The 125,592-nt window shown below is 36.9% G+C and overlaps 6 protein-coding genes across 14 annotated transcripts; 4 read left to right on the top strand and 2 right to left on the bottom strand.

Moving 5' to 3' along the window:
- Positions 1–7,550: 7,550 nt before the first annotated feature.
- LOC128526268 (transmembrane protease serine 6) lies at positions 7,551–24,456 on the bottom strand. 2 transcript variants are annotated; one of them, XR_008360793.1, is made up of 19 exons: positions 24,245–24,456; positions 21,698–21,827; positions 21,377–21,519; positions 19,917–19,984; positions 19,631–19,818; positions 19,488–19,529; positions 18,904–19,108; positions 17,592–17,728; positions 17,369–17,481; positions 16,900–17,009; positions 15,062–15,204; positions 14,802–14,900; positions 13,481–13,594; positions 13,201–13,317; positions 12,743–12,911; positions 12,255–12,526; positions 9,876–10,012; positions 9,391–9,619; positions 7,551–9,044 (listed from the first exon to the last, which is right to left on the bottom strand). XR_008360793.1 is itself a non-coding variant. In XM_053497945.1 (18 exons), the coding sequence occupies exons 1-18, from the start codon at positions 24,320–24,322 to the stop codon at positions 9,458–9,460; spliced, it is 2,427 nt and encodes an 808-aa protein (XP_053353920.1). In that variant the 5' UTR covers positions 24,323–24,456; the 3' UTR covers positions 7,551–9,457. The 2 variants fall into 2 exon arrangements, 1 of the variants encoding a protein (XP_053353920.1); XM_053497945.1 differs by having other exon boundaries at positions 7,551–9,619.
- A 4,484-nt stretch (positions 24,457–28,940) lies between these two features.
- On the top strand, positions 28,941–56,833 carry LOC128526270 (interleukin-2 receptor subunit beta). 7 transcript variants are annotated; one of them, XM_053497948.1, is made up of 11 exons: positions 28,941–29,207; positions 38,431–38,533; positions 45,286–45,375; positions 45,824–45,944; positions 47,154–47,250; positions 47,819–47,912; positions 48,701–48,834; positions 48,949–49,126; positions 49,903–50,005; positions 50,230–50,308; positions 50,676–56,794. In XM_053497948.1, the coding sequence occupies exons 3-11, from the start codon at positions 45,309–45,311 to the stop codon at positions 51,393–51,395; spliced, it is 1,593 nt and encodes a 530-aa protein (XP_053353923.1). In that variant the 5' UTR covers positions 28,941–29,207; positions 38,431–38,533; positions 45,286–45,308; the 3' UTR covers positions 51,396–56,794. The 7 variants fall into 7 exon arrangements, with proteins under 7 accessions (XP_053353923.1, XP_053353921.1, XP_053353924.1 ...); XM_053497951.1 differs by lacking the exon at positions 28,941–29,207 and adding an exon at positions 33,517–33,631; XM_053497946.1 differs by lacking the exon at positions 38,431–38,533.
- Positions 56,834–59,264: 2,431 nt separating this feature from the next.
- LOC128526277 (3-mercaptopyruvate sulfurtransferase-like) lies at positions 59,265–64,191 on the bottom strand. The gene is made up of 2 exons (XM_053497967.1): positions 63,405–64,191; positions 59,265–60,528 (listed from the first exon to the last, which is right to left on the bottom strand). The coding sequence occupies exons 1-2, from the start codon at positions 63,988–63,990 to the stop codon at positions 60,230–60,232; spliced, it is 885 nt and encodes a 294-aa protein (XP_053353942.1). The 5' UTR covers positions 63,991–64,191; the 3' UTR covers positions 59,265–60,229.
- A 1,977-nt stretch (positions 64,192–66,168) lies between these two features.
- rps19bp1 (ribosomal protein S19 binding protein 1) lies at positions 66,169–70,075 on the top strand. Its single transcript, XM_053497968.1, has 4 exons — positions 66,169–66,351; positions 68,355–68,522; positions 68,631–68,728; positions 69,761–70,075. The coding sequence occupies exons 1-4, from the start codon at positions 66,297–66,299 to the stop codon at positions 69,890–69,892; spliced, it is 453 nt and encodes a 150-aa protein (XP_053353943.1). The 5' UTR covers positions 66,169–66,296; the 3' UTR covers positions 69,893–70,075.
- A 39,958-nt stretch (positions 70,076–110,033) lies between these two features.
- On the top strand, positions 110,034–112,231 carry LOC128526276 (apolipoprotein L3-like). The gene has a single exon (XM_053497966.1). The coding sequence runs from the start codon at positions 110,383–110,385 to the stop codon at positions 111,280–111,282; it is 900 nt and encodes a 299-aa protein (XP_053353941.1). The 5' UTR covers positions 110,034–110,382; the 3' UTR covers positions 111,283–112,231.
- A 2,049-nt stretch (positions 112,232–114,280) lies between these two features.
- On the top strand, positions 114,281–124,073 carry LOC128526271 (apolipoprotein L3-like). 2 transcript variants are annotated; one of them, XM_053497954.1, is made up of 8 exons: positions 114,281–114,639; positions 116,537–116,686; positions 118,059–118,211; positions 119,009–119,104; positions 119,684–119,788; positions 119,888–119,927; positions 120,584–120,629; positions 122,448–124,073. In XM_053497954.1, exons 1-8 carry the CDS (start codon positions 114,499–114,501, stop codon positions 123,187–123,189), a joined length of 1,473 nt encoding a protein of 490 aa, XP_053353929.1. In that variant the 5' UTR covers positions 114,281–114,498; the 3' UTR covers positions 123,190–124,073. The 2 variants fall into 2 exon arrangements, with proteins under 2 accessions (XP_053353929.1, XP_053353930.1); XM_053497955.1 differs by lacking the exon at positions 114,281–114,639 and adding an exon at positions 114,911–115,485.
- The last annotated feature ends 1,519 nt before the right edge of the window (positions 124,074–125,592 follow it).

Genomic DNA, 125,592 nt, shown 5'->3' with positions numbered 1-125,592 from the left:
TTCCTAGTCCATCTAAACATATGTCTTGCTTTTTTATGAGGTCATTTATACATAAATGCAAATGTAGAGTAGTGTGAAAAAGCCTCGAGTCACCCCTCATTTCTCCATATTAAATTTTGTACAAAATAATTTATTGACATTTAATTTCATTATGTATATTGAATTAAACTAGTAAACAAATGTTTTACTGCAGCAGTCTGCAACGGGGGTGTAGTGGTCAGCACTGTCGCCTTGCACCTCCGGGGTCCAGGTTCAATTCCTGGCCAGGTTCGATTTCTGTCTCTGTGTGCATTGAGTTTGCATGTTCTCCCTGTGCTTGGTGGGTTTCCTCCCACAGACATGCAGATTAGGCTAATTGGTGTTCCCAAATTGCCTGTAGTGTTTGTACAGTATGTGTCAGTGTGCCCTCCAATACTGTAAATTGGCACCCTGTCCAGGGTGTACCCTGCCTTGTGCCCTAAGACTCTTGAGAAAGTCTCCAGGCCCCCTGTGACCCTAAATACAGAATTAAGCGGTATAGACAATGAGTGAGTAAGTAAGTGAGGCTGCAACAGGCCATTGTTTATGTAAAATCCTCAGGAGTAACCTCATTTCGCCTCTCGTCTGTTCCAACCTTTCAGCATTCAACCTCACCAGTATACTGATCACTGGTCTGATCATCTGTTATCATCTGCACCTGTTTCTTACTGGTTTATGCCTTGATTTGGATGTTGTTTTATGATTCATAGGTCACTGTGTGGCTTAACAAACAAAAAACATCCATCTGAAACTACTCAGGTTCAGGACTAAAAAATTGGAAGCCAAAAACTTGCCAAGAATGAGTGCCAAAAATAAGTCCTTCAGGAAACCTGGGGGAAAAAATACAAGACGGCCTGGCCACATATACAAGAAATATGAAGTAATAAGTGGTGGCTCAAGCGTTTTGCACGGTACTGCATGTGCTCAGTAACCTCTGACTGGCAGCTTATGTTGTGAATCAGTTATGCTGATGTTGGGATGATTTTTTTCCCCTGACAGGTTGGCCCTGTTCCCTTCACAGCTGCTAAATCAGAAGCATAAGACAGATGTTTGTGCATGATGTGTGTGTGTGTGAACATGTTTTTATATCATACTGAGGACCAAATGTCCCCACAAGGACAGGAATATCTAAAAGCTTGAGTTGAAATTTGGCTAGTCTCTATCAGGAAGCCTGCGGCCTTATTTAACAAGTTACATAAATAAAAGGTACAAAATGATTTGGAAATTGGTGGCCAAGGTCAAGATTTGGATAATATTTTAATTTTGGATAAATACCTTGAGAGAACAGACGTCAAAGCTAGTCACACAGCTGTAATGTGGGTACAGTATATTCTGCTATCATTCCCTCAGACCTCTAAGAACTGTATCTGCTGCATTAAATTAAAAAAGACCTTTGTGTATCTGGAATCTGGAAAGACATTTGGCAGTTTGAAGAGGTGGACAGGGGCTCTCCTAGATCAGCAGTTTCGGCAAGGCGTTCATGCAATAAAATAAATATTCACATAAAGAGAAGGACATCAGGTGGTTAACTCATGCACAATAGACAGAGAGATTGCACACAATTCTGCAGAGTCTCACATTCAGGACTGTTTGGGGACCGGGCAGGTCCACATTGTCCATAAATCCTTATGTGAAAAACAGAGACCTTCCTAAGTGTTAGAATCCAGTCCCATCTGCTATTCACATCACTAACAACACAACCATGCATTTCCATTGCTTTCTTTTTTTTTTTTTTGTAAATTACAGATCAGTTTTACAAACATCTGGATTTAATGAGCAAGCCACAGTTGCAAGGAGAGCACAGAACCAGACTGCAAAAAATAGTGTGACTTCTTTTGAGTCACACTAGACAGGAGGATCATATCATAAATAGTTACAGGAAACAGATTTAGAAGAGTAAAGACAAGGGTGTTAAAGCTGCTCATTATGAGCATATTGTGAATCCTGGGATGTGAAACAGGATATGACTTAAGAGGTGAAGAAACAAATCTGCAGTATCCAAGTGAGATGAATTGGGTTGGGATGATGTTTCAACTCATCTTCTTGAGCTTTTGTTCTCCCCGCCCATCAATCAATCAGTGCAGTGATTTTTTTTCCTTTTCTGTTGCATTATTTTTCTCTGTTGCATTTTTATTCATTTATTTTTTACTCAGTAGTGAATATGATTTCAAATGTAACGAATTACTACTTGAAGTACACAAAAAACGTTTTAATTACAGTAACGTGAGTAAATGTAATTCGTTACTTTCCACCTCTGTTTATATCAATCTATATGTACAGTACAGTAAATTCAGCAGTGCTTTTTTAAAACGCATTTTTCTATTTTCCAAACTTTTAGTTCTCTCTTAACAAGAAAAATATGCAGCTTGTTGTTTTACTAAGCAACCACAAAGCACAAACACTTCTCTCCGGAAAACTTTCTCATAGAGCAAACTTAAATTTACAGCATTACCTCTGACTGATACTGCAAACTCCTAACATTTAAAACAAACATCTTCATAGAAATTGTAAATACTGGATTGCACGTATTAAGAAGAGACAGGTCTTTATTTTGCAGCACTTTTAATTTTTTTTTGCATATCCCAGCTTGTTGGCATCCCAGCCTTCTGACCAGTCAAAATTAATAGATTAATAATGGTGCTTTATAGAATTCAGTGGAACCTTGGATTACAAGTAACTTGGTCTGTGAGCGTTTTGCTGGACAAGCAAAACTTGAAAATAAACTTGAACTTGTTAAATGACGAGATCTTGATATACGAGTACTATAGTATGTATGCGCTGTCACATCATATGTCATATGTCACATGATTACAACCAAGCAAATGGTACTTCTAAGTGCAGGTTAATTTGTTTTAATTTTACTTCATATTTTCTTTTAATGATTTTTATATGAATAGTTTTGGGCTGTGGAACGAATCATTGGAGTTTCCATATCTGCTTTGATATACGAGTGATTTGACTTTGGCTTAACTGTATTATAAAACATGGTAAACGTTCAGAACCCTATCACCCCAAAACTATCACCCCATGCATTCTCTCTTTCTGTTTTGTGTTCTGTAGTTTAGGTTTGTCTTTCATGACCTGTGAAAGCAGCTTGATTGTGTTTAAAGACTATTTATACAAATGTGCTGCAAACAATTTGGAGGTTTCAATGTGTAATTTGAAACGCGATTACATGTAAGCAGTTACGCTGCAATTGCATGGTGAGTCTTCTCGATATATTGACATGAATAAAATGTGCGCATCTACTTCGAGCTTGAGATTTTCCGAAAACATTAAGAAGACAATTGTTACGCAAATAACAGTGTCTAGTCTGGTGTTTTCAATTTCTTCAGGCTTATATTTAATTATATTTTACTTTCTAATGACTTTCTCTGGTTCTTTGTGTTTTTCCCCCCATTTTATCCTTCTAGTCTCCAATTTCTATTTCAAAAACATCCCTGGGTCCCACTTTGTCTTTTGCTGCAGGCTTGATCTATAGATTCTTGTGAAGTCTCCCTCAGTTTCCTCCTTGGATCTGGATAAACCCGATGCCCACAGCTGCAGTGTGCATCATCACGAAGACAGATGGAAAATGGAACCCCACAGGGTTGAGAAGGTTCTGAGGGATAAACAGAAAAGGAACGCACTAAGAATAATAAAAGATCTCTAGCAAGATATTTTTAGTGCAAGATGTTAGTGCTGTTCCCTGAGTCATCAACCAGCCTCAGTGCTCTCATTACGATGTCCCTGAGAAAAGTGAATTTCAATTAAAGATGCAAAAAGCACACAAGAAATATTTATTTATTTATTTTTAGCCTAACCTAAATCAGTTTAAAATTAGAATTTAGAAAAATTAGATTTGAATAATTTACACGTGCATTTTTCTGACTTCTCCTTCCTCAAGCTTTAAATGAACACAGCTAATTAATGAAGTAATTACAATTGCTGAAGCCTTTATTTTTTATTTTAAAAAGCTGCTTTTTATTATGTATTTTCTAACAATGCAAAAAATTAAATATTTTGAACAGTAATGCATGAATGAACACTTGTATGAGAAGTGTGTAAAACAATCAGATTTGCACGCTTCCTAAAATGCAGTTGATCATGTCATTGTTTACTTTTATAACGTCTTCCAGTGCTAAAATCATAATTTCTTTTTTTTTTCATATATATAAATTCATATCCAAACCTTTATGTGCTGCCTTTGCATAAGCTAAAAAAAGTTCTGTATTTAGGTCAAACTGCACAAAATTTTTTTTTTTTTTCATTTTTAGACTTTTTTTTTTTTGTCAAACCATTTTTGGTACAATCCAAGGTTAAAAGTCATAGCTTTCTCCAGGTCTCTCTAATTTGACATGTGGTTGAAAAAGAAGAGAGCATGAGATTTTGACCATTTTTTAGAAAAAAAAGCCCAGAAGGCTCAAGGTCAGTTTGAGTCCAATATCTGCTGAGTGCTGTTTCAGGGCATGGTAAGTAAGCACATGACTCTACCCATCTAGCCCTTTTTCTCAGCTCATAATTCTTGAATTCTCTTGAAGTGTTGCAGTTTCCACTGAATAACATTGCCTCTTTCTGTGCAGCTCTTTATTTGTCTTGATCCAAACCAAAACAGAACACTGAGAACAGTTAAAGGTTTCTGGTAGTCTATAACTGTGTCATGGTTTATATTAAACTCTCAAATTCCAAAATCTTGAGTGTTTTTTAGGCCGAACCCTGGCAGAAAGTCAGACCATGAACCATTATAATGCAGAAAGAGAAAGGAAAGAAGGGACATCAGAGGACATGGAATATGAAGAAGCTGTTATCCAAAGTTCATAGTTAATAGTATCAACATGACCATTTGGAAGAGAACGGAGTCAGGACAACTTACCGCATAGATGTTCTAACCTCCTGCCTTGAAAATCACCAAATTAAAGGAGGCATAATCAATATTAACAACCAGCAGATGTCTTATTTTTCTATGCAAAACATTACTCATGTCTTATTTGCAATAAATTTTACTAGTAGTCTTTTGATCAAAGCAAGTTACATAATGCAACATGTTTATATGGGTGTTCTGGATTACAGTTTTGAAAAGCCCTAAATTAAAGCAGCGATAAACAACATTAATAATTTTCAGATGTTTAATTTTTTTCAAATGAATTTTTGCTAAAACAACGTACGGAATTAAACCTTTGCACAAAGTATTGCTTAATAAATAACAAATAAAGGATGCTAGAACTCTGAAAGATCTTAAAGGATCACTTAGTTCTAGCATCCTTTATTTTTTATTTGAGAACTTATACTTAATAAATAAAAATATATTTTTTTAAGTAAAAAAATATACTTTAATGTATTATATTTAGAGATTGTTTTACTTTTTTTGCATGTGCAAAGAAATTTATTACACAACTTTGCAAATTGTGTTTGGTAGTTTATTTTCTAAAATTAAAGCAGGAATAAGCAATATTAGCAACATACAGTATATGCATTTTGTTTTCATTTCAAATATATGCTTCAATCTTTATGTCTTCATTAAAGCTTTGTGCTTTAAGTATTACCCTTAAAAACTACACAACTCTTGTAGTAGAAATTTTAAATTTCACCCTGTGCTTCTGTACGTCTGTATATAAGCTATTGTGCCACAGAATGGCAGTAGGGAGCTGGGTTTGTGCAATAACAGACGCCTGTTATACTGCACTGCATACTGTATGTGGCCCTATTTCAGTTCCTGTCCTAGAAAAACAAAACTCTCTTATCCTTCCCCTCACCACATTCAGTGAGCATATTTAGTGACAGATACAGTCTTTTTGCATACTCCCATGGGTTTATGTACCATAATTAAAACAAGTATATTTACAGTTTTTTTTTTTAATTCCTGTCTATGGTAATCTTACTGATGCATCTGTTCATATCCGGCAAGTATGTGAACAGGAAGTGTGTGGTATTAGGCTATGGTTTAATGTCTCAGTTCTGCCCAAACTATTGATCAAAGCATATGCAGGAGACATTAAAGTAAGAGTGAAAATGAAAGGCCGGTTACTGTAGGAATAATTTTAACACAATTACAGGGAGGTCTGTTCTCTGTTATATCATGATCTTCCGCAACATTAAAGATGTCTCTGGCTTCTTTTTTTCGTGAAAATTTACACAATAAATACGACACAATAAATGCAATAAATACGAATCATACATAACATTTACATTTTTTTATTGTTGTAAAATGTGCATGAAACCAGAAGATTAATTCATGCAAAGTGCATAAAAATCGTGGCAGCGCCATCTGTGTCCGATGTGAACTCTCACTTACTGAGAGATTGTTTATACCTCTTTATCCTGTATACAGGGTCATGGGGGGCCTGCAGCCTGTCTCAGGAGACTTGGGGCACAAGTCCACATCCTTGAGGGGGCACCAATCCAATGCAGGGCACACACACACACACACACACACATTCATGCTCATTCCCACACTATGGGCAAATTGGAAATGCCAGGTTGCGTAATCTGCATGTCTGTGGACTGTGGGAGAAAACCGGTGTACATGGAAGAAATCCCACAGGACAGGGAGGACACGCAAACCACGCACACAGACCCTGAGGCGAGAATCGAACATGGACCCTGGAGGTGTGAGGCAACAGTGCTAACCAATAATTCAACATGCCGCCGTGGGTATTTTAATTTAAAACTAAGAAATGCAAGATCTTCTTTGCAGATTGAAACAGTCCAGATGTATTGTTTTGTTTAGGACGTTTATTTGGGTGGGATTTATAAATTATAGGAACTAAATAAACAATTTAATTAGAATTTAATTATTCAGCCATTAAAACAAGTATAAATTTAATTATAAGATATAAATTATAAGTTGATTTAATGTCTTTACAAATGGATATAAACATACGTTTTTTTAAAATACTTGAAATAATTGGTGTTGGGAAATTGGAATAATACATTGGTACATTAATCATTTAAAGCTAAGCTAATTGCTTGGCTGCTTATTAGTGTAATTAATAAAGTTACATTATTAATATTATATAGTGTCTTTCTTATATTTTTGAAAAGAACATCCTAAGGGGAATAACCTAGATGAACCAGGTAAACTTTTTTCTTTTTTTCTTTCTTTTTTTTTTTAAATCTGGAACCAATGTCTGAGTTTGTTTGTCCACCAGCGACAGTCAGTCGGGCTGCTGTGTTATTGATCGTCTCGTCTCTGAGCGGTGTCACATTCATCTTTACTCACTTACTGCTCTTAGAAATCTGCTACTGAACAAACAAACTTTTCAACCTTATTTAATTTTTTGGAGATGCACACACACACACACATATATATATATATACACACACACACAAGCTTTGTCAAATGCATGTGCACTAAGGTTATTTAAGGACGAACCACTGTTGACTTAATCTGGAATACATTTCTCTATTCCTGTATGGTAGGAGTCGACATCACTATTTCTATATTTGCTTGAAATGAAAAGAAGAACTGAAGGAACTCTCTGGAGGTTGTTATTCACTGCGGTTCTACATAACAAAGTAGACAAGAAGAAATGTCAAGAGAAGACAAGCAAAAACAATACGTCTTTATTACAGAATGCAAATATATATAAAAACAATAGCAGGTTCTACAGATTCTGAATGCATAATAAATAAAAAACGAGATATGCTTTGTTTCAGACGAACAGTGTCATAACAACTAGTAAACAGACAGACCTGAACATGCAACAAAAAGACAGCATCATGCCAGGAAGCTTACAATAAGTTGAACTTTTCTGGCTGGTGATCATGGGAACAAAATTATTCTCAATTTTACTCGGACCAGACTCCAAAGATTCAATCTGTTTATAAATGTGATTAAAACATCTCTCATTGACATACGCTAGGAGCCGACGCAGGAGGGAACCGCAGGATGAGATATGAAAAGTTAATAAAGGGGAAATCAGAGCTTTAAAAACAACATCCAAATGTCATTGCTGTATTTTGACTCTGGAGGTTCTGACCTTTTATTGGCACACAATGACATTTGTATGCACAAAAGTCAAGCAGATTTAATCTTTTTTGACATTTTATATGCTAACAAATGAAGGATTACACGCCAGTCACATAACAGATATTAACTTTTCATTGTCATCCTTGGTAGTTTGTACAATTAAAAAATTCAATCCAACAATGGAAAGATATTTAATCGTTTTACAGTACTACTAATAATATTAATAAAAACTGCTTGACTGCTTTTATGCTCGTTAGTGTTGTTTTATGTGCTTGACATTATTTGCTCATTTAAAAAATCAGCATTTCAATAGACTATTCTGAAATAAATATTTTTTTTCCTTTATTTTTGTTAGATTGATTGTTTGTTAGATTTTATACTGTATATAGGAATATATTTTTATATATGTATGTTTTTGTATACGGATGTCTACCAACGATGTGTTCGTCTCATACAAAATGCTCATACCAAAATAAAAACAATTTTTAGAAAAAAAAAAAAAAACAATCTTCGGAATATGGTTTTGTTTTTGTTAAATTAAGGACAAAACTGAAACCGTTGTAAAAAGTTCCTTTTTCGAGTTCTTTTATACTAACTTCACATTTCCAGCACCATGACAGCGGGTTTTCCAACGGTCAAAATAATCCTTTATTTCTCCCATTTTAGAGTATTACTTCCTTTTCTTTATTTCAGTCACACTTTATATCTCATATGCACGCAAAAACACATCACAGCAAGTGAAAATATCTTGCATGTGATGTGTGCCTATTATTCTAATTTATCTATTATCATTATTCATCTTCTATACCATTTATCCTGTACAGGATCGCAGGGGCCTGGAGCCTATCCCAGGAATGCTGGGCATTAGGCAGGGTACAGTGGATTGGACAGGGTGCCAATCCATTGCAAGGCACACACACATACACTACAGGTAATTTGGGAACACCAGTTAACCTAATCTTCATGTCTTTGGACTGTGGGAAAAAACTGGAGTACATGCAGGAAACCCACCAAGCACAGGTAGTACATGCAAACCCTCCACTCTGCAGGTGCGAGGCAACAGTGCTAATCACTACACCTATAATAATAATAAGAATAGGAATATATTAACATATTAATATGATAAAATATAAACTTTTTAAAATTATCATTCTTTTTGTTTTCTTTCAAGAAATATTTATTTAAATGAGCAAAAAAAATATAAATATATTTAATAATGTTATATTTGGTTTACTATAATAATGTAACTGGAAACATAACTCTATAACTCATATGCACTTTTTGCAGTGTGAAAAGAAAAAAAAAAAAACACTGAACCTTAATATGAACTCTGATATTAAAATTTGATTTCATCATCCATAGCAGTCCAGCAACTTATCTAGAGTTTACACCAGTTGCTCTTTTGAACTTTTAAACCTACACACCTCTCTAGTCCATGCATCAGCGAAATGAGGAATAGCTGACAGCAGCTCCGGGCTGCTGCTTTGCTTGTCAGGAAGCGATGATTTGTTTAATCCAGGGAGATAGTCTAGTGATGCGCGTGTAAACGCCATAATAATCAGGTCGGCCGCAGCCACGGCCCCAGCTCACTACACCGGCCAAAAACCAGCGCCCGGACCGCTCCTGACAAACCAGAGGCCCCCCGGAGTCCCCCTGAAGGGAAAGGAAGCACATATGCAAAATAAAGCTTTTTTTTTTTTTACTGTGCATTATTTTCTTCAACATAATTACAAATAATATTTGGAATACTTGGATTTGGAATTGTTTTACGATCATGAAACTATTACAAATGGAGGATAAAACCTAACTAAATGAGTGACAGAAAACAGAGAAGTTAACAGATAAGAGGAAAAAGAGAAACTGCTCGTTGGTACGTTAAAATTATAATTAGAATTGACTGGTGTCCTACCTGACATGCGTCTTTCCCCCCACGCCGATAACCAGCACACAGCATTCGGGGAGTTATAATGTATCCATAGGAACGGACGCATGCCTCCTCACTGACCAACCGCACATCAACCTTCTGCAGAGTGTTGCTTACGCCACCTGGGGGAATATGTTAAAAAAAATTATTAACAAATGAGGAATTATTAATTTATGTATCCTTTTCTCCTAAAGTGACCTCATATAAGAAGATACACCTCCAGTGGTTTGTTGCTAGTTCAGTTCATGAGCGTGGCTCAGCAGTAGTTCATTTACATAGACATTGAAATGGTGAAAAAAAACCTGCCAAAAATGAAGAAGGAAATCTGGAGAGCTATTTCCTAACACTAGATTTAAAGATACAAGAAACTCTGGCTCTTTGGAAGCACATTATGGTGCAATGAGGGCTGGGTCAAGACTTTTGCACAGTACTATAAATACACTATATTGCCAAATGTATTCGCTCGCCTGACTTCACATGCATATGAACTTGAGTAACATCCATTTCTTAATCGGTTTAAGATAACAGCTTTAACTCTTCTGAGAAGGCTTTTCACTTGGTGTAGGAGTCATGTTGGAACTGGTGCGGGGTTGTTTTTCAGGAGTTGGGCTCAGCCCCTTACTTTCAGTGAAAGAAACTCTTGGTGTAAGGCCTCAGCATATCGAAGCATTTTGGACAATTTTATGCAGTTTGGTGTTGACCCCCTTCTGTTTCAACATGACTGCGCAACAGTGCACAAAGCAAGGTCCATAAAAACATGGATGATCGAGTTTGGTGTGAATGAACTTGAGTCCTGACCTTAACCTAATAGAACACCTTTGGGATGAATTAGAATGGAGAATGCAAGCCAGGCCTTCTCGTATTATATATATATATATATATATATATATATATATATATATATATATATATATATATATATATATGTTTAAAAAATAAACACACCCCAATAAAAGTCTTGCAAACTGTTATGACGCAGGTCTCGCCATGGGCATATCATCGCCATGCATGTTCACTACAGTTAGCTAAAGTAGTAGAAATCCAAACTAGGGTGACTGTTTTCTTGTGACACAATACAGCATACACTGCAGAGGAATGGCAAGCCAGTGTGTCATCCACAAAGGAAGCCTCTCTGTCATGAAGGCCATGCACAAAAAATCGGGCCTAAAATTTTCCCTGGCCAATGCTGAATAAAAAGAAGACTACTGGGACTGGAGTGTGGAGACCAAGATAAATGTTGAACTAATGGCTTCAAAACTGTATGGTGTCCCAAAGGTAAGGAATACAAAGAAAATGCATGGTGCCTACAGTGAAACATGGTGGTGGTAGTGTCCTTCTGTGGGTCTGCATGAGTGCTGGTGGTGTTCATTGGTGCATTTCATTGATGGTATCATGAATTCACAGATATCCTGAAAATGCTTCTATCACTCCATGCTCTTGGTTGTTGGTCACTTTTGAAACATGACAATTATCCAAAACATACATCTAAGGCCACTGTTGCATTTTTGAAGAAGAATAGGGTGAAAGCAATTAATTCTCCAAGTATGTTGAATAATCTGAAATCGAACACCTGTAGTGGATTCTGAAGAGACAAATTGAGCATCACACTCTTTCCAGCATCAAAGCTCTAAAAGAGGATGTTTGTTAATTTGTTGCCAACTTGCTCATTCCATTCCTAGAAGACTTTATGCTATCCTTACAAATTATAAAGGTCATACAATAGTCATACTAGATGTTGTAGTTGTTGTGGGGTATATACATTTTTTTGCATCAACTAATTTACCTGATATGTAATCTAAGTTATACAGGTATATTAACTCTGTTTTTATGCAATGAACCAAACAAATGTACTATAAAACTCAGTTTTGTCAAAAGTTTGGAAATTGTTGTTTCTTGTGTTTATTGGGATGTTAATTACATTTTTACTTTTCAAAGGTTATTAAAGTAAATGAATTTCTGTTAACTGTAAATCAGTTGTCAGAGGTTTCAGCTTAACTAGAAATGCAATTCCGCATGAAAATGTGAAGTGTGATTGTGCAACATCAGAGAACGCTGACCAGCCATGCCGAGCTAGTAACCACCACTGTCTATGATAAAGATCACTTCAGTGGAAAAAAAAAGGAGTATGATGAAAAAAAATAACAAAAACATGACAATGGCCATTGTGCTGGATTTACATTTTTACACCAGCACCAAATACGAATATACGAGAGCTGGAAGTGTTGACATGGTGTTGAAAAGTGCTAAGAGCAGAAGTGGCACAAAAAAAGTAGTTGGAATAAATCATCTGATTACTTGAGCGGTCACACTACCTTCTACCATGTCCTTTTTATGTCAATGCGTATATACAGTACACATTCTCACCTCCTTCTTTGAATGCCCCCCAACCTGTGACCCAGCATAACAAACCAGGCTCCAGCTGGTGTGTAGGCTCGGGCAGACAGGCGGGCAATGCCAACGTCCTTCCTGAGACGGGTCGCTCAAGCCTTAGTAGTGCCAGGTCATAGTCATGGATCTCATCATCATAGTACTGGTGCAGGTGGATATGGGTGACACGTAAAGCTTCCTCCGTCTGCGTGGAGGCACGCAGGTGCAGTTTTCCCAGATACACCGTCCATATGGAAGGCGAGTACAGACTGCGAGAAAAAGGAAAACAAAAAGAGACAGGAAGGAGGCTTCTATTTGGAATCTTCACATCCATTGAAGGTGTCCGGTTCATTTCCCAGCTTTTAAGAACTGATTGTGTGAGTATGGTACAAACTTTTATAACAAATATATTCTGTTTTCATTTTCACCAAAGTTTATAATAATTTTCTGTCATTATGGTTTACCATACAGCGTGTTTTACTCACCGATCATCGTTGAAGCAATGTGCTGCAGACACCACCCACTGGGAGGAGATTAACACACCACCACAGATATGCTGCCCACTGATCTGCAGGCTGGCCTGCCATGGCCACTCCCCCTCCATTGCATCGACTCCACCCACCACGCGTGTACTAAACTGGCGCAGACCGCAATCTGTGAATAATTTTGCTTATAGTTACTGAATTTACTAAAATTATTGGTGAGAACTACAATATGAGGAGTGTTCAAGTCACTGGAATTTTTAAATATATTTCTCTATATAATCCCTACAAAAAATTGTAGATTTGTGCATTTAAAAAAATATATATTCTGGTATTCGTCGACAGAATGATGGTGTAGAAAAGTTCTTCGGCAATTTTAATATTCTTTTTGGCCATAACAAAATATATTATACTCTATATTGATATGTATGATAGTATTTATTAATCTAAAAAAATCTCACCACAATTTTTCTCATCAGAAGCATCAGGACAATCAGTAATAAAATCACAAGCAGGGTTCAGCTTCTTCAAACAAGTGCCATCAGCGCACATGTAAGTCCTATCGGTACAAGGAACACCTGCAAATACACACAAGCAGCACATACTGTATCATTTATCACCCAGGTATACGTACTCTCTATACATTGCGCATTGGATTTTTTATTTATTTTAATTATTAATTTCTCTTTACGTACAGTAGCCATAATGTAGCCTTATGTAGAATGTGTTTGTGCATCGTACCCATTGTGCAGTTCTTTTCATCGCTCCCGTCAGTGCAGTCCTCATGCTGATCACACACCTTGTAGTAGTCCACACACTGACTGTCCCCGTGACAGCGGAACTGAGCAGGACACACTGTGATCCAAGAGTATATACACCTTATTACTTTAGGAAAAAAGCAACAATATTCTGAACTTTTGTGGTTTTAAAATGATTGGAAGTCTATTATTTTTATTGCCTTGACAGCACTGAACCACTCATAAAAGCCTCATTTTTTAAACTGAAAATTTTCATATCCATTACCTGATATATGTTGACTCATGATTGATATTTTTTATGAAACATTTTTAAATGTCATTGTGATAAATACTATATCTACAGTATTTCCATATTTGACTACAATAGATTCCTTCATCTGCAATAAAAATAATAAAGTTTGTTACATTTTGTGAACATTTAAAATATATATATATTTCAAAGTTTCAAAAGTTTTCCTGAAAATGAACATTAAAATTTAAATAATAAAAATACAAACAATGTCGATATGATAGCATATTGGTTAGCACTTCACACCTCCACGGTTGGTGGTTCTTATTTCACCTCCAAGGGTGAGTGAGTTTCTTCTGGTTTCCATTTCAAATTGTGTATGAATAGGTGTGTGAGTGTGTATGTGCTCATGCCCTGTGATAGACTGGCACCCAATTCAGGGTGTATCGTGCCTTGTGACCTATGTTCTCTAACACTGTATGAATAAATAAATAAATAATTAAACCCACCTTACCAAAATTGGTACTTACAATTTACCTTAGAATTTCCGTTACTTACTTACTTACGTATTAACATGTAGAAATATTAAAAACATCTTTTGGGTTATTTAACATATTTTTGTTGACTACATAATTCCATATTTGTTCCATTATCATTTTAATGTATTCAGTATTAAAACACTATTTTAAAACAACAAAATAAAAAACAGCCTTTAAACAGGAAGTTGTGTCTAATATATAAAATATAAAATTTTGCTTTAAATGCTACAACCTTTAATGCAATGCAACAGTGCAATGCTGAAATGTAGTGAATACTTGTTGTAAGACGTAGTGAAGTAATAGTATAATCCAACAATATAATTATTTAAATTAATTACAGATAACTGCAAACTGCCTCCCGCTGCTAATTAATATTTCAACGATTGACAATAAGTATCATGTTGTGATATTGTTAAGTGTCTTTTCTGTCCATTTTCAACCACAACCTGTGTAACTTCACGACACTAAGAGACGCATCATCACAGCTAAAGTATAAGGCATAACCTTATAAGGTACCACAGTAATTAAACTCTTACCGCAGTTTCTCTCATCTAGACCATTAGGACAGTCTGAGATCCCATCACACGCTGACACACACAGACCATTGACACTGCACAAGAACTGGTCAGGACAGGCTGCGCATGCACACACACACACACACACACACACACACACACACACACACTCAACAATTCAGTTACAAACATATATGTACACAATACCACATGTCTATATTCAGAGTTCAGATTTGTGAACATGTGTGTATGTGTGTGTGATTGCCACACAGAGAACCTACGATCTGATTGGTTGAACATGCTGTAGTGGACTTGAAGGCCAGGCCCTGTGAGTGACACTGCGGATGTCATGGACACGATGGTGGTGGAGGAGTGAAGGTAGAGCCGCTCAGCATACGGCTGCAGAGCCCTGGTACCGCACATCCTGTACACACACACACCACAAACTCTTTTAACCATGACCGAATTTCAGTGGGTTTTTTGTCCATGTGACATAAAGATACTACAGTAAAAAAAAACAAAAAACATAGTGTCAGGCAGACAGACGTGCAGGAAGTGATGCAGCTAGGGCAAAAGATGAACTGAGATAAGCCGACAAACAAGGGAAGGGAAGAGAAACATGCAACTAAGAGAACTATTCAACGATCATGATTTTTAACCATGAACAGCTTGTACAGTACACAGTGTAACAAAACCACTCTCTCCCAGGACCAGGGTTTTTTATAAAACAACACAGAAGACTGGGCTGCCTAGAACACACTTCTAGTGTAACTTACCAAAGGATGTTTCAACAGAGCAACTACAATGATGTAACAGCTGGAACAGGAAACAACGACCATATAAGGAAATGACTCACAGACTATGGTATGCCAACAGGGATAGAATCGGGTTAAATCTTTTTGTCCGAGTTGCACCATATGCATGTCATGCATGCTTTCCTTATATGGTCATTGTTTCCTGTTCTAGTTGCTTTATGATAAATTTCGGTGATATAATATACTCTCTATATATTATTTATCTATTTTATTACATTTCAACCATTTTATTATTTTTTATCATAGATTATCTTTTTTTTTAAAGTGAAGCATTCTTATATTTATTCTGCATTAGTATTTAACATTAGGATTCGTGTAAACGTTTTGGTCCTCAGGATATTTGTTATGATTTTGTTCACTTTTTATAATGTTTAAACCATTCACTTTCGTAAGAAATTGAAAGGCACTCATTTATAAATATTTAAACAACACTGCTGCATTTTTTTATTATTATTATCATTATTATTTTTTTTCTTTCTATTATTATTATTATTTTTTTTACAGTGGTACTTGTATGTATATCAGCACTGGTTTTGGTACCATGGTTTATAGTACTATGGTGTCTTTGACAGTAACATTGTACCATAAATACCATAAATACCATAAATATATAATGCATATTTATGTACTATAATGCTAATATATATATAGTATGATACCACCGTATGTATGTAATATTAATTAAGTACCACAGTGAAAATGCTTGATGTTACTGTACTAGTACTATACTGTACTATACCAGTATTAGTGCTAACATATCTAATATGGTACAGTGTGTAGAGACATACAGTACGTTATTAGATACCTGCTGAGCTTTGGTAGCCACTATGGTACCGAAAAAGTACCAAGAATTATACTGTAGTACACACCATAGTACTACTAGGTTCCTATTAAAGTGCCACAGTACTCACAATGGTATTTCACAGTAGTAGGAACAGTAGTGCAATAGTACAGTACCTATCCTGGTGTTTTATAAAGTCCTATACTGCCTTCTATAATAATGTCATAAAGTAAATGAAATCAAGTTGTAATGAATGAAATTATGCAAGAATAATTTATGCAAACTAATTTAAGTTATTAATCAGAGATTTAAATTATTTATTGCAAACACAATTGTGGGCGCGTGTTGACCAGATGTGAGTCAAGAACAGATAAAATGGTCATACTAAGTTATACTGTATAACAATGACTTGAATGTCATATACTGCAGGAAGTGTATTCTTGTAAAGCTTTTGTTCAACTCATCTTGTCTTACAGTAGATTGTGTCGAATACAGTTCTAAAGTATCAGAGCGTAGAGCTCACCTGCGGTTCTGAATGAGCCACTGGCCTTGTGTGCAGTTCTGGGTGTAACTGGCTCGACTCAGCTCATAGCCCTCAAATTCAAGGGTCAATCCATGCGTAGATGATGGCATCTACAAAACAAATTAAAGCCTATAAAATGGCTGCACATTCATGCATATTAATGGAACTAATAAATCTTTCTGTTTTTATTAATCAGTCAATAGTAAAGGTTGGAAATTTATTATATATTAAATTATATATTAACTGATAAGAATAATGTGGCTTAAAAATCTTTTCACATTCATATTTTTTATGTTTCTATAACGCCTAGTGAGATCATGATAAAAGTGTAAAAGTATTTTTTGAAGCTGGATAGTGTGAATAATCCAGATTGACTGAATTCACTACAACTGTGACGGTATTAAGATCTCACTGATTTGTCTATTTATGGAAGAATACTGAAAGCTAGGGTTATCCCTATCTGACTTACAGTGAAGTGCCAGGTACAGTTGGTATTGGGTGGATAATAGCTTGGATAGAACGGGGTCTGTAAGCTCCCCTGAACGCCTTTCTTCATCTCCAAGTTGATATTGAAGGAGCAATCTACAAAACACGACATCATCCTTAACATACAACATGCCAAAGATAAACTATATCTGCACAATGAGATTAGGTTTTCACTGTTTCCATAAAAGCAAGTAAAATAAGCATACTCTTTTTGGGCCAGGCTTGAGCGGAGAGAGAGAACGGGTCTTTATAGTTGTACTGGCCCTGTTTCCACACCACCGTCATCCAGTCAGCAGAGGATAGAACCTGCACCACTTGCTCATGCCTGCTACAGCCATACAGACTAACAGGTGGAGAAGTGGAGGAGAGAGGAGCAGAGAGGAGACGAAAGTATTGGGAAAAGGAGAGAAAGGAAAAAAAATGTGTGTGAAGCCTTTCTGGTGTGTGTTAATGGAGAGGCTTTAAACTTCGCAAATATGTATTTAGGTTTTTTGGATATGTCAGGTAGAATAAAAGTTGTCACTGCTTTTATAAAGGGTAAACTTTACCACTACCAGAATATGGGAATGAAGTTGTGGAACTATCAAAATGAGCATATTATTAATATTTATTGGTCATAGAAACAACTGTAAACAACAGTTGTGCTATTTCTTTGCCTTTGTGACCCGGGACAGTTGGTTAAAATGAACAAAATTTCAGTTTATTATTTTGTGCACAATTCTGAGCCCTATATGTGTTTAATGGCTAAATTGCTCTAAGCTTTAAGGGCTACATGCTGTTATCAATTCTAAAGCAATGATATCGAGTTGTTATTGATTATTCCTATGAATTGGTATCGCCTCCTCACCTTCTGCAGCATTCGGAAGCAAAAAAACTACCCCGTCTTCCAATGTCTACAGGTCAATGCCCAACCGTTAGTGGGACTTTATGAGGTCACATTGTTAACACCTCGTTGTGTGTAAATTTGAAATAGTCAGAAGTGACATAGTAATTTTGCTTCATGTCGATGGCGACATTATGGTTTCATTATCAATTCTTTAGGACTCATCATCATATGACATTGACAAACTCTTTAACAGCTCGCTATTGAAACGTTATCATGGCATTAACACTTATTGCCTCGAGTCAAAATGTGCTGTAGAGTCATTTTCATGTCCTCACAAATCATTTAAATTTTCAACGGCTTGAAGTGAGGTCGCTATGCTTGAAAAATTAACCAAATTGGTACCAAACTAAAGGACTTCAGGGACGACATTAGAAGTGGAATGGGGTATAACACAGTGTTGCTTTAATCACAAGTAATGGATTAATTAGTCAATGTAATTTTCCCTTATTACCAATAATATTGTAATACTGACTTATTCATTTCATAGTTTAAATTTATATCACTCCATTCAGGCATCAAAGAGTTTGGGACAAAGTTCAAAAGTAGTTCAAAAACACAAGTGTTTCAGATAATAATAAAATGTCTATTTTTGTGGAACACAGGAATGCCTTAGAAATGGTTGTGCGACTCACGAGGTGATGAGTGTGGAGTCCGCAGGCGCGAGCGAGTCATAGATGGCCAGCCGGTCTCGGCACTCAGGAAGCCGCCACTCCACCCTTAGCTCCAGCTGGGAGCCCTCAGGAGCCCTCAGGTGCCAGAGACATGATGAGCGCTGTGTGTCTGGACCCTTTAGAACAACAGGAGCGTTGCCGGATACCGTCTGATACCGGTAACAATCTGAGACGGAGACGAGACAGACACTAGTGTGTTAAAGCATAAATAGATGTTATACATCCCACAGCAATATATCTTGCAGAATTAAACCGAATGAGTTTAAACCAATTAAACCACTTGAATCGAATAAAATCACGTAAGTCAAATTGACTTGACACAGAGATCTGGATAAGGTAATAATTGCTGATGCTTAATTGCAGAAGCATATAGAAGCTCTAGAGGATAGAGAGAGATAAAAGAGATGCTCATGGAAACCAACAGCAAAGCAGCATTACAAGCAAGTATAGTACAAACATTAACCACAAGCAACCTTAAGTGAGAGGAAAAAAATGTTAGATTGGTAAAATAGAAGAGCAGAAAACAGAACTGAAAAATCTCATACCAAATGAAGCTTGCAAAAAATCTATAACTTTGGGCTGGGTTTCTGAAAAAGCAAAATTAATAATAAAAAATGAACAAAACACAAGCTTTAGAATATTGTATGAGTTGCGCTACAATGGAGTTTGCAATATTATATGCCATTACCTGATATGGAGAATTCAGACAGAAGAAGCAGGTTTCCCTCCAAGTTAACCGTATCCTTAACATCTGTCTCTCTGAATCCCTGCAGGGTTCCCAGGAGGCTCTCACTGACCTTCTGCATGGTGACCTTCTCAGCGTGACTCTCAGGGAGAGACAAGATGAGCCAGAAGTGCGCCACTACACTGCCCTCGCTGGGGAAACAACATTTACAAGGAGTAAATATACTGTATGTTCATTAGCAATCATGATATATAGGAAAATATAGGAAATGTGAAAGCTTCCTTATTACCTAAAACCAAACACTCTGGTGGATTTGAAATATCGAGACACACCTGATAACTTCACAATCTTCTCCAGCTACAAGAATTAATAAGATACAAAAAAGTTATTTAAATCAATGAAATATTGAGCTGGTAGGCAGAAATAACACAGCAAATTACAGGTTTATAATAATGTCCACACTCTAATATGTTTTGTTTTTATTGTTACTATAGCAACAGATCATTATCTTGCTTGGTGGATGCTTTGCATAAACATTTACAGATATAATTAATTTATTAGTAAAGAAAAATTTAATGAAACACTTCTAGAAGGAAAACTCATTTATTCTGTGGAGGTTCCATATCATTGGGCATAGTTATAAAAAAAAAATATATATATATATATATATATAAAAAAACGAAGGCTCCAAGGATCGAACCTTAAGATTGCTTTTACATTGCCTGATTCATCCTGCGCCTCCACTCTTGCCCACTGGCCAGCTTTCACATCAGTAATATTTTTCTTTGATATTTCTCAAGTACACACTTTTGAACCAGCAGGTGGTTGTTTGCATCCAGTTGGTTTTCGAGCAACCAATAATCACAAAATAAATTGTGAAAACCCTCGTGCTGTGCTCAATATAGAAATAACTTTACGAACCTTTTAGAGAAAAAATTTTAGTCTTCTGCCTTCGTTGTTTATCAGTCATGCGTATGAAGTTCAGTGGATGAAACTAGCACATGCTGCATACATCCAGAAATATCAGAAGAGAGATCTCAGTCATGGCGTCACATTCGATTTCATCGTTCTGTATGGTTGACTTTCATATTTGATTTAAACCATGCTCAAGCATCTCTTCCAGTGAATGTTAAATATTGAACTCTGTTGCAAATTAGGGTGCTTTTGCACTAGGCGCACCCCAATCGGCATTAAGCCCAGTACACTTGTGTAAAGTGAACACTCCATACCATGTCATACCAAGACTTAACTTGCTTTTACCTTTCCTGTCTTTGTTTTTATTGGCACATTTGAAGCAAACTAACAACTATCAAAAAATGTAAATATGCAAGTGTACTCAGGTACGGAACAATATTACTAATGTGAAAGCAGGCCAGTGCAGGAGATAAGAAAGAGGTGCAGTCATGTTATAAATCCTTCATTCATACTGTCTAACAGTCTTAGTGGCAACTTTATTTTCTAAAAATGGAAACCTGATCAAACTGATTCCAATAAAAAACACATCCATACACTTGCAGAACTAAAGGTAATTGATCAGTGACAAAGATGACCCAATTTTTTTTTTATCTGATCAAGGCCTAAACTGGAACTGTCAGTTTTATCTACAAAACAAGTGATCACCACCATGTTCCTGGAGATCCATTTCTCTCTAGTATACAGGGTTAACTTCATTAGCTTTTAAGGAAAAGGATTAGACTGAATGTAGATTTCCAGCTTGATTCTTCTGTAAAAATGGAAATTGGTTCTGACCATGGCTTCCACGTTGCGCGCCTCCTCCCGAAACACTCGACTAGTGTGTGAAGAGAGAGCAGTGGAGAAGTTCCTGTTCAGTATAGAGATCTGGCCTATATACTGCTGCTCCACCCGCACCTCTAACACCCATACTCTGTACTCTAAACAGAGAGGAAAGAATAAACATCTACAAAGCAAAATTACTATTTATATAGAGTAATATTAATTTAAATATAATATACTGTTTAGTATGTAAGTGTGTAAAACCTGCTGGATTCCATTTTATAATTCAGTAATATAGTGATTTAATGTAATGCTACTTTCCATCATGTTTATTACCTAGAAAGTACCATGCCAGGACTGAACCTCCAGCCAGGATCAGAAGGATGAAGATGATGATCAGGACAATACTCCGCACTGAGATCACCTTAGATTTGCTTTTTTGGATCAGAATTTTTTCTGAGCCTACCTGGAGATAGGGGAGAGTTGTTCATAAAGTAATAATAGACAAGATAATCAGCCTATTAAGTCATGAGATATGTCTGAAGCCACATTTGCATCCTCTGTTTTGGACAGTTGTCATTTTTTGTGTATTTGCATGCACAGGTTTGTTCATAATTAGTTATATGTGTACAAATAACAGCAGCATTATGGAAATTGTTAAATATATTGGATATTCTTAGTTCGCTTTGGCCTACTAAAACATTTACCCACAACTTTAATAAGGCCATTTTTGGGGGAGAAATGAGGAGAGCCAAACAGAATACAACCCTCATGATTCTGAAGCTGGTGGCCAGAAAAGTGCATAAGTGCTTTATAATTGCATCCATCTAGCTAGGAACCTTTGAAGTTCAATGAGGGACTTCAGGGACTGTGGAGGCCAATAGTGAGCATTGTATCTAACCCTATTTTCACAACTGTGGTAGGACCACCGGTCATCATTCACACACTATGGGCAATTTAGGAACGCCAGTTAGCCGAAGGAAACCAGAGCACCTGATGGAAACCCATCAAGCATACGGAGAACTCTATGCACAAAGACACTGAGGTGGGAATCGAATCTAATTATAATCTAAGCACATTAATAATTCTTTTGCCACTGTTAGGCACGCGTATGGTGTAGAGTTACTTACATTCTGTCACTTTTTAATCAAACCAGCCTATGAAATGCTAATGTCATCACTGGGTCCCATCAATACATCTAATGCACACAGAGCCAAAGCAATGCACACTTTGGATTTTACCTTTCATTTGCTATTCCTATGTCGTGTACCACATTAATAAATGATTAATGAAGCACTAACGTAAATACACTGCCTGGCCAAAAAAAGGGAAAAAAGCTGCACACTCCAAAATTTATTGAATGTCTTTATCCTTGATTATGGTGGTAAATTCATGTGTGAAACCAATTCCTCATGCTCCTAGAACACACTTTCACAATTTGAATCCTGGAATCAGTCTGTTCCATCAGCGAAGAAAAAAACTCCATGGATATGATAATCTGTTCATTTAGTACATTCAGGTCGTCAGCTGATTTCATTTTATTGCCACTTAACGTTGCTGAGTCTAGACCTGAGCAACTGAAGCAACCCCAGATCATAACACTGCCTCCAGAGGCTTGTACAGTGGTCACTATGCATAATGGTGCATCGCTTCACACGCTTCCCTTCTTACCTTGACACACACTTCACTCTGGATAAGGAAAATCTAAAACAATCAGAGCACATGACCCTTTTCCATTGCTCTTTAAGATCCCAAGTTAATCTCACTGATTAGTCTCACCAAGATGTTCACACAGTTGCTTAATCCTAATCCTGTGAGTTCTCGTCACATTGTGCATGTGGAAGGCATTCGCTTTTACTATTAAACATAGCTGTGATTTATATTCTTCTTTAAAAAATATATTTTTTTTAATTACCTAGTGATCATTTTTTAACAGCACAGCACAGTCCTTACAGTTTTCAATAGTCTGTTGGACAGCTCTTAACCCGATTCCGGGCATTTTCTTAATTGTTTTCGGTGCTTGATGCAGGCCAGTGTTTTGACCCTTCTGAAGTGGAGACTTTTTGACCAGGCAGTGTAGGCGTGAAGTTTGCCTTACAAATAGTAAGTAAGTAAAGTGGCAGTGTAAGCTTTAAGTACAGGGGAACCGAGGATACAAAAGGCAAAACTAAATAAAACTAAACTAAAAGGGTATTGCACTGAAAAACTCACAGAACCGGACCTCTTTTTCCTCTGTTGATTTGTTTTGAAAGAAGTGTGTCCTACTAAAACATGGCGACCTACGCTAAATGCAATGCCCCATGACATTGTTGTTCATTTTCATGAAGAAGAAACTCAACAAAATCATCACAGTATTTGCCTGAGCGTTACCTACCTGCTGAGTTTAAGCTATAATTATGCACACTCAGTCTAAGCACTTAAAAGACACTTGACAATGGATAGATAAGGTGGGAAAGTAAATACCATGGTTATGAAAAGATGAAAATACTTTGCATGTTTTAAAAGTGTTTCTACAAAATAGTGTACACCTTTAAACTTATAGGAAATATTTTGCATTCTAAATAATTTTTTTCACATGTGTTAAACCAGAGGTAGAACTACAGAAGAAGATATGGACAAAGCACTGGATTACTATTATATTACTAGTTTCAACTGGTTGATATTCGTTACTTGTACTAGATGTATAAAAAGCATAATGATTCATCGCATGAACCACATGAACCATTATCTGAGCTCAATCTGCATGACAGCAAGACATGTGATTTTTCAGTTATTATTAATCATGTGAATTAATCAGTATGCATTCATTATCCATCAGGCATCAGTGATAAATGTTGACTATTAATATTAACCCCCAGTTTGAGGCTTATATAAAGCACTTACTTGCGAGACGGGACTTTCAACCTTTCCATTTCCATACTCCACAAAGTACACTGTGTTCTCTGCGTTCTTCTGCTCCATAATGTTACAGGACTGAGATATCCAAGTCGCACATTTCCAAAAAGTATATTGTCACTTAATCCTATCGCGATGAAGTGAAAAATAAAAGTTCTCACTCATGATAATTCCCCATGCTTGAGTGCCACCTGCGTCCAGGCCTAATGACCTCCAAGCACCAGAAGAGCTGCTCCCGTTTCCCTTTATTTACAAATCCAAAGTTTGCCATAAATCAATATCCTCTTGAAGCTTTCAAACCACGTTCTGGCTGGTCATATGTCCCTGTCCTTGTTTTGTATTTGAGCTTAATACTTAATAAAAATGCAAACAGCATGACTACAGCTAATGCAGATTGGGTTAACTGATGTGGTAGTACTGTGCTGTATGTATCCAAGAAACAGGTAAACTAAGAAGCCTGCAGGGAACTCAGTTTATTCCCTTGGCTGCTTGTGTCTATGTAGTCATAATGATATGGCATGATTCTTGATCGTAAACAAGAACCAGTAGGTTGTAACTTGATGAAAAAAAAAAAACACCTTGATTTTCTTTTTATTAAATACTACTACTACTTCTAATATTAATAATAATATTAGGCAGCATGGCTGCTTAGTGGTTAGCACTGTTCTCCCCATGCTTGGTGGGTTTCCTCTGGGTTCTCTGGTTTCCAAGGACATGCAGAATTGGTGTTTCCAAATTGCCTGTAGTGTGGATGCATGTGTGAATGTTGCCTCAGTCAAAAAAAATGGGAATAAATACAATGTTACCATAGGCCTCCACAGTCCCTAGTTGTACTACAGAGATTCCTAGATGAATGGATGGATGGAATATTAATAATAACAATAATAATAATAATAATTACTTGACATGTCACTTATACAAATACATAAACTGTGGAGTTGTTAGTCTTCATTAATGTGTTGGTTATGTGTATTTTGGTTGCTTCCTCCAATTTAATTTAAATTTTGCTACCATAGGAGATAGGCAAATTTTCTTCTTTTTAAAGATTTCTATTTGCAATCTTCCTGTTTTCAGGTTCCTGTTTGCTAATGTGGGGTGCTAGACTGTCTCTATCGCCCCCTCTCTTTTTTATTTGACATCTTGATTCTTTTTGTGATAGAAAATGTCATCAGTTTTCCCTTTCTTCTAGGTAAATTTTTGGCCATGTGCCAAGCTTGTATGTGCAGACCGGATGGTCCGCTATGGCGACCCCTTGCCTGGAGCAGCTGAAAAGCCAACAACGTTTGTCTGTGAAAACAAATTTTATTCATATCTATGCATTAATTTTAAAGGAGGTATCAGCCATTTTAAAAGTTATGACTTGCAACATTGGGTGTGAGCGAGAGAGTCCGGGGAACAGGTTCAGAACTCAACCTTCCCAACTTCAAACATAGTCACCAAGGACTACAACATCCTTGCACACTGTCACAATCACCAGAGCTCTAATTGAGCACACCTGTTCCTAATTACCACACATTATAATCCAACTGTATTTGACTGATGGCACTTAGTTAGTAATCTAGTAACTCAGTGTAAGAATATATCAAATGACCAACTTCAAAGAACTTTTGTAAATGTGGTGCTTGCTGGGAAATGGAGTTCTGAACCTGTTCTCCTAATTTTCTTACAGTGTGTTTGTTTTTGTATTTATTTTTTCCTTTTCCTTCTAATTTATTTAAAATTGTATTTGTGTCCCTCCAATGACAGTTTAAAATGCCTTGCACTTTTGCATTTATAAGTGTGTCTCTGGTGCCAGTGACTATATTTAAAATATCCTAAACCAGTTTCTCACTGTGAAATGCTGAGTTTCGTCTCTTTACTGCAGCTGCTTGTTTATAAGTCTTTCTGCCTTCAGTCTTGTTCACAGTAAATAAAAAGCATACCCAAGTTCAAGCATGAGAACAAGTCATAGACGTAGTCAATGAAGGATATCCCATTTCTTTGCCTTGAGAAAAGCTCGAGGAGCTTTCACTGTACAGTATGTTTTTTTTTTTTTTTTTTTGCATCATTTTTCTAATTCTGAGCAGAGATTATAGCACTATTCACTTCGGAATTCGTCCTCCTACTTTTATCAGCAGTCAGGTCATAAATAAACACCAATGACCCAGTTCCACTGGCAGCCAAACATGCTTATGCCAAAACACTGCCTCCACCATGTTTGACAGATGATGTGGAATGCTTTGGATTATGAGCTGCTGCTTTTCTTCTCCATACTTTTCTTTCCCCATCATTCTAGTCTAAATTAATCTTGGTTTCATCAGATGAAGAAAAATCCATGGCAAAGTCTAATCTGACCTTTTTGGCTATTTCCTTAAGAGTCTTCTTGACTTGACTAGGTGTTGTGAAATGGTGCTTCTTTACTATGGGCAGAATTCTACGGTCATCCACTTAAGTTCTCTTAAGTGGTCTTCAGTGCTGTTGCTGAGCTTGCCAGTTAACTGCTTCTTTTTAGGAATGTTCCAAATGATTGTAATGGCCAATCCCAATGTTTTTTGCCTTCTTCCCGATTAGTTTATTTTGGCGACCTCCACTTGCAAAGGCACCTCTTTGGCCTGTATGTTGAGTGTTCAAATGATCAGCTACCACAAAACAAATATAACACCCAGAGCCAACTCCAACAGTTTAGTGAACAGACTTCATTCGCATTCTGAGTCCTTCATTTCAATTTGAATGTAGTGTACAGAGTACTTATGCATATATACTGTACATACATACATGTATATACATACACACATACTTACCTACAGCTAAACCCTATTCTTGTATTATTTGTAATTTTAAAAAGTCCCTTTGTCACAGTCGAGTGTCGCCCACTGTGTGGTTTGTCTTAACGCTTGTTTCCCCCTATTTAAACTGCGTCATTCATCACTTGTCAATGATGTAATGTCTGTAAATATTCAGTAGCAACATCAGAGACCAGCAACTGCAACAGATGGGATGTTTAAAGAGAATTCAAGAGTTGGGTTCTACAATGGTGCAAAATTATTGCTTAAAAGTACTGTACTGTACCACTCAGCCATAACAGTACAAAACAAAACATTATGAACACTATGAACACCAGGACATTGGCAGGGAATCCTTTGGGATAGCCTTTTCTGTGAGATCAGGCCAGATCAGCTGGCCTTTGGCCTCATGGCCATGTGTGAGACTTGGGTGCCCACGATCCTCTCACCGGTTTGCTAGTGTATAGTTGTTTTCAGTTCACCTGGAATTATATTCCAACTAGGAAAAGTTATTCTATCAGCATGTGCAATTTGAAAACTACAGTATGCCTACATTTGCATTACTATTGGTACAGCCCTTGTGTAGATGTGGTTATTGAAGTATGCAATCTAGAATTAATAAAATATGTTGGTTGAATGTAAAAAATATAGCAAACTCTTCTTTGATTGTTTTGTTTCACATTCACATTTCATACAAACTTCCATAATTCTTTTGATAATTATTATTGAAGATAATTAGTAATATTATAGGCACTACATTTTAAGCTACACTAATGTACTTATCCCAGCATTTCACTAGTGCTTGGATACCATTAAGGTAGAAAGTTTTCTCAGTAGGCCAGAGTCATGATTGCACTGCCTGCTACATGTCTGAAACACTGGCCTCTCAGAAACTCCTTTAATTACCCAAACATGTACAGTAGAAATGGTTATATGTGGCAATAACTCCGAGCCAAGTTCCTTTAACTCTAAGTGGTGTTGGAGAATGATGTGTGTGTAGAGTTCTCAAAGACAAATATATCTCTTTCACAAATGTATCTCTTTCACAAGTTTGCTCTTTCACTGATTTTCGAGGATCAGGCGTTGCATTCGCTGAAGGTTCACAGGAACAGCTGTAGTGGGCTCGAAGCCAGCTCAGCCAGGATTGTCATTCATGGATGTAAAGTCCTTTTTAAAAATGTTTGCTTTGTTCAAACGTTTTACTGAAGCTATGAGACTCATCATTATACTGTGCTTGAAGTCTTCTGTAAATATATGCCTTCATTGCATGATTAGTTTTGATTTGACTTGAATGCCATTTGTACTTTTCTTTATATGATTTATGCCTCAAACTAAATATTCCCATGTGCCATCTGGTGGTTGGTAAAAATAATGCCATGTCTTATAGGATTGTAATATATATATTATGCAACAATGCATATTTAGCCAGATGTGATAGATCTGTAAAGTTTGTGGTACATGTGAAAGCCTAGAAATGAATTGATGGTTATAATATAAATAGCTTATGCACTGTATGTGAAGGAGGGGTGGGGTTGGGGTTGGGGGGGTTGGGTGTATGGGGGGGGGGGGGGGACTAAGACACACAAACAAATAAAATCATACCTTAGATTCAAAGACAATAGACAATAAGACATTTTTCCCTAAGACATTTTTCTAAATGTGCAATTTGCTAAAATTTTAAGGTTTCATGGTTCTTTGCATGGTAAAGTGTTTCAGCTTTTCCAGTGGGGTTCTCCTCAGAACATTTTTTAAAATTAAACCCTTTATATTAGATTGTGTGGCTTTAGGGAGTGCAAGTAAACAGCCCCTTTTCTGCATTCATTTCTCCCTTCCTTCCCATATTCAGTTTCTTCCCTCTTTCTCTTTCCAGAAATGAAATATCATAACTCATTTCTCCTATTTCAGTGCATTCTCTTCCTTTTTCAAAAGTACAGTGCTTACATGCAGCAAATCATACGGACAACAGACACAAGCAGGTCTCTGTGTGTAGATTTGTGCCATATGGAAATTTTTTATATTGCCTAAATGGCTTTTCCATGTTCCCCATAGCAGAATATCCAGGATTTAGTCAATTCATTGGTCTCAGTAGAATGGACTTTACTAAGAAGGGTTATTTTAACAGTGGATCTGTTAATCATCACTTTGGATTTGTCTGTGCATGGTGGAATGAGGACAGTTCAAAACGAAAGGTTGGTGAGATTTGGTCCAATTGTACGTGCAACTATTTTTTTTATTTTATTTTCCATGAGATATTTCCGATGTTTCCCTTTAGTATGACCTAGTAGTATGGCAGTCAGATTATTTGGAAAAGTATGTTTTAACAATATAAAAAAATCTAAATGCTTTTAAACCTTTATTAAATCTTAATTTAATGTTCAATTCATTCATTTTATTTTTTTATTAGAAGAAATCATAAAACCCTTCTAGAAACAAATGGTCTTGATTGTAGACAATAGTCAAAATTTTATTTTAATGCTTTACAGTTTACAGAAAGGGCCTGGATTGTGAAACAAAATTTAACATATTATATATAAATAAGTAACATTAGTGTTGTAAAAGAAAAATTTATTTGATTGCAACATCAACAACAACAACAACAACAAAAAGCACAAATGCTGGTGTCAAATGTTACTGGTATGTGTTGGAAAAAAATGTTGAGGTGTGAAGAGTGAGGGGGAGAGATGTCAACCAGGAGGGGAAAAGTCCATTGAAAGTGTTACCTAGAAAAACAGGTTCAAACAAACATGAAGGTGGAAGCAATGCAACAAATGCAAACCTGTCTTATAAGATTAGAGGTCGGTCTCATGCCAATATAGCAAATACCCACCATTTTTTCCATTAGATAAAGTTTAGCTCCTGAAGGTGTCTAAATGCTGATCTCTAACTAATAATATCATTCCATTCTGCAAAACACCTGTAAGAACCACTTAGAAACAAATTCAGTCTTGTCTAGTCTTTGGTGCATGCAGAAATTATCTGAACAGTTTGAAAGCAAAATGAGAACAACACTATTGCATTTATTTTTATTTTTTGTAGAAAAGAAATTTAATAAATCAAGAAGTATTGCAAGCTGAACATATGTTGCGCATGTATTATTTGAGTCATTAGGATGGTAGTTAAAAGTCAGAGCCATTTTTTAAAAAATAAACCTGTATAGTGCTTAGGATTGTGCGGTATAGAGAGACATATCCTTTGTTTCAGCGCAACTAAAGAAATAAAGCAATTTTTTTTTAATTGGTCACATAGGATCACATGATCACATGTTTTTCCTGTTTTTTTCCGGTAGTTTCTATGACCCAAAAATATTAATAATATGCTCATTTCAAGAGTTCTACATTTATGCAAAGTCATTCCCATATTCCAGTAGTGGTAAAATTGACCCTTTATAAAAGTAATGATTACTTTAGTTTTACCTGATATATATATTTAAAAAAAAAAGTACACAGTTTGAGTATATATTTTTAAATCCGTATTATGCTGTACTGCTGGCACAGATCAGTCTGTCCTGGACTTAGAGGGTTAAAGAGCAAAAATTCTCTCTACTTTTTTTTCTTGCCAAAGACCATTTGGTTTATATAGGAATTTTGTGTAATTTTTTTCAAAAAGCTATAACTCCAGTTACCCGACTGCAGTTGGGTTTGATGTTATGCAGTTTGCAATTTAGCATCTAAAAAATTTTGTTTTTATTATTAAAAGAAAAAAAATCAGTGACGGCTTTGATTGTGATTCTGTAGTGAGTCAAATAGAAAGTACTGGCAACAAGTTAGATCAAGAAAAGTTGTTGACCTTTAGTGCACACAAAATCTTTTTAGTTACCAAGATTGTTGAAGATCGTGACAAACATTATGACCAATACAAAAACTTAAGTTTTACACTATGGTCAACCTCCTTTTCTAGCAGTTTAAGTTTCACTTTGTTACGTGGTGACAACACAATATCATAGTACAGGTACTGTATGCACCATTTACCCAGCAGCTTCTCACACACAGAGTGTGTATCTCATTTCTCTTGTACACAAATTGCTCATGCATCAATCATTTGATGCTTTGTAAGAATATTTCTCACTTCACCAGAGGAGTTACACTACAGTATCCCATATAGTTGTAATAAAGGCTTTAACATGGTGTTCAAACAACTGACATCTGAATTGCATAATGTCCTGTTTCACAGAATAAGTAACGCATATGTGTCATCTATTACTGCTGGGGTGACTGAGTGTAAACATCTTTGGCTTAGCTTTAACATTTAAACCACTTGTGGCAGTTGCTGTGTTGCACAGGAAGTCTCTTCACTTCATTGATCATGTGACAAAAAGAAGTGATGCTTGACAAAAACGGGTTGGATTTTGCTTTAAAAATGCTGTGCTTTGCTCAAAAAAATGGAGGTGTAAAGTTTCTTTAAAAAAGCTGAAATAGTGCTTTTCAAATGAATAATTGCGTTATAGACAACCCTGTGTATCAGAGAATAGTTGCCTAAAAATGGACGTAGCTATTAAATGTTTTTTTTTTTTTTGGACCCCTTTCATTTCTTCCTGGCTCTGTTAAGTTATATCCTCTTTATATATTAAGGCCTTAAACTTGTAATAAATGTCAAAGAAATAACAATCCTTCCGTCTAATGACTTTTGGAGAAGGATTGTGATGCTTCTGCAGTTTTAAGGTGGCTTCCGTCATTTCTAAATGGAAGAAGTTCAGAGCCACTCCGACTCCTTTTGGGCAGAGAACTTCAACATCACTTTGATGGAACTCGAGGTCCTTTATGAAGATGGAACTGTAGGACCTACCAGAAGGACAACAACCTTTGCAAAATGCAGCCAATCCACCCTTTATTGTAGAATGGTCAGACAGAAAGCATCACCTTGAAAAATCTCTCAAGATCTGTTTACAGACACATTCACCATATCAGAGAAAAGGTTCGTATTCCAGCGTAGCCCTGACCTGAAATTGTCCTGTCTTCAGCAAAGTCCAGGTACATCTCCGACGATAGTGATACAGTGATTTGATCCATTCAGCCACATGGAAAACCATGTTATGACATTACCAGATATTCATCCTAGAGCCAAGTTTTCACAGTCCTGGAATAGACCTGTGCAATCAGGATAGAGAAACTCCTTATTACATTCAGGTCATCAGCTGACTTTATTTTATTGCCACATAATGTTGCTGAGCCTAGACCTGACTACCTGAAGCAACTCCAGATCATAACACTGCCTCGGATCTCATCAGACCACCTGACCCTTTTTCCATCTCTCCAAAGTTCAATCTTTATACTCCTTATGAAATCAAACCTAAATTTTGTTTTCTCAAGTCTTTAAGTGATGTTCAGCTTTTTTTTTCTGACCTCACCTTTGACAAAGTTGATGGCTCCCCAGCATCCTTTCAGGTTTTGGTGATGTGTTGAAGGGTACTTAAACCAGTTGTTTTCTTTGCTTGAAGCAGGCCAATAATTTAACCATTATGAAACAGCGACCTTTTTTTGGGGCCAGACAGTGTATTCTGTGGGATGTAAAATATCATCTCACAACCGCCGAGTCTCTGGTTTCCCTTCATCTCCCTGTAACATGGGTAGGTGAATTGGCTACATTTTTTTCATCTTTGCTTCTTGCTAAAATATTGTATAATTAGATACTCCAATTCGACACCACAAATGTTGCTGAAAAAAAAATTGATAAAAATGTGTACAGATTTTTTCTTCCATTTGTCTCTCTGAGTGCAGAATGACTATGATTTAAAAGCCATGCATTATATTTTTCTGGCCATTCCACAGTGTATGTTGAGGATTAATGGCCTGAATGACAAGAGAAAAAAAGCTGTTTTTTAATAAGTGCTAAAGTGCCTATATTCAATGGCATAAAAAAAGGATCATTGAAAACATAAGATTCAGATTAAGTGCAAAAGAAATATTCAGCAGTAAATTTATTGCAAAGCCATATTTTCTCAGATGAAAAGACAGTTCTTTGGATCTTTCCTGAACCGTTAGAGATATGAGGCTTCTCTGAAAAGATAAGAAGCCTAAACGTAGACCGAGGACACAGGGGAGCTTTTCTATAAACGCTTAGATCTCTGAGGAGAATTTGCCAATCAGGGTGATGGTAAAGACCCGATCTGGTGTGTGGGTTGAAGTTCTTAAACAAGATGTGTAGATCATGGTTGCTTCTGAAGTAACATTAGTCACATTACACCAGTAGGATTCATTATCAGTTCATCTTGTTAGTTGACATAACAAATATCTTGCAATCATATGATGTATTGACCTTTAGTAATCAGAAGCTAATATGAATTGCCTAGCAACGGTTTTAATTCGTATAATATTTTAAAACTATCTTTATGTTCATAAAAAAAATATTTTTTAAAATGTGCCAAAAAAAAAACAACTTTTTTTGTAATGGAAAATCTCCTTTAATACATGGGGATTTTGTAAGCTTTCATCATTGAATCAGGGGAAGTAGCTCCTGCAGGTAGGCCGACCAAATGTCATCCGGTTTCCAAAGAACGAGAAGTGAGGCATGGTTTCAAGAAGAAAAAATCTTGTTCAAAGAAACCAGATCTTTTTAATCTCTAAAAGTCCATGACAGCCGTTTGTTGTGGTTGTTCCTTTTGGTTTAACGCCATCAGGTAAGAGAAAAAAGTAATCTAATGGGTTGATTTGAAATTTAGTTCATTTCTAATAGTTTTTTAAAATTGTTAAATCGTTGCAGTTTTGTCATATTCATTAGTCGAGATCTTGTGCGCTATATGGGTGCACCTTAGAATGATCTATGAGCGGTATAACGGAAAAGGCACTGCAGTAGGGTGAGAGGTGTGTGTGTAAGTGTGTGTGTGTGTGTTTGTGTGTGTGTGGTTTCTGTAGGTTGGTGCTATTAGATATGTAGTCCTCCAAAAGTAGAGCATTACTATTTTGGGAGTGTGTATAAGTGTTAGGCAAAGTTTGCATGCAAGCACAAGGTTTTAATGAACCAAACAAATAGGGAAAAAAGGAAAGTTGACAGAAAGGTAAACTGTGGCGAAAACAAGAAAAGCATGTATGCAAACAAAAGGCTTATAAAATGTCGCAAGACAGAGAAACACCCTTTTGATTAAGAGTGGATTATGTTACAGGTCTTATGCTTGGATGTGTTAGGTGGATTCTTGTTTGTTTACAATTATCAAATGCAATCAAGTTACCCATGTGTCACCCATTTATTTTCGGTCATTTCAAATATAATGTCCAATCAAGAGCTCAGAGTGAGGTTGGCTAGGTGGCAGCGCACCCACACTTACAAATAAGGGCCAACCTTTAATATTAGGGTCAACTGAAGTTCTGTGCTGTGCTTCCATTGGATTTTTAGTTTCTTTAGACAAAAATCACCTAACTGGTAAATAAATTGACATTAAATCACTCATCTTGACACTTTCTGGTGCTTTCCACAGGATGGTTTCACTTCCCAATGAAAAAAACCTGGTCATGCTCTTGTTGTTATGACATAAAGTACGTTTGAAAAACAAAAATGCATGACTCTATTGATGTACTTTGTGGGAATTTATGACCAGAATAGATTTATATTTCCCATCCAGTATGAACAATGTTTAACAATAATAATTTTGTTTGTCAGTTTGTGCGTGTTATGTTTAAACTTGATGAACTGTGGAGGCATTCATTTTGTATCCTATTTACATAAACAGACAAGAAAATCCATCTCTGAGTCAGAATTTGGTTACCCAATCATTAAAAACCCATCATTTTTCATTTGACTGATTTCTTAAAAACCCCAACAACACTCTGAGTTTATGTTATTTTTTTTAATGTAACATTTTAAAACAAACAATTAACAATTATTTTTTAAAGGGAAATAAAAATGTATAACCAAAATTTTCTGTAACATCTAAGCATTAACTTGTTGAAATAATTAAAGCTTTATAAGCACTGAAAGGCGACTATACCAGAGGTGGCAGCATCCACAGTTCAGATGAAGAATCTCAGATTTTTGCAGCCTTTACATACCGGAAAATGAAAAACCTGAAAACTGTACTTTTTTGTGTGTAAAAAAAACTTCCCCCACAGAAATGCCAGTGTACTGAAGGGAAAGGCATGTAGGATGAACATTTGTAATAACAGATAGCATGTTTTCTTTTCTTTTTTTTATTTTCCTTTTCGCAGTGACTTTATTACGATAACATTTGGCCTGTGGATGGCATGTGGACCAGTAAAAAGCAAAAGCAAAAAAAAATAAAAATACCCTGGGGGGAAAAAAAGAAAAAAAAAAAAAAAAATATATATATATATATATATATATATATATATATATATAGTCCTATGCAAAACTTTGGGCACCCCTTGATAAATACCAGATTTTGGGAATTTTTTAATTAAAAAAATGTTAACAGTCTTTCTTAGAAAAAAAGCACAATATTTTCAGCAAACATTGATGCGTGGTTGCTTCTTATGCCATAAATTGAACAAAAATGTAAAAAATAAATTATTATGGCACTGTGCAAATTTGGGCACCCTAAGAGTTCCAGAGTTTTAGATTCTTTTTAAAAGGTTTCAGACCCTAATCAGCTCATTATATGTGATGCATGGCAACAGCTGTCATTAGTAAATGCCAATTTCCAAGCTTTACAAATACTTTGACTCTTCGAACCTTGTGCACACACTTGCGGACACTCAACAACCATGGGTTCCTCTAAACAGCTGTGTAAGACTCTGAAAATCAAAGTTATTGATGTCCACAATGCAGGAGAAGGCTACAAAAAGATAGCAAAGCATTGTCAGCTTGCAGTTTTCACAGTGAGAAATAAAAATTAATGGAGGGTAGTTCAGGCGAACTGTGGAGGTCAAGATGAGATCTGGGGACCAAGAAAACTCTCAGAGACAACTGCTCGTATGCTGATCAGAAAGACAAATCAAAACCACCATTAGACTGCAAAAAACCTGCAGGAAGATTTAGCAGACTCAGGAGTGGTGGTGCACCGTTCCACAAGACCTTCATGGAAGAATCAACAAAAGAAAACCTAAACTGCATCCCCATCATAGAATCCAACTTCATAAGTATGCAACAGAACATCTACAGAAGCCTGGTGCGTTTTGGAAACAAGTGCTTTGGACTGATGGGATGGAAATAGGACTCTTTGGCCACAATCAGCAAAGGCTTGTTTGGAGAAAAAAAAAGAGGAGTTCTTTTTTTTTTTATATAAAAAGAACACCTTGCTAACTATTAAGCATGGGGGTGGATCTATCATGCTTTGGAGTTGTGTTGCAGCCAATGGCACAGAAAACATTGAACGGGTGGAGGGGAAAATGAAGAGAGAGAAAGAGAGAGAGAGAATTGTTTATTACTATGTGTAACATAAAACAGATTATGTAATTTCATAACATAATCACTAATCTGATTATGTTAATTTCATAACATTTGTATAAACTACAGTATGCATAGCTCAATTCTATGGACTTTGCGATAAAAGTCTCTCTCTCTCGCTCTCTCTCTCTCTCTCATGGTCATTTTAGACTTACTGTACAGCAACATCATATAGCTGTATCACCAAGTTAAATATGAAATCATCTGCTTTATTCACTTTCTCAGCAGACATACGTATGACAGACCTCATCTATTTGGAAAGACAAACAATTTATTACAATTATTTGTGCAATTTCGTAGAATGGAGGTTACAATTCAAGTCACTCAAGTCACACCGGAACTTGTGATGAAATTTCTTGTGAATGAAAGCATAAAACCGATTGACATTTCCAGATGATTTTTTTTGAAGCACAGTACAGTAGCTGAGTAAAACATTTGAATGGTGCAAATAGTTTAAAGAAGACTGTATGTCTATAAATGATGATCCCAGATCCCAGAGGTGCCTTTTAGCCCAATGCAGTCTGTGAGCATTCAGAGAATGGAACGCCTGATCCTTGAAAATCAGTGAATAAAATCAAGCCCCATTCAGTCCTCTCTCCTAGCCATTTTACATATTTAAGCCAATTAATGAGTTCCTGGGAAGCTAGCATTTCAGGCATGAAGCAGGCAGACCAATCATAACTCCAGCATGCTGAGAAATGTTTCTACCTTAATAGTGTCCCAGCATTGGTGAAATGCTGTGTAAGTGCATGGATAAGTGCATTAGTGTAGCAGGGGATTGGATGCACCTTCTAATTCTATGGTCTTTCCTGATTTTTATTTCTTTCTACAGTGTAAAAAAAATGCTGAAGGCATCCAAAACATTCAATAACCTTCTTTGAACAGTTGATATCGAGATGTGTCTGCTACTTATGTAGTAAAGCCTTCGTAATGAATTTAATCTAAAGCGTTGTTAATTGGTGATGAGGCTGGTGCCTAAATGAACTTCTCCTCTGCAAGACTCTCTGCAAGAGCCAGGTTCATGATGGTGCTTGATAGGTTTTGCAAATGCACTTGACAATATTGTCCTTGCAAGACTCTCAGCTGACCCTTATGTCTTAAAATAACAATTAACTGTTCTTGTAGTTATTTAATAACCTAATTTCAGTATAGGTAATTTCATAGTATGAAATCACTAAGCAAACAATACTGAATTATAAAGTGTATTAAACTTTTGACTGGTGCTGTATATGTTGCAATAAGAATATGACATCATGCAGTGTGCTTAAAATTTTTTTAGGGTAGATTCTCCTATAGTTAAGATAGGCTAAGATATCTGAAGTTTTATCTGACTTCCCTTATCTGTAACAACTTCCAAGACCACTTGAAACCGAGGTGTTTAACTTGAAATAGTCTTGAAAGGATTATGAAACAATGTTCTGCATATGTATCATCAGTTTTTAACCAGAATCATCACTACTGAAGTTGTTGATGCTCACCACTAAAATAATGTCAGTTAAAAGGAACAGTCATTCCACCAATCTGCTAACTCATATATCCCCGCAACTTAAAATTATTTTTTTATCTTCTAAAAATGTGCAATAAGTTCTGAGAAATAAAATAAGGGCCATTGGTTGAAAAGTTGATTAATATCTTGGTAGAGATGTAAAGATATCTCTTTATTAAGGAATTAACAGCCTTATACTGTTTTTAAATGAGGTCTGTTTGTTGGTTGTTGCTTGAAACAGTCAAAGAGCAATAAATGTCCTTTATTTTGCAGAAATATCAATCTTCTAATGGCCAAACTTTGATTAGAATTTCAGAAGGAATTTATCTTTCCGGACTAACTGGTTTGTGCAACAACTGTTACATCCAGCTCCAATGAAATGGGTCATTGTGAGTGGCTTGACTTCACAACAAAGTTGTATGAGGCTCCCACTCCAATTAAGAGTGGGAGCCTCATAAGGGTTGCCTCCAACCAAGGTGGTTCTGGAAGAAAATGTCATATTCAATTATCTTGGCCAGACACCCTGAGGACAGAGCCAACATCGAGATGAATGATGAGCCTTATGTAAACTCTTGTCTTCCCTGTCTCATCAGGTGACCAACAAAAGCAACATTGGGGAGAGGTACTAGATGGATCCAGAGGACTTGAGGCCACAAGTGAACCATTTTACAAAACCGGCCATTGCCTTTAAGACCGGTAGGAGTATGTCTTGCACATGCAGGCAAAAGAATTACTATGTCCTTCTCCTGGTTAGGGAGCATATGAAGAAAGCCCAGACAGAATGGAAGTAAGCATACAATCACCCTGCACAGCCTAGGTAATTCTATCTTGATATTCCAGACAGATCATCTGTTGTTGCCTTTCCCAGCATCACCTGCCAGTTCCTACATTGTTACGGAGGGCGTGAGGCCAATAAGCTTCCATGTGCAAAAGCCAGGGAAGCAGAAAAGCACTGAGTTGTACCATGTTAATCTGGTTCAAACTGTTACCTGCTTCCTCCATTCTCAGAACTGTCTATCAATATCTGGTGCCCAAATCAGAAACATGAAAGTATCTCCTGACATCAGGTGCCGCACATTGCACTGCATCCTTCACCATCATCACCACCTGGACAAATAGAAGAAGAAGATACCTAGCTTTATTAGCAACGATTTGTCTTCCCTAAACATACTGTAGGCAAATTGCTCCATCCTGGAAGCCTTTTCACAAGAGCTCAAAACTTAATCAAAATCCTAAAATCTTATTGTTTCCAGGTGTAAAATATATCACTACAAAAATCTAATTTAAATGTGAAAATGAATTCACAAGCAGCACTTGTCTAGTTAGCTAGCCAATTTACTATTATAGTCTGTAAGCCTTTGGAGAGTAATAACTCATGCTGTGTGTTTTTTGTCAGTGGAGGTACTTTATTAAAAACCTCTTAGGTGATGCTTAGGGGATGTAATGTTGTATGACAAGGAAATTTGTTAATTTTTCATGGCTTTCTGCTGGATCGTTCACAATTTTAATCTTGCTTTCAATGGCTATCTAGGTGATTTTTACCTTCTGAGCTGTGCAATTTATACTGCATTTAACTACAGTACATTTCTGTGCACTTCTGTATAATTCAATGTGCAGCAATAACATAATCAAAAAAAAAAAATTTTTATCGCATATGAACAACCAAAAAGATTTTTAGTGTTTGTATTATCTGCAAGAGACGTATAAGGAACAGTGATAAACAACCGCTCAAGGTAATATTTAAATGAGCAAAAATGCATGTTAAAAGCTTCCAAAATAGATAATAGTTTCGACACTGAGGTTCATATGTCCCTTTTTTTAAGTTTTGTTTTTGTGAGCGAGCACAGTTCCACCATCGCACCTGAAACCACAAGAGGCCGGTTTCCCCCGCTGTGGGTTGCTGACCTTTTTAGCAGCAGAAAAACAGGTGGGACCAGTGTGAAAACAGCGCCTAAACACATCCCTTATCAGTTGCGTATTTAGTTTTGTGCTGGAGCGACATGGCTATTGTAGCTAGCAAACAAAGGAGTCTTTTGACCACAAATTAACATCATGCAAACTGCGTGCTAAGATGAATCAAAGCAATTGTTTTAACCTAATTACCTACACTTCCTGAATTATATCTAATAGCTAATAAAATTTATATATTTAATATCTAATAAACATATATAGCTGGATTGTTCTTTTGCATATGACATTTTTTCCCTACTTTATCTATTTATATAAAACTTTGCATTACAAAGCCAGTACATGCTTTTTGTAATAAATGTCAAATTTTTCAATCTGTGCGAATTTAAACGTCTGCAAGTGATATTTATTTGAATTAAATATATTCATGTATACTAAATACTTGTTTTAAACATCACATTTCCTATGCTTTTTGCATCCTATATAATTAATAGTTATTTCATTATCAAAACTTTTTAAAATTTCCCCTCGAATTTAGGTCACAGCTGTACTCTTACCAAAGAGTTTATGTTGATGATGTTCTTGCCACTCTCTGTACATTTCCACAGCACTGCATTCTTCTACCCATGCTTTGCTGTAACTTTAATTTTTTAAAACCTTTAGATGAGAGCCTGGAAAAAGTCTGATGATCTTTCTCTTCTTACAAATCTATACTCTCAATGCTATCTTTATAGCTAATTATCAAGACCAAAAATAATCAGTAAGTTGGATCAGGTGTGCTTAAAGTAAAAAATAATGCCAAAATGTACATTAATGCCACCACAGGAAATGAGTCGAGTGCCCTGTGCTATATTGAACTTTTGCAGATATGTGTGAGTTGCATATCAGTATAGCAGAAGCACCATCAACAGGACATTGTTTTTTGGTTGACAGTTATGTTAGAGGTGTTTTTTCAGAAGACATATAACTAACAGAAAGATTACCTGACGATTACTTAGTTACCTACCAGGTCTCCTGATGCTTTGTCTCCAGTGTTGGGTGTAACGCATTACAAAGTAACTTGGATTACTTTTTTGATGTAACGAGTAATCTAAAGCGTTATGTCCGCCATTTAAGTACTCAGTTATTAACTTATATTTTTAAAAATGAAATCCGTTATTCAGACAATTTATGTAATCCCTGAGCCAGACAGCAGTGATTTCGTTACTGTGTGTGTGTGTGAAAATCTTCCTACAAGCCCCGCCCCCTCTGTTGTTTCTGTTGTTATACCCCTATCTCACCTATGCGCGTTGACTCCCGGTGAGAAACGGCTCTTCGCGGAACGTTGAGTGACCGCCTGACTTTCCGCGAAGTTCTGCAAGGTCTGCGAGGACCTACGCGTGGAAAGATGGAAATTGAATCACAGCGCCAAAACTCGCGATGAATCATAATGAACCATACTTATGGTCACCGCACGAAACAGTGTAAGTGAGATAGGAATCACAAAGGAGTTTTCATTTTCTGCAATGGAAAAGTACTCAAACTAGTTACTTTTATCAGAAAGTAACGCTGTAATGTAACTGATTACTTTTTAATGACAATAATTTTCGTTACTTTAAAAAGCAACGTCCCCCAACATTGTTTGTCACACAGATAGTAGTAAATTAACAATAGCTTAGGATATATAAATAGAAGGATAGGTTCTGTTCTGCTGATTTTTTTCATATTCAGCATATGTTGTGGTTGTCTTTGTAACATATTCAAATTAGGAGCAAGTATGTAAAAATGAATGAATGCTGTTAATTTGCAGAAGTTTGATTTATCAAAACGTGATTACCTTATACGGTGTACAAATGTGATTCCTCTTGGAATTTGGTGGCATTGCTAGAAATAGCATTGGCTCATTCAGTTTTTCTGCTGCAAATGAGATGATGCTGTTGAATATACTGTGCTGTACACTCCATCAAATGATGTGCAGGAAACTAATATTGGCATTTTAAGCTTTTTAATCAACTGATAACTAACAGATCCAGGGTTAAATCCCAAACAGTGCAAAATAGAAAGCTAATGCGTTATGTAGGGTGTACAAACCCTTGTTCCTCAAAGCAAGCAGTGCCTCTTGTTTACTGGTTAGATTTTGGGACTTGTGTTAGAAGCTAGATAGCTTACGTCAGCTGTAAAACACATCATGGACGGTTTAGAGCTAATTTGGACTGACTTGGAAGCAATTACTTCATAAGTTCTGTTTAAGATGACATAAGGTTAGCAGATGTGTTTTCTTGCTGAAAGTGCTACCTTGAGTGTTTGTATGTGGGTTTTGGCATTTGGTAAGTAATGTCCATTTCGCCATACAAAATTTGACATGAATGGACATTGCAACGTCAGGTGCAAAAGGTCTATAACATGCAACATGCACAGGATTGTGTTTTTGTAGTTTTGAGAGCTGATTCATCTGATTCACTTAGATCTGGAGCCGAAGTGGAATAATAAGATTTCTCTTTGAGTCATGCATAATGAATAGAATGTTTCAATCATGCAAGACAGAGAAAACACTAACGAGTTGGTGGTTCTCTAGAAATGAAACTCAAACGGTAACTGAAATTGTCATGAGAAACAGGTTTTAGGTTTGGAAGGTGAACTTTTGTTTTAATTTGTGAATGGTTAGTTCATACCTATTGCTATAACGATGACTCGGGGCACCTGAAGTACAAGATGGGAAGGTCTTTATACAATTATTTCTTGCTTGTGAGTTAATTCATCTGACTGACTTAATACTGAACAAATCAGTATCAATGTTAATAAATGGATCTTTAATTCGAGGTCATAAAACTGAGGTTGTAACATGTAGAGGAAGGAAACATTGAGCTGTGCGACCTTATTAGAAGCTGAATTAGCTAAAACTGAATTACAGTAGCAGCATTTAAGCATCAAGTTTCTCAGAATCACACTTTTAAGTATAATGTTTTAAGTGTGTGTGTGTGTGTGTGTGTGTGTGGGTGGGTGGGTGGGCGGATGCATGAAAAAAAAGAGTATGAGAGAGAGAAAGAGAGATATGGAGGTCAGTATTGGGAAAAAGGGTTGTGGTAGCGATAATAGTTTTCTGTCACCAGAATATGACACTAATACTCAGAAATGGGAACAACCAACATCGCAGCTGCTCACCACAGAGAGAGATGTATTGAGATAGCCATGCTGGAGAGCGATTGAGTGAGAAAATGAGAAAAGAGAGAATATAAAGGAAGAGAAGAGAGAAAGACAGGGAGAGACATGTTTAAATTGCATTAAAGGGAGTAAAAGATAAAAAATAGGAGATGGTATTGGAAGTGGATCTAAAACGTTTAAAAGAAAGAAAGAAAGATGAAGATAAAGTAAACCATGTGAAAGAAGACTAAGGAAGCCCCTTTACTATTTCCTTTATAGATAGTTAAACTTTCAGTAAGCTACACTTACTGAAAATGGTGCGGTTATCTGGGACACCACCGTATACGTGCGCATGTGGGTGGGTGTGAGAGTCTACGTAAAGCACAGAGAGGAACTGGTAATGCATTCAGAATTGCCACAGTGACTCACAATTAAAGCATGTGCCATGAAGCCATCAGTATAAGGACTTTCTTTTAATTCATCAAAACTGGAAAATATATCAATCAAATAATCACCAAGATATGCTTATCAATAAACTATTCATCTGTTTCTGAAAGGTGAGTTGTAAATGATATGTCTTTTTTTATTTGTATATCAGTGGATCAATATGTATAGTGAGGGTACACTGGTGCTATTCTTAGCATTAGACTTGGACTTGGCTTGAAATGTTGAGTTTGTGTAAGAGGTGGAATAGATTTCTTTTGTCTGATGTATTTTTGTGAACATTTTCTCTCTTTAAGTATAAAAGCATACCGGTATGAGGTCAGAATTTGGAATCAGGTCATGTTCAGAGCTTTAGCGTTTAAGACAGGATCCAGAATATTGATTGAGTTAAGTACATTACTGGTGTTGGTGTTCTTTATTATTATTATTATTATTATTATTATTATTATTATTATTATTATTGTTAACACTAATAATAATAATAATAATAATAATAATAGAATGCAATATAATAAAGGCAGCATCCTTAGCAACCTTTTACTTGGTATCAAATCAGAAAAGTTATAAATGGGGTCAATGTATTTTTATTTAATGTAAGCTTTCATAAATATTTTAATGTAATCTCAGCTTTCAATCCTTTAATATTAAACAAATATATTTTAACATTATGGTAAAGCAGTTAGGTATAAAAACTTAAATCCTACTAAAAGTGATTGTTTAGGCCATCACTGTGTGGAAAAAATCTTATTTAAAGTAGAAGGAATTAGTAGCAAAGTTCACCTGGCTATAAGACAGAGAAGGGAAGGTATGACATTTAAAGTTCACTCCTACCTGGTTTAGTGGGTGGATTTTCTTTTTTTCTCTCTTTGTGGTCTGATGTTCGCTCGTTGTGGTTTAAACACTTTTCCACTCAAAGTCGTAAAACATGCGTTGCTAATAGAATTAAAAGTATTTATCTGATGTGGAAGACATCCTATTACAAGGGTGGCAAAAAGCATAACTAATGCAATTTATTAGTTACATGTAATAAGTGCATAAGTAAGTAGGAAAGTGATAGGTAATTATTCATTTATTAAGAACATAGGCTGAGGGTCAATCACTTATTACCAGTTAAGCACTGGTCTAAATATTAGAGGTGTTCAAGTCAAACCTGAACTTTTGATCGTGCAGAATAACAGAGCACAGTTATGAGAGTAAAAACTCCCTTTATTCCTCTCTATAATCCCCCGCTACACTAGTGCACTTATCACAGTGTTTCACTAGTGCTTGAATACCATCAACGTAAAAAGTTTCTCAGTAAGCCGGAGGCATGATCGGACTGCCTGCTTTACATCTGAAAAGCTAGCCTCCCAGGAACTCCTTTACTGGTCCAAACATGTGGAAATGTCTTGGATTAATGTCAGGACAGTATGAAAGATGTAGCAATAATTTTAGCCGAGTTTCCATAATGTGAAAGTGGTGTTTGTGAACGATTGTGTGTACAATTCCTACAGACAGATGTGTCTCTTCCATGAATTTGTGTCCAGTTGTCAGTCAATTCCCAAGGCCTTCTTCAAAAAGTTTGCACCATTCAGTTCTTTTACTGCAGCCAAGCTTATCATAACTCTACTATCTAAAAAGTCTTCTGTAAATGTCATAAATGAGAAAGTCCCGGTTTAGGGTGATCGCACCTTGTAGGACGTACCTAGGAGGTGAGATAATCTCTATAATAAAACTCTATAATAGACTTTATGGTAAACAAGAGTTTATCCAGCATTACCTACTGAACCACCAGGTTTGCCCTAATTCAAAAAAATTTTCTTATAATAACTTTGAATCTCTTTTGTCTTAGTCAAAATGAGCTTAAAAGTTCTACACTATGTCTGCCGATCAAACTTAGATAGCTAACAGTGTATAACTGCATCTTCCTGAATGTCTCTATAATACATATATGTGAAATGAAAATCACATTAATTTTGCTTTTTTTAATGTCTTAGGTGACTGACCTCCAGAATACAGAATGAAGCAGAAGATACAGATTGGCCACATTTTGATGGTGTCAGTGTTGCTGTCGCTTGTATCTTCAGGTAAGGAGTGCTAAATGAATAATCACAAGAGTTATTATTATTATTATTATTATTATTATTATTATTACTTGTAGTAGTAGTAGTAGTAGTATTAGTATTAGTACAGAAAGTGTTGGTCTGGGAAAACAGCTGCGACTGCAGTGAGTGTTTCTCCACCTCCGTACTTATGTTTTTGTTTTGGTTCCTGCTCTGCCTGCTCTGTATTTAAATATTAATAAACATGTCTCATGTTTTTGTTTTTTTTCCATTATGAATATGTATTTCCGATATTACCCTTTTCTATATGGATCCAACGTTGAAGAGTTTTGCTAATCTCTTAATGAACAGCTAGCTGAGCTTATGTATCATGCTTCATCATATTCATATTGACCAAAACATGTAATATCACCCCTGGTTTCTAGTTTACTGTCTAATTTTGCCTTTGCTTTCTGTATATATATGTATTTAGAACTGACGTGCCACACTGACTACTTGGATGTCATTACATGTGTTTGGAACACTTCGTCCATGGAAGACAGATTTCACATAACACCAACCACCAACTGCTCCCTGCACAGCTTTTACAATGTGTAATTTATCATTATTTTAATCACTTCATGATAGAAATCATTACTGTGGGTTTATGTCACTTCTTTTCCGAACTAGTTTTAAAAATAACAGCGTGTCTTTTAAATTAGATATTAAAAAATTTTTTGGACAAAATTGTTGAATAATCAACTGTTCTGAATTCGGATCCAGATTCAACCTGACACATATTTCTCCTCAAGGCCTTGATTAGATGGATCACATAAATTAGTTTATGAAATCTTAATAAAAAAATTGTGAAGAAAAATGAATGTGTCTTCCTGAAAAGACTGCTTTTTCTAAGCTAACTTGAAGGAAAGAACAAAGAATAGGAAACGTTTTTGTAAAAGACTAAGCCATGTTGCCTACTAGTAAAACGTACTTGCTGCTTCGAATAAGTTTTTTTTTTTTTTTGTCGTTGACAATAATAGCAAATATTTCTGAACTTTCTACAAAAATCAACCATAACATTAAACAACCTGAGTAACCCCTTTAGAAACAGTTCGGACCCTTCAGGGCATGGGTTTCTCAAGACCTTTGAAGGTGTTCTGTGGTAAAGGCCAAGGCTGAGCAGGAGATGTTTTAATTCCAGTCTCACAACCTAATTCTCTTAAATTGTGAGACTGGGCCTCCACGGATTACCCTTTTTTTTGTCCAGCACATCCCACAGATCTGAAGTATTTAGAGGCCGAGGCCAAGTCAACACTTTAAACTCTTTGCCATGTTCCTCAAACCATTTCTGAACAATTTTTAGACTGTAGCAGGGCGCTACAGATAAAACAAGCCACTCATATTAACAAATACAACTGTCATGAGCAGGCGTTGGACTTAGTCCACAACTTGTTTAGATAGGAGGCTAAAGTAACATCCACATGAAGGTCAGAACAGAAGGTTTCCCAGCAGAACATTGCCCAAAGCATCATGGTGTTTTCAGGGGTGGACAGGGTCAGCCTGCACACTCTGTAGTCTAGGCCTCAGTAGTCCAACCCATTCCTATTGTAGCTAGAATAATCTTTTTCACTAGTTCCTTTGACAACTTCTGCAGGGTAACACTACACACTCCACAGTTAACCCAGTTTATAGTAAATACTAGCACTAGCAGTCTTGAGCCATTTAACTATAAGCCTAACAACATTACCTTTAAATAATCAATAACTGTGGAATAGTTTCCAAGTACTCTGTATACTAAATATGTTTTACTGCTTTTATTACAGTGCCCCGAAACCTGAAATACCTCAAGGTGTCCTGGAGCCTTTTGGAAGCTCACAGACAGAACAACGTATAGGAACTCTTCAATTTTCAAAAAAAAAAGTAAGAAACTAGATTAGTGTGTGTGTGTGTGTGTGTGTGTGAGTGTTTGTAAAAGTCATTTGATTGTGACACAAGAAACATATATCTTTATATATATATATATATATATATATATATATATATATATATATATATATGACATATCAAGGTTTTTAAAAACATTTCTTTTTATTAAATGTTTTTAACTACTGTTTACACGCTATTTGACTTGTGCTATATTGACATACCTGTTTAAAAAATATGAATTTTTTTAAATTGATATTATTTTATATTAAAATAAATTTTTATTGATTTCCTGTAACAGTTTTTTTTTTTGGCAAATTTATAAATTATTTACTACTAATGATAATTCCACATGTTTTTGCCAAACAGGTGCATGTTTACACTCTCACTATAACAATTATAATGTATTAGAATGATCTATACATTTTATCGTCATTACCACTTCAAATAAAATTGATCGACACCTTCTGACCAATCGGAATGTTGCATCAACTAATATTACATTATTGTAGCATAATTATATTTATATTTATATTTTCTAATCTGAGAAAACTGTTGTTTTTAGATTTTGACGTCCGGTCCCCTAACTGTCCAATTGTCTGTGTCTTGTGAAAGCATGATAGTAGAGACTTTACATGATTTTGATCCACGAGAAAATGGTAAGCCTTTTCACTGTATTTACATAGACCTAAGTGTGTGTCTCTTTTCCAACAGCCACTTTTTTACTCCAGATTGCAATTTGTGGAGTCTTCATGAAACAAATTAATTCCTGTTATCGCATTTAAATGGCAATATACATTCAGAGCTATTAATTGGAAGGAGAAAATGGTTAGCAACGGTTTAATTCAAGTTAAAAACTTTCCTCTTTTAGAATTGATACCTTGATTAATAGAATCAAACTTATTTAAACGGCAATTAGAATTATTACTGCTAAAGGAAACACAACTAGAATGCAACAAAAGAATAAATATTTTTACACTGATATGTCAATACACTATTCCAGGAGACAGAGGCACAAGGCAGGGTACACCCTGGAAAGGGTGCCAATCTATTGCAGGACACACACACACACACGCACACACACACACACACACACACACAGGCAATTTGGGAATGCCAGTTAACCTAATCCGCATGACTTTGGACTGTGGGAGGGAGGAAACCGGAGTACCTGGAGGAAACCCACATGGGTAGAACATGCAATCTCCATGCACACATGCACGGCAGAAAACGAACCTGACTAGGAATGAAACTTAGGTGCACTTGAGGTGCACGGCGACAGTGCTGTCCACTAAGCCACCCTGCTGCCGAACACAGGCTACATAAAACTAATAAATGTAGTAACCCTTTCTAGTCTGTGTGCTTGACATATGTGTCTCTTAAAAGGCATAATTTAACTGAGTTCTCCCTCTCTTTCTCTCTCTCTGTCTGTGTGTGCGGGTTTTAGTTAAGTTGTATGCTCCTGAAAAGCCAGTCGTGGCAGGACCGAATGTCACCTGGCATCGTGGCTCTCCTCATTCTAAAAGAGTCAAGGATGTGAAGTATGAGGTTCAGTGGGGTTTACTCAACAAAAACTGGGAGGTAAGACTACGTCCTCATCACCATCTCATCTCTGACCTGTAGTTTAAATGTTTGAAAGGGTGCTATTTGCATAAAGCTGCATTTATCAAAGCACATTTCTCTCTGCTTGGGTAGACTCACCCAGTGGCAACTACATCTGATGAGAAGTGTGAGTTACCAGAGGACAAGCTTATCCGGGGGAAGGAGTATGTGATCAGGGTTCGATCCATTCCTGTAAGGTCACCACGATTCTGGAGCGAGTGGAGTCCAGTTACTCAGTGGACATCGACTGTGGGTGAAGAACCTCCACCTGGTAAGGAGTGAATACATAGAGGCTTCACTAGTTATGTTCATCTTATTTTAATTTATTAGAGTATGCTTCGGATTAACTTATCTTTCACGGAGAATACAATAAATAAGGAATAAATCATGAACAATTATGCTGAAAATAATCCACAAATGAGGTGAGGTCAGGCCTTTACCACCAAATTCGTAGTTACAACTTTACTGTGCAATTGCTACAAAGCACTGACACTGGAAAAAAATGGTAAATGAACATATCTCTGCTTTATCACATTAATGAACAATGCTATATTTGTATATGTATATTAGTTGTTACTATAGAAACAATAAGGTAGTAATGTAAAGCTGTGGTTTGGATTGCAAGTATTCAAGGACTCATGATATGATATGATATGAGATATGATATGATATGATATGATATGATATGATATGATATGATATGATATGATATGATATGATATGATATGATATGATATGAGATATGATATGATATGATATGATATGATATAATATGATATGATATGATATATGATATGATATATGATATGATATGATATGATATGATATGATATGAGATATGATATGAGATATGATATGATATATGATATGATATGAGATATGATATGATATATGATATGATATGATATGATATGATATGATGTCATGTCATGTCATGTCATGTAATATAATGAAAAAAAAATACATCAGTCAAAATGTATGCATTTGTCTTTAACTTTTTGCAATGTGAAATATAGTAATGATGGTTTTTCTTCTCTATTCCAAAAGATCCTCCTATACCAGAGATATTTAAAAATTTAACCAGCCTTGCTATACTCACAACAGTGGCAATCATTTTACTTGCTTTTTTCTGCTTCCCACGGTACAGAAGGTACGTAATAGCCTCCATAACCACAATCATTCCAGTATACCACTATATACCACTAGCTGTAATTACTTACAGAGAAATGTCTTGACGATACAGAAAGAAATGTACATGTTATGATCATTTCTGTGTAATGTATTAACATGTTTTGAGATGCATAACTGTATCGTATATACAAGCTTCCTGCTAAAGGCCACTGTAAGTAATACAAACAGTTTGCCATTTTTCAGGATTAGAAAGTGTCTGTTTGTGCCCTCGCCTGGGAAATATTTTGGTGATCTTTTCTCTGACCATGGCGGGGACTTTAAGGTAAGTACAATAAAACCACCATAGTAGTAATTTTGTTCAATGTTTGTCCACAAGATGCTATAGAACATGAAAAAAAATCTCCAATGCACTTATATATCTTCAACATCTTTGAAAAATAATGAAGCTAGCCTTAAGTAATGAAACTGACTACTCAATTGCTATCCACGCTAATTCTAAATGATGCTAATTTGTAAGTGGATGTTGCATTTTCACAATTTTTAGTTGCTTCTGTACCATGATGTCATCACAAAAAGACATTCCTCATGCAGCTTTAACACAATTGCCAGAACAGTTTTTCCTTTAAGTAGTGTACAGGATGACCTGCTACACTCTAGGGTTAATCTTCTGTCTTTTTCTTCTTTCTCAGTCATGGCTGGGTCCTATTGTGAATCCTGAGATGTATATCATTGCTGATTCAGAATGCATCTCACCTGTGACAATCTACAAAGCCTGCAACTCTGATTTGCTTTCCAAAAAAATGGAAAAAGACAGCAACCTAAAAGAAAGCAACACCTCCAGTTTCTCCAACTCTACTTATTTTCTGTCCCAGAGCTCAAAATGTGCCATCGTAGAAGATGAGCTGGAGCCATGTTCAGCAGATTGTCCCTACGGACCATCGGGAGGAGGCAGTGTACAAGAGAAAATGCTGCCAGCCATTGATGATAACAGCCATGACTTTGAACTGAGCGAGGTCAGCATGAGCACCCCTTTAGAAACGTGTTCTTCCTACAAGCAGCTACAGAAGCTGCGGCTGGACATCCAGAGCCCGGACTCCGGGTTCGCTGGCAGCTCCGAGGAACAAGAAAGCCAGGAGGAGTCTGGAAGTGAAGGACTTCCCAGCCCGCCAGTGGTGGACAACACTCTGCCCCTCAACTGCATCCTACCCTGCCCCATGCCCCAGCTGATAGGATTACCTCATCTAGGAATCCCACCTGGCCTGGCATGGAGCCCATGGAATAACCAAGCCTTCACAACCCTGCCTCATGGCATCTCTAGGAGTGTTTTTTTGGAAAATTCTGGCGTCATGGCTTGCTCTGGAATACTGGAGCCCGCTAGTGATGATTATATGCCTGTTAAGAAGGTTTAAGCTTGATCTCATGTGGCACAAGTATTCACAAACCCAGAAAATAGGACAGGAACAATGTTCAATGGGAAATGAACATTGAATGAACTCTGCCTACTTTTCTACTTTAGTCTTTGAATGTTTTTTTTTTTTTTTTATGTTTGTGCTCATATTTATCTGTTGTTTCTATTTTAGAAAAACATGAACATAATTTACTGAAGCAACATGAATATTTCTACTTTCTGACCTTGCTTTGGCATTCTACCTACAGTAGAATTACTATTCTAGGGTTAGAACTTAGAGTTAGGAACCCATTTAACAACTGCTGTGGTAAATGTAGTCAGTCAGTATCAAAATGTCTAAACTCTTGCTAGCCAAGTGTGTTTTTCTAATGCAATGAATGTACTGTAGCAAACTGGACAAAAGTCTGAGCTGACTTTGTGATCAAGTAAGGACAGTCAAAATGTCTGCAATTATCCTGTCCCAGAACAGAGACGAGCACTAAACCTATAATTCCTTAGAATTTATGTTAGGCATCCGTCACATATTATAAATAGTGCCAATTGGACCATGTGATTGGTTTTGCCAGCCCCACATACAATATTTTTTTAGTAAATTACTGTAAATAAAACTACCTTTAAAAATAAAACCCTACCACAGGTACTTGTCCACCTACTGGTAGGCTAACACTGTTCATACAGGTGTGCGATTATACCCATCTATCTATCTGCCTATATCAATGCAATCAACCTAAATAAATGAAGCTATTTTGTTCTTGGCAACAATATAAAATTTTTATGAATTGTTGTAAACAGTAGTGGAAACCACAAACCACCATGTTCAACAATATATGTTTTTATACAGTATTTTCATAGATATTTTTCTGTTTAACTGGAATTTAGGATTTAGCAGTATTTTTTTATTTTTTTGTCTTTGTATAATGCCATTTGTGTTATTGTTAATTGTTTTTGCCTATGTAGATTTTTCATGGGCAATATCTGTTGAATATCATGTAATTGTGAAAGGATGAACACCGACAGCCTTAATGTTTAATAGAAAGTCAGTCACACTTTTAATTAGCTAAGCATCACTTCTCGGTATAAATGGACTTAGGAATAATTGAACAGGGACATTTGCAGAAAGTGTGTGTGTGTGTGTGTGTGTGTGTGTGTGTGTTTTTGTCCTGTGCTGCTATAAAAAATATATAAAACAATACTATACAACTGTGACAGCATTGTATTTGAATTGTTTATGAAGATTGTTAACTGCTATCTTGAGGGAATGATAGGTAAAAAGAAAGAATAGTTCTGTTCTCTTGGTGCATGTCTCCTTAAGACCTCTGGGAGGATGCTCTGGCGTCAAGGTTGTTGGCAGCAGATTCTTTGGGTGCTGTGGGTCGGACTTGATTGCACGGTGGGCTGTGGTGCATTGAATGTTCTGGTGCCTTTCCGTCATGGCCAGCATGGATTTCTTTATGCAAGAGCTACATTGCCTTTTCCGTCACCAGTTCACTGGTATATAATTGATAATGAATGGTAACATACTAATGTTATGGCCAATCAGTGTTGTCTGGCATCCATTCATCCCAATTCAATTATCAATTGGAGACCAATAACTTGCTACCAAGAGATCCATTGCTTCCAACCTACCTTCATGCCTGCTCGCATCAAAGAACAATTCCCATTGTTGAGGAACATAAATGCAGTTCCTCAGTTTCACGTAGTTTACATCCATTCATCTATCTTCCAATCATCTATCTAAACAACAAGCCATTCAGGGATCCATCTATTCATCAAAGAATGCAAAAAACCCTACCGACTTTTCATTCATCTAATGACATCACTGTTGGCAGTTCTGCTTGTTGCTTTGCCCTTTTTTGGATCTTAAATAACTTATCTACACTTTTTGGAGTTTGTGGTTGGCACTTTGCTTACACAGCTGATTAGGTAGTTTTTCTTTCTCAGAAACGTTGTCTATCACTTCGAATAGTGTGAGTTCAAATGACTATTCAGCAGGCAGAAATGACAGTAAGAGGTTTGGTTTCCTTTCAACGAGTCTTCAGACTACTCTGGGTTTTCCTGAATGAAGCAATATTGTGAGCAAAGCTTTTGCTGAAGTGTAGAGCTGTCTGTTTCACTAGAAAAAAAAACAGGTATACTGACTGGAGACTTGAATGTAAATGAAAAAGAAAGTGCTTGGTAGTGGAAAATGTCCTACATACAGTATAGCTAGTGTGTTTCTTAAAACACGGTAAAGGGAGAAAATATGCTATTTGAGCGAAGATCAAAAATTCAACACTCAACACTTACCATAGTGTGTAACATTGTGTCATAGTTACTACAGAAACCTTTCATGTGACGGAACTGAAATAAAAGTCCCCTCGGCTTACTTATCCTTTCCATTTTTCAGCTATCTATCTGCAGGCTTTTTTTGGTCAGGAAGAAGCTTTGCTGATCTCATCTTTTCTTCAGGAAACAGAAACTTAGAAACAGTCTACAGTCATGGCTATGTCTAAAGTTATGGGTATAAAGACTTTAAAAGTGGAATAATCTGAAAAAGTTACAGTTTAATAACTGTACAATCCAAAACTCCAGATTTCATTAGATGAAACAGTTATAGAAGCATCTTTATATTCATATTTTCAATATACTGTACTGCCATGTAGTACGTAAAGGGCCGTGCAAAGATTCAATTGTAAGAATTTACAAAAATAGACAGGACATTATTTCATGCTATATGGGAAATATTGTTTTGTCTTTTCAAGTTTTGTCTTGAATGGATAAGCATCTGAGATGACATGCGTTTTTTTCTTAATATGGCATGGCAATGAACTAATAAATTAAAGTTAATTGTAATGTAGCTTTCTCCTCCTCCTCCGTCTTATTATTATTATCATTATTTTCTTATTATTATTATTATTATTATAGATTACTTGTATGTTACTTATATGTTATACTGTAATTCGACATATTTTATGAAACCCGCAGATTTCATGTGTATTTGGTTTGAAATTTGTTTTAAAGATGACATTTCATAGGTTGTCTCCTTGCTACTTGTTGTCATCAGTTAGAGATTGATCCAGACTATGCAAGTACACAATAAATAGGAAGAATACTCATAAAAATGACGAGTGATAGGGTTTACTGTCTTGGCCTTGCACGTCTATTTATAAAAAATAACTTTTGAAAATGATCCAAGTCTGTACTTTTAGTATGCTAATTAGGCCCAACCTCCCTTCCATGGTACTAATCACATTTAAGATTCAAGATTAAAAAAACTTTATTAATTCCAGAGGGAAATTGCAAACCTGCAATTGCACATAACCTGAGACCTCATAATTTTCTTCAAAAAACCACCATGGCGGACACAGAGCTAACTCGCAAAAAAAGTTGCACGTTTTTTATGAAATCTGACAAGAAAACTCTTACTTCACTTACTTGGGTTTCTGACATCTTGTTTGCTTTGACACCTTGTCACATGACCATTGTATTTGTATACTCATTAATATTGGTTGGAGTGCGGTGGTGGCAGGCAAAGTGGGGCCGCATGGGCGGTGGCTCCTGCAAGCTTTCTCGAACCGCTTCTTTCGTTGATTAACCAAGCCCCTTCCAGCTCTCATTGGCACAGCGTCAGACAGGTATCTCCCGTACAACACCTGCCTGGGCGGCTTTCCCGGCTGGAAACGGAGGTCTTGAAACGCCTTTGAAGTCCCTGGGGTGCATAGCATCACGCCTCTCGCATGCCACTCGTCGCGTTTAGTGTTTGCCACCTGACTCTTCTGTGTACATCTCCGGACCCTGAACTACACTCCCTGCCTTGTTTTTATAGTTCAGAGGGAAGCCAGAGATCCATTGACAATGATTAATCACCAACCGTTCCAGCCCACCTGCAGAAGGGGAGGCCGCCTACCTCGTGAAGCTCCTGAGTAAGCCAGAAGTGAAAAAAAAAAAAAGCACACACCACATTGCCCCTCCCTCAACTCCAAGCTCACGATCGCACTGGCACTGCCTGCCGTATTTAAACCTCAGCATCATTAGGGAATCAACCCAAAATTAACCCCCATGTCTGCATTTTATTAGGAAGAAAAGGGTTAAAAGAAGGGAGGAAGGCAAAAGGGGAAGCAGGTTTTGCCCCACTGACAAGCAGGCACAAGGCTGATGAGCGGTGGAGGCGGGCAGAGTGGCACTTTTGAAGTCCCTGGGCTGCATAGCATTACACCTCTTGCTTGGCACTTATCACTCATTTAGCATCTGCCACGCGATTCTTCCCGAGCTACACTCTCCGTCTTGTTTTTATAGCGTGAGATACCAAGATCCATTAACGATGATTAAACACCAGCCATGCCTGTTCTACACTCAAGTTTATATGTAAGGCATACCAGAATGGCATAATCAATAAAAAAAAACATGACAATAAAGTAAATGAGGAAATTATTCCCGTTTAACTCCCTTCTTATGCAGGTCCATTGGCAGTCCTTTTGTTTTCCCCATAGTGCAGGATCTAGCTAAGTCAGTGCATCATCTCATATGCACAAATTACAATTATGATTGTCACAGGAGTGGAAACTTCCCTATAATAGCCATTTAAATCAGTGTGTGTTTATGCAGCCAAACATAGGATACAGGTAATTTCAGTTATCATTTGGTTTTAAAAAGAAGTCAAACAACTATGTGATAATAAATCACTTTATGTAACCACTATTCTTAAATAAGAAAAAAATATTTTGCATTATCAGTCATATCAGCTTATAATAGGCTTCAATTCATTGGACCAGTCACATTCAGTTTTACAGTGTGACTATAAAACCGTGTGCTAAGCTTCCTTTGCTTAGCCAGTAGGTAGCAAGATAGATCTGATTTCTGATTGAGTTATATTTAGACAGGCTTTCCATCTGAAAATACGGTCGAACAGGCTGAAAATATGACAATGCAAATTGCCTTTGTAATACTGAAACTCCACTTGTGTCAATCTGTGAAAAATGAAAGGCATGAAACGGAATGGAATCATTAGGTTGTTTCCAGTTTGCATATTTATAGATGGTTTTGTATGAGAGTAAAAGTTTACAGATATTACTAAGTTCCTAAGAGTTTAAGTAGGTTTTATTATTTAGTAGGCTCATAATACATCAAACAACAATATCGTTAAAAACATTGACAGGTACTGTTATGTGTTGCACTATGGTTCTAAAGAATATCCAAATCAATTGAATTCAGTCACTAACTCATTCTCTGTATTGCTTATCTGTACAGGGAGCCAAGTCAGGAGACACAGGGCACTAGGTGTGATACACGGTGGGCAGGATGCCCTTCCATGCAGCGCACACACACTCAGGGCGATTTTGAAACTTCAGTTGTGCATGTCATTGAACTATGGAAAGAAACCAGTGTTCCCTGAATAAACCCACTAAGCACACATACTCAAAGGTGGGAACTGAACCCTAGTTTAACAATTTGCCCTGTTACAAAGCATGTTTATGACAAAAACAAAAGTAAATGTCAATAGAGAATAAAAACTTTAATTGAATATTTGTAATTACATAGTTTTAACGATTTATTGCATGGCTGAACAAGCCAGCAGTGATGTGATATGAGAAACAAACCTTTAGAGGACCCAGTCTCAAAAGGAAGTTCACCCTCATTTGGGTGATACCAGATCGCGTGACTATGAATGCATCCTTTCTATACCTATGTGCAATAAGGCAGAATGTGGCATTGTATAACAGGAAATTTATGTTAGGTAACATGATGCCAACATTGTTCAATGATGGAGACTGTAATTTAAGTTCAGAGCCACTGCAATCATAAGCCTTCATAGCAAAACTGCTTGTATCATTGCAATCCCAAGCCATATTTATGATTTCTAAATAGAACCATCTTCAGTATCTATAAACAGACCATCTGGCCCATCATGGTCTTTTCATGTGTCCCTGGTAAGCAGTACCTACCAAAAATCATCTAAAAAAAGGACAACTAGTAAACAAGCAACAAGTTTATGGGATTCATTTGTGTATATATGCGAAAACAATGGGTCCTGACATTTATGTGGATATTACTTTGATAACAGTTTAGCCATTACTGCATAGCTAGTACACCCTTTTAAATTTCCTAATGGCAGAGGCCACTGTAAGCCAGTTAATGTTCCCTGTCATACTACAAATATTGTTCAGGAATGATTTGAAGAACATGACAAATGTTCAAGGTGTTGACTTGCCCACTAAATTTCCCAGATCTCAATCTGATCATGCATCTGTGGGATGTGCTGGATAAAGAATTCAGATTCACGGAGGCCTCACCTTGCAACTTTATCAGTTATGACTGAACAGTGTACGCAGGAATGGTAAAATGTTTCCCCCTAGTGGAGTAAATGGTTACTGTATGTTTTTTATGTTTGGTGAAGGGGCCAAGGGTATATTGCATATTGCATACCTAGTATATCTAATTTTTTAGCACATATGGTTCAAACCATGCACCAGCACATTGTTGCAAATCTCCACTTTTAGTGGTTTAGAGTAAATTCCATTTTGGGGTTAAGGAGTATGTACTGGGGTATAACTACTGTACCTTACCAACCTAACAATTTTATTTAATAAAGTACAAATAATATTTGTCTTTAAAAGAGATGGGTATATTTTTAATATACTCTATATTCAATGGTGTATTAAAAAAAAAGAAACATGCAAATTTACAGGGATGCATTGTATCTGTCGAATATTGCATTTATTTCTGTAGCTAGTATCTCTTAAAGCAGTCAATACGATTTAAATGGTTCAAAGCTCTAAGATAATCAACTGTTATCGGCATCCCAAAATGCAGAATTACTGCACACTCAATAAGAAGGCATTGCATTTCATGTCACAACAGCTGCCATTTAGACAGTGTTTGATATGGGAAGCATGTTTGGAAGTTATAATTACCTAAACATATATACTCATATAAACTTTATATAAATGATCTTTCCTTTTTATTCATTTAATTCAACTTGGAAGTACTATAAAATTTATTAATTATTATTTAATTAATGCAGCTTAAGAGTACAGTATATTCACCATGATTATTTAATCACACAAGTGAAAAATAATCAGATAAAGAAGAGAGGGAAAGAGAGAAATATAGATTAGGTAAGCATTAACTCTGATTCAGTCCGAAAGTCATTCAGGTAATAGGACATCTACATGCTGAGACCTTTGGATATGTTATGATAGTGTTTTAAACACACTTTAACAGCCTCTTCTCCCCTTCTTTGGGAGCAGAAATTTTCCAGGAGGTTTGGGATCTGGTTTAATTGTTAAGCGAGTACAGAATTTGTGGAAACATTAGCTGGGTTTTTTAATATCAGAAAATTATTGGGGTTATAACTGGGCTTTAATGGTTTCTTACTTTATCCTACTTGCTATTTGGAAAGTTAGCTAATTGGGCTGCTATTTACTAAACCAATGAAGTAAATGTCTACCCAATCAACTTTTCTTTTACCCAACTTTAAAAGAAATGGATATATTTTTAATATACTCTATATTCAATGGTGTATTTAAAAAAAAAAGAAACATGCTAATTTACAGGGATGCATTGTATCTGCCGAATATTGCATTTATTTCTGTAGCTAGTATCTCTTAAAGCAGTCAATACGATTTAAATGCTTCAAAGCTCTAAGATAATCAACTGATATCAGCATCCCAAAATGCAGAATTACTGCAGTATCTAGTTTAGTATCCCATCCAGACAGCAGTCATGGGAAGATCATACAATTTGCCACAGATTTTGTTGTTTTAGCCTTGAATTACAAGCATATGCCCAAAAGCTTTACTGGAAATGCTGACAAGTTAGCAAGGTGGTTCTTTTGTAAATTGTCTCCCTTTGCATTCTATCTACTTACAGTATAAAAAAACAATATTCAAAATGTGATGAAATATTTAATTTATTTTCATTTAAAGGACAACTTTTTGCCAAACATTCACACACTATTATACCCTTCTCCCATTATATAGTAGCATGAATAGTACAGATGAGGATTGTTAACTAAAAGCAGTAATGTACAGTATCCTCCAGGTTGTTCTGTACAGTTAGACAAGCTACTGGAAATTTAGCTAATTAGAATGCTGGTAAAATGTAATGCTAGCCAGATAGCAAAATAGCTATCCAGAACATTATTTTGTTTTGTATCCTATATAGTTATAAAAACAATATAAAAAAAAAAAACAAGATTTAACAAATTGCCAAAGAAGTTGTTGTTAGTGGTCACAAGGATTGCTTGACAAAATTTTGCTCCCCGTTATACCTGCTTTATCTGAGGTAAATTTTAGCATTCAAGCAAAGCAAATACTAACAGAAGAGTTCTGTAACTCTAGTCAGATTGCTAGAGATGTAGTTAACAGGAATGAGTGTTTATGAGTTGTAGTGGTAGCTAGTTAGCAAACTAACTGGTCAATATACTAAGTTAGCATTCTATCTACGTAGAAAGAATGATGCAACCTTTTCCCTATTTTCCAAAAACACTGTATTTTTTCTTCTTCACCACTCCTGAGGTAAGTTGTGTGAAGAAAGTCAACAAGGGCATATTCAAACCAATATAAACCACAGGATATTTCTGTAATTCTTGACCCATTGCTGGAAATATATGCAATAGTGCTAGCTCATTGGAGTGCTAGCTAGATAGCAAACAACATGGACAATGTACTGGCTAGTTTTTCCTGAGAAAGACAATATTCATATTAAGAACATCATTTTTTTCTTCTTCCCTTGGGTGCGGATATGAAAAGAGATTGGTCTTTAAAGTTGTTTCAGCTTTCACAACCCCTTGGGTTTAATTTTGGGTTTATGTTCAAAAAGTGAGTTAATGACTTTTTTGGGCACTTTTCCCATTTGTCACAAATGTTTTCCTCGTCCCTCGGAGATGACGTCCTCAGGGGGTGCACGTGTGTAAAACTCAGACCAACCGCCGTCGTAGATGCTCACGTTCGGCTGCCCACATACGTGGGCTGCCAGAGCAACATGACACGCCGTCACTGCTGAGCCGCACGTAACACAGAATGGACGCTGTAGATCGACACCAGCCTGCTGAAACAGTGCCTTCAGCTGCTCCATGGGAAGAAATAAGCCCGAGGGACCCAACAAAGATGTAAACGGTATATTGATGGAACCGGGGATGTGGCCAGATTCAGTGTCTGCCATACACACACACAGTCACACAAACACAAATCATAAGGTTAGTGAATTTATAGTAATTAAATGCAATTTATTTATTCATATAGTGCCGTTAAGAATAAAAATTGGGGAGAGGAGAATGAAATGTATAAATCAGAATGATCAGATCCCTGACAATATCCATAATAGTAAAATAATTATTGGTTTACTAAAACTATTAGATTAATAACAACTTTGGTTCAACAACAGTAAAACTAATAAAAACAAATGTATATTAAAACTGGATCACACTGGATCACATTAAAAAAAATCCATTCTTCAAAGCAATTTGCTTTTCATTATTCTGGAAAGTAAAAGTTAATCAGACAACAGTATTCTCAGAAGTTTGCGACATATGACCTTTGGACTCTGTGACAGCACATACTGTATGCATGCTGTGTTCAGACAAATGATGCAAGCACCACAAGCAGATCAATTATGCACAATATAAGATAAAGCAAATGTTCATAATTAACTCATTGTTTTGTAAAACTAACGTAGTTCAGCAATATTGTGCAGCTCCAGTCATTGTGAAGATCCACTATAAGTCAGAAGTCCATTTTTGATGTGAGCTCGACAGATTCTTTCCCTGTTTAATTCTTTGCTTATAGATTGTAAATAAGCATTATGTCATACGTGTATAGGAAATTATGCGGTTATAGGAAAATAGGCAGCGAGTCATGTGATGAAGCCCAACATGAAGCACAGCTATTGTTACCTTATTTTCTTTTCTCTGTTGTCAATAAGTTAATAAAATGAAGTAAGGTCAAAACCAAAAAAGCTGTCATGTTGGGAAACTTTATGTTACAGTTTTACCTTTGAGTGATGAAACTGGAAACTCCTTTCCACGTTAAGCTGGAAAATCACTTGTTGGTAAAAAAAAACAAAAAACAAAAAGCAAAGTCATGGTAATCTAACCGGCTAGTCAGGTTCAGGATCTGTCGCTCCCTCATTTCAGTTCATTTAAATTAGGCTTCACTGACATGATCATAATAAGACAGTATTGCCAAAGTGTATAGGCTTTGACAATAATGGAACAGAAAAACAAGAGTAACTGTAGGTTTAACCATATAGGGATAATAAAGAAAGTAAAAATCTGCATAGGGACAGAAAAAGTGAAAGGACAGAGTCAGATGCTTGTATTGCAGTGGATAAACTGCGCCATCTTGGTATAAGCATGGATAGTGCAATCTCTCTCTCTCTTACACACACACCCACACGTCATGCACGTACACACAAGAGAGAGAGAGAGAAAGAGAGAGAGAGAGAGATTGCACTATTCATGCTTATACCAATATGGCACAATTTATGGAGAAAGATAAGATATCAGTTAGCAGCAGTTTTAGGAAGCTGGGGTGAAAGAGCAGGGTCAGCCAGGATACCTTACCCTTGGAGCTGATCAAAGGCCTTGCTCAAGGGCTCAACAGTGGTAGCTTGGCGGTGCTAGGGTTTGAGCCCCCAGCCTTCCAAAAAGTAACCCAGTGGCCAAAAATATTAAGACAACATATGCCATATATTATAGTTCTCCCTGTGTACAAAACAGACTGAATTGTTGCGTTAATTAAATTTAGCTGGCCTAGTTAATGGATGGACCAAATATGTTGCAGGACTTTTATTTTCTGAAGCCGGGGTGTACATCTCTACACAAAAATGTCTAAAAATAGCTAAATCTCAAGTGAATTCTCAAGCGCCTGTGCCAAATTTCTGTACATGATCTTCAGGAAGCAATCAAGCAGGCATGGATTGAGGAAGTGACACCAGACATCTTTTTGACTCCACACTGTAAAATCTCCAACTAGATAAATGTTGACTGAATTAATATTCTATTGTTGGCCCAACTTCTTACAGTGGCATTTGTTAAGCATGGAATACATTGTGTCCTTGAAAACTTTGAAGACACATGCTGATTAAACTAAAAAAATTAAGTTGAGCCAGCAATTTAACTTCCCTGAGATGGAATCACATGGTCTTTTACAGACTCTGGTGGTATATCACTCTATTGATATCTTTTATTTTTATAATAACTAGATATTCTGAGAAATTTATTTATGTTTTTCTCTTCAAGTAGTTTTAGGAGTGATAAGGTCTGTGTTCTTAACACTGAAGTCTAAAAGTACTGGACGTACACCTTTAAAGTGAAACCAAACTATTTCTATTGGACTTGGAGAGACATGCTCTCCTCAGATTCACATGTTAAGAAACAAACTCTTGTTGCCATGGACACTTTTTTTTTTTTTTTACATCTGGTGTTTTCAAGGTATTTTACTGACCTTTTAGCAAAATAGAACCTTTATTCTCTTGTTTGATGCAGTTAATTGTTTTAACTTTAACAAGTATTGAAAGATTTTTTTTTTTAATAAAGTTTGTGTGTTTTAATTGTTAGGTGTATTGTTAAAGAAAAACAATCAACAAACAAACAACTACATCAATGGTCTACAATGGGAGACAACTTACCTTTTTGAGAAGATGAAAAGTTGGGCTAAGTCAACCCTGGAGAAATATTATTAATTGAGCACACAACCAATCCTACATGAACTGGTTTGAATATTTATGTTACAAGTTGAGTCAACCTAAGATTTTAAACTGGGTACATGTTGTGTTAATTAGTTAGTTCACTGCATAAAATAACAAATCCTTCTTAGGATCTTGACTTGATTGTCATAATTTAAAAAGGTGAGCGTCATTAAAACATCAAATTTCACTTTTGCCTTACTGATGCTAAACTTGAAAGAAAGATCAAAAGAACATGAAGCCTGTTTTGCACAACAGATAGTCAGTAAAGTTATATCCTACATGGCCACACATCAGATTACCTGTCAATTCTTAGACACCTATGGTCTCATCCTTATACACTTACTGTCTCTAGGCTCAGGGTCTTTTCCTCTAAATCTCCCCGCAGGGCGCGCGTCCACCACCTGAAACTCTTTGGTCTCGATATTCTCCAAAATGTCCTGGTAGGTTTTCACCCACGTCTGGTTCGGCGTGGCCCGGTAGTCCGTGGGCTCCGGCTTAACGCGCTTTTCTGTCACCGGGTACCCTTCCTGCTCCCAGTGCTTCATGCCTCCGTCCAGCACGGACACAGCACCGTGACCGAACACCCGGAACATCCACCAGACGCGCGGCGCGGAAAACGAGCCCTGCTCGCTCGCGTCGTAAACCACCACGTGTGCGTCGTTGGACACCCCAAGGCGCGAGACGTACTCGGCGAACGTGCCGGCCGGCGGGAGCATGTGATCCAGCGGAGAGGTCCGGTCACTGCAGCGGTCCAGGTCGAAATACGCCGCCCCGGGTATGTGTCGCTTCTTGAAGTCGCTCGCGGAGTTACGCTTTAGTTTCGGTAAGTACCAGGACGCGTCCAGGAGCCGCACTTTGGCACCGGCGCGCGTCTTCATGGCCTCGGACAGCCACTTGGCTGTAACCAGCGCTCTGGTGTGGATCGACATCGCGGAGTAATGGTGCGTTAATTCCCGACAGCTCAATATAAATCCAGGTGCTGGATGATTCACCAGTGAATCGGTTCGTTTGGGAACGACTCTTCTGCAGGAACTCAGCAAATCGGGTTTTAGAATTTAGCTCAATTAGAATGAGAATTCGCTCAAACAACATAAACAAAAGTTTATCATAAAGTACACGACTCTATCCTACTTTACTATGTAAATACAGGCAATGCAACGTGGTTCATTGAAGAAAAGGTGACGCGACCAATCCCGCCCTCTGAATTAGCATATTAAAATAAAAAGAATGACTCGGCAACTTCGTAGTAATATGTAAAGTTTCGAATCTTCTATTTGCCTAAAATAGAAAGATGGGATAGAATAAAAATATTTCATTACAATAAAGGGAAAATTGCCGTACAAAATTACAATTAAACCAAAGATAGGATTTTCAATTTAAAAAAAAAAAAATTATGTACAAATTTCCTGATGTACAAAATGTACAATAAAATATAATTGAAGTGATGTGGGTGTCAGCAGCTGTATTATTGTCCATATTCTAAAGTGCAAGTGAGTCCAGATTTTATGTGTCAAACAAAAACAACAAATGTGCAACATTTGAGTTGTCTGCAAATGTGCAATGTAGCGAGTAATTCGCTCCATCAAACAGGTGTGAAAGAAAACAAAAGCAAGTCTGATCAGTTTAGTTATTTGTGCTGTTCTGGTTGAGTGCCTGAATAGCCTGCGGGAAGAAGCTCCTCTTCAGTCTCTTTGTGTTGGCCTTCAGGGAGCGGAAGTGCTTTCCTGACTACAACAGCGAGAACGGTCCATGGTTGGGGTGGCTGAGGTCCTTCATTATCTTCCTAGCCTTTGTCCAGCACCGCTTGCTGTAGATTCAGTGGAGGTCAGGGAGCTTGGTGCAGATGATGCGTTCATCAGATCTCACCACCCTCTGTAGAGCTCGTCTGTCCCCAAACCAGGTTGTAATGTTTCCTGTCAGGATGCTCTCTGTGGTGCAGGAGTAAAAATTACTAAGCACCTTGGATGGCTGTCTTAAGTTTCTGCAGCGCCTGGTAAAGACGTTGTCTGCATTTTTTACCATAACAGGTCTTGAGTGATGTGAACACTGAGGTACTGGAAGCTGTGCATTCTCTTTACTGGAGCCTCATTGATGACAGGGACCTGGTAGGTCCTCTTGTGTTTTGTGTTGCAGTCTATTATCGACTCCTTTGTCTTGTTTCATTATTGTCAGATGCTCTGAGTAAGGGTGTCCTGCAAATGCTGTTTGAGCATTACTAGAAAAGGATTTCAATTACGACACCAATCTTTACTTATTATATAATTTATTATTATTTTTTAGGCTATAAATATAATTAATGGTAATCTCTGTTGGCACAAGAGGAAAACACTTTGTATGATATTATTAAAAAAGTAATCAAGTTAAGGATTATAAAAGCATGATACCACTCCGTCATTGGTTTGTAAGGGCAGTGAAGCGCAAGTTCATGGAATCAAATGTCATGATTGGTTTTTAGGCTTTTATTTGCATTTCAAGATTTTGTAATGTAGTAATATGCTTGTTATAGTTTGTAGTTTATATTGTGTTTCCAAAGGGTCATTTAACATCTCAGAAAGTTACTAAGGTTTAAAATGTCCCAGGGGCTTTATAAAATATTAAAACATTTATAAATTGTATTATTATTACTATTGTAATTATTTATTGATTTTTATTTTGCTTAATGTGGGTTAGCATCATGGTTAGCACTTAGGTCGCCTTGCACCTCCAGGGTCCGGGTTCAAGTCCCGGCCAGGCTCGATTCCCGTCTCTGTGTGCATGGAGTTTACATGTTCTCCCAGTGTTTGGTGGGTTTTCTCCGGGTACTCCGGTTGCCTTCCACAGTCCAAAGACAGGTAGGTTAATTAGCGTTCTCAAATTGCCCAGATTGAACAGTGTGAATGAGTGTATTAGTGTGTTTATGCCTGTGTGCCCTGCGATGGATTGGCACCCTGTCCTTGGTGTACCCTACTGCCTCGTGCCCTAAGTCTCTTGGGATAGGCTCCAGGTCCCCGCGACCCTGAATACAGAATTTGGCGGAAATGACAATGAGTGAGTGAGTGAGTGAGTTAGCATCAGGTATAACAAAGATTTTTATGTGGAACCTTCCACCACTGTCGTAGTTTCTAGACGACTTCTAAAAGTGTAACACGCAAATGAGGCACATGCTGCGGAAGTACAGCGCTAATTACATGTTTGATTTTTTTTTTTACTCAAATTTACATTATACAGCTTTAAATAACCATCTGAATATTGCACCATGTCGATTTCAGTGTTAAAAAGGGGACTTGAACTGCTTAATGAAGATCTTAAAGGTAAACAGTATATTTTATTCTGGAACTTTAGTGGCTAGCTAGCTAACGGTAGCTCAGAAACCTAAGACATACAAAATGTGTATATAAAGAAAGAAAGAAGAAAGGCAGTTACAGAAGAGTAAAGGTGTTTTTCTCCCCACATAGGTGAACTTTACAACAATGCTTCGATCTTTATTTTTGGGGTTAGATAACAGGAGAAACAAAAGCTATTGGTTTGAGCCACAGTAAAATAAATGTTTGAATAAAGAGTTTAGGTACCACATACATGTCAGATGCTTCTACTGTTCATTGAGGTTTTGTGTAAAAACACAAACACATTGAGGTAGTGTGTAAAACACAGGTGTAAACAAACAGGCCACACTTAGTTAAGTGTCAAGTAGGCCAAAACAGAAGGGGAAAATCAGATTATGCAGAAAACACATTAACAGTATCATGTAATGAGTGTGTTTTGTTAGGGAAAAAGACTGGTGCACTTCAGAAAACAGATTAAATTACAAGGAAATGGGATTAGGAAGAAATACTGGAGTAAAACATCAAGACACCAGCCAGGACAGACATTCTAAGCAGAAGCATACGAAATCGTTGTTGGACTTTCGTTTTGTTTCCATCACTGAGACCAGTGCATGGAGCATTTGAGCATTTGGTGGGAACTGGCAGCCGAGAAACCCACCACTAACCCCCCCAATGCCGCTTTCATTCTAAGACTTTGTAAAATGGTTTAAAGACCACAAAGTGAAAGCCCTGGTCTGAATCCCTTAGACAGTTGTCGTTGTCCACTCCAACTGAGGGTGTGTCCTACCAATAAGGCCTTATAACCTGAAAAGAATTTAGTTAAAAGGAATAAAAATTCCACTAAAGTAATATGAGATCATTTTATGCCAAGCCTTTTCGAGTAAAAGGCAGTGCTATTAGATAATGGCGAAGTGTATGTGAATATTCGACCTGCTAAATATCTGATATGTGCGCATCTGTGCACGTACGAGGTAAACCATTTGTACATTACAGGATTTTGGCTGTGACTTATTGCCATATTCCTGTGTACAGTCCTGTCCTCGCCCCTAATGATTTCTGCATGTTTGGGTAATTAAAGATGTTCGTGGGAGGCCGGTGTTTCAGAGGTGAAGAAGGCAGTCTGGTCAAGGCTCAAGCGTACTGAGAAAACTTTCTACCTTGATATGGTGTCCAAGGACTATTGAAACACTGGAATAATTGCATTAGTGTAACAGGGGATTATATAGAGATATAAAAGGAATTTTTATTTTCATAACTGTTTTCTGTTTTTGTGTACTATTAAAAGTTTTGGTTTGACTAGACCGCCTCTTGTATATATGTATTCATGCTCATTTATGTATTTCAGTATTTCCATTCATTGTAGATTTGTATATAAAAGGCTGCATGTAAGCACTATCACTACGCCAAGCCTATGGAAAAGTTCCTAGTTTTGCAGTCATGAAAGTGTACCTTGATCTTTTAATCCAGTGGTGTTGCACAATTCATGTGCAATGTAGATCTTTTGACTCATCAGAATGAGGCTAGCTCCATTTATCCATTTATTTATTTGAAAGAAAACACATGAGAAAGCAACTCTCTGTCTGCAAATGAGATTTAGAGACGAGGTTGCATAGCTGGAGTTCTGACCAGATTAGGGATTATCTAGCTAGCTATCTTAGGTGTGAAATTGTTGTTGTTGCTTTCAATCATTCAGTCCTTGATCAATCTGAACTTTGATCATGTTCTATTTGTGTGTGGGTTTTTTTTTTGTTTAAATAAATATAATAGTCAGATGATAATAATTACCCAATGTTTGTGTGAAAATGTGACAATCAATAAGAAGACATCAGGTGTTATAATGATAAAGGGTTTGTCAGGTAAGTACTTTTATGATGAGTCTCTGTACCTTGCACTGGCGAAAGCAGTTGAAGTATTTATGAAGCTATGCTCAGTCACTGTGAAACATTCCAAAAGATAACAATCAACTGCATGGTCTTTCTCGCACTTTGAAGATGTGACCAAGGGACAGAAGAAGAAGAGGACCAAGAAGGCGTCAGTGATGGAGCAGATTAGTACCAATAAACAGGGTGTTCGGAAGCAGATCCGACGACTACAGGCCCACAAAACGAGCAGAAAGAATAAAGCCACAGTCAAAGACAAACAGATCAGAAATGCTTTAGGTGAGCGATTATCAATTAACTTTGAACAGTAATAAATGCATATATCCTTAGAGTGGATCCATCATACTTTGGGCTAAAACTGTGAATTGCTTCGTTTTCTCATTGCAGAGGAATACAAAAAGAAGCAGAAGAAAAGTCAGCTCGATTCCAACCTGCAGTACTTCCTAAAAACCACCCATAAAATGCAGGAGACCTGCACAAATAAGGTATTTAATGTAATATGCAGTGCATTAGATTTTTCACAATTTCATACCTGGATCTGTTGTAACTTATATAAACTTTGATATACAGTCTAGTTAAGAATATGTTTTATGAAACGCTTTAACTCTTTAGCTGTTTAACGGATATATTGAGCTATATCTGTTTTGTAGTTTTTGTTTTTACAAATCATTCATATGCAAAAACATTTTTATATTTTGGCCGAGCTTTGATTACAGCACGCAGCGTGGTGTCAAATGTGTGTGTGAAAATGATTCATGCTCCCATAATCTCTCTTCACAATTTCACTCTTGGATATCCCTGTGTCATCAGGGAAGATGTGATAACCTGGTCATTCTAAACAATCAGGTCTTCATCTGACTTCATTTTAAATGTTGCCGTGCCTAGATCTGACCAGATTATAACACCGCCTCCAAAGGCTTGTACAGTGGGGACTCTCCCATCACTCTGGAGCACTTACCTTCACTTAACGTGGAAATGTTCTTACTTTCACTGTTAAACATAAATGTGATTCCTTTTGGCCATGTTTTAAATGGTTTAAGTTGCATCATCAAAGTCATCTCTGTTCATGTTCATTTGTTACTTTTTTTTAAACACTTTTTTAAAGTTAACAGTAAAGCATTATTCGTGCAGATTTTAATAATGTGTTGGAGAGTTCCTAACCCAATGGCAGCCATTCCAAAAGTCACCTTCGTTGCTTGCTTTGTTTGATGCAGTCCATTCTGAAACAGCATCTTTTTTTTTTTTGGTTAGGCAGCATATATTTTAAATACATTTTGTGTAGATATAGATATACATCAGGCAGCATAGGGGCATAGTGGTTAGCACTGTCGCCTTTTACCTCCAGGGTTCAGGTCTGATTCCCGCATCGGGACTGTGTTTCAGTTTTAAACTCGGACTGAAAGTAAATGAATTTTGACATTAAAATAAAACTTAACGTTTTTTTACAGTATGCATCATGAAACAGAGCAAATGCATATCCAGTTATTGAAGCTCATAGTTTCCTGTCTGTGTTTTAGATTGTGCAGCAGAACGCAGGGCGCCTGTCTCGGCACCAGCCAGAGAAACGGGTCAAGAAACAAGAAGAGCAATCCATTTTCACGGAGGCAGAATTCCAAAAATTTGAGCAGGAATATTTTTCTAATCTTTGATATTACTATGGACTACTGTGGACACTTGTGCAGTGATGTAAAAAAGGAATTCTGCATTTCAGGAAAACTTCTCGAGAAGTCAGATGGACAGACATGCCAGAAATGTAGTTTCGCTTTTTTATTATTTTTTCTTCCCCTATTCGCGTTTTTTTGGAAATAAATTAGTTGGATGGTTTGCTGAAAGCTGTGTGTCATGTTGTATCTATGATTTAAGGGCATATTTGATAAGGTTTGCAGATCTTAAACATACATGTTTTTTGCTTACACATTTTGGTTGGGGAAAAACATTATACAGTATATTAAAATATAGGTACATTGTTTTATACATGTACAAATACCCCATCCCCCCCCCTTCCACACACACACACACACACACACATACTGTACATGTACACAGACAAGTTTGTGCACATGTACAAAAAACATGCATTGCTTTTATTAACCTTTAAACATGTACACCAGGGGTACATAGAAGATGACCCTGGGGCTCAGCCATGCTAAGCTAAGCCTTTATTTGTCACATACACAGTACATTACGACACAGTGAAATTCTTTACATATTCCAGCATAACTGGTAGCCATGATGCAGCGCCCCTGGAGCAGATAGAGCCGCTCAAGGGGTCCCCAACAATGGCAACCTTGTGGAGCTGGAGATTGAACCGATCTTCAAATTAATAAGTCAGTGCCTTAGCTCTCTGAGGTAGGGGTAAAAGAGGTGGGGGTACAGTAAGTGTAGAAAATTCAACTCAAAATCAAACATCTAACACATCATCTACACTCACCAGAAGCCACCTCATTATGTACACCTTGATATTACTGGGTTAAACTGCCTTTTGCCTTGACTGGCTTAATTTTTCAAGCCAAAGTGCTGGAAACATTTCACAGGGTTTTTGGCCCATATTGCATGATACTATCATGCAGTTGCTGCACATTTGTTGACTGCATATCCATGAGGCAGATCTTCTGTTCCACCACATCACAGAGGATTAAAAGCTGGTGCCTGTGGAGGCCATTTAAAGCCAGTAAACTGGTTTCCTTTAAACAGGTTTCTTCAGCAAAATTGTCATGTTAGGAAAAAAGTTTTAGATCTGTTTTTTTTTTTTTTTTTTTTTAGATTTTAGTTTTGTATCATGGTGTGTTATTAAATGTGGTCTTAAAGTGATGAAGATGGTCAGCAACAAAACTCAGGTGGGCTGTGGCATGTAAATGATGCTTTGGGTACTAATGAACCCAAAGTAAGCAACAGAAATATCCCCCACACCATTACACCACCACCAGCTTGAAGGTAGGATGGATCCATGCTTTGATGTTAATGACAAATTCTGACGCTACCATCAGAGCAGGAATTAAAACTCATCAGACCTGGCAACATTTTTTCCAATCTTCTTGTCCAATTATTAAGACCCCATGCAGTCGTAGTCTCAGTTTCCTGATGTTAGCTAAGAGGATTGGTGCTCGCTGTGGTTTGGCATGTTGTGCATTCAGAGATGGTTTTCAGCAATAACATACAGTAATGAGATGTTATTTGAGTTACTGTTGCTTTTCTATCAGCTTAAACCAGGCTGGCCATTCATCTCTGACTTCTGGCATCAGCAAGACATTTTTGCCCACAGATCTGCCCCTCACTAGATATTTTCTCTTTTTCAGGTTCAGAAATACGCCCACCAGCTGGTATGGCACCAACAACCATACCACACTCAAAGTCACGTTCTTCCCTATTCTGCTGCTCGAATTGAACTTCAGCAGTGTCTACATGCCTAAATGCATTAAGTTGCTGGCATGCGATTGACTGATTAGATAGTTGCATTAATGTGCATTTGAACAGGGGTACCTAACCTGAAATGGCCCGTCAGTGTATGTCTTGATGTGAAATAAAATACATATAGAAATGGGTTCTAGAGTCAAATCTTTTCAAGAGTTTTTCAACCCCTGTGCAATAGAGTTTTTTCCAGTCTTTTCCAGTATAAAGCTCTGAGAAGTTCTGCTTTAAAATATACTGTACTGATCAGGCAGATCTCTGGGTTGAAGTTCAAGTGTATAAACACTGTGTAAGAAATTTTGACAACCACCTCCCTTAGTTTAACACATGCAGTTTAGTTACCAGTCTCGGTAATAAACAATTAAGAGCCGTTATGAAAGCTTTACAGAACATACGGTAAGTAGCAGACACATCTTAGTATTAACTGTTCAAAAGAGATTTTTGCATTTTTTAGATGCCTTCAGCATTGTTTTACAATGTAGAAAGTAGTAATCAAGAAGGACCATGGAATTAAAAGGTGTGTCCAGGCTTTTGACTGATAGTGTATGTTCTCATGTTCCCCTGATAGTGTAACAGTGTTATTTAGCTGTTCATGGTTTGTGTTTAGTCATTTTTTTTTTCTTCTGTTATGTTTCAGATTAAACGCCCATATAGAGGTTCTCCTTCCATGGCCCATTTTCTGACATTTCTTTTGAGACAGATACTAGTACGTTATATAGCATGGAAATCTGCCCTCTGGACTGAGAATTTTGGGACGTTATCGGTTTTAAATGTATCAATGTGTGTTCAGGATATTTGTTCCGCTGGCAAATTAGGTTTCTGAGTATTTAAAGAAGTGTTTTCTTGGGATATTGAATGCAGTTGAGATCATCTAACATTAATTGCTTTTTACACCAGACATAACCTTCCTATTTTATCAGCATTGCATCTAGTGGCTAGGGTTTGGACATTTAGATGGAATTGAAGACTTTCATTTAAAACTGATTAACTTAGTGCAAAAGAGGTGATGATGTACTACGTTTTTGTTTTTAAATTTAACTGAAAATGTACCTGAAAATGGATAAAAAGCATTATAACCACCACGTTTCTAGGAAAGGTTCCCAGTATTTTTTAAAGCATGGGTGTGAGAATTTCTGATCAGGTAAGGAGTCATAGGGTGCAGTCAGCCTTTCAACATTTCACCATTCTAATGTATTCAGAAGGCTTGAGGTCTTTATTTAACCTCATCCCCTCTTTATTCAACCCATGTTTTAGTTAATATTCTTTTTATGGAAGCCTCAGTATGAAGTCCTGTGTAAAACTGTTGTTCTAATAGTTTTATAGTCAAGTTCTGCTTCTGCCTGCTTGGACTATCCAGTAATTTACCAAAGGGGGAAATAACAGGAAATTATTAATAATTATTTAAAAATGAAGGACCGTCTATAAGGGTGTGTTGAATTCAGTATCCGAACACTTTGGAATGGTTAAATGTTGTGACAGCCTAAGCATGACAATAAAACACAACATGCGTTAAATATGCCGAGAAACGGGTTCTGCAGCTTCATGTGTAAAGTTAAGTATGTGTTTGCGGGAAAGCCTGGCAGTGAGCAACATGCTTCGAGAGAGGTGCGACATCAAAAACTGCACTTTTCTCTGCAATATATGATAACAAGAAAAAAGGTATTAGTGGGGGGTGGGTAAAGTTTCATCCGGAAGGAAGGGATGTCGCAAGTGAGTATTTCTGTTTTCACCTAATTATTGTGTAAATTGTTGATGAATACAGTAGCTCAATGTTTACAGTGTAGAATTTGCCCTACTTGTATGTTTAGGAAGAAAGTTCCAAGCTTAAATGTCCAGCTCGTCCACCGCCTCCTGACCCCTCGAAGCTACGAGGTTTACGTCTTTCCAGGCTTGCCCACGTAGATGAAGAACCTGAAATATGTACTTCATCACCCCAGAGCGAAAACATTCCCATATACATAGACGTGTTGCCTGACAAGTCGCAAGCCAAGGTACTGAGTTTCATTTGGGAACATTTTTCAAATGCGTACAAAGTTTTAATTTGAATGTCGTTTTGTCAGTAGGATGCAGCTCCTGCCGGGCCACCAACTCCATTACTGAGAAAATCTTCCCTGTCTCAGAGCACAGGGACACAGGTGGGTCTTTGTATGAAACTGTTCCCATGTGCATTCTTTTTGGAATATTTTTCATATATTAATATATTGACCTTTGTGTCGGATTTAAATGTCAGTTTTCAATTTTGAAAACTTGATTTTTTATTATTATTTTTTTTTAATCTGAAGGATGCCTCTTCTGCCAGGCCACCAACTCTGGTACTGAGGAAATCGTCTCTGTCTCAGAGCACAGAGACACAGGTAGGTCTTTGTCTAAAAGCGTTTTTTTTTTTTTTATATATATATTTTGGATCTTTGTGTGGGATATAAATGTTTTTTTTTTATTTTGTACAACTTGATTTTTTATTTTTATCTGAAGGATGCCTCTTCTGCCAGGCCACCAACTCTGGTACTGAGGAAATCTTCCCTGTCTCAGAGCACAGAGACACAGGTAGGTCTTTGTCCAAAAGCGTTTTTTATTTTTTTTGGAATATTTTGTATCTTTGTGTAGGATTTAAATGTCTGTTTTCAATTTTGCACAATTTGAGTCTTTTTTGTCTGAAGGATGCAGCTCCTGCCAGACCACCACTACCTCCTTTACTGAGGAAATCTTCCCTGTCTCAGAGCACAGAGACACAGGTCAGTCTTTGTCTAAAAACATTCCCATGTGCATTCTTTTTGAAACATTTTATACATAGTAATAAATTGACCTACATTTGAGATTTAATTGTCTGTTTTCAATTTTGCAAAACTTGATTTTTTTTTTTTTTTTTGTCTGCAGGATGCGTCACCTGCCAGGCCACCAACTCTATTACTGAGGAAATCTTCCCTGTCTCAGAGCACAGAGACACAGGTGAGTCTTTGTCTAAAAACATTCCCATGTGCATTCTTTTTGGAACATTTTACATGTATTAATATATTGACGGATGGCACGGTGGAGTTTTGGTTAGCACTGTTGCCTTGCACCTCTAGATTCCCAGCCTGGTCTGATTCCTGTCTTTGTGTGCATGGAGTTTGCATGTTCTCCCCATGCTTGGTGGGTTTCCTCCCACAGTCCAAAGACCTGCAGATTAGGCTAATTGGCGTTCCCAAATTGCCAGTAGTGTGTGTATGTGTGTGTGCCCTGCGATGGATTGGCACCTTGTCCAGGGTGTTCCCTGCCTCGTGCCCTAAGCCTCCTGGGATAGGCTCCAGGGCCCCGTGACCCTGAATACAGGATAAAGCGGTATAGAAGATAAGTGAGTGAGTGAGTGAATAATATATTGACCTTTGTGCAGGGTTTAAATGTCTGTTTTCAATTTTGTACAACTTGATTTTTTTTGTCTTCAGGATGCTTCTCCTGCCAAGCCACCAACTCTATTACTGAAGAAATCGTCCGTGTCTCAGAGCACAGAGACACAGGTGGGTCTTTGCCTAAAAGTGTTCCCATCTACATCCTTTTTGAACTATTATACATACTGTATATTAATATATTGATTTTCGTGTAGGATTTAAATGTTTGTGTTCAATTTTGTACAACTTGATTTTTATTTTATTTTTTTATGTCTGAAGGATGCAGCTCCTGCAGCTCCTGCCAGACCACCACCACCTTCAGTGCTGAGGAAATCTTCCTTTTCCCAGAGCACAGAGACACAGGTCGTTGTCTATCTGAAAGCATTCCTATGTGCACCCTTTTTTGGAACATTTTACATATATTAATATACTGACCTTCATTTAGGATTTAAATATCTGTTTTCAGGATGCGTCTCCTGCCAGGGCACCAGCTTTATTACTGAGGAAATCTTCCCTGTCTCAGAGCACGGAGACACAGGTGGGTCTTTGTCTAAAGACGTTCTCTTTTGCAATATTTTAGATCTTTGTGTAGGATTTAAATGTCTGTTTTCACGTTTGCAAAACTTGATTTTTTTTTTTTTGTTTGTCTGAAGGATGCAGCTCCTGCCAGACCACCACTACCTCCATTACTGAGGAAATCTTCCCTGTCTCAGAGCACGGAGACACAGGTGGGTCTTTGTCTAAAAACGTTCCTATGTGCATCCTTTTTGGAACATTTTACATATATTAATATATTGACCTTCATTTAGGATTTAAATGTCCGCTTTTAATTTTGTACAACCTAATTTTTTTTTTTTTACCTAAAAAAAAGGATGTCTGTCCTGCCAGCCCACCGACTCTATTACTGAGGAAACTTTCCCTGTCTCAGAGCACAGAGACACAGGTGGGTCTTTGTCTAAAAGCGTTCCTAAGTGCATCCTTTTTGATAATAATTTTTTATTGAATATTCAATCAGGGGAAAAGGACACAATAATAAGCAAATTGCAGAATAAAGAAGCAAAAAAAAGAGAGATTATATTTACACACATGGCTTCAGTTTACATTTACAACTAATTACTTTGTCGATTCTTTAACAATCTATATGTGCGTCCTTTTTAGAACACTTAAAATATACTAATATATTGACCCTTTCTTTAGGATTTAAATGTCTGTTTTCCAATTTTTGTACAACTTGATTTTTTTTTTTCGTCTAAAGGATGCCTCTTCTGCCAGGCCACCACCACCTCTATTGTTGAAGAAATCTTCCTTCTCTCAGAGAACAGAGACACAGGTGTGTCTTAGGCAAAAAGTTATCATATTTATGTTCATTTCGGAACATTTTTGAATATGATCCCCTTTGCGTAGGATTTATATAGCCTGTTTTTCAATTTTTGTAGAAGAATGTACCTCCTGCCAGGCCACCACCTCCGGTGCTGAAGAAAACGTTTCTCTCACAGAACACAGACACACAGGTGTTTTTTTGTCCTAAGAGCATCCCCATATGTGCTGTTCCTCCTATTTTTAAAATTAATCATGCTTTTTTTAAAATAGGATTTAAATGGCCACACTGAAGCCTCGGACATCAAAAATACAGAAACCTCTTCGCAAAGCGGGAGCAGTGAGACAGCAACAGTGGACAGTTCGACATATGCCGATGTTTCTCCTAATGAACGAAAGATCACAGTAAGCTGCACATGATGATTATATGCTGCGTAGTGTCCACAACCACATAATAATGTATATATATATATATACAATGTAATGTGTGTATATATATACCGTATATATTCTTTAATCTATGATTAAAGTATAGGCTTTGAGGTTTAATTCAATAGCTTTTTGAAATATTGCACTGACACTTTGGGTATTATGGTATTTTATTCTTATTATTCCTGATATTTTCACAAGGCCAAAAGTAATTGGTCAACTGAGTTATACTGTAAGCAGTTTATATATATATATATATATATATATATATATATATATATATATATATATATACCTGTTTTCAGTTTTGTAATATAAATAAAAATATAATTTTTATGGATTGTATGGAATGTACAAGCGTCATGGGAATATAGTGAAGTAAAGGAAGGGCTTGTGATCCCGCACATATCACATTATCTCTCAAACGCATGCATGGCTGCCAGTGGAACTGGGTCACTCATGTTTGTTGATGATATAACTACTGATAGAAGTATAGAGTACATTTTTGAAGTGTCACAAGCTCTATTTTCCATTGAGATACATTTAAATGCTGCAAAACTCTAAGGATGGTGCTTCTCAGTAAAAATGGATGATGGCCCAAAACATACTGCGAAAGTACCTTTTAGTGGCAATGCATTTGAATGATTTTATAATAAGGTATAAGGTCAGTATACTATGTCAGCTACTAATGACAAAGCATCTCAAGGGAAAACCTCAGCATTCAGGAATGTCCACGTCTTCTAGACTCTAGGCAGTCGTTGATTGCAAATCATTTACAATCAAGTATTAAAAACAATTATTATATTTATAATTTTGTTAGAAGGGTGCTGAGGCTGAAAGTCTAACCTTGATTTGCTTTGCAATGGTTTTAAGGGGTTTTAGGGGGAGTGGGCAGTTGCACTCAGGCATGGCACGAAGTAAAACAACCTAATGTGAAAATGCCCTTAGTGTCAGTGAAAAAGAAATTGTAAGAACCACATTATGACTTGGTCTAAGTCGGCCAATATCATGCAATTTAACAAAGTTGGACAAGTCCAAGATAAATGAAATTATTATTTTAAAAAGAGTCAGGTGTCCACAAACGTTTTAGATAAATATAATAGGTTCTGTAAAATAAATGACAATCAGACCTAATTTCAGGTGAACATTCCCTAAAATTGACTGTTGCTATAATAATAACAACTAATAAATTTTTTGTATTTAAATTTCTGTACCGTTGGAGAAATAAAACACTTTGAAGAATTGATTATAGTTTTATTACAGTATCTGCTTGTGTGTTTTAATCAATACAGTAGTCATGTGTGATATTTACTATTTGCTTTAGAGTTAAGAATTTAAACTAAGTAGAGCAAACATACAGTATTGTTAACAATGCAAAACAAATATTTACACTATTATATTTCGTCTGTTTTTACCTATTCATAGAATCATACCACACCTGTAAATACCACTCCCTCTCGTCCTGTTGTTCCATCTCGGCTTTCAACGCTACAACCAAGAAAGGCCTCGCTGTGCCAGACCTTCTCTGTCGATCCTACTCAACATGTGTATGAAAGCATAGATGACATTCTCTCACAGGTGATGAACATGAGCACAGGAAAATAAACATGGAATGCAGAGCTACTTGATTTACATGTTCGACACTTTCAAAGCAGCACTGAAAGTATTTACAAATTTAAAGTATTAGCATATTTAAGTCTGTATGGATTGAGATTTGCATATAACCCAAAGGATGAAGATGGAGTGAAAGGTTTACCCAGAGGGCTAACAAGAAACAGGCGATATACTACTTTTCACTCATTGAGCGGACGGTCTAGTGTGTATGGAGACAGCAACTCAAAGGTAAAACACATCATTGTCTAGACTTGATATCAGGATGATGATCTAAAGATGCATTACATAAAAGTACCAGCCACATAAAAATCTTAAAAAAGATCTAGATACACGTGACAGAATGGCATTTTCAGTTTTATTTTGCATTTCAGCATGGTGGTGTAGTGGTTAGCGCTGTTTGCATGTTTTCCCCATGCCGTGTGGGTTCCCTCCTACAGTTCAAAGACATGCAGATTAGGCTAATTGGTGTTCCCAAATTGCCCATAGTGTGAGAATGAGCGTGTAATTGAGTGAATGAGTGTGTGTGTGCCCAGCAAAAGAGTGGCACCCCATCCAGGGTGTACGCTGCCTCTTGCCCTAAGTCTCATGGGACAGGCTCCAGGCCACCCGCGACTGCATATGGGTTAAAGCGGTATAGAACGTTTTGTATACAGGATAAATAGCAGTATAGGTGAGTGACAGTTTATTGTACGTAGAATTGAAATCTGATCATGTTTTATACTGTTTTAACTATATACATATACTGTGCCTCACAAAAGTATTCAGCCCCTCTTTGCATTTTTTATATTTTGTTGCCTCACAATCTGGAAATAAAATGGATTGTTTGAAGGTTTGCATCATTTCATTTACAGAACATGCCTACAACTCAGTCAGTATTTGTAGAGGCACCTTTATAGCTGCAAGTCGCTTTGGATCAGTCTCTATGAGCTTGCCACATCTTGCCACTAGGATTTTTGCCCATTCCTCAAGGCAAAAGTGCTCCAGCTCCATCATGTTGGATGGTTTCCGCTTGTGGACAGCAAGTCTTCAAGGCTGACCACAGATTCCCTATTTGGATTGAGGTCTGGGTTTTGACTAGGCCATTCCAACACGTTTAAATGTGTCCCCTTAAACCACTGTGTGTGTGTTGGTTTAGTAGTATACATCGGATCGTTGTCCGGCTGGAAGGTCAACCTCCATCCCAGTCTTAAATCACAGCCAGACTGAAACAGTCTTTTTTCAAGGATATCCCTGTATTTAGCACAATCCATCTTTTCCTTAATTCAGATCAGTTTCCCAATCCCTAATGCTGAAAAACATCTCCACAGCATGATGCTGCCACCACCATGTTTCACTGTGGAGATGGTGTTCTTGAGGTGATGGGATGTGTTGGGTTTGCACCAGAAATAGCATTTCACTCGGTGGCTAAAAAGTTCAATTGTAGTCTCATCTGACCATAGCACCTTCCTCCATATATTGGGGGGAGCCGCCAACATGTCTTCTGGCAAACTCAAAACATGCCTTCTTATTTTTAACACTAGGTAATGGCTATTTTCTGGCCACTCTTCCATAAGGCCTATGGAGTGTACGGCCTATTGTGATCCCATGCATAGATACACCGGTCTCTGCTGGGGAACTCTGCATCTCCTTCAGGGTTACCTTTGGTCTCTGTGCTGCCTCTTTGATTAATGCCTTTCTTGCCCAGCCTGTGAGCTTTGGTGGATGGCACTCTCTTGGCAGGTTTGTTGTGGTACCATGTTCTTTCCACTTGAAGATGATGGATTTTATGGTGCTTTGGGGGACCATCAAACATTTGGGTATTTTTTATAACCCATTCTAACTTGTGCTTCTCAACAACTTTGTCTCTGAGAGCTCCTTGGGCTTCATGGTGTAATGCCTCTTAGTGGTGTTGCAGCCTCTGGGGCCTTTCAGAAAAGGTGTGTTTATACTGACAGATCATGTGACACTTAGATTGCACACAGGTAAACTTCATTTCACTAATTATGTGACTTCTGAAGGTAATTGGTTGCACTAGGACTTTTATGGGGCTTCATAGCAAAGGGGATGAATACAAATGCACATGGCAATTTTCACATTTAATTTTTTTATATACCTATATATATTTTTTCTCATTTCACTTCACCAATTTAAGTTGGGGAGGGGGTAAAAACTTTTGCAAGGCACTGTAAATAGAACAAAGCATTATCTTTCTTTTCTTCAGGAGCTGGAACTCTTGTTAGATTGGTGGAGAAGCATAGGAGGTAAGTGAGTAAATTAGTGAATATTTCATCATTTGAAAATCTGCCTGTATATTTGACAGCCTTCTTCCTAAGCTGTTATTCTTTTGCAGTTGTTTAATTAAAAATGTGGTGCCCTTATTGACAAATGTTGGTTAGACCTTTATTCTAAGGAAGCGGCATGCTTACTGTAAATCAGGGTGGTGGCACCATCAAGTTATCGGACACTTCAGACAGTGTGGGAGCAAGAAGTCTGACAAAGCTGATTGATTAACAACAAGTCTATCAGGAATAACAGGCAAAATTCTACCAATTCGTAGAGGGCTACACCAAGGGTGTGATTCATGAGTAAGCAATTAAAAGGCAATGCCACCAAACATAAACATAGTGACTAATAAACAAACTATCTCCTGTGTAAAAAAAGTAGATGCCCTAATAGACTCAACATGGGAAATTTACGCTTACCCTTTATTCTTTATTAGGAACCCTTAATACTCGTTCATACTAGTCAACCAATCATATGACACCAGTGCAATTCATAAAGCAATGCATCATGCACATGTGGGCAAACAGCGTCTGGTAATATTCACATCAACCATCAGAATGAAGAAACAATGTGATCCTAATGATTTTGACTGTGGCCTGAATGTTGGTGCCAGACAGTCTGGTTTGGGTATGTCTATTATAACTGCAAAAATCCACTAAGTGGCAGTTGTCAAACTAAAACACCTTGTTGATGAATGAGGTCAACAGACAGGTTCAAGCTGACAAAAATGGCTACCAATTGTGGCGGGTAGAAAAGCATCTACGTTGAGGCAGATGGGCTACAACATCAGAACACCATGTCAGGGTCCAATTCTGTCTGCAAAGAATAAAAAGCTAAGGATGTAGAACATGTAGTACTTGTACACGTACTTCATACTAAGTACATGGTACTTATAATTAGTAACCTAGTAACCAGTGTAAGATCTCCCCAATGACATCAACTTCAAAGCACACATCTTACCCACCTTTTAATGGCTACTTCCAGCAGGATAATGCACCATGCCATAAAGCAAAGGTTGTCTTAAACTGGTTTCATGAACACGACAATGTTCTTTAATGACCTTCCCAATTGCTAGCTCTGAAACCAATGGAGCACTTTGGGCATGTGGAGATTTACAGTATGGAGGTGCACCTCAAAGTCTGCAGAAACATGGACCAGAAGCTCGAAGGAATGTGTGCTACACCTTGTGTAATCCCTTTTTTGAGAGTAAAGGAAGGTTTTACCCAGTAGTATTATATTATTCATAATAAAGTTTTCAATTTGTTTGAATGTCTTTAGGCTACAACCTCAAATCAGAAAAAGTTGGGACAGTATGGAAAACTCAAATAAAAGAAGAAAGTAGTGATTTCTTAATTTACTTTGACTTGTATGTAGTATTTCATGTTTTGTCTAGTCAACTTCATTTCATTTCTAAATATATATCCATTCCTGTCATTCAGACAGGAATGGGCAGAGATGGGCAGAAGATTGCCAGTTAGCCAAAAAAAAAAAAAAAAAATACGTGACAAAATTATTGAAATGTTTAAAAACAATGTTCCTCAAAGAAAGATAGGAAGATATATGGATATTTCCCCTGTCAACAGTGCCTAACATAATTAAAAGATTCAGGGAACAAGGGCGTAAGCCTAAGCTGAACAATCGTGATCTCCGATCCCTCAGACGGCACTGCATAAAGAATCGTCATTCATCTATAAGCGATATCACCACATGGGCTCAGGACTACTTTGGCAAACCTTGGTCAAGTACCACAATACATAGTTACATCCACAAATGCCAGTTAAAACTGTACTGTGCCGAAAGGAAGCCCTATGTTAACAGTGTCCAGAAGCGCCGTCGACTTTTCTGGGCTCGGAGGCATCTGGGATGGACCATAATGCACTGGAACAGTAAAGCTTTTACCACTCTGTAATGTTTGTAATGTTGAAGTGCAAAATGTGACAATGAAGACCCTGTACTGTTGCCCACCTTGTTTGCAGGAAGAATGGGACTGAAACACTTCAGTCCCTAAACGTCTTAAGTGCTGCAAAAAGGTAGGGCAACATTACAAAGTGGTAAATGCTTTTCTGTTCCAACTTTTTTTTAAATGTGGTGCAAGAACCAAAATTGGAATACATGCTTATTTTGAAAAAAAAATTCATGAGAAACACATTAAATAATGTGCTGTTATATTGTCTGCAATGAAATACAAGTCAAAGTTAATGTAGAAATCACTACTTTCTTTTTTTATTTGCGTTTTCCATACTGTCCCAACTTTTTCTGATTTGGGGTTGTAGTTGAAAGTGAAGGTTCGTCCTAAACTGTAGCTAACCTGCAAAATTAAGAGCCTAATCAATGTAACTACAGTATAGCTGGACCTTCCTATACACTCATTACAGCTGTTGTGTGGGGCCGCGGACTTTGTGCAAGGTCCTGCTATATAAACCAGGTCCTCTCCCTTGTGTCAAAATGGACAAATTTTGACGGAATGAAGCACAATTATCCTCCGGGACATGGACAAAGAATATAAAGGCACTGTGGGAACAGCAGTCTGGTAAACCAGTATTTTCCAGTTTAAGGTCAGCAAAAACAGATGTTAAGTTAGAGTGTGCATCCCCTCAGGTGCTGGTACTGCTACTGGTGTTTAATTATGCAAAAACATTACGACTTCCTCAGTTAGAACTTTTACTGCTTGAACCGTGCTATGCAGCATTTCAACTGCACAGAAGTTGTGTATGTGTCAGATGGAAATGGCTCATATTTATTGCTAATAAACATCATGACATCAGTATTATTATTATACTAATACATTAAGAGCACTGGATATTGGTTAGTTATTAAGGGTCCTAGCACAAGGATGCAAGAAAAAATCTTGACAAGGCTTTGAAATATACAGTGAGGTCAATAAGTATTTGATCACCCTGTGAGGTTCTCTTACTTAGAAATCATGGAGGGTCTACAATTTTCAGCATAGGTGCATTTCCACTGTGAGAGACAGAATCTAAAAAGAAAAATCCGGAAATCACATTGTATGATTTTTTAACAATTTATTTGTGAATTACTGTGTCAAATAAGTATTTGATCACTTGCTTATCAGCCAGATTTCTGACCCTCAAAGACCTGTCATTTTGCTTTTAAATAGTCCAGCTACACTCTGCTCATGATTCTAAATTAGTAGCACCTGGTTGAGGTCGTTAGCTGTCATAAAGACACCTGTGCACCCCACAATCAGCCAAAGTCTAAGTAGAAACATGGGGTATCAATGATGCTAAGAATGGTGAAGAATCAGCCCAGAACTACATGGAAGGAGCTGGTCAATGCAGTGAAGAGAGCTGGAACCATCGTTTCCAAGGCTACTATTAGTAATACACTAAGATGTCATGGTTTAAAATCTTGCATTGCACGGAAGGTTCCCCTGCTTAAGTCAGCCCATGTTTCCTCCCACAGTTCAAAGACATGTAAGTTAGGTAGGTTTCCCATAGTGTGTGAAACCACTGTCCAGGGTTTACCCCGCCTCACACCCTAAGCCTCCTGGAATAGGCTCCAGGTCCCCGCGACCCTGAATACAGCGGTATAGACGATGAGTGAGAATACCAAACCTGTGCCCAGGCCTAGCTTATAATGTTAACACTTTTATTTCACCACTAGGTGGTGCTATAGTTAAAGAATAAGTAAAAACAAAATTCTATCAACTAAACGGCTTGAGTCATACATTCTATATCCATTTCATTGTGTTTTTTAAAAACTTTTATAACTGCATATCTTTGAGAGCATGTGTAAATGGAGAAAAAATTTAGACCATATTGTTTGCTTTTAGGGTTGGAGAATCTACGAGTGGACAATCAAGAAGAGGAACCAGTAACAAGGTATGTATAATTATTAAACTTCAAAATTAAGTACATGAAAGCAGAGTATAGAACAGCAACCTGATGCTTTTCCTCTTCTCTCCCCCACAGACCACTGATCTCAGTGGCACAAAGGGTAAAAACGGCAATGCGTCTGTATGTGCTGCTTTTAGGTCAGCGCTGCACCGACTTGCTGAACCGTATCACTGAGCTCCACTGCACTGCGGACAGTCTAGTGAAGTCGAGCAAGAAGACCCGGGTTGCCAAGCTCACAGGAGGCACCACAGGCGCAGTCGGTGGTGTTGCTATTGCAGCAGGACTTGCCCTCGCCCCAATCACATTTGGAGCATCATTGGTGGCAACCGGTGTCGGCATCGGAATAGTCGCTGCTGGAGGGGTTACTGGGGCATCAGCATCCTACACCAAAAAGAAGAAAGGAATTCGGTTAAAGGACAGGGTGGAGAAAATCATAAACAGCTACAAACTGCAGATCGAAGATATCCTAGCATGTCTGAGGTTCATTGATATAGGGATGGATCACCTCAGAAAGCAGGATGATGAGAAGCTGATGGACCTAGGTGCTCAATTGGGGAGAATAGCCAAAGTTGCAAAGGAAATGGAAAACATGAACTCAATAGATGCCATTAGTGACTGTTTTAGCATCTTGCATGGTTTGGATTTCTATTTCATTGAAGAGGATGATTCAGAAAATAAGAGGAACTCCAACAGCCAGCTGGCAGAGAAAGTCCATGAGGTGGCTGACGATCTCAAAGAATGCATGGATCAACTGATACGGATTAAAAACCTCTTTCATTCAGTGGAAGATGATGTTTGATTATTATTGTTGATGTTGTTGCAACGATCAATGAGTTTTTCACATCGCTGTGGAGGAATTTTGGCCCACTCTTCTTTGCAGAATTGTTTTAATTTAGCCTCATTGGAAGGTTTTCGAGCATGGACAGCCATGTACCTCCTGATCTACAGATGAAGCTATAACTAAAGCAGCTAAAGAATAAACCTTTGCAAGAGATTCAACATTTAAATTTCATTTATAATTGAGGACTAATGAAGGATGTTCTCTCCCCTTGTCTCCATATTTTCTACATCCTTCCTACATTACATCCTGAATGCATTAAATTGAAGTTGTAGTTGGTTTCTATGACGTTAAAATAATATGATTTCTATGCCACCTTGAAATAGAAGAGAGGGATCATGCTGTCAGCACTTACAAACCTGGACTTGAGATCTTGAAATGCCCTTATTTCAAACTGTCAAATCATGAATTTGAAAGAGTTCACATTTCTGTCAACTGTTAGCATGGAAAATCGCCATGGTTGAAGAGAAATAAAACTTACATCACTGTCACACACATTGTCATGTTTTAGTCCTTTCTTATTGGATCAAAATAGGTGAACTTGTTTGATGCATGCATTCTTAAAACGTTGCAAATGACTAACAAAATAAAGTGAGCTGACAGTACTGTAGATTTCACATCACATACAGCAAATGTAAAGAATGGTTGAATTTTGAGGCTAGCAATATATCACATTCACTTTTAGTTTGTTACTGCTATTCAGACTTGACAGAATCTAGTGTAAATGTATGAATCTAGTAAAAGCATTATTAAAATACGATGACACTGAAGTGTGAAATGCAGACACACACACATACACACAAATAATTGCAATGTGCCAAATTGAAAACCAAATGAAAACAAAAAGGGGAGGGACATGAGAACAAAAACCAGCAATCCTGAGGTGCAGCCAAAATATGACTGAAGTACATCAGTTGGACAACAACCGATGTCATGAGCCATATCGATTCATGATTAATTACACTTATCACAGAAAAACAACTGAGAATGCACTTTACTGATGGTCCAAAATTATGATTTTTAATAAAAAAGTTTAAATGGTGCTGTCTAAAACTACTCTCAAATCTTCCCAAAAAACATGAGTGTATGAGGCTGATGCCTTTAGTCCAGACATATTTCTGAAAAGTTTAGTCCGCACATTAGGACTGCTGGTTTTTGTTATACATTTTCCCTTGATTAAATTTTTTAATGTGTGTGTGTGTGCGCGCATCTTGCACTGCAGAGCTCAAGGTTTTTTGTTTCTTATTTTGTCTGTGTGTTTGTGTTATGCATTTTAGTATCACCATAATAATAGGCCAAAAATAAGAATCCAAACATATTTTCTAATTTTTTGCATTTGTAACAATTGTTACAGTTGTAACAATTTAATTACTTGAAATGATTATTATTAATGCCATAATAAGAAAATGGCGGGTCAGGTGACTAAGGCTCGAGGTTGTTGATTTGCGGATCTGAGAATCTGGGTTCGAGCCCTGCCGTCTCTGGTTGCCACGTCCCATACATCCAAGCCACTGCATGCAGTGCCGGTCCCAAGTATGGTTAGAAAAAAGGAAGGTTTAAACCAGTGTCAAGTTGTGTGTGGATTCGATGATCCACTGTGCCTACCCCTTAATGGGAGGAGCCGAAAGAAAGTTTATTATTATTGCATGATAATAATGATAATTATTAATTAAATTAAATTAAATTTTATTTGTATAGCGCTTTTAACAATTGAAATTGTCGAAAAGCAGCTTTACACAATCAATATCTTTTGGTTCTAACATTCTGGACTAACTGAAGCTTGTTTATGCACCTAGTTAAACAACCAGACAGTAAAGCGTTATAATAGTCTAACCTAGTGCCGAAAAAGCATGAACTAGTTTTTCTGCATCGTTTATTGACAATATATTTCTTATCTTGCCAATATTTCTGAGGTGAAAGAATTTATACTATGTACTGTATATTCTTCTTTTTTGTCTTTTGGCTGTTCCCTTTCAGGGGTCACCACAGCAAATTAACTGCCTCATATTTATTGCCATCATAACCCTATCCTCTGCATTATCTTCTCTCACACCAACAAACTTCATGTCCTCTCTCACTACATACACGCACTATGTATACATATACTACGTAAATCTCCTCTTTGGTTTTCCTATAGTCCTCCTGTCTGACAGTTCCAATCTCAGCATCTTTTATCTATCTTTATTATCTTTATCTCCAAAACATCTAACATGGGTTGTCCCTCTGATAGTCTCATTCTTGATCCTATTCATCCTTGTCAACCTCAACATCTTTATCCCTGCTACTGTATCTCCAGCTCTGCCTCCTGTCTTTTCTTCAGTGTCACTGTCTCTTTGCCTTTGATTTGTATATAACCCCTTTAATCAGTTTGTGTAAGTCATTCCCTACCCTTCACTGCTGTTGGTCGGGAGCTAAAAAAAAAACTCAGTTCTGCTGCACCTTGTATAGTTCTACCAAGACGCACACACTACTATGTTCACCAGTATTAACCCAAGTTCCAGCTTCACCCAAATAAGTGGAGCTCAATGGAACTTGGCCTTTTGGTCACATTGGCTTGCATGACTATTTGCCTGTGTCAAATAAATGTAATAATTTGACACACTCTTCGTCTTACTAAGTTTTTACCAAGAAATATTTGTCAGCGGCACTGTGGCTTAGTGATTAGCACTGTTGCCTTGCCCCTCCAGGGTCCAGGTTCAATTCCTGGCCAGAGTCGATTCCCATCTCTGCGTGGAGTTTGCATGTTCTCCCCGTGCTTGGTGGGTTTCCTCAGGGTACTCCGGTTTTCCCACAGTCCAAAGACATGCTGATTAGGCTAATTGGCCATAGTGTGTGTGAGTGTGTGTATGTGTGTGTGCCCTGTGATGGATTGGCACCCTGTCCAGGGTGAACCCTGCCTTGTGCCCTAAGTCTCCTGGGATAGGCTCCAGGCCCCCCATGACCCTAAATACAGGATAAAGTGGTATAGATGATAAGTGAGTGAGTTCAAATGCAAATTCAAATTTTATTTGTCACATACACAGTCATACACAGTACGATTTGTAGTGAAGTTCATTTGGTAATTTGACCAAGAGTGCCGGGATAGTGCGCATATGTGTCGGAATGTTCTGGACAAGAAACCATCACCAGACCAACCATAATTAACCGAATTATCAACTGACTCCTACCTACTGTAGCATCGTGTCATCCAAATATGTTCATGATTCTGAAAAACAAAGTGACAAAGTAGAGCTCAGTGTGCAGGTAACCTAGGCATTGTTTTCTAGATATTTACTTATATATTTATTAATTTGACACAGCTTCTCACCAAAGTAATTAATAGAAAAAAAATTGTCTTTTTCTATTTTTGAAGAATTCAAGTTATTGTAAGAAGGCAAAAAAAAAAAATCATATTCGCATATGTAACTAGATAAAACAAAATGTAACAAATATCCTTCAGATAGGTCTAATCCATTCTGCAAAAAAAAAAAAACTTTCATTGACCTTGAGCTAATACTTTTATTAAAGTATAAGTATATAAGAATTATTCTACACCACACTGGTACTAAACCACTTCGACTACTTTCATAAAATTGCCCATGCTTTTTCATATTTTGTATATGAATTCATGAATTCATATTTGTTTATTTAATATTGATCTCATATGGTATTGCATAAAAAAGCATGGGCAATTTTATAAAAGTAGTCGAAGTGGTTTAGTACCAGTGTGGTGCTTTAAGTAATGTGAGCAGGACTGAGACCCAACAAAGGTCAATACAATTTGTGTCTTGGGGAAAAAAATAGTCAGTATGGTGTTTCTCCCTGATAATACACAAGTTATTTACCATATCACTCTCACTCACTCATCTTCTATACCACTTTATTCTGTATTCAGGGTCACGGGGACATGAAGTCTATCCCAGAAGGCTTAGGGCACGAGGCAGAGTACACCCTGGACAGGGTGCCAATCCATCGCAGGGCACACACACACATACACACACTACAGGCAATTTGGGAACGTACCTGGAGAAAACCCACCAAGCACGGTAAGAACATGCAAACTCCATGCACACAGAGACAGAAATTGAGCCTGGCCGAGAATCAAACCCGGACCCTGGAGGTGCAAGGCGACATTGCTACACACTATACTCCTGTGCCGCCATTATTTACTTATCAATTCATGTACATTATCGTAAAACTCCAATACAGCTACAGTGCTAAGGATGGTTTTTCCTCTCTCTATTAGTACAATGTATACTTCATGAAATGGTGTTGGTCAAATAAAGGCAAGTTCCTTTTAAAATGTTGTACAATATAAAATATATTTACTGACTATGCCGCCACCTTCAGATCAGTAACCCAGAATTTAACTTTCTGAACTACTGTACCACTGCCGCATTGATCTAAAGCCAGCTTAACCCAAACAGAATTTGTGTGTTGTGATGCATGTTGTGAAGCATTTGCTCTTGTCAGTTGTGTCCTTTTGGTAAATATTCTGTAGCGCAGTGATGGGAGACCATCTGTGGCCAAGGGGATTTTTAGAGAGGTTTCCAGAGTTGGGTTTAATGATATGTACGGTAAATGCATTACTTGTGATGGAGACTACTGTATATGAGTAATGCCTTTGTACACAAGAAGAGTTACTCTACCAAGATTGTAATTTGAATGACCTATGCTAGTTTATAAAAAGAAAAAAAAAATGCATTATTTCTTTTGCATTACTTTCAGTACAGCCCTCGTACAATCAATGTAACCAAGATAAAATCAGAAAAAAATTTCTTCCATTGATTCTATAGTAAAGGTTTTTTCCTCAACTTAATGTGATAGCATTGCTAAGACCAGTTATTTACTATCATTGACAGAGGTGATCAACTGTTTAAAAGTATGATTTTAAAATGAAGACACTGTAATTTAATATAAAAGTAACAAATTGTGCTTTCAATAAATATCTACTGTACTTTTTTGGGTATATTTCAAAGGGGATACTTTTACTTTTACTTAAATTACAAAATGATTAAACCACTTACTGTATACAGTGATATAACCACTGATTAAAATTCCGACCAAAATGATGTCTATATATCTGTACGTAATAGATGAACTAAAAAAAAGTGCACTAAAATGATTGAAATATAAGAATTTGGAGAAAATTTGTAATAAAACATCCAAAACAAAAAACTCAAAAAGGTCTACAGAAGTCACCTGCGATGTGACTTGATGCCCAAGATGAGCTGGAAAGAGGTTCCACAGGGGTGACTACAGCTGGACTGGAATGAAAAATCTGCACACGCTCAAGCCCATAACGGATTGAAGATAATATATATATATATATATATATATATATATATATATATATATATATATATATATATATATATATATATATATATTTATATATATATATATTTTTTTAGAAAAACGTCAATTCTACAAGGATTGCATAGATAAAAGTCTGGCTATGATAGAAAGGTATCAGAACATCGATTGCATCATGTATGGGGCTTAGCAGACAAAGAGTTTAAGGTTGTTGATCCGGCCTCCAAATTCCTCAGATCTCAATCTGTCTGAGCATCCATGGAATGTCAAACAAGTCCAATCCGTGGAGGCCCCACCCCAACCCACAGCACCCAAAGGGATCCACCACTAATATCCCCACTGCCACCACACACCAGAGGTCTTTTGGAGACATGCCCAATGGGGAAAGAGCAGAAGGGGAACCTACACAACATTAGGCTACTGTATATGTTTGCATTGTAATATATTATTATGGCTGATCATTGTAAAATTTTATTTTAAAATACTAGAAATATCCGTACAGTAAAAATATACATGATTGGTTAATATTATTATTTATGATGTTTTAGGTTTTGATAACAAGCTCCCTGCCCAGTTTGCCAACAACAACAACAACAACAAAAAACAACTGTACTTAAGAAATTGTCATCTTTGGGTAACTACCGTGGTATAAGAAGAAAAAGAAGCCTTACACCACTCAGTTACTGATTAATTAATTAATTAATTTATTATAAAAGAACAGATTTTGCTTTTTTCCTACCTGATAAACTTAATGTTATATTGTTACATACAGATGCTTCTGTTATTGCAACTAGTGCAGTGCAGTGACATGTCTATCTGTATGATAAATGCTGATTTAAATAGAAAAGAGGACTGACAAGTGATTCCACATTCCTTCAGGTATCAATCTATGTTTTGTATTAAAAAAGACATTCAGGTACACAACAGCCTCAGTTCATTGCTGGTAGACAGATTAGACAGTATCGAGTGTAATCACGAGCCCACTCATTATTAATAAATGGCAAAGGTAAGAATTTAATGAATATTTCGAAATTTAAATATTTATTTATATAAATTTTTTGTACATGATTTGGTACAGATGACATAAATTTCCTCCTTAGAAATTGTCTAAAAATGCTTTCAAAATAATATCAACATTTTATTTTGCATAAAAAGTGTTTAGGTGGATTAATTACATCTACTATGTGTTTTACCCTCTGTTAGGATAAAGCAGACTTGATGAAATGGTGGTTCTCAGAGGAACGTAAGTTTAACAATATTGCATTAAATTGCATATTATAAACCTTGTTGTTAGCTTTCTGGATGCAAGCACAGATATTTATCCAGTAAGATACAATTGCTATGTTATATCAGACATATCAGTCTAAAGATGTATATAGAATACTCAGAAAATATGATTTTTAAAACATATTAAGGTATTATAATTATAAGCTAAGGTAAGCATGCAAATGAGCATTTAATAAGGAAAATGCTTAAATCTGTACAGAAAGGTGAACACATAAGGCTACTGTATATTTTTCTGGTTAACAGTAAAATGCAATAAACACCATTTTCCTTTTACTTATTTTGGTAAATTATTATTCTTTGATTTTGAGCACACAAAATTTTTACATTTTGATCAAAGCATGACATACATATAGCCACAACATTTTTTGAGCAAAAAAAGGTGGAAAATATTTTCTATCAGTATTTTCTTGTTTAATTTAAAAGAAATTTATTTACTTAAAATCTCATTTTGCTATACACCTGTTCAAAAAACGTTTTTGCACATTGTTTTGACCTAAGAACTTAGTATTTTACATTACTATTGTTGTCAGTCCATATTTTCTTTCACAGATTTTTTTGGTGGGTTAAAGAGAGGCATTTGTGTTTAAAAGTGGGAATCTAGCCCTTTAGAGAACTTTTTCTCAGTAAATATCTGGCAACCTCAAAGGCAGATAATTAGCATAATCTGAATTATAATTATAACTATGCATTTACTGATTAACATGACTTTAGCCTAGTGTTTAAGTAAAGGATCTCCCAAAATCCAGCAACTAATCATAAGGTGCACCCACTACAAGTAATGTGGGCAATTCATTGGCCATTTATTTTTTTTTTTGCTACTTTCTAATATTTTTTTAAGTATGTTTGACTTCCTTGGCAATAGTAAGTGTAGAGGGAAAAACTCTGCAACTATTTGTAAGCATAGTAATGAGTAACAGGCAGTAAGAATAATAAAAAAAAAAGAAATCTAATACATTCTTATGTTTGACATGTCATACTCAAATGGAGCAGAAAGAAAAAATAAACAAACACATGATTGCTATTAGTGAACAGTGTATGAATAGATGAGCAATATTTCCTCCACATTTTTCATAATGTTCTTTTACCTTGCACCAAAATGTGGTTTTGGAATACCTTTAGGTGAAATATTGTGTAGTGCATGTGTCCCATCTTCCGATGTACATAGTGTGCACACCCACAACCTCAAATAAGTGATCGCAATAGTATTGAAAGGTATGTTTGGTCAGCTTTAAGCAGCTGTGTAATCATACTTTACCAGGATAACTTTCCCAGGATAAATTATCACATACCTTGTAGACTTAAGGCAATAACGCTGATTACAACACATAGTCACTGAATTATGTGACTTCTTCATTTTCAGCCTGGAAAGAACCTGAATCTTCTGGCACAGGAAAACTTGATGTTAAGTAAGTGTTTACTTGATGTTAAGTAAAAAGACAATTCTATGTATGATTGATCTATGACTATGTACATCAAAAAATAAATTAAGCTCATCCACAGCATACTGTATGCTAGTAAAGACTGCATAAAGTGTTTTGCCCTCATTTATTCTTTTCTTCTTCTTTTTTTTTTTTTACTGTGATTTGGTGTCAATTTTTGAGTCATGAGTCAAGAATGAGGACCCTTAAATTCTGTGAAAGTTTGAAAGTGAATTCTGATCACTATTTTACTTTCATGCATGTCATCTTTTGATTCTCTCCAGAGCATTTACTCAAAAAGCTGAAAAGCTAAGAAAAGCATTTACTGTATACGATTATCTCATGTCTGACCGTGAAGCAAATCTGCAGTGTCACATAACAGACCTAGAGGAAGTGGCTAATGGTGTTGACAAGGTCCATAAGGGGGTGAGGATAGCAGGCATTACCGGGGGAGCTGCAGGGGCAGCAGGAGTTGCAGCCGCTGTTGGAGGTATATTACTTGCCCCACTGACCTTGGGGGCTTCTCTGGCAGTGACTGCAGTTGGAGTCGGAGTTGCAGCAGCTGGAGGGGTCACTGGAGCCTCAGCCGCCATCACCAACAAAGTCCATGCCAATATGGACAGGAAAAAGGTGGAAATAATCCTGAAAGATCACTCTACAATGATGGAAGAAATTGAGAAGTGTGTAAAGGTGATTTGCACTAATCTAGAGTTCCTAAAAATATATGACCTGTCTACATTGAGGGGGGTGGACTGGCAAGCAGTGAAGATGGCTAAAATGGCTCACAAAGTTGGAAACAGTGTAAGAGCGATTGGAGACCTCAGCAAGTCCACAGGTCTGATTCAAGGCTTTGCGATAGGCTTAGACATGTACTTTAACAAAGAAGATTCCGGGAAACTGAAGAAAGGTTCAGAGGCCAAATTTGCCAAGCAAATCCGTAAAGTGACAAAGCAGATGCAGACCACCCTTGATGAGCTGATGAAGTTTCATAGAATCCTGGAATCTGAAATAATGTAACATTTTTACACATATAGTGGATATTTGGATCATTTGGAGATTTATTATTCTTAAAGTGTGAGGTTTTTGAAAGTCAGAGAGCAATGTAACTTAAATCTAAAGTGCATTTCTTCTAAACGAACTTCTGAAGAGGTATGGTGTAGACAGAGTCTGTGTTGTGTATTTTGTATTGTGGATTTAGCCAGTCTTCTTCTTATTATGAAAGTGTATATTTTAATATAGAATAGTGTAATAGAATAGTGCATAGTGTAAATGAAGTCTGAATTGGATTGCAGATATATTACTGATAATCTTTAGAAAAAAAAGCCTGTACTATTTCCTGTAACTGATTAAGAAGATCAATAAACATAGCTCTTTAAAGAAGTGTCTGTCTGAATATCTCATTCATTAATAGATGTATTTAATTAACAGATTTTTTTTTTTTGCCATGCCTGAGTCATGGGATGGAAAATCATTAACTTCTGAATGTTTTCATTACAGCACTTGAGTAACTATAAATTTTTGTGTATTATGCATGTTGACATAGCTACTGTACTAGTTCCTGTAGCTTCATATAGTTGAAAGGGGCCTTTCTCAAACATGTGTTCACTGTGGCTGGGTGCATTATCCTTCTGAAAGAGTTCAATGATATCAGATAATGCAAGTGCATACTGGTTACTGGAATATTGGTTAGCATAGGAACTCTTACCAGTCTGCACCAACACCAGCAGGGTGTGATGTTGTGACACATTTCTCCCATATCATCAATAAAATAGTCTGTTACTTAGACAGATTATTAGACTTCTAGACTTGTTCATACAGATATTCACTACTGCTGACTGGGAGCACTCCACAAGCCTTGCCATCTCAGAAATGCTTTACAATTTTTGTCTGGCGTAACAATTCAGCCCTTGTCAAAATCACTCCATCTGGCCGTTTTATCCATGTGCACACCATGTTGCTTACCTCCACAGAGACCTGGAGATGTTCCATTGTTATGAGAAAATCAATCTTATTTGTTTTACAAGTGGATATGATTTATATTCTTACTGAATATTTAAGTGAATTTTTTAATTGATACAAGAATTGGTCCATTTTTTTTTTTTTGTCCCGAGATATTGCTGACTCAGCAGTCTTAGCATGGAGATTTTCAAAAGCATTTAATTTGTTTTTGTTTTTGAGCTATTTCCTAAGTTAGGAAATTACTCTTTTAAGTCAATTCTTAAAATATAATGTTTTGGTACAGATGACTTTAATTTGCTTCTTGGAATTTGACTCAAAATGCCTTTAATATACTGCCCTGATATTATTTATTTCAAATAATAAATTAAAAAAAATTGTGTTTTTCTTCCATCTTTTAGAATACCAAAAGTGCACAAATCTGTACAGAAATAAATGCTATTCAGCAAATTGAACACACAGGGTTAAGTTTTCCAGGTTGACAGCAAAATATGTCACCATTTTAACTTTTTTTTGGTGTTTTCGCACACACACAAAAAAAACATTTTTTAGACTTTGACTCATTCTAGTAAATTAATATTCTCTACACAGAGGTTTATCTATACCAAACTTTTCATTTGAAACCCACAATGTAAAAATTTTTTGAAGCTGTAAAAGTTTTGACCAAAGCATGACACATAGCCACCAGATATTTGAGCAAAGACAACGTTTGTGATACAACTACATGATCACGTGATACTTTTGAGCTAAACAGCAGTTGCTGCAAGTTGTTAATATTTGTTTAGAGGGGTTTTTTTTGGAAAAAAGAAAAGGATATTTTGTGTTAATAAGAAAATAATAATAAACTAGTGGGTTTGCAATATGTTTTACAACTTAGCCAACATATTATTGATCATAAATTGTAACACAGAGTTACAGTAGTTGCACATTATTCTGACGTAAGACTTAAGGAATTACATTGCTATTGTTGCTGGCTGTGACCATCAAACATGAAAAAGGGAATTAAGTTTAACCTTATAGAGGAAAAAGTTTGTTTGTTTGTTTGTATCAAGGTTTATTGCCATATCAACTTCCCAGGCTATTTCATGGCAGATAGATATCAAACATTAAACTATAGAGGAAAAGTTATTCTACTAACATTTGCATGAATTTGCATTTGTACGACTTACAATATTTCGGTTAATAAAAAGTTATGGCCACTTTTGCATTACTTTCAGCAAAGCCCTCATACAACCAATGTGATCAAGGTAAAATTAGCAATACATTTCTTTCACGGATTCTATTTGAAATGTTTAAGGGATATCTTCTATAGAAAATCTAGTCATAGTTTTAATGTTTTTTCTCCAACCTAATGTAATAGCATTGTGTTGCTATGGCCTGGTTATTCACTACCATTAACTGGAGTAATCGTGCATTCTAAAATAAACACAATTTTAAGACTATAATGTCAGCATTGTATAATTGTAAAAAATAGTGGACATGCATGAAGAGGAAAGTAACACATTTGATGTGCTTTCATTAGAGGTCTACTGTCAATTTTGAGCATATTTAAATGGGAATACTTTTGCTTTCACTTAAGTAATACAATTTGTGGGTATTTATAATGGCTTTAACTACCAAAAAATTACCTTCCAAAAGCTGGTGGATTATCCTCTGTAACTAGGAACCGTTGCATAACAACCAAGAAAAAAGAAAAACAATACTAGCTCCTATAACAACTCTAATGCCAAGAATCAGTGATAAAAATGATTTCTTTAAAATTTAGCATAAAGCAAAAACTTTATGAATTATCAGCTTATATAAATTAAGCCAGAGAAAGTCCTTCAAAACAAAAATACCCATGCAATGTGCCTTGATAATAATTAGCTGATTAAATAAGGTGTGACTGGACTGGAATGAAAAACCTGCTCACACTCAAACCCATTATAGATAACAGGTAACACCCCACCCAACCACACACCCCCCTTTACTGAACACCCTGTGCTTAACAGCCTGCCATGTAGAATTCAAGGTTGTTGATTAAGAATCCAAATTCACCAGATCTCAATCCATAGAATGCACTGTACAAATTCCTACCTCAATCCACAGCACTTACTGCTAACATCTCCAGTACCAAACACCACAGCACACCCCTAGAGGTCTTGAGCCCAGAGTCATGCCCGAGCAGCACCTTGGAACTAAGGGGACCCACACAATATTGGGCTTATTGCTTTGAGTGATAATGTTATGGCTGATCAGGGCAATAAAAAGATATAATATTTATAATATTTATGATGCATTAAGGTTTTGGAAACAACCTATACAGTAATTTTTTTCATGTCTTGGGCTAGGTCATTTTTTAAAATGTATTTATTTATTTTTTTATTTTTTTATTTTTTTTGTATGCATTTTGTTAATTATTTATGATAAATGCTAATTAACAAAAAAAAGAGGACTGACAAGTAATTCCACATTTTCTCAGGTATGAATCTCTTCTTTATATTAAAAGAGCATTCAAGTAGCAGAACAGCCTTAATTCAAAGCTGTTAGACAGATTAGACGGCACTCTCGGATCCATGCATTCACTTTTCCACCTTCGCACTTATGGGGCTGTGGGGAGTTCATGTTTTTATCTTCTTTTTTTTATTTGTCAGAAGAAGCAATTGGGGAATATTTAATAATAATCTTAACATGTCTTCTGTTTATATCTGATCCAGGATCATTAAAAAAAAAGTTGGTTTATTCTTTGACGAACTTTCTGCATTCTCCACTTCTGACTGGATCATTCTCAGAGTATTTTATGGTAAGTTAACTTGATTTATTTATTTATTTATTTATTTATTTTAGTAATTTGCGGTGAAAGCAAGCATATTTTATTGTTTAAATTAAATGCTTTGATATGGGGCTGTGAGGTTAGTATTTTTTTCACATTCATTTTTTTCACTGTTTGATTTTTCACACTATTATTAAAAAAACAAGAAAAATGCATCATAGTTGAAAATGCATTCTTTTAAAATATTCAGTATAAGTTGTAAATTCATCACTTACATGTCCTATACATCTGGGGTACCTTTTTATTTAAGGTAAATTAGTCAGAAATATAAACTAAATTCATATTCACGTCACATACTGTACATTATTTTGTGTATTTATGCGGAAAACCACGTTTCGCATTAACTCCGTATGTAGCTATTCGTCATTTACAAAAATGCCTGACATAAATGTCAGTTCCCTTTCGAGCCACGTCATGAAGTGACAGCTTTGGGAATTGCTTTCAGAAATAATTTCAGACGTCTTGAAGACATATCTACTGTAACCAACTCCATAGTTACGACGTCATTGCATCAGAGACACAGCCTCTGACACACATGAAAGTGCTGGGGTTACGGCTAAACAGCAAAAAGAGTGTGCTCACGCTTTTATGCGTCAACTTGACTCAGATGACAGCCTGAATCAACGTCACTCCTTTTAGCTGTCAAGGGCATCAAGCTAGGCTTCGCCGTCACTGTAAGGATCTTTCAGCGGATGCTGCACAGCAGCATCGAGCATTATACCACTCTGCTTGCTGCACATGAGGCCGCTCCAGTGGTTGCTCAGGCATCAAGGGTTTCTCCTCCAGTCCGTTCTGCGTAATTTGGGTTTCATCTTGTTGTTTGTATGGAAGGAGCCCGGGTTCTTTTCCCAAGGCCCTGTTCTGGGCACCACGTGCCATCATGTCACAATGACAACTGATGCCTCATGAACAGGATGGGGAGCAATCTACAGGGGTCGCTCCGCACAGGACCTTTGGAAATTTACATCAGGGCGACTGGCACATAAATGCTCTCGAAATGATGGCAGTCTGGTAAGCATTAAAATACTTCCTTCCAGATGTCAGGGGCCAGCATGTGTTGGTTTGCACCGACAACACAACGATGGTTGCCTACATCAATCATCAGGGGGGTCTGCGTTCATGCTCAATGTGCAAATTGGTGTCCCAGATCCTCCTGTGGGGCTGGAGCAAGCTCCTCTCATTACGAGCAAGGTTCGTCCCAGGGTGCCTCAATCAGGGAGCAGACCTTCTGTCGCAACGGAGTGGCGTCTGCACCCAAAGGTTGTCGAGATGATCTGGAGGGAGTTCGGGCAAGCTTAGGTCGATCTGTTTGCGTCTTGCAACACGACCCATTGTCCACTCTGGTTCTCCCTCGTACATCCGGCGCCTCTAGGCCTGGATTCTTCGGTGCATCAATGGCTACCCAGACGCCTGTATGCTTTTCCCCCTGACGCACTGCTCCCGGCGGTTATAGAGCGGGTCTGTCAGCGGAAGTTCGGCTCCTTCTAGTGGCCCCTCGCTGGCTGACCTGGGTATGGTTCTTGGACATAGTGTCTCTTCTGGACAGGCAGGCTCTCCAGCTGCCAATCAGGAGGGATCTATTGTCCCAAGCTCACAGATCGATTCTCCATTCAAGACCCGAGCTGTGAAATCTATGGGCGTGGCCTCTGTGGGGGTGCACCTCATAGATGCTGGCTTTTTTCAGAAAGTAGTCAGCACCAAACTTAGCTTTAAAGCCCAGTCTACGAGGAAATTGTACACTGCCAAATAGGGGGTTGTCACCACATGGTGCAGGAATCGGCAGTTGGATCCAGCTCAGTGCCCCGTGGGGGCCGTACTTGACTTCCTGCTAGATCAGTTTTTGCATTTCCACATTCCACTCTCCTGCAGGTGAAAGATCTTTGGGCCGTGACCCACTAGTGTACCGTTTTCTCAGTGGCGCCTGGAGGTTAAGGCCTTCAGTTCACTCCAAGGTACCCTCGTGGGATCTTACCATCTGTCTCAGGCTCCGTTTCAACCACTCATGGACAGTAACGAGAAGTGCGAGACTCCTCCTGGCCATCTCGTCTCTCTCTCGGCTCTCAGTAGCGCCGTCCTGCCTTGACGTTGCCCTTGGGCTAGTCAAGGCATTCCTACTGTACATCCCAGACCTGGATGTACAGTAGGAATTCCCAAGGTCCCAACTAGAGTGACCAGGCCAGTGGTGCTCAAGGCCTTTAATCCTTCACCTTTCCTGACGCCGGAACAAGAGAGGCTGAACATAATCTGCCAGGTCAGAGCTCTCTGTCACTATGTCCACGCTTCCTCGGCGTGGAGATGGTCTGACCAGTTATTTGTGTGCTTCGGTCCTTCAAAAAGGGGCTTGCCAGCGACCAAACATACACTCAGTAAATGGTTTGTAGAGGCCATCTCCATGGCTTACAGGGCAGTTGGCGAAGCCTCTCTGCTCTCAGTTTGGGCGCTGCGGGGGCGACACCTCAAGAGGTCACATTTCGTGTTCAATTCTACGCCGTCGAACTCGACCCGACTCAGGGCAGGAACCTATAAGCATGGCGGAGTGGGCATCTCGTCCCCAAAGTTGTCATTTCGCGACGTGGCTCGAAGTTCCCCTGAAAGGAAACGTCTCTAGGGTTATGGCTGTAGAAAGTTTGTGTGACACCTATTTATACTCTTCTGCGTGCCGAAGTCAGATGCGGCTGCGTCGCTGATGTGATGACGTCGTAACTGTGGAGTTGATTAGATATGTCTTCAAGACGCGATTTCTGGAAATCTGGTTTTAAATGGTAAAACCCAGCACTTCTAAAACAACCCAGTGTGTTCTGTCCAATATGACCCAGTGGCCGGGTTAAGGTTGGGTTGTTTTTCAACCCAGCAGTTTTTAGAGTGTACAGGAGTCACATTTAGAACAGGGGAACTGAGGTGTGACTTTTCATGAACTGGAATGAAAAACCTGCCCACACACAAAACCATTGTAGATGACAGGTAACACCCCACACACACACAGGTACGCTGATCAGCTACAACATTAACACCATGACCAGGTGAATTGAATAACATTGATTATCAAGTATATACTAATAAACTGGTGACAGAATGATTGGCACCAAAGACTTATCCATGCCTGTGGGGAGAAAAGGCTAGCTTGAATTGCTGCCCATGATAGAAAAGCATTCTGTTATTGCAACTAGTGCAGTGCAGTTTCATGTCTATATGTCTAAATTCCAGTCCTGAACTATCAAATGACTATAGTCACAAGTCCTCAGAAAACAGGTGTCAGCCTTAGCTGGGGCTAGGATCGTCTTCATGGTAAAGTCATCCCCAGGCATCACACACATCCAAAGAAGACCAGAGATCTCCAACCGGAAGAGGGGCACAAGGACGAGTCAGACAGGTCCAGAGGGCAGAGGGGGTCTGGATAACTGGCCGCTCAAGAGCGACATGCGTAGCTCAACAGAGAGAAAGGGAGAGGGAGATAGAGAGAGAGAAGGGAGGAGAGCAGAAGAGAAGGAAAGAAAACAGTTAGGTATGGTCACAGTCACAAAATGTATAAGGTGAATGTATATTTAGTGCAAAGTGAAGCAGGGAGTCCAGCAGGACTAACTATGACAACTTAACTAAAAATAGAGCCAGAAGGAAACACAGACATGAGGGCTCCCTGAGATGTAAAGCGACCAATCATTTCACCGTCAACAAACCTGAGTGATCAATAAAAGTGGGGAAGACAGCATCTAAACATACAAGTTCACAATAATACTCTGTCAATGAGTCCCCCAGATCTGCTCCTTTACTTAAGCCAAATTTATTTACAAAAATGCTTGCCTAAATTTTTTTTCCTAGACGTAAACACTGAGCCTGTGTCTGAGTCTAAATATTAATTGGAAGGATATTCCATAACTTTGTAAGAAAAAGCTTCCTGCTGTAGATTTTATAACAGGTGGTACAGGAGAATACTATGACAAATGGTGTCAAAAGCTGCACTGAGGTCGAGAAACACAAGCATAGTGATTTGACCCTGATCAGAGGACAATAGGAGGTCATTTACTACTTTAAAAAGTGCTGCTTCTGTGCTGAGATGAGGCCTAAATCCTGACTTTATTTAGTAAAGCTTTACATAGCTGCTGCACTACTTTCTTTAGCAGAATATTAAAGATAAAGAGGAGGTTTGATATCGGCCTGTAATTGGACAGCTGACAGGGGTCGAGGTAACGTTCTTTAATTAGTGATTTAATAACTGCAAATTTATAAGATTTTGGAACAAGGGGGCCATGATTTCTTAAAATTTGCTGACACCATCAATACTTTTAGAGTTAACTGGATTACGCAAAGTAAATCCTTATGGTTTTTTATTTCTAATAATATGTTTAACATAATAGATGGTCTCTCTTTTGTTTTAAAATGTAATTATTCCCCTTATAAATTACCAACTAATTTACTCAAATTTCATAAGCAGTGTCTTCTTGCCTGGAAACTATGTTTGTCTTACAACTTCTCTCCTCACAAAATGACCATTTGGAAAAATAAAGTAATTATGTTTTGTAATAAATCTTTTTTCCCCAGATGGTTTGACAATAACATTTGTAACATTCTTTCTTTATTTGACAAGTCTGGCAATATGTTGACACACGAGCAGCTCCTGACTCTCTATGGACTTCCAGTAACTGATAAATAATTTAATCTATTAATGAAAGATATTCATCCTGGTTTAATTGTTCTCATTAAGAGTCACCTAGCTTTTGGTTCATATGAGATCAGACAATATAAATTACTGTTAGATGGTATTGATAGAAGCGATAGGAAATGCAATTATAAACATATTTACCAGATTTTTCAAACTCAAAGAAGAATTACTCCAAAAGAGAAATTTTATTGGAGATCTTATACTCAAGATATTAACTGGCACAAAGATGTACATTTTAAGATTCTCCACACAATTTACCTTAAAAACTGTGGTAGAGTATAACTGTTCTTTTTGTGGTACATTAGATGAAACATTGATTCATTTGTTCTTATTTTCATTAGTTCTCTTATTTGAGAGGCGGGAGGGTGATACTGTGTGGGACGACATCCTTTTTTATAAAAGTGTGATTGCTTATTTGTTTTGTGAGAGTTATCAACCGTGCACGCTGCTAGGCTACAAGTAAGGAGGACAGCAGACTCTGAGTCTCTCTGATGGACAAAGGAGAAGACTGCTGATTCTGAAATCTCATCATGTTTCAGTATAAGAAAAAATACCTGGAAGCTCAAGAGACAATAATGCTGAGATATTTTTATTATTAACTACATTAACAGCTTTTACTCTCCATGATTTTAACTTTCACAAACATTGCGTATTTCTACTTTTTTCCACAAACATTGCATATTTCAACTCAAACCATTCAATAAATAAATGTCAACACACTTCAGTCAGAATACATGTATATTGATGTAAATATTCTCACATAAATAATACAGTACATAAACTAACTGACACATCTTATTCTAATTCCAGAGAGATCATAAAGCCAAGGTGCTGTGTAGGACGACTTTCACACACACACCTGCATGCGCAAACGCACTAACACACTCCAGTTACCGATAGACTCTTACTCAACCATGTGCATGCACACACACAGACACATGGACGCACACACACCCACTAGTTTGCAAACAAGGAGGGGGAGGCGGCTGCTGTGTAGGATGACTTTCCCACACGTACGCACACACATACACACACACCAGTTTACCAAATAGAGACTCACTCACGCACTTGTGTGAGACTGGTGTGTGTATGTGTGTACAAACATACAAACACAAAATAAAAGATGCATTGTGAGCACACACTGTTATAATAAACAGTAGAACAAACATGGGAGACGATTACTCACAATTCCGCAGCACAAGAGAGATAAAAACCATTGGCACAGTTGTGATCATGTGAAGCTCGGCGTCAAAACAAGTAGTGCATGCTACTTGGTACTCGTATATCAAGACTTGCTTGTTTCACAAGGCAACATTTAATAAAAATTCTTGCTCGTCTCGCAAACCGGATTACTCGCAATCCGGGGTTCCACTGTATATGTTAAAACATTCTATATATGTAAAGCCACCTGCATCTGCATCAAAAGTGATTATTGCTAAAGATAGGAACATTGTTTTTATTTTTAGATCAAACATTGGAATGTGGCAGAAGAAGCATCCAGTAGAGAGACAAGTCCATCATTAGTAAGTATGGAGTTCAATATAAGACTATGCACACGCAGCAATGCTTAGTGTATGAGGTGGACAGTAACAAATTATTTGTCCTTTCATTACAGGTCTACTTTATTTTTTAATAATATTTAAATGATAATACTTTTACATTCACTTAAGTAATACAATTTGTGTGTATTAATAATGGCTTTAACTACCTCCAAGGTCACCTTCCAAAAGCAGGTAGATCATTTTTCGTAACCAGGAACTGCTGAATAACTACAACTGAAAAAAGAGAGAAACAATACAAGCACCTAACTCTAATCCAATTAACAGTGATTAAAATTCCTAAAGGTGCACATGTGCCAGTCCCAATTCTGGATAAATGCAGAGGGTTATGGCAGGAAAGGAATCCAATGTAAAACATTCGCCAAATCTATCATGCAAATCATTAATATATCGCAGCCTGGGTTAACATCCACCACCAGTGCTGTTGACCTACAGTTATTCATTGTAAAATTTAGTTTTATTCTTAACAGATGAACTTAATGTCATATTTTTACATACAGATGCTTCTGTTATTGCAAAAAGTGCAGTGCCATGTCAATATGTATGAAAAATGCTGATTAAAAAAAAAGAGGACTGACAAGTGATTCCACATTCCATCAGGTATGAATCTCTTTTTTTTTGTATTGAAAAAGCATTCAAGTAGCATAACAGTCTTAATTCAAAGCTGGGAGTCAGATTAGACAGCAGTCTCGGATCCATCATCATTAATAAAAAATGGCAAAGGTAAAAATAAAATTAATCTTTATTTTTTTACAATAAAATGTAAGTTTGAATTTTAGTTTTAAACTTTTAAAGACTTGTTTTTATTTGTATTGTCTGATTTAAGCACTACATTTTTGCACTTGTGGGACACAAATAATACAGATTAAATTGCACTAACTAAAAAAAAGTGTAAGAAAAAGGTAAATCTATTTAACAAACATCACATCAATAATGTTTTTTTGTTTGTGATTTGGTGTAGTGTAGGGTGGGGGTTAAAACAGAAAAAAACTGAAATAGTTTTCTTTAATGTAACAATTATCTATATTGTTATAAGCACAGACAATATTGATTCTACAAAAGCTTGCACTTATTTCTCTTCTCTAAGATCTAGTTTACATCTAATTTAATGTGCTATAATACAAGCAAGTGTAAATAGCAAAATTTTTGTTATGTGTGAATCATAATATCTGTATTGATTGACTGAGTGATCGAACAATTGCTTGGTTATTTTTTTTATCTAAATATCTCTATAGCTTTCTGTTTCTACATCTAGAATTCACAGCACAAAACAAGCGCAAACAGTTTTTTCATTACTATTGTTAATAGATGGTGTAGAGAGTGTTAGCCTAGTGGTTAATAGTGATAAAAAGAATAACCCTTTCCAACAGTGTTTCATTGATGGTACTCATAGTTAGTAACCTAGTGACCAGTGGAGGGATCTATCCAATTAGTAAAGTAAAGCACTTTTGTAAGTCACTCTGGATAAGAGAGTCAGCCAAATAACTAAATGTAAATCTTAAGAGTGGTAACCAATAGTGGTGATCAATACGTGATCCAAATTCACTGATTATGTTTAAAATGTTAATAATGGGTTGAACTATGTGTCCTGAGTTATTTTCACTTTCATATATATTTTTCACAATAGAGCCAACTACCGCCCAAAATAATTCATGTTTACACTTTAATTACTTTGGTCAATAGTTGGCTCTCTTGTGAAAAATAAATCTGAAAGTGAAAGTAACTCATTTATATAAAGCTTAAATTACTTTGTGCTGTGTATTGTGCACATTGATGGAATCAAAAATTAAAGGTTTATTCTTTACCCTAATAATTCTTAAATCATGTTTTGTCTATTTTGTGTATTTATTCTAAACTGTATTATTTGTATTAATTGATAAGTGAATTATTCTAAGTAACTTTGAAGTACTCAAAGTAAGTTCTTTGTTGGACTATCCAAAATATCACAGGAAATTTTGTATTTTAAAACAATTATATTTAGCTTCATTGCCTTTGTAAATAATAGTCTAAAACTGTGTGTCATGGTGATTTCTATGAATCAGGATCTCCCTAAAATCTGCATAGCTAATAGACCAGGTTGGCAACCCCTACCTGACATGGTGGATTCATGCTCTTTGCCAGTGTCTAACCAACAAAGGGAAAAAGGAGATTTCACTGTACAGGTAAGATGTCATTACCTGATTTGTTTTGCATAAATATACTACACTTGCACAGTACTATTCAGTCACACTTCTATTTCTTCATATTTTTTTCACCAAAGAACTGGACTTTCCTGTATTTAATAGAGTCGAGGAATAGTTCTCCAGGCTTCCTGAGGGACTTTTTTGCTCAAATTTTGGCCAAGATTTTGGCTCTCATTTTCATTCCAGTCCCTGTACCTGAATAGTTTTAGAGGGATGTGTTTTTGTTTGTTTGTTAAGCCACACAAGCTATAAATCATAAGTGGTTGGAACAGACTCTTTTGGTTGTTACATGTTTAGGCACTTTGCAGCCTGTCACGGTGAAACATTTGCTCGCATTTCTATAATTAATTTTATTTTATTTCAATTGATTTGAAAAAATGAGGGGTGTCTAAAGACTTTTGCACAGTACTGGACGTTTGTATATATTCATATTTAGACACTGAAAGTGCCACAAAAAATGGAGTAAGTATTACAAATATTAATGATATACCATGAACAGTAGACAAGCATATACAGCACTGTATGTACCAGTATACTTATGTGAAATAAAACACATGGTTAAATTCTGTTTTAGAAAAGTAATTACTGGTGCGTTATTTATTATCAAATAACCTCATGTTGCAAACATTGTGTTATTTGTAGACCATAAAATATAGAACTCATGCACTCATATTTATATTTGCAGCCAGTACTTTTAATTGGCAGTAAAAATGCTTTGGTATAACTGCAATTAATTAAAAATAATAATTAAGTAGATAAACCAAGATGTCATCAATGTCTTCTTTTTTATTATAATTAATATGTGATACCCAAGGAGAATAAGGTTCAGGATACCATCAGGTCACTGACACTGCAAAGCACAAATTATTGTCCGAGGGATTCCAATCTTGATTCTCAGGAGAAACTACATTCTGCACGTCGAGTGAGTAAATTATCTTATCTAATGTATTTTTGGGGGGGTTCTTCAGTTCTACATGCTCCCGATTTTCAACTCCATGATTTCCAGGTGTGGTTTAGTAGTACATTCTTAAAAATACAACATGTTTTTGTCACAATGTTTCTGCCAATTTGTTGTCAGTACTCTGACATGCCATGGTAAGGACTGAAGGTGTGTTGTGCCATCCGGCACTAAGACGTTAAAAGCAGATATTTTAATTTCTGTAATTGCGAGGTGGATCTGCCACAGAATGGATTGTTTGTTCCAGCTCATTCCGCAGATCAGATTAATACCTGTGGAACTTGTAGGCCATGGCACCACCCTGAACTTTTTCCAACATTTCTCAAACATGTGTTCACTGTGGCTGGGTGCATTATCCTGCAAGAGTTTATTGACATCAGAAAATGCAAGTGCATACTGATTACTAGAATACTGGTTGCATAGGTACACTGACCAGTCTGCGCCTACACAACCAGCTGGGTGTGATGTGACACACTCCTTCCATAACATCATTAAAATAATCTGGACCTGGCAGATTACCTTTGTTAATGGTTTGTCCTTTTCTGACTAGCGCTGGTACTGTGTGGGAGCACTTCACAGGCCTTTCTATCTCAATAATGCTCTAGAAAGTTTTCTGGTGTAACAAATTGGCCCTTGTCAAAGTCACTTCACCTGCCCATTGTAACCATTTATACACCTCATTGACTTTGTATATTGATGGTTTTCTTACCTTCTAATATGCCCCAGACCTGGGGATGTGCCATTTTTAGGAGATTTTTTTGCCTCAGCTACAAGTGGGCATAATATATTTTCTTACTTATTTAAGGTAAATCTTAAACTCGATGAGACATTTAATAAGAGCAACTTCAGATCATGTTTCTATTTTTTTTTTTGTTGTTTCTAGGTGTTGCTGACTCAACAGTCTTGGCATGGAGATTTTCAAAAGCGTTTAAATCGCTTTTTGTTATATGAAAGAACTATGTCACAGGTTGGGAAATGACTCTTAAATCAATTCTTAAAATGATTAATCTCTGTAATGACAGTAGTCTAATGCAATTTTTATAAATGTTTTAGTACAGATGACCCTAATTTCCATCATGGAAATTGATTTAAAATGGTTTTAATATACTGTAATGCCCAGGTTTTATTTTAAATAAGAAATAAAAAAGTTTTTTTTTTTTTTTTTTTTATCTTCCATCTGTTAGGATAGTGTACACATCATGGAATGGTGGCACTCAGAGGAACGTAAGTTTAACAAAATTTTATTAATCAATTAAAATATATTAATTAATATATAGATCTGAATATATAACATGTAGTCACTGAATTATGTCTCTTCTTTATTTTCAGCCTGGAAGAACATTTCTGACAAAGAGAAAGTTGATGTTAAGTAAGTATCCTTTAACCGATGATTGAAAGGCACTTCAATCATCATTCTCTGATTCTAACTCACTCACTCTCACTCATCTTCTATACCGCTTTATCCTGTATTCAGGGTCATGTGGACCTGGAGCCTGTCCTAAGAGACTTACACACATTCACACACCCATTCACTCACTACAGGCAATTTGGGAATGCCAATTAGCCTAACCTGCACCTCCAGAGTCCAGGTTCGATTCTCAGCCAGGCTCTATTCCCATCTCTGTGTGCATGTATTATGCATGTTCTCCCCGTGCTTGGTGGGTTTCCTCCAGGCAATCTGGTTTTCTCCCACAGTCCAAAGACCTTTTCATTTCACTTGTATGGGTGTATGTGAAGGACGACATGGGAGACAGGTGGATTTTTACAGAGTTTCAGGTTTCTTTTTATTAAGAAAAATTATGTTTACAGTATTAGCAATTAACTTTGGTTTAATTTGTAGCATTTTGTAATATACCTCTCTTAGTGGTGAGACCTATGTAAAATTATATGAGTTATCCCCCTCTGTCCTGGTTAATTGCAATAAAGGATGTAATAGAGAAGATGTAAAAGGGAAAATAGAAAGGAGCTGTATAAATCCAATATCTTTAAACTATACATTTTCTATTGTATTGCACCTCAGATGTTTTAAACTCTGACAAACAATTAGAACGTTAATAAAAGATTTTTTACCCATACTTACATCTACCTCTGATTAATCCCTTGAATTAAAGTTTAAAGTCGACATGCTCAACAATGCCACCTCTGACATACACCCGGGGCTCAATAAAGGCATGGTGCTCTTTGGCCTTCAGCCATATAAAGATGTAGGTACAAACCTATAGCCAGCCTCAAAAACTCCCTTACATTCCTTTTGCCCTTGGGTCTTGGGCTGGCTTCAATTAATGCTGTTTTGGCAATCTTGAGACGCATCTGCCCATAGCCCAAAGAAAGCCAATATAGCATACTTCTATTATTCCCTTTCTTTAGGTTACCTGTGAGTTCTGATTGTCTCAAATAATTTTGTCCCTGATGCATTGAATCATGCTTGAAGCTCCAAACAAAGAAAACACACAAAGAGTGACACACTTTGGCACCACTGTTAGAATGCACCGTAGAATATGTAAAATTGTGTGAAGCTTTCTGTCTCTTTCATTTTCTTTTCTTTATTACACAAACCTTTTCCTCTTCCCCTTAATAAAAAAAGAGCCCAAAACACTAAACAGAACAAGGCTTGATCAGGTCAAGTGTGTTGTGTGTTGTTCTGCCTTCATCAGGTCCATCTCTATCTGGCACACAGTGTCTACTGGAATCTAAATCACAAACACATGAAAACAATTACATGTTTCCTGCCAGTTTAACCTACTTCTCGCCATCTACATGACAAATACACTCCTTGGCTCAACTATACGCCTTCTGCTATAAACACCAGTAACTTTGATGATTTAATTAGAAATCACAGCAGCACATCTGATCACACATCTTGGTAATGTTTTTACTGTAACCTTTTATAATTGTCCACTTTTCTCCTGGTTACCATCTGCACTATGACAAGGATGCCAAGACTTTATCTGTTATCACAATCTTATTGTCATATGGTTACAAAAGCAGGGCTCTCGAATTCTGTGGACAATTTTAAATTCTGTGGCAAAGTTCTTCTTTTTTACCCAGATCACTGTTTGACCATTATGCTTTCATCCTCTCATTTTCTCTTTAGAGCATTTGTACAAAAGGCTGAAAATCTAAAAAAAGCTCTTTATGTGTATGATTACCTCCTATCTGAGCATGGAGTGAATCTGCAGGGTCACATTATAGAACTACAGGAGGTGGCCAATGGCATTGACAAGGTCAATAAGGGGGTGAAGATAGCAGGCATTACCGGGGGAGCTGCAGGGGCAGTAGGAGTTGCAGCCGCTGTTGGAGGTGTCATACTTGCCCCAGTGACCGCGGGGGTTTCGTTGGCAGTGGCTGCAGTGGGAGTCGGAGTTGCAGCAGCCGGAGGGATCACTGGAGCCTCAGCTGCCATCACCAACAAAGTCCACACCAATATGGACAGGAAGAAGGTGGAAACAATCCTAAAAGATCACTCTACACAAATAGAGGAAATTGAGAAGTGTGTAAAGGTCATCGGCTCTAATGTAGAATACCTGAAGAAATACAACCTTTCCACAATGAGGGGGGTGGATTGGCAAGCAGTGAAGGTGGCTCGAATGGCACATAACCTTGGAGACAGTGTAGGAGCAATGGGAGCACTCAGCAAGTCCTCAGGTCTGATCCAAGGCTTCACGCTGGGTTTGGACATGTACTTCAACAAAGAAGATTCGAGGCAACTGAAGAAGGGATCAGAAACCAAATTTGCTAAGAAAATCCGCGAAATAGCAAAGCAGATGCAGGCCACCCTTGACGAGCTGATGAAGTTAAAGTCTGTGGTCGAATCTGACATATAACATTTGTGCATTTAGCAGATATTTGGGTTATTTGGGAATTTTGAATATCAAAGAATTTAGAATATTATTCTTTCGGAGAGCCGGAGAGCAGTGTAACTTAAATTTGAATAAAATGTATTCATAATAAACATTTGTAGATGTATGGTGTAGATGGGGACTGTGTTGTGTATTTTGGGATCTGCAGACATGTAAAACATGATTTGTGTGTACCGTATAGGGTCGATTTGGCTATTCCTATTCTTATTATTAAAGTATTTTACTATGGAATGTTAATGTATAGTATAAATGCAGCATTTCATTGCAATTATGTAACTGATAATCTCTAAAGAAAAAGTCTGTTTTATTTCCTGCATCTGACTGAGGAGATCAATCAACATAGCCTTTTAAAGGTGGATGATATCACTTATGTACACTTTAAATAATGATTAAACAAATGTCTGACATGTATAAGTCGTAAGTCATGAGTGGAAAGTCATGAACTTCTAAATGCTTTCATTACATTTCTTGAGTAACACTAACATTTTGTATATTATTAAATAGTACTTTCACCTTAAAATCTTTTTGAAGTATTTATTTTTATCACGTGTGTGTCCTTTTCCATTTACATGACTCTAGTGCCCTTTTTGCCACTTTTGGTTTTTCTGGTCATAAAAGTGTTGTCATCCCACTGTTATTCACCTGATTGAGCTAAACCATGTTTTCTTGTTTTATAGCATGAAATCTCTGTATTTAACTTTAGTGTTTGGTAGTCCTTTACAAAAAAAAAATTGTAGTTTTCAAGTTTCAAACCCTTCCTGCATTTTTATCTTCACCTTAATATTTCAGTATTACTGCTATACTGCAGAAATACTGCAAATAATATTAAATGGCTACTACAGTTAATATAGTAGTTGTACTTCAAATAAAAGATATACACAATTTAAACAGACCTGAAAAATTACTTACAGTATTTCTACAATGTGTACTACTAAATGTGTGATGTACTGTAGTGTAATACATTACATTACAACTAAAATATACAAAAAAAAAAAAATTTTATTAAGTTCAAAAAAATCAATAAAGCAGCACACTTAATGTAAAAAAAACACAATACAACAAAAAAATTGAAGCAATTTACCACATATTTACAAAACAGTAGTAAAAAAAAAACTTACTGTTCAACAGTGCTGCTGCTAGGAGACCCTGCTGTCAGTCAGTGTATGACTTGACACACCCACAGTGTCCTTTTTTAGTTTATGTTCAGTATCTAGTTCTCAAAAAAAAAAAAAAATCGAACAAAGAAAAAAGGTATGTGAATATATTTTAAGGCTGTAGTCTGCAGCTGGAAGCACAGAGAGGTTTGATGCCTCCTCCACATTTTGCCCTCATTCTTTAACTTTGTTTAACTAATCACTTTTACCTCCTCTTCCTGCACTTTAAAGATGTTCTTGACATCTTGTGCTGAAACAAATGAACAGCAAACAGTGAGACATAATATATTTATAAAGAGTTGTGTTTGAATAATTAAAATGTAATCATTCCATATATACTCAACCTTATATGTTTTACTGAGAAACGATCTGTTTCTGTCATCATTATGTCCTGAACTGTTGCTAAATAATGGCTTCAGTTTGCCATTTTTGATGCCGACCCTGTTAATTAATTTAACAAAAAGATTTCAGAATGTAATGTGAATTTGATGACTCAAAGCTGGCTGTGGGCGTTGGCCACTGGATTCAGACCAATATTTGTAATTTCTCCCTAAGGGAAATCTGTGATTTTTTTTTTTTTTACCTATTTATTTTTTGTTAGATTAGGTGGCTAATTTGTTAGGCAGCCTGGAATTTTTGGTTGATTATATTTTGAATGACCAAAAAATATAAAAAAAATCAAATCAATTTACTCACCTATCACAGCCTCTGTTTGTTGGGCTTGGAGGGGCTCCTTAGTGTCATGTGTGGAGTTTGAGGCTTTGTGGACTCTATTAACAAAACAAATAAGGCAAATAATTATCATGAAAAGACTCCAACAAAAGTGTTTTGTTGCACAAATGAGCACCACTGAAATCATAAAAAGGAGGTGGACCTGTGTGAGATTTTAGATGATCCAGTAATATTTTATCAACCACAACTTTGTTCACACACGCGCGCGCACACACACACACCTTCTTTCAACTGCTATAACCCTTATATTTCCAGAACAATTATATTGTTTAATACATACATAATACGAGGGGCAAACTAGGACTTGTAAAGAAATTTGTCATGAATGAAAGTGTGAAACTGATTGAAATTTACAGACGACTTGAAGCACTGTATTGATAAGACTCTTAGCCACATTTTAAATATAAAATTATCAGGGTCTTTTATATATTATTATTATTATTATTACATAATTTTTATATCATATCGTGATCATATTGTTTTTATTTTATTCATATGATATGTTGTATATTTTATTTCCACCATTGCAATGCTTTGCCTTGTGCCCGTAAATGCATGGCATTTTGATTGTTCAAAGAATGCGCATTACAGGAACTCGGCTAGGAGTTACTGCCACATCCACATTCAGTACAGTCATGTAAAGGTAGTTTCTACTCTCATAGCTGTGAACTGTTTTTCTGCTATTCTTTTATTTGACTTGAACTATATACACACTATATACATACAAATACAGTACATGCATAAATGCTAATCATAGATAGCAAGACAACAGCTGATAATGTCAGGCAAGTTCACAAAACTGTTTCAGCTCACCTCTTTAAACTGTTATTAATGAATTTCACTACAACATGCAAGAGTAAGCAAATATTGTTGTGTTAGTGTTGTTTGTGTAGTTCATTGTCTTATATAGCTCACTGACAGTGATTTCTCTGCCACTTCATGTTTGCAAATGCAAGATTCTTTCATGAACTTACACACGTACATGCCCATGTGCCTGCAAAACTAGTGCGTTCTTTTGTAAAGTTTGTTTTCCACTAGTCTGATGTAATGCTAACACTGTAGGCTGCTTTCTTCTGATCAAGTGTAATATTACAACAAATAGTTTATGTCGAAATGTTGCTTTCTGGTTGATGGATTTTTGGATTCCTTTTTTGGGGATTCCTCACTTGTCCTATCATATTAGAAGAACATATTAGAAAACCATAAGGTGCAGTTATGTACAAATGCTAGTGCTATCAAAATCAATTAATCTTTCAGTACCTGTATCAGTACAGTCACATGACTACCCGTTAAAATGACATCTTACAAGAAATTCGACATTCCATTGTGTGTAAAGAAGCATTTTGTTTTGAGGATAGAAGCTGTAAAACTTCAGTTTGCTCCTAGCACTCAGACTATATGGAACCCAATAACAACATTATTAAAAATGTCGAAGGTAAGGGTAAATTTATGATTTAACAAAAAATAAATGTATTTAATTAAACTTATTATTTGATCTTTGGGTATGGTGCTTAGGTGGTGAACATGGTTGCTATGCAACTCCAAGGTTAAGGTTTAAATCGTTAATCTACTTTCCATGAGTTGTAGGTGCCCTTAGTTCAAAGACACGCGGTGTAGGGAGATTTCAAATTGGCCGTAGATTACATTTGGATGTGTGAGTGGGTGCGCTCGTGCCCTGCGATGGGTTGGCACCCCATTCGGGTGTCCCCATCCTTGTGCCCTGAGATCCCTGGTATTGCCTCAAGGTATTGTCATGACCACACAGGATAACCAGTATGTAAAATGAGTTATATTTATTCTACCAGTGACCTAGTATATCTTTAATATATTACAATCAAACATTCTTAATACTTAATTATAAATGATAAATCTTAAAACTCAATTAAGTTTTGTTTATATTTGTTTATATTTTCAGTGATGTACTGTAAAAAAAAAAAAGTACATAGTAAGTTGCAGTTACTAACAAGTACACCAATGAGAGATTTTGTTTTGCACAGTGTCTTGTTTCTCAGCACCAACCTAGGCCATATGATGGACTAATTTTTTTTATAAACATGACTGAGTAAAAAAACATTTACCATATACCACTTTATACCACTTTATCCTGGACAGGGTGCCAATCCATCACAGGCACACGCACACACTCACACTATGGGCAATTCAGGAACACCACTTGTGGGTGGAAACTTGAGTACCCGAAGAAAACCCACTAAACACACAGAGAACATGAATACCCCATGCACGTACAGTAGACCCGAGGCAGGAATCGAACCTGGACCCTGTAGGTAATCCACCGTGCTGCCTCTAAGCAAAATCCAATAGACTTTTAAAAAATATATATCATTGTCAAACACACACACACAGATTACAGGTTCTTATTTACAAAACAAACAGTTTAGTACTGGTTTTTCCTATGGTGTTTGCTATGCCACATGATTGTGCAATGGCTTCTCCAGTCTACACACCACTTCCTGGTTCATGTAAGCAATTAGCACATATGATCATGAGTTTTTCAGTTGTTCAGACTTTGAAATAATAGTATGTGGATTTTTGTGAGTTTAATGTGTTTAAGACTCTAATCCCATATTCCAGTAGAGGTAAAATTTACACATTTTATAAATAATAATAACTTTGGTTCTACATAACAAATCTAAAAACACAAACACAGTTTAATGCCTAAGCACTCTCCCTGTCGACACACACCTCCATAGGTGGAGGTGTTTTGTAAATCCATCATTAACCGTCATTTATGTTGCTTTTCTGGCGTGGACCCATGCCGCTTCAGTTCTAAGGATTACAGGAAAAGCATAGGAAGCACAGAAAAACAGGACAGTGATTTGAAACGTAGGGGCAGACTTTTATAAAGCTACTGTAACTGTGCCCTCAACTTTGTTCGCATAGAATTTTGGAATTGTATAGTTACTGCAAATCGACAGACTTACTTTACTTAGTTTTATTATATGTATAAATACATATAGTTGAGTTAGTTATGGTTGATATGCTTAGAGTTAGATTTTTTTAGATGATCCTTTTAAATTCAGAATTGGTGATCCTCAGCCACTGTTTTGTTTACATTTATAATTACAGTTATAAATTCATTTTGTCATTAAATATTTAAATGAAATTCTAAATATTACTTGATATTTCTATTTTAAATCTGTAGTTTAAACATTACATGCAAAGAACTGATAACCAAAGAAAAGGTTAAATCTTTAACAGTTTTGAGGTCTCAAACCTACAGTAACTGAGAAACCAATGATATTTAGCTTGTGTTGTCATTGTAAGTAAGGGACAAAGTTTGCCATGACCATTTTTTTCTTATCACTATATAGCCAGTTTATCTGCCTAAGAGGCCGCCACCTCCGGTCCCAGCTAAAGCCTACCAGAGCACCAGATACGTTGGGGAACATCCACCCAGCATGACTCGCTCCTGCTCTTTTTGTGATTCTGTCCCACCAAGCAGAGGAGCGGTGTTAACACGGGTAATACAGTCTTACTTTCATATATATATATATATATATATATATATATATATATATACACTTTTATACCATTTGAAATTTGATTGATAGGGTAAGTATTTCAAACACAGTTAAAATGTTGTAATGTTTTAATAATGCAAGTAGGAAATAAAACTCTTTTATTACACTACATTTCAAAATACAGGATTTATATACACTCACAGGCCACTTCATTGGGTACAACTTGCTAGTACTGGATTGAACACCCTTCGGCCTTCAGAACTGCCTTAATTCTTCATGGCATATATTGGACAAGGTTCTGGAAACATTTCTTAGAGATTTTTGCCCACATTGACATGTTATTATCACAAATGGGCTGCAGATTTATTAACTGCACAACCATATTATTCAAATCTCCCATTCCAAGGTTCTCTATTGGATTTAGATATGGTGACTGTGAAGGCCATTTGAGTAGATAAACTCATTGTCATGAGCAAGAAACCAAGTTAAGATGATTTTAGCCTTGTGACATGGTGCACTAGCATGCTGGAAATAAAGGGATTAACATCGTCAGCAATAATATTCATGTAGGCTTTGGGAAATAAACAATGCTCAGTTGATATTAATGGGCCCAAAGTATGCCAACAAAAAATCTCCCACACCATTATACCACTATCACCAGCCAGACCCAATAATACAAGGCAAAACAACATGCTTTCATGTTGTTTACACTTAATTCTGACCCTACCACCCAAATATCACAGAAAATCAGCAGAAAATTTTAACTAATCAGACAAGGTTCAACTTGTTGTTTTCAGAGATGCACTTTAGCATACTAGTTGTAACGAGATTTTATTTGAGCTACTATCAGCTCGAACCAGTTTGGCCATTCTCCTCAGATCTCTGGCATCAACAAGGCATTTTCACCCAGACAGTCGTTCACTAAATATTTTCTCTTTTTCAGACAATATTCTGTAAATCCTAGCGATGGTTGTTTGTAAAAAAAAATCCATGTAGATCCGCAGTTTCAAAAATCCGCAGATCAGCTGGTCCTTGCCCATTCTGATGCTCAGTTTGAAATTCAGCAGATCGTCTTGGCCATTATATGCGTAAATGCATTGAGTTGCTGCTATATGATTGACGATATGATTATATTTTATAATAACAGTAAATAAACTCCTAGTTAAATTGTACATTTAAACTGCTGTGGAATAAGATAAATAAAACATTTCAAGTTGACATCATGCTGTCCCATGTTTAATTATTTTGTTCTTGAGTTTTTTATTCCATACAGTCTGTATTAATTATTTTTAAATAAAACAGTGTAAACATATTGTTAACACTATAAACCATATGTAAACTGTTATTTTTTGTTTGAATTACCATTTTATAGAGTAATACCACACCTGTAAATGAACCTCCTCCTCGACCCATGGTTCCACCTCGGCTCTCAACAATACAACAAAGAAAAACCTTACTCTACCAGTCCCACTCTGTTGAGCCTGCTGAACATTTGTATGAAAGCATAGATGACGGTCCATCACAGGTAGTAATCACAAACCTTTAAAAAAAAAAAAAAAAAAAAAAAAGAAACAGAGTGTCTGTTGCAGGTGTCTGAAACTTTTACAACAGCACTGAAATTGTTTTCATGCTAAGTTCAGAACTCTGTGGAATGAGATGCAGAAATCCCATAGGATGAAGATGGAATGAAAGGTTTTCATTCAGAAAACCGAGAAATAACATAGCTGTCTTCACTGCAAAATATGTGTCAGAGAGCGAGACACAGTGAGACACAATGTGCACACAACCTGAATATCCCTAACCCTAACTAATTACAATTTAATATCACTATTGCTCAGATAGTAACCTGATAGTTGTTAATATTGATGGGTTTTGTTTTTGTTTTTTATTGTTTACCTACTATGTTATCCTTTCATATCTAATATGTTTATAATGTTTATATATGTTTATAAATTCATATTGATGCTATTTATAATGTAATCAATGTTTAATAATGGTTTTATAAAACTTATAATTGATTCATAATAAAGCTCTTCTGAAATGAGCTGAATTGAACTGAGAGAGAAAGAATTGTAATTGTTGGCAAATAGCTGGTGTATAAGTGTAATACAGATCTATTAAAATAATATACTTCGAGTGGTAACTCACTGCACTACCATAATTAGCATTATATTCATATAGCTACAAGACTGTTTGTGTGTTGTAGTAAAAATAGTGAAAAAATATACTTAATGCGTTGCTATAAATACAATTAATGTAAAGAAAACTAATCTAAGCAGATCAACCAATATTATTTCCTGTGTTTTATATGGGATCCACAAGAGGAATTACGCAGAAGATACAGGCTACGTGACAGTACTTCCAACAAAAACTTTGGCCGAATCCAGTCCTAAGGAGAAGCTGCATACTAAGTGTGGCGTGAGTAGAGTGACTTATAGAATCAATGTTTTTAGATTCCAAAGCCTCATCATATCAACATGCTCAAATGCAATACAGTATCTCCCGAGCACTATTCAATTGTATAGTATTTGGAAATGAATGCTAAATTGTAGTGAAGAAGTTCTGTTAAATGTGTGAAAACTACAAAATACGCAAGTAAATTATCTAATAAATGGATTTTTATAAAAAATTCAGAAATTGTGTTTACAATTGAATCGTATTTTAGTTAGATTTTACAGAACTGTATTTTAAAATAGTTCATACATTTTGCAGTCTCATGTCTGGACATACAGTATCTGATGAATGCACACCACAAGTACTCACATACAGTACCCAACAAAGAGAAAGTAGTAGAATAGACGAGCTAATCCACATTTCAGCACGCAATGAATGTTGTACCAAAAGTTTGAGACCAGTTCTACATAAACTGAGAACACAGCCACAAGGATTGTATCTATAGGCCTTATTTTTTTTACACTGAAATTTAATGCCCTGAAATTTGTTAAAGCTTTGGTGCATGTTTTCAGTTTTTCTCATGAAAATCTCATGTGTTTGTAGGTATTTGTGACTCAGCAGGCTTTGAATTCTCCACCTTTTTGTCCAAGAAGTATTTCAGTTGACTCTCCAGTACAGAATTCCCCTCGGTGTCAGCAGGATGCAGAGGTTGGGAAATATCAACAATCACAATACAATTTGCAGAATTTATAAAGTTATTCGTCAAAATTACAGCTGTAGCACATCTACTCTGTTGCTTTCTCTTAGGCAAATGCAGACTTCATGGAATGGTGGGAATCAGAAAAGCGTACGTTTAATATTGCATTCATTCATTGAAATATAACATGAGAGGGAGTGGTGGTGTGATGAACGAGTGCCGGAGGCTGATATCCATCACAATAGGACGACCTCAAGTGTGATATTGTGTTTATACAATAGTTCCACAACCACAATTTATTATTAAAGGTTATGAGTTTTTGTTTATTTAACAAGTTATTTTGCAATATGTTTCTGCGACTGGCAGAACTAACTAACCACGACTGGCGGATCTGGTGACCGACAGTTCGTGTAATTAACAGGGTAAAAATCCTTTTTTTTATTCTTAGTAGTACTAGGTGGCTAAAAGGTGGTGGTGGAAAATCTTGTAAATCTTGTAAGTTTTTTTTTATTTCCACTTATTTAGGTTAGTAGAAAGCTAGTGCACCAGGATGTACTATCCTTTGTCAAAAACACCAAGTAGGACCATTGTTTAGGTTACAGAAGGATTTGGGACAACACAATTTAGAACAACTAGGTAAAGATAAAAAAAAAAAAAAAAAAAAAAAAACATATTTTTTTTGCTAAATGTGTGTATGTTTTGGCATGTAGCTGCTCTCTCCTCAGTATGGCAGACTTTCACCCAAACTGATGACTGACAGTTGAAATATCTGTCTAATATTAACAATAGACCTTTTTTATTTTTAGCTTGGAAGGAAGTTGGATTTTCTGACATAAAGAAAGATGATGTAAAGTAAGTGTCAAAATTGAAATCTGTGTATCTGAAAAATATCTTCGATAAGGAAAATTGTATAGTGATGTGGTGGTGAGCGCCTTAGGGTCCCTCCTAGGGTCAGTTTGCAGGTCTGGGTTTTTTTTTTTGCATTTGGTGGAGGTTGAGAAGGGCTTCAATCTGTGCCCAACTATTCAAACTGTCTTTGGGTATTCTGGGTTTCCTCCCACAGTCCAAAGACAGACGGGGTAGTTTAACTGGCATTTCCGAATTGTCCAATAGTGTATGTGCTTAGCAATGCAAAAGACCCGGGTTCAATTCCCAGCCAATTAATAACAAATACCATTTTAACATCATCCTAGTTTAGCCTGCCACCTTCTTCTATTGACTGCCCGAGCTTAAAATTTCGGGAAGCATCTATTCATTGCCCAACTGAAAGCTCATATACTGTACCATGCTGTTACCTGTCCACTTCTTTGAATTGGCTGTCTATCCTGTCCTGACCATCTCAAGAAGTTAATCTTTGAGTCATTGAAAGGTGTTTGGGGCTCCAAACACATGTTCTAGGAACATTGAAGCCAATAGAATCTACCAAAATCTATTGGTTAAATCCAGTGTCTCAAAAATATCTACCCAACCGGTTGAACTAGTCATCAATTGGCATTCGGTATGAATCAAATTAAGAGACTACAAGTAGAACAGATTAGCTGTGTTTCCGCACGTTATCTATATCAGTGACATCTGTTTTATGTGATATAAGTAAATCAAGCGTATGTTTAATTATGTTTTGTTTAACCACAGTAAAATCCAGAAAAGCACGTCCTAAGGTGTTAGCATCAACTAGATAAATGTTAAAGTCTCCTACAATCAACACTTGTCAAAATTAACCAGTAGGTTTTACAGTAGATGTGCAAACTCTTTGGAAAAATCAACGTAAGGCCATGGGCATCTATACATGGTGGCCAGAGCAAGATATAGCAAAAATGTGTTATGTATGTCAGTGAGTGCAACATTATGCATAAGCAACTCTGGGTTGAGTTAAACCTGGGTTCTGTTCTCTGAGTAACAGTAAGAAAATTGTTATAAATAGTTGCAACACCACCTCCATGACCAGTTTGATTATAGAAATATCCTGACAGAGTAGACTCATTGTACTCATTTATTATAGACATACATTTATTTAATGTATGTAATTTTTTAACTTGCCAGTCTGGCCAGTTGCTCCTAAGAATTAGTTAAATAGTATGGATCAATGCTTCAGGAAATGAATATTGCCGTGTGCAGAATTTTTCTTTATGTTACTTCAGGGTCAGGGCTGCAGTACTGCTTTCTTTACCCTCTAGTACTCCAGGGTATATATACATATCCTACATACTTATCCTCATGTATTATCCATGCACCTGCTACAAGATCAAGGAATCTTACATCTGCTGCTGGAGGAGCAGCTGGTTGCTCCTTTGTGATGGCATCAAACCACTGTTGTTGCTGGTGCAGGTCAGGCATGGCCTGATGTTGCATCTGGTTGAGTGGCAAGGGCTTTGTTTATCTTACCGAATAAGGAGGTTTCCATGGAGGTTGTTGTTACCACCTTTTAAGGTATCCTTACCACTGTTGAAAGCAGTTTTTGGCGACATTTTATGAGACTTAATTTACTGCATGGTATTGAGAGATTAAAAGTCACCTGGAGGGGGTCGGGGGGATTGTTGGGCATTGTAGTCCATGCCTTCCTTGTTTGGCTAATATTGTGATTTATTTTCTTATGATTTGTAAAAGTTACACTCATTTATCCAAATCACTTTTTTTACTATTATAACTTCTATTCTCTCCTTCTCTTTTCAGAGCATTCACACAAAAAGCTGAAAATCTAAAAAGAGCTCTTAATGTGTATGATCAAATCCTATCTGAGCGTGGAGTGAATCTGCGATGGCACATTATAGAACTACAGAAGGTGGCCAATGGCATTGACAAAGTCCACAAGGGGGTAAAGATAGCAGGCATTACCGGGGGAGCTGCAGGGGCAGTAGGAGTTGCAGCCGCTGTTGGAGGTATCATACTTGCCCCAGTGACTTTGGGGGCTTCGTTAGCAGTGACTGCAGTCGGAGCTGGAGTTGCAGCAGCTGGAGGGGTCACTGGAGCCTCAGCTGCCATCACCAACAAAGTCCACACCAATATGGACAGGAAGAAGGTGGAAATAATCCTAAAAGATCATTTTAAACAGATAGAGGAAATTGAGATGTGTATAAAGGTTATCAGCTGTCATATTGAATACCTGAAGAACCCATCAACATGGAGGGAGGTGGATTGCAATACAGTGAAGGTGGCTAAAATGGCACATAAGCTTGGAGACAGTATAGGAGTGATTGGAGCAGCCAGCAAGTCATCAGATCTGATCAAAGGCTTCGCGCTGGGGTTAAACATTTACTTTACCAAAGAAGATTCTGAGCAACTTAAGAAGGGATTAGAAGCCACATTTTCCAAGACAATCCGCAACGTGGCAAAGCAGATGCAAACCAACCTTGACGAGCTGATGACGTTTAAGGCTGTGGTGCGGTCTGAATACATGCAGTATTTACGCACATAGTGAAGATTTGGGTTATTTTGCATTTTATTATTCCTAATGTACATACATGTGTTGAAAGTTTGAGACTAAAATCCAGATTGCATTTCTTCATGCTAAACATTTGTAGAACCATGATCTGGATGGGGTCCATCAGCTATTCTTATTTTAAATGATGTAAATATGGATTCAGAACATGAAAAAAAAATTATGTATGTATTGTATGTCTGTCCTAATTGGGTTTGTGTTTTTATTTTACATTTAAAGTGGTCCCTGCCTAGTACATGTATAGAGAACATAATCAGAAATCAAATTTGCCACACAAATCTGCAAAATGGCTAAACAAATGCAGGCCAGCCTTGACACTGATGGTGTAATGGAAGCTGCTGGCATGTAGAACAGGATGTATATATAAAGTACACGTATATACTAGTTGCATACTACAGTTTAAATTTTAGCAATTCTTATTAAATATAACACATAATCTAGTGTTTTTGAATTTTTGTTATGTTACTGAAAGTCTCTGGGTTAATGACTCTAGTTCAGTAAGCACAATTCCTTAAAAGTGTTGTTAATATCTAACACTTTAAATCAATGTAGACTTTGAATAGTTTCTATAACATTTCATAATTTTGTAAATCATTCCGCATGCAATATTTGCATAATCCGGTTCAAAATTATACTGTATACATTTTTATAATAGTTTGAAGATCCACTGATCAGTAAAATGTATGTCATGTAAGAACGCCAATAAAAACATCTGGAATGGTCTAAGATATTATTATTAAGTTATTGACATCAGCACTAAGTGACGTACAAGTAAACATTCTACCTTAAAAGTGTTAAGTAGCCTTTCATCCGTATAGTAAATACAGCTTTGTTGTTTGCTAAGGTTAACTAAGTAAAACAAAAAAACAGCCTTTAATTATTTAAACAGCTGAAAAAATAAAATGGCAAAATTTTGAAGGTGAAAATTTGTGCTGTGTTTTTATGGTCTAGCCTGTTACAGTAGATGAGCATGATCTCTGTTTGTGAGCATAACTTTAAGCACTTCCATGCAACAGGGATGACTCATTCCCTCAATCCTTAACTCCTTAATTTCTTTTTGAAAGGACTAACCCAACCCCAGCCTGGACCAGAACATCTTCTAAAAACTAGCATCCAGCACAAGCCAACACCCAGGAACTGGCCTGGTGTTTGTACTGTATCTTACCACCACTAGCTCCCCCAATAGTAGTAGCTTTGGGGGAAGACTGAAGTCCCATTGCCAACCTTCACCATATTTCTTAACCAATCCCAAACTAACTTCTGAAAGAACCTTTTTTTTTATAGAAGTTCCAAGAGGAAATAAAGGCTCAGACTAAAAGAAGAAATCCAGAAAGTATACTTTTCACTGCTTCAGTGCCTAGGCTAATTCAGAGGAATTTTCAATCAATGCTGTTTTTTTTTTTGTTTGTTTGTTTGTTTCAGGTGTCTAAGTAAAGCTATCAAAGTGGCGATTTTTTTATTGAAGGGATGAAGGGATTTTTGCCCAATGATTTTTGCCATGCATAAAACCCCACTCTTTCAGTGCCAGTTTACAGCCCTAATTTAATTTTCTTGTGCAATGACTTCAACATTAAAGGGCTTGGATGGGTCAGGGCAGAGGCGGATTGGGACCAAAAAGTGGCCCTGGGCTTCCTGGCCCACAGCAGTCCACCATATCCCACATGATAATACATAAAGATAACCAACACCCGAGCCGAGTGAAAAGAATGGCAATCAAACTGAACAGATAAGCTGGAATAAAAATCAGTAGCAGCATTAGCTCGCGCTAGTAGTTATTATGGTAGTCAATATTAATTCAAAATAATGTTTTCTCAGCATTATTTTAAATTAATATTGACTACCATAATAATTAAAATGAGTAATAGTTTACTAGCATGAGCTAATACTGCTACTGATCTTATTCCAGTTCACCTTTTAGTTTGATTGCTATCATTTTCACTCGGCTCGGGTGTCGCTACCATATGATAACATGTAGCCTAACTTTAATTAAGCTCACCTCAGTAATGTTAGGTTGTCTCAGTTTAACAATGAGCAGAAACACCTTATCCTCACTTATATAATGCTAATTGTTTTAAATAACCTCTAAGCCAGGTCTTCTCAAAGTCTGGACTCCGGTCCAGATCTGGACCGCATGGCAGGTCAATTCAGACCCGGTCCACTCCTCAAATTAGGAATGCAGTAATACAATGTAATGAATTGTATGTTTCCTACTTCGAAATAAAAAGGTGCTATACATATTAATAAATTGATAGTTTTGTAGTCAGTAGATCTGGAGATGGTTATAGCGATCCTGGCCTGAGATTTAGGCAAACATAATCGCTTCATTGCAGCATTGACAGCCGGTGTGAGTATGAGAGAGTTCAAATGTCAGCTAACGTT

This window comes from Clarias gariepinus, chromosome 6 (assembly GCF_024256425.1).
Source record: "Clarias gariepinus isolate MV-2021 ecotype Netherlands chromosome 6, CGAR_prim_01v2, whole genome shotgun sequence".
Classification (NCBI taxonomy): Eukaryota; Metazoa; Chordata; class Actinopteri; order Siluriformes; family Clariidae; genus Clarias; species Clarias gariepinus.
Note: the sequence above shows the minus strand (reverse complement) of the source record. Positions and strands in the feature narration are given on the sequence as shown.

Coding starts and splice junctions, on each gene's coding strand:
- LOC128526277 (XM_053497967.1), bottom strand. CDS start 63,990: ATGTCGATCCACACCAGAGCGCTGGTTACAGCCAAGTGGCTGTCCGAG. Junction 60,529..63,404: donor AGACCCTGAGCCTAGAGACA/GTAAGTGTATAA, acceptor TGTGTATGGCAG/ACACTGAATCTGGCCACATC.
- LOC128526270 (XM_053497947.1), top strand. CDS start 45,309: ATGAAGCAGAAGATACAGATTGGCCACATTTTGATGGTGTCAGTGTTG. Junction 50,006..50,229: donor TGCTTCCCACGGTACAGAAG/GTACGTAATAGC, acceptor GCCATTTTTCAG/GATTAGAAAGTGTCTGTTTG. Junction 50,309..50,675: donor ACCATGGCGGGGACTTTAAG/GTAAGTACAATA, acceptor CTTCTTTCTCAG/TCATGGCTGGGTCCTATTGT.
- LOC128526271 (XM_053497954.1), top strand. CDS start 114,499: ATGACATCTTACAAGAAATTCGACATTCCATTGTGTGTAAAGAAGCAT. Junction 119,928..120,583: donor ATGGTGGGAATCAGAAAAGC/GTACGTTTAATA, acceptor TTTTATTTTTAG/CTTGGAAGGAAGTTGGATTT. Junction 120,630..122,447: donor ATAAAGAAAGATGATGTAAA/GTAAGTGTCAAA, acceptor TTCTCTTTTCAG/AGCATTCACACAAAAAGCTG.
- LOC128526268 (XM_053497945.1), bottom strand. CDS start 24,322: ATGGAGCAGAAGAACGCAGAGAACACAGTGTACTTTGTGGAGTATGGA. Junction 19,985..21,376: donor CGCGCAACGTGGAAGCCATG/GTCAGAACCAAT, acceptor TAATTCTTGTAG/CTGGAGAAGATTGTGAAGTT. Junction 19,530..19,630: donor GTCTGAATTCTCCATATCAG/GTAATGGCATAT, acceptor TTGCTTTTTCAG/AAACCCAGCCCAAAGTTATA.
- LOC128526276 (XM_053497966.1), top strand. CDS start 110,383: ATGACAAGGATGCCAAGACTTTATCTGTTATCACAATCTTATTGTCAT.
- rps19bp1 (XM_053497968.1), top strand. CDS start 66,297: ATGTCGATTTCAGTGTTAAAAAGGGGACTTGAACTGCTTAATGAAGAT. Junction 66,352..68,354: donor GCTTAATGAAGATCTTAAAG/GTAAACAGTATA, acceptor CGCACTTTGAAG/ATGTGACCAAGGGACAGAAG. Junction 68,523..68,630: donor ACAGATCAGAAATGCTTTAG/GTGAGCGATTAT, acceptor TTCTCATTGCAG/AGGAATACAAAAAGAAGCAG.